The 138721-nt window shown below is 39.7% G+C and overlaps 2 protein-coding genes and 1 non-coding gene across 10 annotated transcripts; 2 read left to right on the top strand and 1 right to left on the bottom strand.

The window, feature by feature from the left end:
• Positions 1-39739: 39739 nt before the first annotated feature.
• On the bottom strand, positions 39740-51807 carry LOC136867436 (alpha-crystallin B chain). The gene is made up of 4 exons (XM_067144639.2): positions 51615-51807; positions 43292-43540; positions 41431-41652; positions 39740-39965 (listed from the first exon to the last, which is right to left on the bottom strand). Exons 2-4 carry the CDS (start codon positions 43538-43540, stop codon positions 39849-39851), a joined length of 588 nt encoding a protein of 195 aa, XP_067000740.2. The 5' UTR covers positions 51615-51807; the 3' UTR covers positions 39740-39848.
• Positions 51808-53779: 1972 nt separating this feature from the next.
• Positions 53780-88202, top strand: LOC136866515 (nudC domain-containing protein 2). 8 transcript variants are annotated; one of them, XM_067143561.2, is made up of 5 exons: positions 53823-53915; positions 56851-57015; positions 74158-74369; positions 82352-82558; positions 86405-88202. In XM_067143561.2, the coding sequence occupies exons 3-5, from the start codon at positions 74166-74168 to the stop codon at positions 86519-86521; spliced, it is 528 nt and encodes a 175-aa protein (XP_066999662.1). In that variant the 5' UTR covers positions 53823-53915; positions 56851-57015; positions 74158-74165; the 3' UTR covers positions 86522-88202. The 8 variants fall into 8 exon arrangements, with proteins under 8 accessions (XP_066999658.1, XP_066999662.1, XP_066999661.1 ...); XM_067143560.2 differs by lacking the exon at positions 53823-53915 and adding an exon at positions 54287-54305; XM_067143557.2 differs by lacking the exon at positions 56851-57015 and having other exon boundaries at positions 53780-54305.
• Positions 88203-109615: 21413 nt separating this feature from the next.
• LOC136867549 (5S ribosomal RNA) lies at positions 109616-109734 on the top strand. Its single transcript, XR_010859737.1, has one exon. It is a non-coding gene; the product is annotated as a 5S ribosomal RNA (ribosomal RNA).
• Positions 109735-138721: the final 28987 nt, after the last annotated feature.

Raw genomic sequence — 138721 nt, 5'->3', positions numbered from 1 at the left:
GGAAAGGTATGATCGTGGACGGAGACCCACCCCTTTAAAGGTAGGTGACCAAGTAATGGTCAAAAATTTTGTTCCCGCGGGCAAGCTTGCCCCCAGATTTCAGGGGCCTTGTATCATTCTCGATTTTCTTACGCCGGTTACCTTATTGTTAAGTAATCCAGCCACCGAGAGGATATTTAGAGTTCACCTGTCCCAGGTGAAGCCGGTGTAATTTCTGTGTTAACTTGCCTTATATTATTTTGAAAGGATATGAAGGTTATATTTTTTTTGAGTTTCACTTTTAAGGCATTCTGCACTACCTATAATATTTTGTTTCAGATGTAAGCATTTTTGTAAAACCTGTCCCGACCCGTTAAACTGCCATTCTGTCCTTTCCACGGCCATTACCACGCTCCCGTCTCCTGCTCCACCTTACACTGTGGCTTCATAATATTTAATGCCATGGATATCTACACGCCGCTGGCCCCTCAACCTCTCCATAATGCCTGTACCCTCAATGAAGACGATGGTCCAACACAATTCTGCCGCCTAGCTTTAATGTTTCAGTGCCCCCGCAGCCGCGCAGCGCCGTGCAGCAACTGGGGAGGGGGATGGGCCCCCTCCTCTCCAGCGAGGCCGACATGTGCACGGCGAGCCGGAGCTCTCCTCCCGGCCAAGGCGGATGTGCGGCGCACGACCTGCTACTGGCCCGCAGCCTGTATATGTTCACCGCGGGCGCGGCGTGTTTCAACACCTCTGCTCCCCTCATAGTGCGGGCGAGCGGTATCTCAGGGTACTTAAGGGGTCCGAGCGGCCTCCTTTTGGACGCAAGCGGCAACGGCCGGTCCGGCCATCCAACTTCATCAACATCAACTACATGGACAGTTACTATAAGAGATAACTACACTTGGGAATTCAACAGCAATATTTGGTGGACATTGCAAATTTTTCCTTCACTTTTAAGTATTAAAAGCTTATCTTCAGAAATTCAACTTCTATAAACATAAAGACTTTACTTCACCTGCAACAATAACATTTTGAAACCGAATTAAGAAATCTTGTAAATGCTTCTGCTATCTATCAACATCATTACTTGGACTTTGTTTCAAACTGATTTTATGTGTCACCCCTGGAGGAACTTTTGGGGGGGGAGGTCTGTACCGGGCGGTACACCTCTACACCGTTTATTTAAAAGTTGCGCCAGTTGAAACTCCTCTTCTGGAGGAAGGTTGAACTTTATCTACTCTATTAATTCTCTACTTTCTCAGAAGATGTCACCACGTGGAAAATTTTGAGTTTTTGAACTGTGTCACTTTTGATGTGTTTTTGTTTCGCTTGAAGTAAGAAGTGTGAACTTTCTCTTCTAGAGGACACTACTGAAGATCAACAATAGTGCACCCTAGTGCGGAGTCAAAGAACTATTTTGTTGGAGAAATTTTTATTTCAAAAGTTTGTTTCTTGTTAAATTTCTTTCTGTTATGGTTTAAGTTGGCTGTATACCCCTCTTTTTCCCCTTGTTTTAGATTTATCCAATCCCGAATTTCTTTTAGTAATTTCTGACCAATCTAGTGTATCTTCCCCCAACTTGTATCTGTTGCGGGGTCCTATCCAATAAAAACATTGTGGGCGGGTGTTTTCTTTCCCCTAACGCCTAGAAACTTCCGCGAGAGTATTTAAACTGCTGATTTTTGGGTCTCTGGGCCACTTCTGTTCCATCTTTCAGTGTGTTAAGTACCTAGCAGGAGGCGGGAGGCGCCTCTTTCTTCGGCAGCGGTCAACAATAAGGTAATGGCCGATTAATAAATTCTTTCTTTTCTTGCTCAGCAGTTTAACTCTCGGGGCGGGTGCGAAGCGTTCCACCATGTAACCTTTTCCTAAAATGTAACTAGTCTTTTCTTCTATTCTCTTGAAAAGCTACATACTGGGATAGAGAGTGCTAACCCTCTCGAGCTCCCACTCATAATGTTTTGAGGTGAACTTATTGTTTCTCAACCTATTCTTCGATAACGTAAAACAAATTGTTCTTTTCTAAGTCACCTCTGTAGTATGGGATTAGCCCTTGCATCAGTGGCCTAAGAGCCAAAGTAGGTCTTAAAATCAAAGTGTATTAGGAGTGCAAGTTCGCCTCCTCTCAAATTGTTTTAGAGGTCATTTAATTAACCTGCTTTTCATTTAATAGACCTCAGTAGATTGGGTATTTTACCCTGGGTTTGTGTCCGTTGTGGACAACTTGAAGGTGGAGTTTGGTGTGGCCTGGGAGAGGCTTAAATTAAAGAGCGTGTGGCTCTTTTGGAAACGGAGTGTTGTGTGCCTCGAGGAGGCTTAACTGTGTAATTTGGAGCAAGTGCTCCAGGGTTTGGTTGGGGTCTTCTGCCCCTTTGTTAAAATTTGTATATCGGAAAGTTGGGCTAGTTGCTCAAGAATTGTGAACTCAGGGCTCGAAGCCCAAACTCTGTAACCCCTGTAATTGTACATTTCAAATTGTGTTTCGGCTACTAAGTACCTGTTCTTTGTTATTACTTAATATTGAAAAGAAAATATAACCTCGTTAAATTTTACATTAACTTTGATTCCGTAGTTTGAAACCCATTCACGCCCGCACCTTCTTACACCTCTACCTACCGCTAAAACACGGTAACAAATTTAACATCATAAAACTAGAATATGAACTGAACTGTGTTTTACGACAGTGAGTGATATTAATATCTGTGATTACTAAATTTAATCCTGCCAGTTGAACTTTCCGTGTGCTAATGTCACCTCCGAGAGCAGCGGAAATCTTGGTGAAATACCACAAGATCCAATTACATCAAACATCATTTCATCTATGGTACCCATCGAGGGACGTCAACGTGATCTCTTCATGGAACATCGCCGAGTTCGAGTCTCCGTCCGCACTCCGCGGAATGTTCCAGGCTCCCATTCTCCACTTCAACATTCGTAAGCTGATTTCTTTTCTGAGTGAGTAGTCACAAACTGACTGACTTTTTACAAAACTATTAATCCAGAACAGTGATATTCCAGTGCTACGTGTGAATAATATTTCATAATTTTTCATCATTTCTAAGAAGTTCACATTTGGTTATAAATTTATTTTCCAATTTAATAACTAATTCATATTCACATCACGTAGAAGAACTTTAGGGTTTTCAAAATGTATTGATCGGTGGAACATTTTTCTTGTCTATTACATTCTATCCCTCTGTATCGGCTCCAAAATCACCGTACACTACCTGAGATCTTTCTCATACCCAAAACCCACGAACATTTCCTGGTACAATACAGATGTCCATTACAGTGGCATTGTTAACAATCTAGCTCTTATTTTCAACAGAACCTTATCCTGGTCTGATCACATGTCAGATGTGATCCAAATAGTTGTGTCATCCATACAATTTTGAAACTAACGTCTCATGCACACCACCTATCATGCAGAAACTACTTGCAAAGTAATGATAATAAAAATGTGTACAAAGAGGTGCAAAGTTGAAAACCAGAAAAGCAGCTGAAATTGATAAGTTTTTCTGGGGATATACTAAAGATATGAGTTGGGATATAGTGATGTACCTGAAATATTTGACAACTGTTCGTATGAACAAGCTATACCAAATGAATGTAGAGTTGCTATAGAAGTACCAGTGTATAAGGGAAAAAGTGATAAACGTAAAGTGTATAATTACAGGCCAGTCAGCTTGACGTGTGTTGCTTCTAAAGTCTGGGAAAGAATTCTTTCTGATTATATTAGACATGTTTGCAAAATCACCAACTGGTTTGATAGAGGGCTGTTAAGGTTTCAAAAGGGTTATTCCAGTGAGGCTCAACTTGTTCTATTTCAGCAAGATACTTTAGATTCTGGAGGTCAAATGACTGTATTGCTATTGACCTATCCAATGCTTTTGGTAGGGTAAATCAATCAATGATCTGCATTTAGGGCAGTCACCCAGGTGGCACATTCCCTATCAATTGTTTACCTTATATTTACATTTATTTATAATTGTTTACCTAACTTTCTTAAAAATATTTCCAATGAAGTTGGAAATTTATCAAACATTTCCATTGATAAATTATTCCAATCCCCCGCATAGTAGGGGTAGTGCACCTGCCTCTTACCTGGAGGCCCCAGGTTTGATTGCTGGCCAGGTCAGGGATTTTTACCTGGATCTGAGGGCCGGTTCGAGGTCCACTCAGCCTACGTGATTACAATTGAGGAACTATCTGACGGTGAGATGGCGGCTCCGGTCTAGAAAGCCAAGAATAACGGCTGAGAGGATTCGTTGTGCTGACCACACAACACCTCATAATCTGCAGGCTTTGGGCTGAGCAGCGGTCGCTTGGTAAGCCATAACACTTCGGGGCTGTTGCGCCATGGTGGGGGTTACTTCTCATTCTATGAATGAATATTTGCCCCAATCTGTCCTCTTGAAGTACAACTTTATCTTCATATTATGATCTTCATTACTTTTAAAAGCTCCACTCAAGCTCATTCTTCTACTTATGTCATTCCAAGCCAACTCACCACTGACAGCTCGAAACACACTGCATAATACCAATATAGTTGGTCCGTTACTGAACATTATAAATTTTCCAGCTAACTCATTCGTGGTTGCCAGTGTTTCACCCCAGTGTCTAATATAATCAGAAAGAATGCTTTCCCAAAGCTTACGAACTACACGTGTCAAGCTGACTGGCCTGTAATTTCCTGGCTCGGCTGAGCGGCTCAGGCGGTTGAAGCGCTGGCCTTCTGACCCCAACTTAGCAGGTTCGATCCTGACTCAGTCTGGTGGTATTTGAAGGTGCTCAAATACGTCAGCCTCGTGTCGGTAGATTTACTAGCACGAAAAAGAAATCCTACGGGACTAAATTCCGGCACATCGGCGACTCCGAAAACCGTAAAAGTAGTTAGTGGGACATAAAGCCAATAACATTATTATTATTATTATTATTATTATTATTATTATTATTATTATTATTATTATTATTATTATTATTAATTTTCTGCTTTATGTTTGTCACCCTTTCCCTTGTTCACTGGGGTTACTATTGAAACTATCCATTCATTTGGTATAGCTCCTTCATGCAAACAGTAATCAAATAAGTATTTCAGATATGGCACTATATCCCAACCCATAGCTTTTAATATATACCCAGAAATCTTATAATTTACGTGATATCTGATCAAAAGCAAAATGATGGACTAACTATACAAATTGGATGCCAAGAAATTAAACTTGGTAAAGAATGAAAACATAAGATTTCAGACACCTCGTGAGGGCTATTAGACTAGACAAAAGTGTGACTGAATGAGTGGCTAAATTTCTAGAAAACAGAACTCTTGAGAATTAGAGTAGGCAAAGCATAATCTGATCTTGTAACGATTGGGAGGGTCCCTGCAAAGCAGTATTAGATTTAAGTCTTTTCTGTGTACATAAATGGTATGAGTAGACCTGGATTCATAGACTAGGCTTTTTTTTGTGGATGATGTTATACCTACCGTATAGAATAATGAATAAGGTATAAGACTGTCAGCAACTGCAAAAAGCCTCGACAATGTTGCGAGATGCACAGCAGAAAATGGTATGGATGGTACACAGGGTAAAAAGTCAGGTTGTAAGTTTTACCAAGAGGAAAAGTCCTCTCGCGTTTAATTAGAGTGTTGATGGAGTGGAAGAACCTCACAAGGATCAGTGTAAGAAGCTGTCGTCTCATTCAGTTGACAGAGATGTCACAATGTGTTATTGCTTCCAGTGTTTCACTTTTGCTCTCCTCTTTTTAAATCTCATAAGACATGTTAGGAAATTGAATTTGTCTCATATTTGAGCCTTGCATTAACATGGATGAGTTTTACAATAAGCATTTTATTTGCGGACTTGAGACCTGAAGTAAGAAATGATCAATAGAGGGTTTTCAAAACAGGGAAGAGATTATTGCCATTTTGCCATGCCCTGTAAAGTCTTTCAATCATACTATGTTGAATGCGGGTTTCTTGAGGAAGGTATAAATCAATAAAAAGTACATATGGGAATTCTAGACTCTCAAGACCAGCAGCTAAAATCTATGGAATCTCACAACTCGAGTCAAAGTGAAGAATGCTCTTTAAGATGAAAAATAATACGTCACAAGAAAACCCGAGTTCTCAGTGTTTTGGTGAAGAGATATGTTTGTAGTTTCTACATTCTGTTCTTTACTCCTCAGTGCATAGCTATTTTCTTTACATCGCATCGACACAGATAAGTCTTATGGCGACGATGAGATAGGAAAGGCCTAGGAATGGGAAGGAAGCGGCCGTGGCCTTAATTAAGGTACAGCCCCAGCATTTGCCTGGTGTGAAAATGGGAAACTACAGAAAACCATCTTCAGGGCTGCCGACAGTGGGGTTCGAACCCACTATCTCCCAATTACTGAATACTGGCCGCACTTAAGCAACTGCAGCTATTGAGCTTGGTCACTCCTCAATGAAGATATGCCAAGAACCAAGGCACGTGGCAACAGTATATAGAGAGCAACACTTGACTGAGTTGCTTGTTTTCTTCAAGATTTTTTGGTAATAGTCTATGTGCACTAAAGATATTACACTCAATAAATAATTAAGCCTTCTCATCCACCATAAATCGAAGGCTATAGTATTTGCTGCAAAATGGAAGACCAAACTGTCTTCAGACTTGTCCAATCATTCAGACTAACTCAAAAAAGATTTAAATGAGGGTATGTTCCACCCGATCCAAGTACAATTTAAAATATAATTGAACTTTATAATTGATCAGGTGGAACATCCCTTCCTTTAAATTACAGATTTAATTAAGGAATCATTAATATGGACAATGAAGTTTATATGATGCGAGCAGTCTGACTAAGGCATCGCAGTGCTTTATTGTAGTGATGGGCAACGCTCTCTCTTGAGGTTCTCAAGATAGGCGTCACAGATCTCGAGACAGATACTCCTGTGCTCTGATCTGTGCGACGTTCCAGTAGCTACGAGTGTAAACTTGATAGTATATCAGCAATTATTGCATGAAATGATGTTCTCATATGGAAACGTGTGTGCTGATAAATTTTGTCAAAAGCCTGGAAGAGTACCGTCACGTTCAACAATGAACCCCTTAATATCATTAACGAATGTGAAGAAACAATTTCAGTATCTTAAACTGTTCACGAGTTATTTGAAATGGACATCTTATCTGAAGAACCCTGCATAATTTGTGAATAACTGTAGATAGGATGTACACCCACCTGGATACATCTTAATTGTTGTCTTTTTTTTTTTTTTTTTTGCTAGGGGCTTTACGTCGCGCCGACACAGATAGGTCTTATGGCGACGATGGGATAGGAAAGGCCTAGGAGTTGGAAGGAAGCGGCCGTGGCCTTAATTAAGGTACAGCCCCAGCATTTGCCTGGTGTGAAAATGGGAAACCACGGAAAACCATTTTCAGGGCTGCCGATAGTGGGATTCGAACCTACTATCTCCCGGATGCAAACTCACAGCCGCGCGCCTCTACGCGCACGGCCAACTCGCCCGGTTTAATTGTTGTCAACAGGATAGCTTCTTGTGATGTAAGCTGGGCCGGAGGTGTTCTCTGTGATGATTCCCCATCAATGATGTGATGTGTTTTTAAGTGCCGGATCATCCCAGAAGTATTTTTGCTGATGTATTTTACTTCTTTTGAATAAACAACAGCGGGCTGTGCTATGTGGCATCTCTTCAAAATAACCTACTTCCAAGACATGCGTTGCATTTCGGACATCATCTTGAAGTTGCCTTGTACAATTGGACACAATTACACATTGCACCGTTATATACCAAAGTACCTAATTATGACGTGAATACTCTATACATTGTAAGGAATTATTTCTTCATCACCAAAATATCTGTAAACACAAGCAGTGGTCATATGTCATCAAATGTGGGGTTTGGTAATGATGTACACCTACCTCTCGAAAGAACTGAAGCAAACTCAGGCATTTTAGATACACGTTCCACTCATTATAATAATTATAAAATATCAAAGCCATCTTTGATGGTGTAATGGTGGTTGCATATGCAGCAAGGCACATTTGGTCCCATCTCTAGTTTGAATAATGCTGCCTCTAGTATCCAGGTAGATATGTATCCTTTATAATTATATTATACTGCATCAAAACAGACCTCTGTAGAAATGAACGCCCTGGTCATTTGACACACATTTACGGAATGGTGAAGGCCTGTGGTTGGCTATTCGCATACATGGCATATACAACATTCAGCTCCACCTACCTGTAGGCTTAAAACACACTACTGACCACACAATGCGTGGACTACTCTCGAAATTTCTCGTGAGAAACAGTGCTTGCGCTAAGGTTTCTCAAGACCCCATCTCAGACTGCCCATCACTACTTTATTGCTTTCTGAAGTCAATTGGAGCCCTGCAAGTGAAGCAAACGTGTGTGCGGGAGAGCTGAGTGTTTGTTGCATAAGCGAAATGTTGATAGGCTTAGAACTCTACCAAGCGGTCATCGGCCAATGGAACAACCGCATAAATTACCAGGTAAGAGGTCTAAAATGTGATGTAAAGAACTTTGAAATGGTGCTGGCAGCGATAGTGATTGCAGTGCTATTAGTAATTGGAGGGGTGGAAAACAATCCTGGGACAGTGAATTGGGAGGATACTGAAAAGATTAAGGTGGTGATAAAAGAGGTCAGCCAAACAGACACAATGAGGGAGCTCATCATGGCACAGAATAAGGACATTCAGGATATGAAAGTATAAAAGAATACCTGGATAAACCAGGAGGAAATGGAAATTGCAAAGGAACATCGCTTGGTGTTGGAGCAGCGCACACAGGAGCTGGAGATGCAGGTCCAGAGGTCAATGCTTGCCCAACATAGCAGATGCCTGTTCATACATGGGATTAAAGAGAATAGGAGCGAGGATAAATTGGCATTACTATCTTCTGTGTTGGAAGTGCTCACGGCAGGAGTGAAAGTAAATTGCATGGAATCCGATGTGGATGACGTGCAGAGAATAGGAAGGGCCCAAAGTAATAGGCCGCTTAAGGTACAATTGGTATCCGGATGGAAGCCTATCAAATCCTCTGGAAAGCCAAGAATTTAAAACGGACGTAAGTTTGGATCCAGAGAGACATGGGAGTTGAAGAAAGAAAGGAGATAAGAGTTCCTTGATTCCACCTGGGGAAAGCAAGAAGACAGGGCCTTACAACATTCATAAGGGGCAAGAGACTTTTCATCATAGGCGATGGTTGGAGAAAGAACTACTCGTCATCCCAGCTGGAAGCCTTGGTATGAAAAGGAAGTACAGTACCAGCATGACACAGAAGAAGGAATGATGACACGCAAGAAACAGGAGCAGAGCAAGTGCCAACGAGTTTGCTGACAGCTTCCAAGAATGAGGGCGTTGTCACCAGTGCCAAGGGGCGACCTGTGAGTAAATGCATAACACTTGATGCTGAATCGGGGGCTAGCACCTGTAGTAAACTGGTAGCTGTAAAAAGCAAAATAGAAGATCATAAGAAAAAGAAAGACATATGGACTAAGAAAGGAGATCTCATAGATAGAAAAGGAAATAAACGGGAAGGAAAGATGCTAGGGGGCATTTATAGCCTTCCTCATGGAAGTATAATCGAAACTGACAAAACAATAAACACAAGAAGTAAAACAGGAAGTGTTACTGATAACAGAATAGCAAAATAACTAGTATTGAGAATTGGCTTTGTTAACCCACCAGTGGTCTGTAAGATGAAAGTAACACCATTGGTCGCGCGTTGAGCAAAACGCTCATGGTATGATACGACGTGTTTACATAATAAATACCAAATGATTCCAAGCGTAAATGTATTAACACATTAAATGATCATAAGAATAAAACTCAAATGGTTATAAAGAACACTAGAAATTACAAATAAATTTACAAATAGTAATAAATCTCAAATGGTTATAACTGTATCTGGAAGAAAACAATTCCCAACTTTCTAAAATAATGTGTGCGTCCTTTGCAATGCTCTTTACACGAGGAGGATGAGTCACTATATTTTCAGCACAAGTATGCGAGCATGGATTTCTTCTTTGTTGATGTCTGCCCTACTTTGTCACCTTATCTTTCACTATATATACATTGTCACTAAATATGAAATTCTCATTTACCTCCAACATATGTTGCTCGCCAGCTACAGATTTTTCTCCAGGTATGGTACAATCAGCATGTTCTTCTGGCTCTGACTGTTCAGTATCCATAATATGTTCACTGTGTTCACTTTCACAGTCCGAGTGCCTGTTTTCGCCCTCGAGTTGATCACTAGGAATTTCATCAAACCAAGCTAAAATGTCATGACTTGAAGCCATTGTCACACACTAATTACAAAAAAATTAATACAATAAGTTGCAAAGAACTGTTTCAACTATGAAACAACATACAAAAATAGCGAAACTACTACACACCCAGAAATTAGTGCAAACGTGACTGGTGGCGCATGAAGCAAAATGCTCACACTTGACGGTCGCTGATAATTTCTCCCTCCCTGTCCCTTCTCAAGGTACAGATGTGCGTTTCAATGCATCCGTCCACCTCTCAAACTGCAGTGCGAAGGTACACCAGGGTTCAAGTTCGAAACTACACGCTGCTTAAAAGAGCAGATGATTTTCAATGACCATGAGCATTTTGCTCATATAACAACCACTGGTGGGTTAATAAGATGGCTTATTAAGCAAACCGGTGAATGATGGAGTTTTTGAGCTTGTGGAAAATTTTGAGATATTTGCCTTTTTAGAAACATGGATGCCCAAAGGGAAGAAAGATCTCATCATGGAAGGTGTATGTTACAGTAAGTGTAATAAAAGAAACTGAAGAGCATGAGGGAGAACTCCTGGAGGGATATCACTTTTGATGAAGGAGAAGATTATTAATCAGATAGAAGAAATAGTGTAAAACAAAAGCTGAAAGTTTCCACCTATTCAGTACTGTTAGTTTTAACCCTAAAAAAGTTACATATTGTCCCCTTGAAAAGTGGTAAAAATCATTTAAGGGAGAATATTTTATTTCTACTGTGAATTGGAACATTATTTCGTGAACCAGGAAGGGAGTTTTAGCACGTCGAGTCGACTAGAACCAGTCACCAGGTGTACGGAAATCCCAGCCAAGGGGGAGCAAGAGGGAGCGAGCAGATACCGCTAGCCAAGTAACCTTCAAATCAGCCGTGAATACCACGTGATCAGGCGAAATGTGTGTCAAGTGCTCGATCGATATTAGTAAAGGTATATGACGTCTGACTATGGCAGCCAATCAAGTGATCAATTTGGTGTGAAGTTAATGAAGTGACCAATCGTGTATAATGAAAAGACGCACCCCTGTCTTAAGACGGTGAATTATGGATTTTCCTAAGGAAACTTTACTCTGAAATTTCTACCTCTGAACGCGACGAGTGGAGAATTATTCTGACTTCAACTACGGACGTGAAAAGACGCACTTTGCTCACTGGGGAACTTCGTCTTATTTAGAGCTTCCAACTTGTTGCAGATAGCAGTTCAGATATTCACGGATTCTACTTACAATAAACTGAAGATATTAAAAGATAAGTTGCTTTTCCATCTCGTCAAACAGCGGTATGTGTTTTGGACTAGTCTCAGACTTAATTTTCAGTTTCAGCTTTCACAAGAACTTCTACAGAGGAGGTCATTGGTTCGAGTGCAAGTCAGGATGCCTGTCTTCCTACGAGATGAATGGTATGGTTTCCAGCGCGCCAGCATGTCCTCAATGAACGAGTAGAATGTAAAGCAGCTCAGACGGGCGAGACCAGGATCGATGGTGCGTAACGTGGTAATGCACTAGGTCATCAGCCCGAGTTCTACGATCGACAGTCACCACCAAGTAATATTTAAACATTGTTATTCTTTCTTCCTATTTGTAAAATGTAAATTGTAATGATACAGCCTCTACTTATTTGCTTAGAAGAATTTCTATTAGTTAGAATTTTTTTCCACCTCTTCTTTCTTGGTGAAGGTAGTTTGGGAATGAGTGTGTGTATTTTGAACCTATTAGCTTGTTTTGAGTGAATGTCATCGAGAAATGTTTCAACTGTCCCGAGTTCATTGTGGCAGGAGAAATAAAAGTAATACGACCCCAACGTTAAACTAGGACTATTTGAATAATTTTTATACTTGAGTTGAGATCAGATGGGACAGTAATTTCGTGGATTCCATTATATCAGAGTTCATTCCTCGATTATACGACGTATGGTTGGATTTCGAGTGCGATAGAGTCATCTGAGATATTGTTGTGCAGTAGCTCCCGCATGTATGATCTTGCGCGGCCAGGGATAATAATAATAAAAATAAAAATAAATTAACCTAATTATCGCGTAAAGGAACACCTAAGGTCATGAGCATAATAATAATTATTATTGAATAAGGTTGATGTGCGCTCATTTATATTAATTTAGGCCTGGGAAATGGCAGTATCTGACCGATACATTTATATAATTTTTGCTGTGCTATTATAATTATTTGACTGGTAGATGGATATTATTGAATTTAGCAGATAAGTTGTGCATCCATTATTGAGTCAATTTAAGAAGAAAATATGTTACCTGACGTAATTTCTTCGTTGTGAGCGCAGATTAATTGAGAGCCACAATTATGGTGGAGAAGTAAAAATAAATATCGCAGCTCATGAACCGCGTGCGCGGAATGTTCATTCTGACCTGTGTTTAAGCAATTTTGTCGATGATTTTCGGATGATTTTTGCTCGTAAATTTTCCCTGAACATCGTCGTATGACTGAGTTCTTCAATAAAGTGATAATCATTGCTCTATCACATCTCAAGTGGATGAGAGGAAGTCCCCACGATATTGTCATCATGAGAATATTTTCCCTGACTTTGACTAAACATGAAAATAATAATCAAGGGCTAGCATTCGTGTAAATATGTATATAATATTTCCGTGTATCTTTGTGTGAATGTAGTGTGTGTGATTTGTCTGTATTTTGCTTATTGTAATTTTTCAGTCCATATTTGTGATGATGCTCTTCGCTGTTTCGTGGATTTTTGGCCAATTTTATGCCAACTTTAGTGGTTCACTATTTGATAGAATTTAAACCTTTAGTGAATTTTATTCGTTTTTAAGGAAGAATAGGGTCTTAACTAGCGAATACATATAAATAAGTATAGGCCATGTCAGTGGATTGAACTCACAAAATCGAAGTTGTAAGAGTAATATAACTAATTATTTTCAATCAATGGGTAAATGTAGGTTGACATGATGTCAAGTTCCAAATTATTGTGTGAAGATCAACTACTGAATAATTATGAAAGAGAATTTATTAACTAATTTAAAGGTCAAGGAAGACGATTCAACCATAATTTCATGGGAGAAATTTTTTTATTTAATTTTCAGAAAGGAGTGAAAATGATCATTTTCAAACTCGATTTAGGTTAAGTCCATTGAGGAAGGAAATTTTATTTTCAAATCATTTAATTATTAATGGAAGAGATAATCTCAAATTAATCATTATTAATCATTTAATTAATTTTCAACTAAAAATCTAAATATTATATTTACAGATTCAGGCATTTGCTGTTCCATTTATCGATGGGGTGTCCATGTTGATAACGACATAAAAGAAGACGAGTTACATGAAAATTCCTAGATTTTGTAAATTATTGTAGAATTTGAGAAGAGCAGTAGTTGTAATAAATGTGTGAAACCTATTTAGCTTTCTCTCATTTGCCACTAGTTCATCATCTATCCCTGCACTTAAAATTTTCGCACAGCCGATAAGCGAACGGTCTACCCCCTGGAGATCCTCGCTCACCGGCCGAGCTGAGCCCGGCATGACGGGTGCAGGTATAGATTTGGCGGCCAACGTGTTAAGGCCCGATTTATTGGCTGTACCAATAAAAGAACTCGATGTTGTAGTCCAGAATTTGGATGAAAACAAGATGCAGTGGCAAATTAAAATTTCTCAGGTTTACTTTGTGACATTTATTAGCCCAAATTTTTGTGGCGAACTACGCTCATGTTAAAGGTTAGGAAGGGCCTTGGTGATTTATTATAAACAAAATCTGGATGATATTTTCAAAATTTATCTTTTTGCGGCAGATTCCCGCATAGTTTGGACTTAAATTATAAAATAATTTTTTATGCGATAATAATCTTCTTTTATGACTGTGACTTCAATCCACACGTGACTGTCGATCTGAATTCGGGTATTAGACCATCGAACCTTGTCCGTCCAATGTCTGAACTGCCATTTGTCTCAAATAAGAATGAGTACTGTTACCATGGAGGACCTTCGCAGGCTCCTAGATGTAGTGACTGCGGACTTGAAAGATAGTTTAAAACAGGAATTAAATGAAAGCAGTAATTTGTTGAAACAGGAATTAAATGAAAACAGTAATTTGTTGAAACAGGAATTAAGTGAAAACAGTAATTTATTGAAACAGGAGTTAAAACTTGAGTTAAGTGAGAACAGTGAATTGTTAAAGCGTGAGATTAGTGAAAATGTGAATGCTCAATTAGAACTCAAATTGACTGAAAATAATGCTCAGTTATAACTTACATTAACGGAAAACTGAATGCAGGACAGGACAAACTAAAACAGGATCTTAAGGGTGCCCTGGAGGAAATTCAAACTAGGACAGACGAAAACTTAGGGAAATTGCACATGGACGTTAAATTATTTAACGGAAAATTAGCGTCGGTCCAAAGTGAGTTGGTGTCCGTCAAGCAAAAGTTTTCCAACCTAAAAGGGGAAATCCAGGCCGGAATCGATAACTCCATGTCAGCTATGTCAAATGAGTTTAGCGAGAGGCTAGCCAAAGTACAGACAGGAATACTGCACGGACTAGACCAATACAAGGACGAAGTGAAGGGAAATTTTCGGACCATTGAGGAGAAAATTAGTGACAATGCCGAGGACTTGTCTGCAACTAAAACCGCATGGGGCAGGAAGTTCACCGAAATCTATGAAACGGTAAAACAGGTGGAGAAGGGCGTAATAGCCGAAATTAAGGTAGCCCAGGTCACTAATTCGGAACGACTCGAATACTTTTATGAGACGATCGAGGAGACCCAGCAGAGTCTTAAAACAATGAAAACAACCGTGGACAAGGAAATAAGTGAAGTTAGAGCCAGCTCGGAAGCCTACAAACAGGAATTACAGGGAGGAATGCAGGAGCTTGCCAAGGAACTAAAGCTACTCAAGTTACAAGGCGAGAGTAATAACATTGTGGCTAATACTCTGTTAGAACGGCAGGGGCAACTGGAGAAACGTGTATCCGGGGAAGTCCAATTCTCAACTCCCAAGAGCGATGAAAGAGTAATTTTAAACATTCCTGTAAATACCACTAACCCATTTTTAGAACCTGTTAGAGGGGAAACGCGTCAACTTAACACTTCTGGTCAAACCCAAATCGTGAATATAATACGATTACATGAGGATCACCCAAAGAAATTTAATAATGTAAAAGGAATAACCCCCAAGAGTTTCATTAACGAATTGCAGGAGTTTTTCCGGGACAATAAGATTCCTGTAGAGCGCCAACTACGAGTGACCGAAAGATACCTAGAAAACTCAGTGTTGACGTGGTTCACAGCCTTCCGATATTCGTTTGACGATTTTGAAGGTTTTAAAAGAGCATTTTTAGAGAAGTACTGGAATTCAGATATTCAGGACCAGCTTAAGACAGAACTGTACGCCAAGAAATATGCTCTATCCACGCCCACGCGCTTTTCAGATTTTTTTTCAAGCCAATTACGCAAATTGCGTGAGCTAGATGCTCCACCAACAGAAACTGAGCTAATAAAAGTCATTGTAAGACAGCTACCTGCGGATATACAAAGGATTATGATAGCCTCGAACGTTCAGACGGCGATTCAAGCTGAGGCCATTCTCAGGCAGCTAGATATGACATCCAGGGAAACATCTAGGCGAAGTACGAATCCAGAACAACAGGTATTCCATGCAACTGTCAACCGACCAGACGACAGGAACCTTACCGGCCAAGGGAGAAACTGGAATCGTGAAAATGAGGAAAGACCGTCCAGGGATCGTTCTCCAAGACCAGGCTATAGGAACGAAGGAGAATGGAATTACTACCGGCGGAACAATCGAAGAAGGCCGTATGAAAATAACAGAGATCGCTGGAGAAGAGAACCAAACGACCGCAGACTTGAAAACCGGAAGAGGAACTGGAGGCAAGAAGAGCGTAAAAAATATCTCCGCGAACTCCAGCAGTCCAGCCAAGAACGACGGAAATGGCACAGTGCTATCCACGACCAAGACGTCAATCCTGATATGGTCGGCGCCGAGAGCTTAGAATACCAGAGAGCCAAACAAAAGGAAGAAAGGGAGCGTCCTGAAAGGGAAGAGCAAAGTCGAGGCGCTATAAAAAGGAAACAACCCCTGAACTAACGGGAGATAGCCTGAATTCTAGCCCTTGTACTGACAAGACAACGGAGAGTAAGGGATAAAAAGTTTCATCGACCCCTAAGACTGAATGAATATGTTCTCTTAAAGAAACCAGCCATTTCGGAACCTACCAGCAAATTCTACGCGAAATTCGCACCTCTTTTCGTCGGTCTTTACAAAATTACCCGAGTACCGGTATATGGGAACAATGCCTATAAAATTCAAAGTCTTGATAAGAGCTATGAGGGAATTCATAATGCCTCAAATTTACGAAGCTACAACTGCCCTAAACCAGTAAATGATGCCCAAGTCAACACTATGGCGGAAGAGGAAACGTCATGGGATGCAAGTGAGGATGCAATGTACCACCATGCATCGACCCAGGTCAACCTGCAAGAAGAAATCTGTGAGGAATGTCAAGTAATGCAGAACAAGATAATGGATCAACTTCGACTACTGGGCGCAGCACTAGAAGCGGACAACAGGAGGCTACGTGCCGGAACAAGAGCTGAAAATGTGGCTTAGAAGTGTGACACATGTTTACCACTTAAAATTTTTCAGGGAACATGTTAAGGGTCTATTTCCAGCATTAATGATTTCATCTTCCGACTAAATCATTAACCAGCCAAGGGAGAAAATGTCCCCTTCAAAAGTGGTAAAAATCATTTAAGGGAGAATATTTTATTTCTACTGTGAATTGGAACATTATTTCGTGAACCAGGAAGGGAGTTTTAGCACGTCGAGTCGACTAGAACCAGTCACCAGGTGTACGGAAATCCCAGCCAAGGGAGAGTAAGAGGGAGCGAGCAGATACCGCTAGCCAAGTAACCTTCAAATCAGCCGTGAATACCACGTGATCAGGCGAAATGTGTGTCAAGTGCTCGATCGATATTAGTAAAGGTATATGACGTCTGACTATGGCAGCCAATCAAGTGATCAATTTGGTGTGAAGTTAATGAAGTGACCAATCGTGTATAATGAAAAGACGCACCCCTGTCTTAAGACGGTGAATTATGGATTTTCCTAAGGAAACTTTACTCTGAAATTTCTACCTCTGAACGCGACGAGTGGAGAATTATTCTGACTTTAACTACGGACGTGAAAAGACGCACTTTGCTCACTGGGGAACTTCGTCTTATTTAGAGCTTCCAACTTGTTGCAGATAGCAGTTCAGATATTCACGGATTCTACTTACAATCAACTGAAGATATTAAAAGATAAGTTGCTTTTCCATCTCGTCAAACAGTGGTGTGTGTTTTGGACTTGTCTCAGACTTAATTTTCAGTTTCAGCTTTCACAAGAACTTCTACAGAGGAGATCATTGGTTCGAGTGCAAGTCAGGATGCCTGTCTTCCTACGAGATGAATGGTATGGTTTCCAGCGCGCCAGCATGTCCTCAATGAACGAGTAGAATGTAAAGCAGCTCAGACGGGCGAGACCAGGATCGATGGTGCGTAACGTGGTAATGCACTAGGTCATCAGCCCGAGTTCTACGATCGACAGTCACCACCAAGTAATATTTAAACATTGTTATTCTTTCTTCCTATTTGTAAAATGTAAATTGTAATGATATAGCCTCTACTTATTTGCTTAGAAGAATTTCTATTAGTTAGAATTTTTTTCCACCTCTTCTTTCTTGGTGAAGGTAGTTTGGGAATGAGTGTGTGTATTTTGAACCTATTAGCTTGTTTTGAGTGAATGTCATCGAGAAATGTTTCAACTGTCCCGAGTTCATTGTGGCAGGAGAAATAAAAGTAATACGACCCCAACGTTAAACTAGGACTATTTGAATAATTTTTATACTTGAGTTGAGATCAGATGGGACAGTAATTTCGTGGATTCCATTATATCAGAGTTCATTCCTCGATTATACGACGTATGGTTGGATTTCGAGTGCGATAGAGTCATCTGAGATATTGTTGTGCAGTAGCTCCCGCATGTATGATCTTGCGCGGCCAGGGATAATAATAATAAAAATAAAAATAAATTAACCTAATTATCGCGTAAAGGAACACCTAAGGTCATGAGCATAATAATAATTATTATTGAATAAGGTTGATGTGCGCTCATTTATATTAATTTAGGCCTGGGAAATGGCAGTATCTGACCGATACATTTATATAATTTTTGCTGTGCTATTATAATTATTTGACTGGTAGATGGATATTATTGAATTTAGCAGATAAGTTGTGCATCCATTATTGAGTCAATTTAAGAAGAAAATATGTTACCTGACGTAATTTCTTCGTTGTGAGCGCAGATTAATTGAGAGCCACAATTATGGTGGAGAAGTAAAAATAAATATCGCAGCTCATGAACCGCGTGCGCGGAATGTTCATTCTGACCTGTGTTTAAGCAATTTTGTCGATGATTTTCGGATGATTTTTGCTCGTAAATTTTCCCTGAACATCGTCGTATGACTGAGTTCTTCAATAAAGTGATAATCATTGCTCTATCACATCTCAAGTGGATGAGAGGAAGTCCCCACGATATTGTCATCATGAGAATATTTTCCCTGACTTTGACTAAACATGAAAATAATAATCAAGGGCTAGCATTCGTGTAAATATGTATATAATATTTCCGTGTATCTTTGTGTGAATGTAGTGTGTGTGATTTGTCTGTATTTTGCTTATTGTAATTTTTCAGTCCATATTTGTGATGATGCTCTTCGCTGTTTCGTGGATTTTTGGCCAATTTTATGCCAACTTTAGTGGTTCACTATTTGATAGAATTTAAACCTTTAGTGAATTTTATTCGTTTTTAAGGAAGAATAGGGTCTTAACTAGCGAATACATATAAATAAGTATAGGCCATGTCAGTGGATTGAACTCACAAAATCGAAGTTGTAAGAGTAATATAACTAATTATTTTCAATCAATGGGTAAATGTAGGTTGACATGATGTCAAGTTCCAAATTATTGTGTGAAGATCAACTACTGAATAATTATGAAAGAGAATTTATTAACTAATTTAAAGGTCAAGGAAGACGATTCAACCATAATTTCATGGGAGAAATTTTTTTATTTAATTTTCAGAAAGGAGTGAAAATGATCATTTTCAAACTCGATTTAGGTTAAGTCCATTGAGGAAGGAAATTTTATTTTCAAATCATTTAATTATTAATGGAAGAGATAATCTCAAATTAATCATTATTAATCATTTAATTAATTTTCAACTAAAAATCTAAATATTATATTTACAGATTCAGGCATTTGCTGTTCCATTTATCGATGGAGTGTCCATGTTGATAACGACATAAAAGAAGACGAGTTACATGAAAATTCCTAGATTTTGTAAATTATTGTAGAATTTGAGAAGAGCAGTAGTTGTAATAAATGTGTGAAACCTATTTAGCTTTCTCTCATTTGCCACTAGTTCATCATCTATCCCTGCACTTAAAATTTTCGCACAGCCGATAAGCGAACGGTCTACCCCCTGGAGATCCTCACTCACCGGCCGAGCTGAGCCCGGCATGACGGGTGCAATATATTTGTTGAAACTAGTTTTGGTCTTATCAGAAACCATCATCAGTCAAAATCAAAGTAAAGGCAAGACATTAATAAAAATAAAAAACAAATATATATATATATATATATATATATATATATAAAGCAAGCATGAAATTCAAGACAAATAAAGATTTTAAAAACACTCATCACAATCACATGTCCTGTGCAAGCTGTCAGCTTGCCTTTACTTTGACTGATGGTCTCTGGTAAGACCAAAACTAGTTTCAACAAATATGTAACTTTGTTAAGGTTAGAACAAACAGTACCGGTATTGAATAAGTGGAAACCTTTAGCTTTTGTTTTACAATTAATTTATAAATTTATTTATTTATTTATTACAGGTCATTTTACACTGATAATATTAATTTTAAATAAGTATAAAAGATAACAATGGTATAACCAACAATATTAAGTAACAACAATAAATTAACCATTTTAACGGTAACAATGTAACAACAATGAGAACGATATCTGGCAAGTGTCGGTTACAGAAATTAGGAAGAAGAAAGGTTGAGGGTTGGAGGGATGGAAGAAAATGGAAACATGGAGAAGACTTCAAAGGAATCTTTTAATTTTTTGTTTGAAGGATGCGAAAGGTGTGAATATGTTGCATCCTACGGGTGTGAATATGTCGATATTAATTGGGTAGTGACTTACCAAGAGTAGGGAGACTGTGGAAGATAGAGCACTGTTGTAAGGTTAGGCGCGGACGGGACATATGATGAGTGCGCCAGTTGTGTGTAGAGCAGGGAGGAACGTGTATAGGGAAGTAGCCTGGAAGAGTATTACATCTGGTGTAGCCATTGATTACTTTTGTGAAGGTAGCGTAGATCGGAGAACTGTAAACGGCTTTCTCAGGTCAAGTATACCCAAGTAGTTCTTAACGTCATTTTTAATTTTATTCTTAAAAACAGGATTGCGAGTCTTAACAATGAAAGTGGAAAAGTTAAAAATACCATTTAGTTGAGATATGTTAGTGATAGCAGAAGAAGACCAAATAGGGGAACAAAAGTCACTATTGGGGGGAACATATGAGACAAAGTATAATTTTAAGGCGTTAATATCATTAATTTCAGTGAACCTGTAAAGAATGCCTAGGGTACGCATAGCCAGGGGTTTTTATAGACTGAATATGAGCAGAGAAGGTTATCACCTAGGTCTCTTACCTGAGAAGCCGATTGCAATGTATTTCCCTGAATGGTATATGCAGTGTTCATTCCTTGCTTTAACAATGAAAAGGAGATTGTATTTCACTTCTAAACATTGGGAGAAAGATTCCATTTCTTAAACAAGTCATCACACGAATTGAGAACAGTCTGTAATTCATCACAGGGTTGTTTTTAAGGTTTCCAGTCATAGAACTGATGTGCCAGTTGTAGTCATTCTTAAAATGCGATTTTGAAATTTTCCTGAGGTGTTTAAAAGTATTATATGTGTGTGAATTGGGGTAGACTTCCAGAGTGACCACGCACAGGTTTTGTTCATTAGTAGCAATTTAGTTTTGGCACTCAGCCAGGGGGGGATATTTGTGTGTTCTGGGTTTGGAGAAAAGTACATGCTGTTCAATAGTTGTAAATATTAAATCCTCAAACAGGGAAACCGCACTGTTGACGTCATGCTCAGCTGATAACCAGCACCAAGGGAGGGATGACAAGTCCTGATTGACAACTAGCCAGTCCACTTTACTCCACAGAAGAAATGCTTGCCTCGCTGCAGGGGGGTCTTTATGTCGATAAGCAGGTAGACTTAGGGTAGCTTCGATTGAGTCATGGTTAGCGCTAAGAATGTTTCTGCCAACAGATACACTAAACACTAGTTACTGTAAAGAAGAGGAGGTCCAATGTTGCCAGATTTCTGGTGGGTTTTAAGCAGAACTGATGAAGATGAAGACTGTTTATGAAATTAGACAAAATAAATGAGTCCACAGGGTCAGTTGCTGTTCCAGTGGTTGTAGATTGCCAGGATGTGTGAAGTGAAATCACCGATTAGCACAATAACGCTGGATTTATTCAGAGCCAAAACCACTGAATTAAAGCAATCTTCTAACGCTGTGATATCACTGGAGGGTGGGTGGTAGAAGCAGCCAACTAAAAAGTTTTTAATTCTGGAGATCGTAATTTCAACCCAGGTTATCTCACATTCGGTTTCTAGGTTGGGTCTGTGATGGGCTTTAAGTTCATTACTAGCTGCCTCTGTGGATCAGCGGTAGAGTGTCGGCCTCCGGATCCCAAGATAGCGGGTTCAAACCCGGCAGAGGTAGTCGGATTTTTGAAGGGCGGAAAAAAGTCCATTCGACACTCCATGTCGTACGATGTCGGCATGTAAAAGATCTCTGGTGACACATTTGGTGTTTACCCGACAAAATTAATTAAATCTCAGCCATAGACGCCCAAGAGAGTTTCGGTTTACTCGGTCTGCCATCTAGTGGGGGCCTAGAGTAAAACGGAACGTCTAAATTGACGAGCAGACAGCCAGATGGCGTCAAATTGAAATGTCTGCACACGGTAGCTGAGGCCATACGATTATTATTATTATTATTAGTTCATTACTTACTGCAATCATTACACCACCCCGATGCTTACCGGTACCTCTATTTTTTAGGAGCACTGAAAAGTTAGACGAGAATGGAAGTTCACTGTCTGAGACAAAATCGGGTAACTAAGTTTCAGTGAAACATAAGATATCGAACTTGCTAAATTCAGGTTCACTGAGTACACAGTCAGTTAATTTGTTTTTCAAACTCTGCGTATTCTGATAATAAACATTAAGTGGTCCTGGATTTAAATGAACTTCGCCAGAAAGAAGTAGTAAGGTAATGAACACAGCATGTGAGGAAGCATGGCAACCTTTCGTCCTTTCACTGGAAGAGAAAGGGACATGGCGAAGCACAGGGAGATCAGAGACGGACAAAGCGGAGAAAATATACTGCTGTTCAGCGAAGCACCATTGTAGAATTGAATCACACGACACTTCACTTGCTTCAGGGATGGTTGTAGATATGAAAGCACAATACGACACTTCTATACACAAGAAAGGCTAAGAAAAGAAAGTAATATGTCGGAGGTACAAAAACACGACTGTTCCCAATTGCCACCATCTTGCGCCTTCGTATTGCTCTTCAATACGGATTACTATGAAATTGATTACCTATGATAGAGGAATTACCAATGTGGAAGATGTAGTTTGATGCTTGTTGCTTAAAGGGGCCTAACATCTAAGGTCATTGGCCCAAAGATGTAGTTTGGATAAAGCTCCAACAGGAAGGTAGTAACAGAGGGATATATGCATAGGCTTTCTATATATCCATCCTCTAGGATTTAGGGGATTAAGTTAATGAGAGGTAACTTTGAAGAAGCAGGAATTATTATGTTGGAAGATTGGAATGCACGAATTTGGGAGTAAATTCCAGCATATAGTAAAGAAGGAATAGCGCCAATGAGAGGTAGCAGAAATAGTCAGGATAAATAACGTAATGTACATGGGGATAAACTTTTAGAACTATGTGCCACAGAAAACCTATCTATTCTAAATGGATGGTGGCAGAGGAATGAAACGGGAAAGCTAACATATATCACAACGCACAGAGGCAGTGTAATTGATTTGGTTGTGTGAACAGGAGATATTTTAGAAATGGTAAAGAAAATAGAGATAAGAGAATGGGCCAAATTACATCATTCCCCAGTATCTGTTACCTTACAGGTGTATGAGAAGGAGCGCGAAGAACATAATATTGTAAAAAAAGAGAGGATGATAGAATAATGAATAAATATAAATGGTACGAGAATACCCCAAAAAAGAAGAGTCATATTTAAGAGAAGAATTTTGGATTATTAAGAGTGGAATAGAGGCAGCGTTATTGAGTAGTAATGTGGACCTAACGATAGATTGTGAGCAACTGCAGCGTGACCTCGAAAATGTTGTGAGATGGACAGCAGGCAATGGTATGTTGATAAACGGGGTTAAAAGTCAGATTGTGAGTTTCACAAGTAGGAAAAGTCCTCTCAGTTTTAATTACTGCGTTGATGGGGTGAAAGTTCCTTTTGGGGATCATTGTAAGTATCCAGGTGTTAATATAAGGAAAGATCTTCATTGGGGTAATCACATAAATGGGATTGTAAATAAAGGGTACAGATCTCTGCACATGGTTATGAGGGTGTTTAGGGGTTGTAGTAAGAATGTAAAGGAGAGGGCATATAAGTCTCTGGTAAGACCCCAACTAGAGTATGGTTCCAGTATATGGGGCCAGCACCAGGATTACTTCACTCAAGAACTGAGAAAGAAAATAGCTTGATTTGTTCTATGTGTTTTCCGACAAAATAGAAGTATTACGAAAATATTGCAAAGTTTAGGCTTGGAAGACTTGGGAGAAAGGAGACGAACTGCTCAACTAAGTGATATGTTCCGAGCTATCAGCGGAGAGATGGCGTGGAATAACATTAGTAGACGAATAAGTTTGAGTGGCGTTTATAAAAGTAGGAAAGATCACAATATGAAGATAAAGTTGGAATTCAAGAGGACAAACTGGGGCAAATATTCATTTATAGGAAGGGGAGTTAGGGATTGGAATAACTTACCAAGGGAGACATTCAATAAATATCCAATTTCTTTTAAATCATTTAAGAAAAGGCTAGGAAAACAACAGATAGGGAATCTGCCACCTGGGCAACTGCCCTAAATGCAGATCAGGATTGATTGATTGATTGATTGATTGATTGATTGATTGATTGATTGATTGATTGATTGATTGATTGATTGATTGATTGATTGATTGATTGATTGATTGATTGAACTAGTAACGAAACCCTTTAAGACCATAGCTCACGTGAAAAGAAAGCACAATACTAATCAAGATAAGGGGAAAGGATGGTATAGTGAAATGTGTAAAACTAAGAAATTTGAAGTGATTAGAGCCCTAAAGACATTCAGGAAAAAGGGCGAGCCTGAGGTTCGTGCACAGTATTTTAAACTAAGAAAGGAATACAATGTGTTATTAGTAGAACAAAAGAGGATATGGCAATAGGAGAAGATGAGCTTATTAAACATAGATTGTAAAAATATAATCATAGTGATAAGGTATGGAGAGAATTAACAAAATAAGTAGAGGTGATAGAGGTTATGCTAATGTTAAAATTGCTAATGGAGTTTGGGTTATTTTCACAAATTGTTGGGTCATGATACTTGGATAAACAATAGAATGTGTATAGTACGTGAACCTTTTCTTGATACCAAGTTCCGATTCAGTACTAGAGAGCTCAGGTATCAAGAAAAGGTCTGTGTACTATATGGATATCCCGAGGGATCTGGAGATATGTATCCCCTGCTTAGATTAAGAAATATTAGAATATAAGGTTTTAGAAATGATAAGAAAGGCCAAATGTAGGAAAGCAGAGGGTTTAAGTGGTATAACAAATGAGTTTTGGAAAGAAGCAGTCAAAAGCCAACAAATGCTGGAAATATTATAAAACTGTTCAATAAGATATTTAATTCTTTGGAATTTCCTAAGTCATGGCAGATAGGTATATGTCCAATTCACAAAAAAGTGTGGGAAGAGAAGTAATCCAAATAACTACAGAGGCATAACACTATTGGACTCCCTAAGTAAATTATATACAGTAATTTTGGCAAATAGACTGATGAAATGGGCGAAAGAATTTTCCATCCTCTCGAGATATCACAGTTGTTTCAGGAAAAGTGATTGTAAAAGCAATAAGAGATAAATATACAAAACGGAAAGCAGGAAAACTATAATGGCTATAGATTTTGAAAAGGCTTTCGACACAGTCAGCAGGGACACATTGGTCGTGAAATTACGCCTATTAGGGGTGTCCAGAAAGATGATACAAGCAAATGAGGCGATCTATGGAGGGTTGCTGTGTAGTATTAGAGTAGGTGATATGGTAGTATCCGTGGTGTAGGGGTAGCGTGCCTGCCTCTTACCCGGAGGCCCCGGGTTCGATTCCTGGTCAGGTCAGGGATTTTTACCTGGACCTGAGGGCTGGTTCGAGGTCCGCTCAGCCTACGTGATTAGAATTGAGGAGCTATCTGACGGTGAGATGGCGGCCCTGGTCTAGAAAGCCAAGAATAACGGCCGAGATGATTCGTCGTACTGACCACACGACACCTCGCAATCTGCAGGCCTTCGGGTTGAGCAGCGGTCACTTGGTAGGCCAAGGCCCTTCAAGGGCTGTAGTGCCATGGGGTTTGGTTTGGTTTTGGATAGGGTAGTATGTGGTCATATAGAATCTAAATATGGTTTGAAACAAGGGTGTAAGCTATCTATTGTATTTTTGTTATTTATCAAGGATATATTAATTGAACATGGAGGAGATAAGTGCACAACTCCTGTTTTAGTAAATCATGAAATACCAGGCCTAATTTTTGCGATGTCCTGCTGATGACATTAACGGCCGGAGGCATGCAAAAGAGTATCAGTGCTGTGGCAGAGTTTTCATAAAAATTAATATCTACAAGATGAAAGTTCTGATTTGTAAAAAGGGCTCTAAGCGAGCAAAGAAAGAACAATGGACAATAGTTGGATGTCAAGTGGAGGTCACAAATAGATTAGAGTCTTCTTTTTCTGCCACTTTTTCCCACACCTGTGGGGTCGCGGGTGCAAACTGCATTGCACATAGGGATTTGGTCCTGTTTTTACGGTCGGATGCCCTTCCCGATGCCAACCCTGTATGGAGCGGTGTAATCACTATTGCGTGTTTTTTGTGGTGGTTGGTAGTGTGGTATATTGTCTGAAATATGATGAGTGTGGTGGGACGGACACATACACCCAGTCCCCGAGCCAGAAGAATTAATCAGAAGCGATTAAAATCCCCGACCCGGCCAGGAATCGAACCCCGGACCCTCTGAACCGAAGGCCAGTACACTGACCATTCAGCCAACGAGTCAGACTCACAAATAGATTAGTGTACTTGGGAATATATAGCAAATAATGGAAAATGGGTCCACCAGATAAAACAAGCAAAATGGAAAGGTCTTGCAGCATTATCAGCAATTTGAATTCTTGAAAATAAATTCCCAGATATAGATTATAAGATTCAGAAAAATGTCCTGCAAGCTGTAGTGAACTATGGGGAGTACAGAAAGTGTGTGAGATGCAGTAATAAGTTTCATATAATTATAATGAGGTTACCAAATTGTACAGCAAACTGTGGAGTAAGATTAATGTGTGAAGAAAGTATTAATTAATATATATATAAGAAAATTGCAAGATCCTGTAGTGCGGGTAAAACAAACTACAGATGGATGTTCGAGTTATGAATCCGTTAGTTAAGAATCTGTCAATAGTAGTTATTAGTATAGTGAATATTAGTATCATTGTATTGTTGCTGCGAGTGCTTCATAATTGTTAAATTGCATGTAATGGGTCAGGGTCCAATAGATTGAATGTTTCTTCCTCAGTTGCTGGTGTTCCGTAGCTGTAAGATTAGAATCTGTCAATAGTGGTTATTAGTATAGTGAGTATTAGTATCATTGTATTGTTGCTGCGAGTGCTTCATAATTGTTAAATTGCATGTAATGGGTCAGGGTCCAATAGATTGAATGTTTCTTCCTCAGCTGCTGGTGTTCCATAGCTGTAAGATTAGAACCATCATTCATTCATTCAATAACAAGGGCTCTTTCTGCAGTTACTGGTTATCCGTTAATGGGAGTGAAGAGTTTCCTTTGCTTTTCATGCTTTTAATTCATCCACTGACTCATTCAATCAGGAACGCTGCTCTCAGTGGTCATCCATGACTGGGAGAGTTGTGTTTCTTCATGAATGCATGAATACAATTCAGTCGTGCAATCATTTATTCATTCATTATTTCATATAGCATTCTGTTATTTAGTTCATGCATAGTGTGTTGAATGTGGTGGAGAACTCTGTACAGACTGATGACAAATATTGATCTGTGCAGTTTTATGCCTGAAGCACACTTACTCTTCCAGAGCAAGACATTGCCAAGTTCTCAGTCTTCCAGTTATATGCTTTCATCATTGATACACTTAAGAAAAAGGAAAATGCAACACCATGAAGGCATTGGTCATTTGTGTTGATTTTCAAGATGTGGAACGATGCCATGTAGGTATGTAAACGATCAAAGTTTTAGACCCATTGGATTGTTGCTACAGGTCTCCAAACGTGATTGGTCACGGATGAATCAACTCCAGTATACGGACTCTAGTGTAGCGTAGTTGAATTGCAGTCTGTGCAATGAAGTGTTCCCCGTGAAACATGCCTCAACGACAGAGAAGAGCACGCTATCAACAACTGTCGCCGTTTGAGAGGGCTCGGGTAATTGGGCTGTGTGAGGCTGGATTATCGCTAAGGACTGTTGCTGCACGTGTTGGCCGACAGGCATCTATGGTACGTGTATGGCAGCAGTGGTCAAATGAAGGTACCCACACTCGTAGACCTGGCACAGGCCCAGCGTGACAGAGAATTGTGAGAGAGGATCGCCGCATCATTCAGATGGCCCAAATGGAACCCCAGGCAACAGCAGCGCAAATTCGAGCACCTGTGGCACCCCACGTTACACAACAAATGGTTGGTAATCGCCTGCGTGCAGCTGGCTTACGAGCCTGTGCTCCTGCAGAAGGTGTTCCATTGACCCCACAACAGTGACGTGTAAGGCTGACCTGGTGTCAAGAAAGATCGACGTGGGTTGACGAATGGCATAGGGTCGTCTTTAGTGATGAATCGCGCTTCTGTCTTACCCGCAGTGATCGCCGGAATCGTGTGCGCCGACGTACCGGGGACAGGGGCCGCCAAGATCTTATTGTCGAGAGGCACACAGGGCCGACACCAAGCATTATGGTCTGGGGAGCTATTGGCTCTAATGTGAAATCACAATTAGTGCTTGTTGAGGGCACTATGACTACTCGACAGTACGTTGATAGGGTACTCAATCCAGTGGTTATCTCTATGATGGCGAACATTGCTAATAGGATGTTTCAGCAGGACAATGCCCGGGTTCTCACTGCACGCATCACCAGAAAAGCTCTCCCCGACATCACAACCTTAGAATGGCCCGCCAGATCCCCGGACCTCAGTCCTATTGAGCATGTGTGGGACATGATGGGTCGACAACTGGCCAACCGTACTCAGCCACCCACAACTCTGGAACAGCTGACCCATGCAGAGCAGCAAGCATGGGCCACAATTCCTCAGGAAGCAATCCAGGGCCTCACTGACTCCATGCCTCGACGAATTCATCAATGTATTGCAGCTCGTGGTGGGCACATCCTGTACTGATTACTGTCCAAACTTGCGGTCAGAGGGACCTGAAAGTGTAATCATCAAATCACAACCGAACACTCATCCTACATGTTCAATTGCAGTAATGTAGCACCACTGTTTCTGGGTGTTGCAATTTCCATTTTCTTCAGTGTATTTAGAAATTTCATCATGGTCCATATTGAAATGGGATTACAATAAATTGAGATAAGTTGAATAAATAAATTCAGGCACCAGCTTAAGACCACACTCACAAAAGAAAAACCTAAAGCTACCATTTCATCTACTTTTACTTTCAATAGCTATGTCTATAAAATTACCAATCTCTTTCAAAAACATTAACGTACAAATTTTCTTACGAACTAACAACAGGACTTCAGAAATTGTACACAATTCATCATCTATCAATACCTCCAGCAGATTTTCTAAATCCAGAATCTCTAGATTCAAGTGTAATGACTGCAGCTCTTCATACATGGTCAAACAGGGCGCAGCTTCACGACCAGATATTCGGAGCACGTCAACGCAGTATAACAAGTTTTCTGTTATAGGGCAACATATTCACGACTAATAAGTTCACCGACACTGAACATGATTTAGAGAGCCTTCAAATAACAAAGGGCCAATCATGAACATTATTGAAAATTGTTTTATTCATTGTGATTAAATTTCAATCCTAATTATAATGTGAATGAAATTTCAAGAGACCAAATATTCTTTTTCATCTCTTAATTGGCTAAAAAGTATTAGACTCCCAAAAAGCAACTATCTTTCAAACCATACTCAATATACATCCCCATCAGCTACCCCCACTACCTCATTGTTTCACTCCACCCTAGCTCCCCAACAGTTGCTCCTCTTCCACCCCTCCCCTTCTCCACGTTCCTCACTTTGTGATCGCATCCATCAGTCTGGCTCCGTCTGCCGGTCAAACAGGCTGCTCAAGGCGAGTTTGTTTCTAGTCATTTCTTTTCATTCTTTTCTGCCTATCTTCTGCCTAATTTGGCTTTTAATTTCTTCAGGTTCCAAACCACATATTAAAGTGGGAATCTATTTTTCTGTCAAACTAAGACCTTCACATGACTTCTTATTCTTTCAAAACCACCTACACCACAGATTAAACAAGCGTCAACCTCATGACAATATAAAATTCTGCAGCTTATATTCTGTACCGGGCGGTACACCTCCACGCCGCTAATTTAAAAATTGCGCCAGGTGAAACTCCTCTGCTGGAGGAAGTCTGAACTTTATCTACGCTGTTAATTCTTTACCTTCTCAGAAGATGTCACCACGTGGAAAATTTTGAGTTTTTGAACTGTGTCATTTTTGATGTGTTTTTGTTTCGCTTGAAGTAAGAAGTGTAAACTTTCTCTCCTAGAGGACACTACTGAAGATCAACAATAGTGCACCCTAGTGCGGAGTCAAAGAACTATTTTGTTGGAGAAATTTTTATTTCAAATGTTTGTTTCTTGTTAAATTTCCTTCTGTTATTGTTTAAGTTGGCTGTATACCCCTCTTTTTCCCCTTGTTTTAGGTTTATCCAATCCCGAATTTCTTTTAGTAATTTCCGACCAATCCGATGTATTTTCCCCCAACTTGGATATGTTTCTGTACCCTAGCCAATAAAATTATTGTGGGCGGGTGTTTTCATTCCCCTAACGCCTAGAACCTTCCGCGAGAGGATATAAACTGCTGATTTTTGGGTCTCTGCGCCACTTCTGATCCATCTTTCAGTGTGTAAAGTACATAGCAGGGGGCGGGAAGCGCCTCTTTCTTCGGCAGCGGTCAACAACAAGGTAATGGCCGATTTATAACTTCTTTCTTTGCTAGCTCAGCAGTTTAACTTTCGGGGTGGGTTCTAAGCGTTCAACCATGTAACCTTTTCCTAAAATGTAACTACTCTTTTCATATATTCTCTTTTAAAGCTTCATACTGGGATAGAGAGTGCTAACCCTCTCGAGCTCCCACTCATATTGTTGTGAGGTGAACTTAGTTTTCTCAACCTATTCTTCGTTAACGTAAAACAAATTGTTCTCTTCTTAAGTCACCTCTTTAGTATGGGATTAGCCCTTGTATTAACGGCCTAGGGCCAAGTAGGTCTTAAGCAAAGTGTATTGGGAGTGCAAGTTCGCCTCCTCTCAAATTGTATTTTAGAGGTCATGCATTAACCTTCTTGTCATTTAACAGACCTCAGTAGGTTGGGTATTTTACCCCTGTGTATATGTCCTTGGAGGACAGCTTAAAAGGTGGAGTTCGGAGTGGCCTATGATAGGCTTGTATTTTAGGGGGAAGTTGCCCTTTCTTGAAAATTGTGTTTCTGCCTCAAGGAGGCTTTTTGGGTGTAATTGGAAGCAAATGTTTCTGGCATGTTTGGGGGTTTTCGGCCCCTTTGTTGTATGGTGTTCATTGTAAGGTTGGGCTCATTGCTCAAGAATTATGTTTCTGACTTTTGAAGCCCCAAATGGGGTACCTATGTAAATGTATTTTTCAATCGTGTTTCGGCTACTAAGTACCTGTTCTATTTGTTGTTACCTAATTTTGAAAAGAAAATATAACCTTGTTAAATTTTAGAATTAATTTCACTTTAGTAGCTTGAGACCTATTCACCACCCAGCACCTTCTTTCATGCATAACTACCACAAAAACACGGTAACAAGTGGTAGCAGAGCGTGGTTGAATGGGTCTCAATTTAGCCCCTTTTGACGGCTACACATTGTTTTGATCCGAACTCTAACCATTTTCTCAGTTGCTGGAATTTTTTGACTTTTTCAAAATTGTTCTGTCAGCATGCCAGGCCCTCGCAATGTTCTCCATCTTAATTATTTGCGCAAAGAGGAGTTGATCTATGAATTAACTATCAGAAATGTGCAATCTGGAGGCACGGTTGCAGTAGACACTAACAAGCTTAGAGAGTCCCTAGATTTGCCCATTTCCATCCCCAATTTGGGAGAGAAAGAAATTGACGACTCTCTTTCCACGATCACGGAGAATATTACTGGGCTAGCTTCTGTAGTTAGTTTTTTTGATGAAAATGATCCTTCTCCCAATCAAATTAAGCGTGTGCAAGCTAGGCTATATCACTTTTCAAATAGAGTTAACGATCTGTTGTCTCTAAAGTTGAATGACGTTCAGAAGAAGGAAGCTAGTACGCTGCTTGAAAATATGTCTGAATTATCTAGCAAGGTCACTCAATTGTTAACTGGGGAAGTTCCTCCCAAATCTGATCAACCCACCATAGTGAATGTAGGTAGCGAGGAAGCACCTCCTAAGGGAGAAGTAAATAGGAAAACCATTGCTGCTCAAACTATCTCTGCCCCATTGGACAACGAGCCTGAACGCCGTGCATCGTTGAGTAACATCCGTTCTGAATTAACTTCCTTGCCATTGAAACCTTTACCTACTATGTCACCCGGGTTTAGCAGCTTGCCTCACCCATTGGCAATGTTGCTCAGAGGTATCTCTAAGTTTTCGGTTAATACCACCAGTGAAGTAATTTCATTTTTAAGATTTCTGGTTGAATTTCAGGATTATGCCCTTGTGTTTTCTCTTTCTCCATGTCAAATTTTGCAAATTATCTATCCGTATGCTATTGGTATTCTCTCTGATAAAATCGTAAGAGCCATTGCCGAGCAATCATCTATTGAGGATTTCCATGCCCATTTGCTAGCTAACTTCATCCCGGCTAGGGCCAGGTCCTCCCTTATTCAGAAGTACTATTACCGTGTACAGCGCTTGGATGAAAACTTGGCAGACTTCATCCAAGATATTAAGTTTTATACTAGGGTGTTTGCCCTTCATTTTCCTGAAGATCAGATTGTACAGGCTATTGTGGAAGGCATTTCACCATCTTATAGGTCATACTTGTGTTTCGCGGCGTGCCCGCAAACTTTCTCTGAACTTGAAGCGTTGGCCGTCTCAGCGGAAGGAGTTAGATACGCCGATTCTTTGCGTGTAGCGAAAGAACCCCCGCCTTCCTTTAGTAACACTCGGCCTCCACCTCGCCGACCAGTCACACCCCGTAAATGTTATGCTTGCGGGTCGCCTGACCATCTTCGCAATAAATGTCCATTGGTCAAAACTAGTAGGGCAAATAATGGAGCTGGTTCAGCACAAGGCTGTTTTAAATGTGGGGCTTTCTCACATATCGCCAAGAATTGCCCAAACTCGAATAGCACCCCCTCCTGCTCAACTTCTGGTGCAAATTCTACCTATGCCAATAATAAAAAGTGACTAGTGGCTTCGGCTGAGTCAACTAATCCATCTTCCCGAGACTCAGCCCCTGGTAAACAGGTTGTAAATTTAGAAAACGAGCAATTTTCAAATTTATCTTTTGAAGGTCCCAAAGAGTGTCTTAGGATTGCGGCGGATTCCCCCGCACCGGTTCCTTTTCTTAAGATTGAGTTAAATAACGAGCTTATTACAGCTCTCTTAGACTCAGGCAGTGTTTGTTCGATTATTTCGGCTGAATGGTATTCTAAATTGAAATCTGTTTGTAAACTACCTGACTATGTCTCATCTCCTGTGCAATATGTTTCGGCTAATTCATCCCCATTAGAAATTCTAGGTTCCTTATTGGTCAAAATTCGTATTTTTAAATTCACTTGGAGAGTTAAATTGTTTGGGGCCAAGCTCTTGTCTTGCCCCATTATATTGGGAGCGGACTTTATTTCTCACACTGGTCTTGTGCTCGATCTTCAGAGTAGGTCTTGCACTTTCAAATTTGCCTCTAATTGTAGCATTCCTCTATTAAAGTGTAAATCTGCATCATGTTCTTCTATTTCGCCTACCCAGGATGAGATGTTGTTAGACCTTAGACATCTACCTGAGGAGCAGGCTGATAGTATTCGCAAATTGTGTCAGTCGTTTCCCGAGGTGTTCTCTGATACTCTTGGTGTTACTGACCTGATCGAATACAAAATTGAGGTCACGGATTCGATTCCTGTTCGTTTTCCACCGTATAGGCTATCTCCACCTAAAATGAAGGCTTTGAAAGAAATTATCGATCAGATGTTGAAGGATGGTATTATTAGGCCCTCTAAGTCGGCGTATTCTTCGCCTATTTTTCTAGTTCCGAAACCCCAAGGAGGCTTCAGGCCTGTCATTGATTATAGGGCTCTCAATCGGAAGGTGGTGTTGCAATCTGTGCCCCTTCCTGACCTTCATTCTTGTTTTTCATGGTTTCGTAAGGCCAAGTTCTTTACTATCTTGGACATAAATCAGGCCTACAATCAAATTCCCCTTGCCGAAGAGTCTAAACACCTTACAGCGTTTGCCACGGACTGGAATTTATATGAATACAACCGCGTGCCTTTCGGGCTCCCCACCGGAGCAGCTGTACTCACTAGGCTACTAGATAGGGTCTTCTCCGACATCAAATTTGAGTACTTATATCACTACTTGGATGATGTCGTCGTATTTTCAGAGACTTTTGAAGAACATCTAGATCATCTGCGAGAAGTTCTCGATCGCCTTCGTAAGGCTGGGTTAACTGTTAAGTTGTCCAAGGTTGCCTTCGCTAAGCCCTCTATGTCCTTCCTAGGGCATATTGTGTCACCTGAGGGTGTAGCAGTCGATCATTCTAGAACCCAGGCCATCCGTGATTTCAAACCTCCCAAGGACATTAAAGGTATCGCCAGGTTCATTGGTATGGTGAATTTCTTCAGGAAGTTTATTCCTAACTTCGCTAATAGAGCGGCGCCCTTAAACCTTCTTCGTAGGAAAGGCATCAAATTCGAGTGGGGACCTTCTCAACAAGCCGCTTTTGAAGACCTTAAATTAGCACTTTGTAATGCCCCTGTACTTGCTATGCCTGATTTCTCGAAGAAATTCATCGTCCAAACCGACGCGTCGTCGTCAGCGGTAGCTGCAGTCCTTCTTCAAGAGACTGAACTAGGGAGGCGACCCATCGCCTATGCGTCTAGGACATTGTCGGCTCAAGAAGCCAAGTATTCCATCTATGAGCTCGAAGGTTTGGCAGTCTTATTCGCCTTAGAGAAGTTCCGTCTCTATCTGGAACACATCAAATTCGACCTGGAGACAGATAATCAAGCCCTAAGCTGGGTCTTAGGTAGGCCGCGTCGTACTGGTCGTATAGCCCGTTGGGCCATCCGTATTTCTGCCTTCCAATTTGATGTCAGGCATATCAGAGGTACCGAAAATGTTGTTGCTGATGGACTCAGCCGTATGTTTTCTAACGACGTCGAGACCCAGGAACCGGTCGACAGTTCATCACCTCCCGAGTCCATACTATCTGGTGTTAATGCCATCTTAACAGATGCTCCCATGCTTTTTAGGGATATTGAGAAATACCAACGTGAAGATCCGACGCTGGCTCCGATAATGGAAACCCTTTCTTCTGGGGAACATGTCGTCCCTTATGTTCTGAGGAATGGTGTTCTATGTTGCCCTTCGAGGCATGATAAGATGATGAAGGTTGTTGTTCCAGCGGTTCTTGTACCTATGATCTTCAAGTATTATCATGAGACCCCATTAGGAGGGCATCTTGGTATCTTTAAAACTCGTGAAAAGATTCGTGAAATGTTCATCTGGAAAGGTATGGACGGTGAAATCCGTGAACTAGTAAAGGCTTGTAAATCCTGTTTGATTAGTAAACCAACCATGTCCACCAAGGTAGGCCTCTTGTCTGCGCATCAAGCATCGCGCCCCATGGAACGCCTGTATATTGATTATGTAGGACCCTTCCCCCAGTCGAAAGGAAATGCCAACAAATTCATCTTTGTATGTGTAGATGGTTTTACCAGATTTTCCTGGTTATTTCCGACTAAGCTGGCTACCGCTCAGTCCACCATTTCTTGCCTAAATTCTATTTTTGCTTCTTTTGGTCCGTGCCAATATATTGTATCTGATAATGCTAAGGCTTTTACATCTAATTTATTTCGTAAATTCTGTTTTGACTTATCCATCTCTCATGTAACTACTTCTGCTTATTACCCTCAACCATCTCTGGCTGAACGGGTTAATCGTAATCTCAGGTCCGCACTGATTGCCTATCATCATGATGATCATTCCAGGTGGGACACGTCCCTGCATTGGTTAGCTTTTGCTTTGAATTCAGCGGTTCATGAATCACATAAATTCACTCCAGCTTCTTTGATGTTCAAGTTTGTTCCCAACTCGCCGCTCTCTAACCTCTGGTCTCTGAGTGACATTCTACCCGAGACAATAGATCCGGATAATATTAAAGATCTTCGGAAGAAGGCTAAAGCCAATCTTAAAGTGTCTCACGAAAAGGTCAGGGAAAGGTATGATCGTGGACGGAGACCCACCACTTTGAATGTAGGTGACCAGGTAATGGTCAAGAATTTTGTTCCCGCGGGCAAGCTTGCCCCCAGATTTCATGGGCCATGCATCATTCTCGATTTTCTTACGCCAGTTACGTTGTTAGTAAGCAATCCAGCCACCGAGAGGATATTTAGGGTTCACCTCTCACAGGTGAAACCAGTGTAAATTTTGTGTCAACTTGCTTCATATAATTTGAAAGGAATATGAAGGTTAATTTTTTTTTGAGTTCAACTTTTAAGGCTTTCTGCCCCTTCTATAATATTTTGTCTTATATGTAAGCCTCTTGTAAAACCTTCCCCGATCCGTTAAACTGCCATTCTGTCCTTGCCTCGGCCATTACCACGCTCCCGTCTCCTGCTTCAATACACACTGTGGCTTGATTTGAGTAAATGCCATGGATATCTGCACGCCGCTGACCCCTCAACCTCCTCACCAAGCCTGTGCCCTTAAAAAAAAAGATGATGGTCCAACACAATTCTGCCGCCAAACTTTAATGTTTCAGTGCCCCCGCAGCCGCGCGGCGCCGTGCAGCAACTGGAGCAGAGGACGGGCCCCCTCGGCCCCAGCGAGGACGACGTGTGCATGGCGAGCCGGAGCTCTCCTCCCGGCCAAGGCTGATGTGCGGCGCACGACCTGCTACTTGCCCGCAGCCTGTATATGTTCACCGCGGGCGCGGCGTGCTTCAACACCTCTGCTCCCCTCATAGTGCGGGCGAGCGGTATCTCAGGGTACTTGAGGGGTCCGAGCGGCCTCCTTTGGACGCAAGCCGCAACGGCCGGTCTGGCCATCCCACTTCATCACCATCTACTACATGAACAGTTACTATAAGTAATGACTACACTTGGGAATTCAACTGCAATATTTGGTGGACTTTGAAAATTTTTTTTTCCCTTCACTTTCAAGTATAAAAAGTTATCTTCAGAAATTCAACTTCTACAAATATAAAGACTTTACTTCATCTGCAGCAACAAAATTTTGAAACTGAATCAAACCAAATTAAGAAATCTTATAAATGCTTCTGCAATCAATCTTCATATCCACAGCATAACTTGGACCTTGTTTCAAACAGATTTCATGTGTCACCCCTGGAGGAACTTTTGGGGGGGGAGGTCTGTACCGGGCGGTACACCTCCACGCCGCTAATTTAAAAATTGCGCCAGGTGAAACTCCTCTGCTGGAGGAAGTCTGAACTTTATCTACGCTGTTAATTCTTTACCTTCTCAGAAGATGTCACCACGTGGAAAATTTTGAGTTTTTGAACTGTGTCATTTTTGATGTGTTTTTGTTTCGCTTGAAGTAAGAAGTGTAAACTTTCTCTCCTAGAGGACACTACTGAAGATCAACAATAGTGCACCCTAGTGCGGAGTCAAAGAACTATTTTGTTGGAGAAATTTTTATTTCAAATGTTTGTTTCTTGTTAAATTTCCTTCTGTTATTGTTTAAGTTGGCTGTATACCCCTCTTTTTCCCCTTGTTTTAGGTTTATCCAATCCCGAATTTCTTTTAGTAATTTCCGACCAATCCGATGTATTTTCCCCCAACTTGGATATGTTTCTGTACCCTAGCCAATAAAATTATTGTGGGCGGGTGTTTTCATTCCCCTAACGCCTAGAACCTTCCGCAAGAGGATATAAACTGCTGATTTTTGGGTCTCTGCGCCACTTCTGATCCATCTTTCAGTGTGTAAAGTACATAGCAGGGGGCGGGAAGCGCCTCTTTCTTCGGCAGCGGTCAACAACAAGGTAATGGCCGATTTATAACTTCTTTCTTTGCTAGCTCAGCAGTTTAACTTTCGGGGTGGGTTCTAAGCGTTCAACCATGTAACCTTTTCCTAAAATGTAACTACTCTTTTCATATATTCTCTTTTAAAGCTTCATACTGGGATAGAGAGTGCTAACCCTCTCGAGCTCCCACTCATATTGTTGTGAGGTGAACTTAAGTTTTCTCAACCTATTCTTCGTTAACGTAAAACAAATTGTTCTCTTCTTAAGTCACCTCTTTAGTATGGGATTAGCCCTTGTATTAACGGCCTAGGGCCAAGTAGGTCTTAAGCAAAGTGTATTGGGAGTGCAAGTTCGCCTCCTCTCAAATTGTATTTTAGAGGTCATGCATTAACCTTCTTGTCATTTAACAGACCTCAGTAGGTTGGGTATTTTACCCCTGTGTATATGTCCTTGGAGGACAGCTTAAAAGGTGGAGTTCGGAGTGGCCTATGATAGGCTTGTATTTTAGGGGGAAGTTGCCCTTTCTTGAAAATTGTGTTTCTGCCTCAAGGAGGCTTTTTGGGTGTAATTGGAAGCAAATGTTTCTGGCATGTTTGGGGGTTTTCGGCCCCTTTGTTGTATGGTGTTCATTGTAAGGTTGGGCTCATTGCTCAAGAATTACGTTTCTGACTTTTGAAGCCCCAAATGGGGTACCTATGTAAATGTATTTTTCAATCGTGTTTCGGCTACTAAGTACCTGTTCTATTTGTTGTTACCTAATTTTGAAAAGAAAATATAACCTTGTTAAATTTTAGAATTAATTTCACTTTAGTAGCTTGAGACCTATTCACCACCCAGCACCTTCTTTCATGCATAACTACCACAAAAACACGGTAACATATTCAACAAGACTAAAGACATACAAACTGGAGTATACCCAATGTGTATAAAATAAGTCATTTTTAAAAGGATTTTATATTAGAGTGCAAAATAATCTTTTACCATTATTTTATTTAATATTCATCTATGTAGGTGTTTGTTTTAAATTGTTTTAAGATTGCGATTGCATAATTTGACTCTATGGCCGATGATGGCACAATATAAGTGCCGAAAGTAGTACCCTATGTAAACATGCGACCGATTTACACTAATAAAAGTCATTGTATTGACTAAGTCGACCCTTGATAATCTCAATTTGTTGTAATGCTTTCATCCCTTATCTTTCACAAGTACAGCATGCCTAAGTGAACCGTCGCTGTGCATCACTGGTCCTGAGAATTTGAAGTTTCTACTAAGCTTCTATTAAAAAAAAAAAAATCTCAAATCTGCAGAATGTCTTTCAAACATTCACTTTTGCCACTTTGCAGTAATGTACTCTGAAGCTGTAACTGCACAGGAAACCATTGAACTTTAATAGTAATGATAGTCTAACCCTATGAATTCTTAGAAAGGCAAAAAAAACTGCTTAAGAGTTAGACGTCCCTTGTATAGATGTATTTTATTATTTTTCCTGATCTCATCTAAAATCCATGTAACTCTGGCAAGGAAAGAGGAAGTAAAGAAGGATATGGACACTTGTTATACTGGGCCATGCTATCCAGTCTGAAGAAAAAACAGAATTATAAATAAAATAATGCTACTTTTATTACAATTCCATGTATTACAATGTCCAATAATTCTTATCTTAGCCAGTCTTGAACTCTTCAAACATTATGGAACAAAAAACATTCAACTCTTTTCTTCACTTTGAACAGTCACTTCTTCAGGCTCTCCCTGTGTCAAAGCTGGAGTGTCTGTGTGAGTGATGGCTATTACCCTCTCCTTACCAGCTACTGGAGGAAGTTCCTGGAAGTGAAGGAAATGCTGTACATTAGATTACTGCACACAGTTCTCTAATCAAAAATGTGGAACATACCAGGATCTACATAAAAACTAGAGATCACCAGTCTATCAAAGGTTAAACAACATTTATGTTTCAAAATTAACATTTTACGTTGTTTAAGTAGAATGAACATTTTCTTTTCAGGATTGCTTAAAAATATTATGTAGTAGGATATAGTCCCTGACCATATAAGATTCAAGAGTTGCAACAGGCTGAATGTTTAGGGCTACGAAATTGAACTTTTGTGATGCATCACTTTTAGAAGCTTATTTTTGATGAATAAGTATGTTACAAGACTAGCAATAACTACAGTATGTGTACGTGTGCGCAAAACAACTAATTAAAATCTGGTGTTGCTGGTTTATTCCTCATGTTAAAAAAATTTCAAGTGGTAGGATATATTTTCTAATTAGCACAAGATTTTAAGTGATCCAACACCTTGAAAGATTAGAGGAAAAAGAAAACAATAGCACCAAAATTATTCAAAATTGAGAGCTTTCTAAAAGACTGCATATCTGAATCACTGGAGAGGTGAATTAAAATAGATTCTCATAAGTATCCCCTTATTTTACACCAAGGTGTGAACATTTCTTAATGAAGCTATTAGAGGAAAGAAATTCCTCTAAGTAAAAGTTCTGCTGCCATTATGATTGTGCTACAATCTGTAAACAAGTATGGCAATCAATTCTTAGAGCTATACTTATTCAACATGAAACTGCAGAAAAGAGCAAGAACATTTCTCATAAGCAAGAACTCAGAATTACATTTTGGGCAATCTACGATGATTTGGACTATTGTGAGTAATGAGAGTATCTTGATTTTGCGTATTTATTGGAATGTCATGGTTAATTAATTGTTGGTTGAACATATTTGACTATTTTGATTGAAGACAGTGGGAAGAATTCTTGAATGCTCTAAGAGTTTGAATACGTGGGTGTAATTTTAGACACAGGGAAGTGTAGATTATACTTCTGCATGCAATTTCATTCAGAGGCTTCCTACCATTACAGTCTCCAACACCTCTCCAAATGCTTGCCAAGGTTTAGTTTAGTTCATGCGCTCTGAACTAGTATTAAAATTCAAGGCATGTAATAATATGGCCAGGAATTTTATTCCTATAGGAAAAAGACTGCAGAACATTTGTCAAAATTGCACAACAAATATTGTGTCAAATCCACTACGAAAAGGCCTGACAGTATTAGTTTGGGAAGCATTCTGGAGGGCAGAAGTTATCACACTTTGAATAAAAGTATAGGCAGGTAACTAATTTATAAAATCCAATTGCAAATATGATACCACCTGTCATTTACAAATAAAGGGGGGTCAACAAATTATAATTTAAAATTCTGTCATTCACTACTGTACCAATAAAATTAAAACCATACTATTGGAATAACGAGGGATGAAAGTACTCATCTATAGATATACCTTTCTTGGAGCTTCAATTGTAAGAATACCATCTGACGACAGTTTAGAAGTCACAGTTTCAGGGTCCACATCCTCTGGAAGAATGTAACGCCTCTTAAACTGCCGAGAAATGAAGCCATGTGGATCTTTTCGTTCTTCGTGTTTTCCCTCAATAACTAGGGAGTTTCCAACTGTTTTCACCACTACCTCCTCTGGTTTAAACTGTTGGACATCTAAATTAACCTAAATGAAGAGAAGAAAAGATTCTGGAAGTTGAAGTTTCCACAGCTTTAACAAAAATTATATTAGCCATCTGAGGAGGAATATTCTATGTTATGTACAGATTAACATTTCAAATACATCACAGTATCATTCATCACCAAGGTAAAATACTTGGTACTTGTCCCATGGTAGTCCCTTCCGACAGGAAAAATCTATAGCCGATTTTGCCTTTCCTTATAACGAACACTACTGATCCGTATTTAGGGAAGTCACCCAGGTGGCAGATTCCCTATCTTTTCCTAGCCTTTTCTTAAATAATTGCAGAGAAATTTAAAATTTCCTGAACATTTCCCTTGGGAAGTTATTCCAATCCCTAACTCCCTTCCTATAAACTAACATTTAGCCCAACTTTTCCTCTTTAATTCCAACTTTAAGTTCATATTGTGATCTTTCCTACTTTTAAGACACTACTCAAACTTATTCGTCTACTAATGTCATTTCACACCATCTCTCCACCGACAGCGCAGAACATACTCCTTATAATACCAATATAAAATCGTCCGTTATTGGAAATTATAAATTTTCCAGCCGACTCGTTCCTTGTTCCCAGAGTTTAGCCCCAGTGTGCTAAGTTGGGCTTATCAGATGGTAAATAGCACATATGTATTCAGGACATATTTTAGGTTCCCTATGGGAATCATCTATATGATGTGATGGCCAGGCAGGCATCAATTTTTGGCAATGGCACAAAGTCTCTCATAGTGCATTGGCACTGCCGGTGGCTCCAGTAGCCTACACAGTGGTTTCCACGGTATGCACTAGCCACAAGTCTTGGTAGGTGTGCTATTTACCATCTGATGAACCGAACTTAGCACACTGGGGTGAAACGCTGAATCAGGAATGGGTCAACTGGAAAATTTATAGTATCGAATAACCAACCATTTATATTGGTATTATAAATTTCCTCATTTGGGATAAATATTTTTTAGACTCCCTATGGGAATGAAGTATAACATACCCCTTAATCGAGCAGCTCGTCTTTCTCCCAAGTCCTCCCAGCCCAAACTTTGCAACATTTTTGTAACTCTAATCTAGCTGCTTTTCTTTGGATTTTTCTAGTTATCCAAGAGTTTTCCTGCCCTTAGTCCCACTATTCCCAAGTGATTTCAAAGAAATCCTGTACATTCAGATTGATTTTTCTGAAATTTTGTACAACTGGAGGAGTCCGATTTTGTCGAGTCAAACTGGTAATTTTAAATCACAGGCATCAAGAACTGCTAATTTAACCTACATTGATGTAAAGTATTTTTTTCTGTAGTTTTTAGAAAATTTATTTCCACGCTGCATGGCACAGTTGCTGAATTGAGATTTTTACTCAGGTGAGCTGTAGCCAAGCATTCAAATCTTCTAGAGGAAAACATGGCAAGGCAGAAATTCTATATAATTAGTTACCTCACGCAGTCAAAATAATCACCCTCGATCAAATAGGAGTAACAATCACCCCGATAAAGAATTCTTTCAATGGATTTGAAACATCTGTAACCAGTATGTCTTGTACATACAAGGGCATGGTCCAAATGGGATCACTGAAAATTCTAGAAAAAAATGTATACAGCTATGATATGCAACAATAGGAACTTAAAAATTCTAAATGGCTTACTTTAAATCCTTTATCGTCGTACTGGATGTTTGAGAATCCACTGTGACGAGCTGACTGATGACGCCAAGGTCTATAAAACATCAGGCTACGATGTGGATGCAATAGTTCGTCAGTTAAAAGACCGAGACCAAAGTTCTGATCAAACAGGGAACTTGGTCGAGACCAAAAGTGATCCCAGTCATCAAATACATCGCTCATAACTGAAGGATAGAGAGCTAAGAGACAAAGTAGATGGGGTAATAGAATCATCTGAAAAATAAAAAGGTTAAAAAAATATTTTAAATTTTCAAAACAACTTGATAAAATTAAGTAGTTCAAAATTTGCCATTTTTTTATGCAGAGATGGGAAGTGCAAAAGTTGTGGTGCCTTATCACTCAAGTGAATAATCAACTGCTACTGTCAGAAGTATTTTATACAAAAAAAAGCATGCACATAAGATGTCAGTCATCCTAATTCACAATACCATTATCCTTTAGTAGGACAAAAAAAAAAAAGCTTGAAAATACAGTCAAATTTATTATAGACTTGTGAATTTGTGGTATAGAATCAATATATACCAGACAACAAGCATCAGGAAATTACTTAACTGCCACTAAGTTAAATAGGTGAAATTAGATTGGTCATACGTTGCAAAAATGAACTAGAACAGAAGCGAGAGCAATGGACTAGAATACTTGGAGCTGGACAATTATTGTCCAACTGTGACAAAAAGGTAGGGGGAACACTTTCGAGTTTGAAGCATTGCACGTCCTTTGCTTCAATGCAAACAAGGAGAACTAAGTCTAGAAATAAACTTCAACCATTTCATCTATTCTGTATGTGGTTTATCTTTACAAGTAGCAACATGAAATCATTGAATCTTATACATAAATACTTCAAAAAAAAAAATTATAAATTCTGTTTCACTGCAAGCCAAGTGCAAACACGTACAGTTAGACAATAAGAACCCCAACTGACCTGTATTCCATTTTCCTAAACTTGATTGCAATATAGAGTTTTCAGTCGTAAAACTGAAAATTGCTCGCATCCACAGCTGAGCCAAGGGCAGCCAGCTGGCTGTCTTGCGCCGTAACTGCAGCCCACCTAGCCACCTCTTCCCGTCATCCATTACGGAAAAAGCCGAGTTAGGTGCACGATTAGCACAACACGCATAATCTGTCAGACTTGACTAGGGTAGGCCTACGGACAATTTAGAGAAGTACTAATATTTCATTCTCAGCCAATTTTTATTTTTCAATCAGAAAAATCATTCTTGGGTTAAACAAGATTATGCAAATACTCGTTCAGTAAAGGAGTCCATGGATATAATTATGGGCTTTTATTTGTGGGGTACCCTGAAAAATAATGTATGCCACAGTAGCAGACGCCATTTAAACAGCAGAACAAAGGACCCACCTGTTCTTCAATATTTTCTTGGTTTCTCTAAGTGGAGTGCTAGATTCGAGACAAATATGGGTGTATTATGCCCCATGCAATCTTACTTCCTGGGGAGCAACCCCCGCCCGGGTCAAAAAAGTTTCTTACAATAGCGGCTGGGTCAGATTAGACCCGTTGTGTTAACATCTGTTCTTCCATTTAGCCTCGTTCTTTCAGTGTTTTGCACCAAGATTCTTAAAGTATATATACTGTGCCCAAATGGATAACACTGCACTGGCTGCAGGTGAAGGGAGAGGTACGAAACTGCTTAGTTCAATCGGAACAATCACTCAGGTAGGATGCTATGCAAGCTTTATTGTGGAATAGGTTGTCGGTTTTGCAGAATTGATATAGATGACCATAGGGAACATGAAATATTTGTCCTGAATGAATAAATTTACAATACCAATATAATGGTCCATTATGAATTTTCCAGCTAACCCATTCTTGGTTGCCCGAGTTTCGCCCAGTGTGCTAAGTTGGGCAAAACGCTGGCAACCACCAAGAATGAGTTAGCTGGAAAATTTATAATAACCAATTATGGACCATTATATTGACATTTGCAGTATCAGTACGTAAATATTGTGCGAATGGTTCACAGAGGAAAATAATATTGAAATAAGAGACATTTCTGATGAAGGACCACAAATCATACTTTCAGATTTGTCATGCTCCTTACAGTGGTACTAAATTCTGATAGAGCAGGTATGCATTTCTTAACTTTCATTTTGTAATTTCTGGTATATTTTTGGTGCCATTTGTTTTTTTAAATTTCAGGCCTAAAAGTTAGGTGTTTATCACTGATCGTTAGACTATTGTGTTTATATAGCCCAGTGCATTTTAAATTTGTGTAAAGATTATTTTCAGGTGAAAAAAATCTATCTTTGTATCTAATCAGGTCTTGCAATGCCCCAGGGACTTCTCGCAGTAAAAAGGTGGTAATCAGGAGCACTGTCCAGTTTGCTTATCATAAGAGGCCATCGCTATATATATAAAAAAAAGGGGGGCACAATTTGACAACAGAGGATGCACAGCCAATGAAACTTGGCAGGTTCTACGTTGGGAGCATAATCCACCTTCCAGCAGGTAAAAATAAAAAAAAAAATTGGGACTGCACAACCTGGAAAGTTGGTGTAATTGATGTTACAGCTAATAGATGTGGGGGCTCAAAATGCATTCAAAGACCATGACGAACCTAGTGCACATGCTAAACGTAATGCAGTTTTAGACTTGCACAAGTGCTTCGGGAGTTGCAGCGCGTACTGATGTCACATGACTGGTCTAAAAATTGAGAATGCAGCCTTCCTACATACAATGCACATTCATAGTGCCATAGGAGCTAAGGGCTTAGAACTCATTGTGGGATCAGCAAAGTGAGGCAATCCTCTTGTCCACATGTTCTTTACTTTTATTCATAATATTCTAAATCAAAATACACAATGAGAATTAAATTGCAAATAAAATATCTAGCACACATGTTGCTATATTTAGTTACACATCCCTAATCATTCATTAATAACAAAAAGGATGTGGATCATAAGTGACCCAGCCACAGTTTGAGGGGGTATGCAGATTGCCGTGGTTGTGTTAAAATGATCTTCACATCATGCCACAGAGTAACATCGAAACTAAAAGAGTGCCTAAGTTCATACACGATGCCACTGAGGTGATTGTACAGTGGCTTGGCAGTTTGTTGTTCACCCAGATTGCTAAGATTCAAAATATCAGCAAGGAATCTGAAATAAACTCAAACCCCAAAATTAGCTAGAGTGTCTAAAATTATTTTTTAACAAATTGGCTTTATGTTGCACCGACACTGATAGGTCTTATTGCAACACTGGGATAGTTAAGTGCTAGGAGTGGAAAGAAGCAGCTGTGGCTTTAAGGTATAGCCCCAGCATTTGCCTGGTGTGAAAATGGGAAAATAGGGAAAACCATGTTCAGGGCTGCCAACAGTGGGGTTCAAATCCACTATCTCCCAAAATCAAGCCCAACTGCGTGCCTCTAAACGCATGGTCAACTCACTCAGTGGCTCTTAAAATACCCACCTCCTGTATAAAACCTTCGGTTTAGTCTTACAGTTTAAAGAGGAATAGGTGCATTTTAAATGATCAGGACAAAATCACCTTCACATCTTAAAATCCCAACTAGGGTGTATATTGTGTGTGAACTGCAACCAAGTTTTGGAGAGTTCCAGAGATTGATGGACTGGAATATATACCGATTGACAGTTCACAGCACGCAAAACAGATCAGATGGGAAATATTGATTGGAAACTAATGCTGATAACAATGCACTGTAGTCCTGTTTTCCCTAGTAGATCAAACTATTCACCAGGGAAGAGTTTTTCAGGTGGTAGTGGCAATTGTAGAATTGTATGGCAACAATGAGTTTTAATTGTGTTAAAACACCATTAATTTGTTACCCACAGTTATGTTTTGTTCACATTTTTAAAATTATCTTGGCATGTTTTTAAATTTATTATTTTTTTTGGCTATTTGCTTTACGTCGCACCGACACACGTCTTATGGCGACGATGGAACAGGAAAAGCCTAGGAAGTGGAAGGAAGCGGCCGTGGCCTTAAGGTACAGCCCCGGCATTTGCCTGGTGTGAAAATGGGAAACCACGGAAAACCATCTTCAGGGCTGCCGACAGTGGGGCTCGAACCCACTATCTCCCGATTACTGGATACTGGCCGCACTTAAGCGACTGCAGCTATCGAGCAAAATGCTCAGTCATTGAAAATCACCTCTTAAACAGCATGTACCCCTGGTGTACCTTCGTACTGCAGTTTTGAGAGGACGAATGCAATGAAACATCCGAGACCTTGAGAAGGGACAGGGAGGGAGGAATTTATCAGCGACAAGGGTGAGCATTACCAGTCACGTTTGCGCTAATTTCTGTGTGTGTAATAGTTTGCTACTGTACGTTTCATAGTTTCTTTACAACTTATTGTATTCATGTGTTGTGTAATTAGTGCGTGACGATGGCTTCAAGTCATGACATTTTAGCTTGGTTTGAAATTCCTAGTGATCAACTCGAGGGCGAAAACAGTCGCTCGGACTGTTAAAATGAACACGGTGAACATACTACGGATACTGAACAGTCCCAGCCAGAAGAATGTGCTGATGGTACCGTACCTGGAGGAAAAAATCTATAGCTGGGGAACAACATACAGTATGTTGGAGGTAAATGAATTTTATGTTTATATAGTGAAAGATAAGGTGACAAAGTGGGGCAGATATCCACCAATACGAAATCCACGTCCTTGTGTAAAGGGCACTGTGAAAGATGTAAACACTATTTTAGAAAGTTGGGAATCTATTGTTCCAGATGCAGTTAACCATTTTAGATTTATTACTATTTGTAATTTTTAGTGTTCTTTATAACCATTTGAGATGTGTTATGTTCATTTAATGTGTTAATACATTTACGATTGAATTGGTATTTAAAATGTAAACACGTCGTCATACCGTGAGCATTTTGCTCAATGCACGACCACTCATTCCTTTCATCCTAGCGATCACTGGCGGGTATAAGTTTGTATACTATATATCAAGGCTGGCCCACAACGAGGCTCGCGAGCTGCATGCGGCTCTCGAGTCAGTCTCGTGCGGCTCGACACCAACCTTAGAGTAAAATTAAATGATATAATTAATGGAATCCAACAACCTCTCACAGCCGGCAGCAGTCAATAGCAGTGATGTGCGGCTTAACATTATCAGCGTTGTAGGACAATGATGAGATAGGGAGGTGAATATAGTTTCGGGGACTTCCGTTAGATAGTGCTTTGAGCGGGAGAATGTGTCAGCCAGTCAGTGTCGTGAGGTGAAGCCAGTCCCGTTCACGTATAGGCAAGAGCGAGTGCCGATACTTTTCTGTGTGCCGTTTCAGTACAGTTGTGGCCTGGTGTCCGAACAGTTGTGATGCTGTCGGAGAAGCGTAAATATGAAGAGGTGAATCAAGCTTTTAATACCGACTGGGAAAAATTCTTTCTTTCAGAAAGAAATGGTAAGCCAATGTCTCTTGTGACAAATAACATTGTCAAAGTTAAAGGCCAGTAATCTAAAACACCATGACACTAACCACAGTGGTTTCAAAAAAGATTTTCCTGTTGGCTCTCAGTTAAGGGAAACCAAACTGAAATCACTAAACTCCATGGTCAGAGTAGAGTTATGTCAATTTTTTACCAAGGAAACATGACAACAGAAGCTGGCTTCATCTTGGCTTTTAATACTGCACAAGCAAAAAAATGCCTTGAACAGAAGGAGAGTTTATTAAGAACATGGCACAAGTTATTTCTGTTTTAGAACCCGAAAATAAGAAACTGCAGAAAGTGATCGATGAAATGCCCGCTGCTAGACACACAAGAGAGGAGAGTTTCTGTTAATGTGGATAAGTTTAATAATTTAAAAAAAAATTTAAGCAAGTACCCAGCAGTGTATCTCTGGACGAGTCTACTGATAAAGATAAACCACAACTAGCCATATTTGTGAGGTATGGGTCAAGGGACTTGCAGGTGGAAGAACGTTTAGACGTGGTTACTTTGAAGGATACTACTCGTGGTTGTGACCTTAAAGAAGCCCTGGATGGTGTTTTACAGAAAAACTCAGTGCCTATCGGTAATAGTCATCATTGCTACCGATGGTGCACTATCTATGAGTGGCACGAAATAAGGGCTTATTGGGCTTTTAAATGCCCACATCAGTTCCCAATTTCCTACCTGTACATTGTATTATTCACAGAACCTTTAGCAGCACCTGCATGTTATGCAGGTAGTTCTAAAAATTGCGAGCTGTATTTGCTCATGTGCCAAAACACGCCGACAGTTCAAATTTTTATAGAAGATATGAACAATTACAAGCTTCCTGATGTATATTGTTACTGTTGAGTAAGATGTGTATCTTTAAGCAATGTTCTTGGCATATTTTGTGAATTACTTGATCCAATTAAACAGTTTATGGAAGAAAAAGGAAAATCATTTCTTGAACTTTATGATCCCCAGTGGTTGTTAGATTTGGCTTTTTTCACAGATGTGGTCCAGCATTTAAAAATGCTAAACATAACATTACAAGGAAGAGAAACTTGCAATTTGGCTCAGACTGTACTTAGCTTTCATAGCAAGTTAAAGCTTTTTGAGAAAGACCTTCAGACTAAAACATTTTCTCACTTCAAATGTTTGAAGAAAATTACCGAAAGCCTTCCTGACGTTGAAGTGGAAACTGAAGACTACACGAGTAAAATGTCTGGCCTTGCTGAAGAAATAAATGGCAGATTTAATGATTTGAGATCGCTTAAACCTTCATTTTAATTCCTGGAAAATCCTTTTGTTGTTGATGTGGGCGATGGCTGTCCTGTTTCATCATCAATAACAAAGGATACAGCAGCTGTAGAATTGGAGCTACTAGAACTGCAAGACGACGAAGGACTAAAAGGATTCAAACGAAGAAGCGTTTCTACCATAGAATTTTGGAAGAATGTTCCAGAAAAATATCCACTAAAAAAGAGTGTGCCAAGAGACTTATCTCAGTCTTTGGGACTACTTGTGTGTGTGTGTGTGTGTGTGTGTGTGTGTGTGTGTGTGTGTGTCACTGTACTCAGCACTTAAATTTATTAAATCTAAATATCAATCTGAACTAACTGATGAACATTTAAGTGAACTTGTGCAAACTCCGCTTACCAATTCTCAGCCAGATTTAAAAAAAACTAACAGCAAAAGTGAACATTCGAAAAAGCACTTCTCAGAAGTAAAATCTCATTCCTTGGTGTGTACCTGAATAATGTTCTGTGTAGTGTAGAAAATAAATGGGTAAATGTTCCGTACCCGGTTCGTGAGTGATAACCCCGCCTACTCGAGCTGTAACCAAAGAACGCCTGCAGTCAAGATTTATTTAAATAGACCCACATTAACAAAATTCGTAGATTGAACCAAATACAGATGGAACTGAAAGTGCAGATTCTATGTAGGGTTGCCCGAAATATTGCGGTTTTCTCCTTTTGTTCCGCGTGCAGTGTGCCCTTTAAAACTTGACACCGTAATTTTTAAATATCGAGGTTTAAACAAAGAGCGAAAGAGAGCGAGCGCGGTTACGATGAGGGTACAAAATATTCTCTACCGTACTCTGACCAAATATCAGTCATCACAGCCGAGAACAGCTTGTCTGGATGTGTGCTACCCGCTTATTCTTTCTTGGTGCTAGTGGGGCATGTACTGTAGAATTTTTTGTCAAGTGACTCAACTCACCCCACTTCAGCAAGTTTTTGAAGTTCGAGGAAACAAGGTTTAGAGGAAAAGTTGAATTCTGACATGTGTTTAGTGTTGAAAAGCTATAAGTAACTCTCCAAAATAAGAACCGGTACCTTTCCATCGAATGCATATATATAGGCAATAATTGCAGCGAAGCACAGAAACAGGAACTTCGTAAATTTAACTCCAAACATAACTATCTGAATAGTTCAACTATGATGAGAATTCTTAGGAGCTTCACAAGGAAATTGTCGAAGAAGAAAAAAAAGTTGTAAACTTGTGAAACATAGGTTCATTTCAACCTGAAGACTTTCGCATTATTACTCTGTAATGGTTGGCTGTGATCAGCGTACTGGCCTTCGTTTCCCGGGGTCTGGGTGTGCAGTCCCCAATATCCCTACAACTCTCACCACATTTACCACTATCCTCCACTCCGCTAGAAATAGCCCCACAAGTTTATTATTATTATTATTATGTCGTAAAACAAGTAATTCACACTGGTTTATTATTACCGGCAACTGGTCTCTTCTCATTCACTGACCATGGTGTTTGCGCTGTACAGCAAAGAAATGCAAGTGCTCCCTTGTTTGCCATTTGGAAATCCTAAATCTGAGAACATCTACCTCGATACGCTGAATAGAAAGAATAGCCTACTTACCTTAACAGACTTTCTATATACGCACTAGTTCAAAGGAACGATGGTGCTCGACAGCAGTGAGCAGCAAACTAGATACAACGGGCAACACTCCCTGCTATCAACAACAGTACGGTATTGGAGCAAAGCGCTGTTTTATATCACCTTATGACACGTCGAACCCTCCTTCATTCTGGAAAATTCGTTATCTCAACTGCTTTTGGCAACTAGAAAGTTCGGCGTGGACACGAAAGGGAAAGGAGGGAGAGAAACAGGCGTGTCAGTATGTGTGCGTCAGTGAGCCCCTCTCCTACTCATCCCCTTGACTTGGGGAGAGGGCTAAATTCAGCCGCAGCAAGCGAGAGAGAGAAAGCAAATAAGATACGGAGTTCTTCTGCTGGAAACTTCTAGTCGTAACTCATTGCTTCTCGGTTCTCGACAATCGAAATTGCCTGTTCAGGCCAAAAGATCATTCTTCGAGAACGAGGCATCAGTTGCAAAGCGTAAAATAATGTACGATTCGCACATTCAACTTTGTGACATTACTAGCAAAATATCCGTGCTTCGCTACGGTTTTAAACTGAAAGTTATTAGTCAAAGTTGTTTTTTCTGCTACCGGTAGTGGCTTTACGTCGCACCGACACAAATAGGTCTTATGGAGACGATGGGATAGAAAAGACTAGGAGTTGGAAGCGGCCGTGGCCTTAAGGTACAGCCCCAGCATTTGTCTGGTGTGAAAATGGGAAACCATAGAAAACTATCTTCAGGGCTTCAGTGGGATTCGAACCTACTATCTCCCGGATGCAAGCTCACAGCCGCGCGCGCTCAAACCGCACGGTCAAATTGCCCGGTATTAGTCAAAGTTTTACATTTTGGAGAATTCACGATTGGCTGAGCCTGTACAATTCGCCCTCAATTCGTACGTCAAACGGTTTTGTGGGAATGATTTTCTGATCTAACACTATTTTTGAAACTCGTACAGAAGAACTGGAATGTTTTAAACCCTACCTTATTTAACATCTAGAACGTAAAAGCGACCAATCTGTGAAATTTTTATTTTGAACGTCGAACAGTAATAGAGGAATGAATGCCGTTTTAGGGGGTGAATGTTTTAAAATATTAAGATCTAGGATATAGAAGACCACCCTAAACGTAAAATTTTAAGTTCGGCGTGAAACTGTTTCGGAAGAATGGATACTGTTTTTGAGAGACAACCACTACTCATACCCCTTCGGGGAGAAATATTTTGAAGCATAAGATATTTTGTACCTAGGACATAAAAGAACAACCGTATCGTAAATTAAAACTTTGTATGTCAAACGGGGATGAATAATTGGAGGGTCGAATAATTTCGTTTTCGGAACAGATTAGGGCTGGAACGTTTAAAAATACTTCCTACTTCACATCTAGGATTTAAAATATATAGAGCTATTTGGAATGTTATCTTAGTACGGTACGTTAATCTATTTCGGAGGAAGGAAGGAATATATTTGTTTCTGGATCTTAATCTCCATTTAATTCTCTGAGGGGTTAAATTTGCTTGAAACCTCCTGTGATTTAACACCTAGGATATCATATGAAATGTGAACGTCGCAATTCAAATGGTTTCATATAAATACATATGTCATTTCCCGCCCCCTAGTAAAAACCCCTTAGGGGGTGTACTATATTATCATTTAAAGTCAAAGACAGAATTTTATATTTATAGAGGGCAGCACCGATCTGATAAAAATGGATGAAATTAATAGTATACAGTCTCAAAAATGGTTCCAGTTTTGTACTAAGTTTAAGATTATTTCGAACCCCTATATATATATGGCAATAAAGAAGAGAAATCGAAAATTCGAAATGTCTGATTCCAACAATACAGATATTAGGCCATTATGGAAATGTTTTTTGTGGGCATTTTGAGATGTTAGAGGATAATACACATTTCTGGGTATGCAGTAAGAACAATATCCAGACGGATAAGCTGTGACACATGTTTAGGTCTCTTGCAGAGTAATAAGAGATGACCCCTATTTTGAAAAACTTCAGAGGTGGGTTAATGGTGGCAGCATACTGCGTTGTCCGTCTGCGTATCAGTGACAGGAATATTTACCTTGTTGCTATCTGAAGACTACAAGGAAGACTACCTGAATTCTGAAAATCAAAAAGAATGTGTCTTCTCTATCCAGAGCTGCTTTAAAAAGAGATTAAAATTAATAGTTCTGGTTTGAACGCCCTCATTGTAGGCGTGACAATGATCTGATAGTTTGTCTACACTTTCCTATGTTGCGTTAAATAATTATAGAAAGCAGATGAAGAACACAAGTTATATCAGCAGTAAGGATAAAAAAAATAGTAAGTGGAGGAAGCTGTCAACGCTCCACAATAATTGAGCTTGTGAATACTGTTCTTAGTGTTTTCTTTTTATCCACATAGAATGTTTTTGTAACTTCAGAGAATGCATTCATTGATGTGTGGGTTTCTTAGTATCATTTTACGAAGAGAGTGCATTTATTATAATCATAGTGTTGATCTAAATGTAGTGAATGTGTGTGAAGTCATTCTGATTCGGACACGCCCCCCTTTTCTCTCGGCCTCAGTTTGACAGATAGGCTTTAACAGTAGATGGCCCTGACAACACCACATATTTGGTTGGCATTGGCAAATTCGGGCACGTTGGCAGCCTGTATTTTAATGGAGGGAACATAGATAGATTGCTTGTTTTAGGTAAATTCGCTGTCAGATAATTTATAAATCATTTATAATAAAACCTGTAAAATCATCCGTCTGGAAATGTTCTTGTCTCATTGTAGATTGTACTAAAATCTGTCCCTAAAGCCAGTATATGTTTTAACTTCACATCCGTGAACTTGAGAAAATCATGGTAGCATCTAGCATGTATGACAGCTTGTTGGTCAGATTGCGCTGCTTACGATACGTTACGAAAGAGTTTCCGAAGCCCGTGGAATGCAATTGATTCGCTGTTGATAGCGATAGCTTTCGTTGAAGCTCAAGCTATATGGTACTATAAATTCCTGGAATTTTAAGTTTAGAATAATGAGTGGAAATCATGGAACTGCATGTGTAGTGCTTGACCGAGTATAGCACATCGCCTTGGTACACCTACTGTGCATTTTTCGTAGGTATAATAGGGTTATATTATATTGCTTTTAATCACGTAATCTAGTATTGTTCTGGTTCAGCTATATTCTGTACCTAAAAAATACAATTCCCTGAGCTTTACATAGACCTAAAACTGTAATTTGCGGTTAAGAAAGTTCCTTATTAGCATTTGTTGAGGTTATCTGAGACTGCGTACACTCGTTCACTTTTGAATGTGATAATTCGGTGCATAGATGTAATATCTGCACGCGTCATAATTGGAAGTTCGACCTCGAATTGCTTTTATTGAATAATATTACGCTCGTGATTGGGGCTATTACTCTCTTATTCACATACAATATTGTTACGCTTGTTTACCGTTATCAATAGTATTACTTGATGATTTTACGTATTTTATGAGATTGTGCATCGGTTTCGTATATTATCTCTTGTTTACAGTATGATGTTCGTTTCGCTATTTCTATATTTCTAGGGTGTGCCGATGGAACTATAGGTACATGTGGGTACCGGTACGATGTAGTTTTAGGCTTAATATTTATTCGTGTCAGAGGTACCAATATATACCGTACAAGAGATACTGAATATATGTACTGAATATGAAAAATGTAGGCCTACATGAACAAATTAATCGTTTATAGTTATAAATTTGCATATGAAGTTTGACAAATGGAAAAACACACATAAAATCCAAAAAGAGAAAGCAAGTATTATATGAAAATATGTACAATATGTACACAAGTTGTGACCAGTATTTGGATTGTTTCCAGCCAGTGCCAATTCCAACCCTGTACATGAATCTGGGCATAGACGACAGTGCAAGAGGTGCCTAGAAGTCTGTTCCTCTCCACATTCGCACAATGAGTCCCCATCATGCACGATGCCCCATTTCATAAGATTGTCCTTAGATCTTGCAACGCCGGTTCGCAGTCTAACTTCCATATACCCCATCCCTCTTCGTGACCAGGTGGCAACTTTTCTTCAAGTTCAACATGTTCCGGATGATCTGGGTACCTTTGTTTCCATAGCTTAACCCTGGCCTTTTTTTGGGTCAGAATCAAGTGGAATAGAAGACTGTAGAAAACTCTTCCTGGACTTCAGTCGAGCTGGTGGTGGCTGATGTTCATGAAGGGGATGGGCTGAGATGCTGCAAACCTTTTCTCTCAATATTAGCGGACACCTCACGTCTGATATCAGGAATGCGTTCGGTAGCCGAGAGACCGCATGAAAACTGTGGTAGTGCTATATTCACAAGGCCAAAGCTGAACGTAATATCTACCTCATCTACCAAGATCTATGTAGCTGTTATGCCTTTAATCTCAAGCTACATTGAACATACCTATCAGATTCCAATCTAGCGGTGAGGTGAAGCAAAATTATCATTATCTCTTAAAATTTTTGGCCGTGAGTGTGAAATGTAGAAAGTTTGTCAAAGAGTTCTCCAGATATGAATTCAATTGCAGATAGATTTTATATACACTGACGAGTAGGAAAAAGTCTGCATCATTTCAGATTTCCCAAAGAAAGTGATTTACTTTATTAAAATCAATGACTAACTTGTGTTGCAGAGCCATCTACAGTTAAAAGCTGGTAGGTATGATTGACAACGCTGTACCTATCTCTCAAGCGGAGGCAGAGAGAAAAGGGGGTGTGTCCGACTTGGACTTCACCCATATTCACTACATGTAGACCAACACGGTGATTATGGTAAATGCACACTCTTCGTAAAATGATACTAAGAAACACACAAATCAGTAAATGCATTCATACAGAGCTCGATAGCTGCAGTCGCTTAAGTGCGGCCAGTATTCAGGAGATAGTGGGTTCGAACCCGACTCGGCAGCCCTGAAGATGGGTTTCCCATTTTCACACCCTTCATACCATGGTCACTTCCTACTCTTAGCCCTTTCCTATCCCATCGTTGCCACAAGACCTATCTGTGTCAGTGCGACGTAACAACTTGTAAAAAATAAATGCAATCACTGAAGTTAGAAATACACATTTTATGTAAATAAAAACAAAACTCCCGAGAACTACTCACAAGCTCAATTAATGTGGAGCATTGACAGCTTTCTCCACTTAATATTTTTATCCTCGCTGCTGATATAACTCTTATACTTATCTGTTTTCTATAATTATTTAACACAAATAGGAAAATGTACGCAATAAACAATCTCTGACCATTATTCTCACACCACAATGACCACGTTCAAACTAGAACTGTTGATTTTCATCTCTTGCTAAAGCAGCTCTGGGTAGAGAGAAGAGAAATTATTTATGATGTTCACGATCCAGGTAGTCTTCAGAAAGCAACAAGGTAAATATTCCTGTCACCGTTATGCAGGTAGGACAATCTCTGCTAATCTCGTGAAACTCTTGAGTTTGTCAAGCATTTTTAATACATTTCTTTGTGCACATTCAACACTAACACAACTAGCAGTGGCTTCTGAATAATTTAATAAATATTCATTTTGTTGAGACCACTTGGATATTTTACTATCCACTAAACATGTCATTTCTTTTACAGACACCTGATAATTATTGACAAATTCAAAGACATTCATATCTTGGTGAATTTTGAGTAAATGGCTTACTTTTGGCAAATCATCCATCTTAATTTTCCAACTCTTCCATTCTCCTACCTTCAGGATCTTTTCTTTTAACAAATATTTTGGCAAATTTGGGAAAATAGACATGTATCAGGAAGAAGCTCATTAGGTTTAGGTGGTAGTATGGTTATGTTGCCTTTACTATCACAAACTGCATCCCACGTGGACAAACTTTCATCTGTGAAATGTTTCATGCACAGACTGAATCCTTCCCAGGTTCCCCAATTACCCCGTTTAAAGTGACAAATCCATTTTTGTTTTAATTCCTCATCTGAAGGAAACCTAAAAGAGGTAAGAAAACCTTGTTTTTGTGTTATAGTTGCTACGTTACATATTCAGCTGCACCTTCATAAATAATAATGTTATTGATTTAAAGTCCTAGTAACTACTTTTACGGTTTTTGGGACACTCCAAGATGCCAAAATTTTGCTCTGTATGAAGTCTTTAACATGCCAGTAAATCTACCGACATGAGGCTGACATACTTGAGCACTTTCAAATACCACCGGACTGAGCCAGGATTGAATCTGCTAAGGTACTCAACCCTGCTGTGCCTTCACATATTTCTATAATAGGTTCTACGTATGCTTATTCGATCACTTATATATATAGGGCCTACGAACATATTCATGAAAAATAAAGCGAAACAGAAGACGAAGTTCACTACACATCAAAATACACGGATAACTCCCGCGCTTTCACCTTGGCCTCTGCTGCACGTTGCCAAACTTACATGACTCTGGCTTGTAACTGTAGTCGGCTATGTTGTGTTGTTATTTTTACGATTGTCATTTAACTCGCTACTAATGTGATAACATATGAATAGTAACACAGTAAAGGTTTCCACCTATTCAGTACTAATATGTATTTACAATATTATAAATTACATGGAACTAGTTTCGACCCACCTAGGGGTCATCATCAGCCATATTAAAGCATACATAAGTTTTTTGTCGAATCCTAAAACATGTTATTTTTAACTGTAATAATTTATAAGGTGAAGTGTGGTAATGAGATGAGAAATGTTAGTATGGTACAGGTGAGTAGTAATTAATAATAATACGAGAAATATATATACAAAGTTCTCAGTTCAATACGGACCAACAACATGAAATTCATAACCCTTGACTAATGTGATAACCAGAGCAATTTTCACTGGGAGAAATGAGAATTTACAGCAAATTATTCTCAGGGTTAAAAAAAACTTGCTCAATTCGCCCTTGTTTGTATCAGAATTTAACGTTGTTTAAGAAAAAGTTAGTTCATTATCATTTCCTTTCACTCACATGTTATGGTTATTATTGCACTGCATTTCTGCACCATCACAAACATTTTCAGAAATGTATGCTGCCACCTCCGACACGAATCATAGCTTTGAGTCTTTGAGAGCGTACTCGTGATAAGTGCGCCAATGTCCTCTTGAGGAATGAGCTCCCATTCTTTTTGAAGGACTTCCTGCAGCTCCTACATAATCTCTAGGGTAGTCCCTAGACTATGACTACACACTTCTCATCCAAAACTGTCCCATAAATGCTTAAGTGGGTTGAGATCCGGGTTGAGATCCAGACTGCATGCAGGCCGTTACATCTCTAATTTGTTGAGATACTGAAGAGAGATCATGCTACATTAGGGTGCGTACTGTCGTGCATTAAGTTAGCAGAAAATCTTTACTAATGAATGGTGCAAAAGGAAGAAAATGTTCTTCCAGGATTTCTTAAATATAGCCACTGGTTGTAAGTAACCCACCTTCCACGAAAATTAGCTCTGTTTGAGTAGCCAAAGAGATGCCTGCCAAAACCATTACAGAACTGCTACTGAAAGCTGTCTGTGAAGAGAAGTTACTTCTCATGTTGCCTCCTCACCCTTTCTCATCGATCTGGGGATCTGATTCTAAAGTGCGATTATTCTGTAAAGAGAACTGTTCCCCACTGTTCATCAACCCAGTCCTGATAATCTCTCTTGAAACATAAATGACTCTGTCAATGTTGACTTGATTAATACTTGATAGAGCACAGTGTAACAACTCGGCCATATAATGCAAGCTGTATCCATCTACCAACACTACTGCCCTAGCAGCATCTTCACTCTCGTAAATGCTGCTTAACGAGTAGGAAGTAAGAGAATCCCCTGCCTCACACTTGGAGGCATAGAATTAGGGGATAGAAACAAAGATTTGTGCTCTTGTGATAGGCAGTAATTTTCAGTTGAATAACCTATAACTTACTTTTTGGGACAGTCTATTGTTGCCTTTTGTTGAGTTCATTCCATTTGGCACTCTCTGAGAAAATTTTCTAATGTTCAGTACATAGTAAAAAGTATCTGACCGTGCGGTTATGGGCGCGCGGCTGTGAGCTTGCATCCGGGAGATAGTGGATTCGAATCCCACTGTCTGCAGCCCTGACGATGGTTTTCCGTGGTGTCCCATTTTCACACCAGGCAAAAGCTGGGGCTGTACCTTAAGACCACGGCTGCTTCCTTCCAATTCCTAGACCTTTCCTATCCCATCATCGCCATAAGACCTGTCTGTGTCGGTGTGACGTAAAGCCAGTAGCAAAAAAAGTCTCTGAGGAGAGCATGAGAAATGTTAAAATTTCATTATATCTATTTCTCAGATATTTTAAAGTGTTGCGTTTTCCTTTTTTTTCTTTTCTTTTTGCTTCGAGAAGCTATCCCTTAAGAGTCATTTTTAGATTACAAAAATTAGGTATGTTCTTTAATAGTAAATACAAGGCACTCTTGGTGTTACCAGATACAATAAAACTCATGGATGGTGGATGACAGTACATTGTTGTAATGAATGCTGAGTATGCAACTTCTTTGAAATCTCTCAAGGAAAGACTAGGTGAACAACTGATAGGGAATTGCCACCTGGGTGAAAGCCCTAAATGTAGATCTGAGGTGATTGATTGGTTGATTGTTTGAAACTATGTTGGTGAATTAACTTGGAATGTCAAATGATTGGCCTCGTTTCAGGTTATCAGAAGTGGTAAGACTTCTTTCAGGGTTGTACGTAAGCCTGCATGTAAATATCGCCACGGCTGCTTCCTTCTCACTTTCCTATGCCATTGTCACCATAGACCTATCTCTGTTGGTGCGACTGAAAGCAAAGCAAAGCTTTTGGTGAATGCCTGTGGGACTTGCCATTCCAAGTTTTTACAGTCTAATGGTTTCATGGTAATATAGTCCTTACCTGCTGAGAGAGTGGCTCTGCAGTTTGGGTCACATGGGAGGTAGTGGGTTCTAACCCCACTGTCAACAGCCCTGAAGATTGTTTTCCATGAGGTTTCTCATTTCCACAGCAGGCAAGTGTTGGGGCTGTACCTTAATTAAAGCCATGGCCGCTTCCTTCCCACTCCTAGCCCTTTCCTATCCCATTGTTGCCATAAGACTTATCTCTGTTGGTGCAATGTAAAGCAAATTGTAAAAGAATAGTCCTTACCTGTGAGGAAGTTGGCTACACAGTACAGAAACTTGTATTTGGGAGATTGCTGCATTCAAAGCTTACCGTCAAGAGACATGAATTCAGTTGTTTCCAGTTCTAAAACTATGGCTGATATCTTTTCAGTCCTGGCATTTTCCGATCCCTGCTTCTCTTTAAATATATCGAAGTTAGTGCGACGTTAAACATGTAGTAACAAAAATAAAGTCTTTGCCCAATGGGTGCCTCTAAAGACAGCTTACTTCTTGAAGAAGTGAGAAACTTGCCCATGTCATTCTAAATCAGTAACGTCCTTGAAATGTATTGAATTTGGTTATTGGAATGCATTCATTGGAAAAGCAGAAAATAGTCATATTTCGCCTGTATTATCTTAATAGTGACAACTGCCTGAAGTAAAGCTATTTGTAAGCTTATATATCAGTGGGTGCAAATAAACAGATGCTCACATGCCCAGGGTGCCTAAATTAGTTTCATGGACCCTCTAAGATTCCTGTAACACAGGTGACAGAATTTGAAAGGAACTTGCCAAAAAGTTCATGTTCTACAGTGAATCTTCCAAATGTTTAAAACTTTGTATTATTTAGTGATGTCTGTTACATAGTTATAACTCTACAATTTAGACTTGAACTTCCTGATGTGCATGTTTGACCAGGAGCATACATCCTTTTCCTGCCAGGAATCTTGGTTCACCAGTGAGTGCATACTGGAGCAAGCGAGTAGGCTATATTGCGTCGTTTGTATGTAGTTGTCTGCAGTGTCTTGTTTGAGAGTTTTTTTAAGGATTACGTATAAGGAGTTTGTGTCTGTAACCAGCAGTTTGTCACATCCAAGAAATATTTTGCCCTTTGGCAAAAAACTAAAGACTTCAGTTCTCTTAATCGAATAAAATCTATCCGAAAAAGCACAGTACTATTTGAAATAATAATTGAATGACTATTAGTATAAATGGACCATCAGCCACGGCCTTTAGCCCAACAAAACCCATTCAAAACTGGTTTCTCAAAAACTCATGCCAGCCTCGCTATAAATCAGTTATGAAAAGTCGGCCTGTAGATTTTCTGGTGAACCTCTAAATTCTCTGTGCTTATCTGCACTCCTACTATACAGGCTTTCCAGCTTACATCTAGAACAGTGTTTTCCTGTTTCGCTATGAACCAGGGTGCAGGATCATAGCTGGCTCACCGGGCGAGTTGGCCGTGCGCGTAGAGGCGCGCGGCTGTGAGCTTGCATCCGGGAGATAGTAGGTTCAAATCCCACTATCGGCAGCCCTGAAGATGGTTTTCCATGGTTTCCCATTTTCACACCAGGCAAATGCTGGGGATGTACCTTAATTAAGGCCACGGCCGCTTCCTTCCAACTCCTAGGCCTTTCCTATCCGATCGTCGCCATAAGACCTATCTGTGTCGGTGCAACGTAAAGCCCCTAGCATAGCTGGCTCACTCCAGTATTGTGACATGCACAGTTATCATGGCCAGTTTTATGACTTATAATATTTGAAACATGTATGAGATGCAACAGCTGCATCATCAGATATGGTAAGTAAGTTGTATCATGCCACAAGATACAGTCATACTTCAGAAAGTTTCAGGTTGTCCTATATGCAAGAAATGATGTAAATAGTTTGTTGTGGCAACATTCATATTGAGAATCTGGAATACAGTAGGAATATCACTGTGGAGAATTACTACAACATACAACACCAAGAATTTCTCAATGTCTTGTATAGGAGACACTTCTCATGGACATCACAAAAAGCCTAAACACACGTCTGTCATCATGACACACACTGCGAGTGATAACATACTGCGACATCTTGATCAGCAGAACAAGTCAGAGGCAGTTTGGTTTTCATTTTCCTGTGAATGGTATAGATGTGCAAGCAGGAAGAAAGATGATAGGTGGTTTAATTTAGCCCTCTCCAGCCCACGCTGCAGATAGCAGAATTCGTCATTTCATTTGAGCCGAACCTTTGTTTTATAGAGGATGGAAAAAAATCTATGCCCTTCTAGTAATTTATTGAATGTAATATTTTTAGTGACACTGATGTCTATCAATAGAAAATTATGGACCTTCGAGTATTTCACAGTAGTCTCAGAAAGTAAAGTGTTTTACGCTCCTCTTCACAGACAGGGAAACACACGAAGACCTAATTACGTCGAGATTCTACATCACAAAAGTCCTTGAAATGTACAAAAATGTGTCAAAATAACAAAGGGGCTACTTTAGTTTTAAGCAGCTGCTCAGAGTAGTTCAACAAACCCACACCTCAGGTAAGTACACAGCTATAAACACTCTTACCAAGCCAGTGGCTGCATGATAGCTGTCGGCTTGCATTCAGGTGATAGTGGGTTTGACCCCCACTGTCGGCAGCCCCAAAGATAGTTTTCCATGTTCTCACCAGGTAAAATCTGGGATTGTACCTTCATTAAGGCCATGGCCACGTCCTTCCCTGCCCTATCCCATTGGCGCCATAAGACCTTTTTTGTAAACACAAATTGTAAGAATATATATATATACTTTTGCTAGTTCAGCTTTCATATGTTAGCAACAGATGTTCCTAATTATTTCTGTGCTTGGATTATCACTGTACCGGGAGGTACACCCCTATGCCGCACTTTTAAATCTTGCGCCAATGAAACCTCCTCTACAGGAGAAACACCGAATTTGGAACTTGACTTACTTAAACTTTTCCTCAGAAGATGTCACTACCGTAAGTTTTTTTATGGTGAAGTTTCCTGAACTGTGTGCATTTCAACTTTTTTTTTTGCCGTTCTTCAAGAAGTGTGGACATTCTCTCATAGATGTCTCTGCTAAAAAACTATGATCATGCACCCTGGTGTGAAGTTAAGGAACTTTCTTGAAGAAATTTTGTATGCCTAAGTTTGTTCTTTGCTAAATTTCGTTCATTCATTGGTGGGTTGGCAATATTTAACTTTTCTTTCCTCCAGTTTTGAATTTAGCCAATGCAGAATTTCTGTAGTTAATTTCCTACCAATCACAGGCTTCTTCTTCGATTTGGTGTGTAACTTTTAAATTCTCTAATAAAGTGTGAGGGTGTGGCTGTTTTATTCATGAAAGGTCTCAAACTTTCCCTGAGGGTTTATAAACTGCTGATTTTCATGTCTCTTGGCCATTTTGATCAACATCTATCTAAGTGTGTGGATGTGAAGCAGGAGGCGGGTGGTGCCTATTTCATCAGGCAGCAGGTCTTCAGCAAGGTAATGGCCATTTAACATCTTTATTTCTTGCTAGCTCAGCAGTTTAACCAGCGAGAAAGGTCTGAAAACTTTACCATGTAACCTGTCTTTCTAAACATGTAATTTTCTGCCAGTTTATGTAAAAACTTAATTAAATCTGTAACTGTAATTCGGGGATAGAGAGTGATTTACCCTCTCAAGCTCCCCTTCATTTTGGTTTGAGGTGACTACGTTTTGGTAACTGATTTTCTTCTCTTCCTTAATGTCTTAAATAATTTTTATACGAGTCACCTCCATAGTTTGGGAATAGCCCCTGTTTCATCGGCCTAGTGCCTTTTAGGTTTTAAGAAGCTACATAGAGGAGTGCAAGTGTTCGCCTCCTTTCATTTTGTTTTCGGGCCATTTATTTATCTGTTATTTCTTCTACACGAAGGCCCTGTAGGCTGGGTACGAGATACCCCTGTTTCATTTTTGTAAGTTGTGCCTTGTTGGCCAGTAATTGTAAGTTTCTGATATTGCCTTGAATAGGCTTGAAAAACTGAGAGCGTGTCAGCTCTTTTCTAGTGTTGTTTGAATGCCTCTGGGAGGCTTGACATTGTAAAGTGGGAGCAAGTGCTCCATGTTATTAGGGGATTTCTGCCCTTGAACTAATTTGGGTGTTGAGGTAGGAGCTCGAAATTGTAAAACTAGGGGCTTGTAGACCAAGAGAGTTAAAATTCTTGGATCCTGTTAAATTTTGTTGTTATTGATTGTTAAAACTCAGAAAATATAACCTTGTTAATGTTTTAAATTAACTTTGATTTGGTAGTTAGACCCATTCATCCCGGCACCTTCTTTCACCTCTGCTGATCCACCAACCACGGTAACAATCACAATACTGGAAGGAAAGTACATCGCAGAGGTCTGAAAAGGCAATCGTAATGGAGAGATTGATCATTGACAGGAGTATCGTTAAATTGTGAGGAATCTTTCTTTGAATTAATGGAATTAATGCTGGGACCTGAATATTTTATCATTACAGGGGGATTATCAGTGGAGATTTCATTGTATTTGTTCAAGAGATATTAGTTTCTTGAGCAATTGCAGATGATTTGTCATTTGAAGAGAGCTGCATTTTAAGCTTAAATATGTTGTGTTCTTCTTCGTTCCTTTTGTGCTAATATAGTTTCACTTTTTAGAGTTGAATACAGAGTTTTAATAAAAACAAGAGAAAGCATAATTCAAAAGAAAAAGATCACAAAATTCGCTATGGTCGTGTGACAAGAAGTCATGTGGATACAGGGTAAGGGGTGCGAGGGCAAGCATGGCTGCTGCGCAAATGCCAGTCTCAAGTCTCAAGGCCTGACAGACATCTGTTCTGTACATGGTGAGACTTTCTTATTATGGTGTTGTGATGTTTTAAAGTGGTAGGGCAATTGTCCTTTCGTTTCACATTTACTGTAATTATTGCATAATGAACAGTTTATGAACATGCATCTGTTTGAGAGAGCTAGCAGTGTCTATTATGACTAGCGCACGCACACACATACACAGAAGGAGGGCAATTCTATTCACTTTCACTTGAGAGGATCATGAGATTCTCGAGATTTTGGCTGATGGCCTCGAGATTCCTGAGCGAGAACAATTCTTATATCTGGTTGGCAGTAACCTCAAGCCCCATATGGTACTTCACAGTACCATGGCTGAATGGTCAGTGTAGTTAGTGACCATCGATTGAGAGTGCCCCAGATTTGATTCCCAGCCATGTTGGGCATTTTAACTTCAGTTCATTCCTCTGCTCAGGGGCTGGGTGGTTTTCTTAATACATAACACTCGATCCCAATTAATTGTGGAAAGGGCAAGAAAAAGATATGATACATTGCAGTGTCAAAATCAAAGTAATGATACAAATAATCACAATCAAGTATCTAATATTCAGGGTGTCTCAAACCTCTCAGGTCAAATTGAAACAGGTGATAGTGGACCACAACTATTATATTGAGATAGGGAACCAATGGTCGGAAATGCATATTTATTGTGTTATGGACATACACAGTGTACACTGTTTAACAACAATGTAGCTCATAGTAATTGTTCAAAGTGATAACCGCCAGTCTCAATGCATGTATTGCAACGGTGCAAGCGGTTCTGCTGCACACTCGCAAAGGTCTCTGGTGTCTGTCTGCAACAGGCAGCAGGTAATAAACAGACTACTGTACACATTTTAGCTCATAGCACGTGTGTCATATGACTGCATGCATCGCACCGGCACATTAACCTGTGCAATATGCATACCACTATCCCTTCTGTCAATTGTCCATTGCATGAGACAGCTTGTGATGTGTCCATGGTGAGGTGTGTTACTGTGTACAGTGCATGACGCGTAATCTAAGATGGAACAATACTCATCACGAGTGTTGGCAGATGCATTTAATGTACGGTGCGGCAGACTGTAGTGCCCGTAAAGCAGCACGAATGTACACAAAATGCTTTCCCAACAGGCATCGTCCTAATTGGAAGAAGTTTGTCTCCATGGATACCGTGGTGTCATTCATGCCACAGAGAGCCAGTCAGGGTTCCCGCCAAAGACATGTCCGAACACCAGACTTGAGAAGATGGTGTTGGATTATGTGGCCGACCCAGCAATAAGCACCCATCAATTGCCCATGAAATGCACACTTCGAAGGATACAGTGTGGAGGGTACTGGCAGAAAAGGTATTACACCCATATCATAAAGAAAGTGTGCAATCGCTGGGACCAGTGAATTTTTAGCCCCTCATTCACTTCTGTCAATGAATTATCCACCGCAGTGCTGTAGTGCCAAACTTTGTACAGTTTGTATTGTTCGCGGATGAGTCTTATTTCACCCGTGATGGTATTTTCTGTAGCCAAAACACCATGTCTGGAGCGAGGACAATCTCCACGCCACCCACATCGGTGGCCACCAGCAATGATTCTCTGTCAGCATATGGGTGGGCATTGTTCAAGGACCTTATTTACTGCCTCCCCGTTTGACTGGTCCACATTACCTGGTGTTCCTGTGAGATAAGTTCCCATAGTTTCATGGAGGCTGTACCTCTTATTGTCCGTGAAAGGATGTGGTTTCATCACGACGGTGCATTAACCCACTTCGATGTTAATGTCCGCAAGCACCTGAACAACGCGTACCCTCATTGTTGGATTGGAAGGGGAGGTTCTGTCCCACGGCCAGTGCGATCACTGGATCTTACACCACTGGACTTTTTTCCTCTGGGGTTATGTAAAGTCATTGGTGTATGAAACCTCCTTGGAAACAGATGAAGACCTGCTTGCTAGGGTCCAAGCTGCCTGTCTCCTGGTACAACAGACACCAGCGATCTTTGAGAGAGTGTGGCAGAACTTCATGCACTGTTGCCATGGATGCATTGAGACTGGCAGTTGTTACATTGAACAATTACTATGCGCTACATTGTTTGTATGCTGTGTATATCCATAACACAATAAATATGTACTTCCAACCATTGACTCCCTATCTCAATATAATCGATTTCAATTTGACCCGAAAGGTTTGACACATCCCGTATTGTAATTGCGCCTGCAAAAAAAACGCTATGTAACAGTGATGTTGGAGAAATACTGACCCACAGCACATATCTCATTACAAACTAGAATTCTTTGAGGATTATTGCGCAGTATTGAATCTTAGATGACAGATCCTTACCAGCCAAAGTTCTAAGCTGAAATATTTTGCATAGCGGTTTTCACAGGCGCAAAAACAATATAGCCTTGCATCATCCATTGTGTTAAGGAGTTCAGTGAATTATCCTTAACGAGATCTCTGGAGGCACACTTGGACTATGTGACGGATGATTTGTCATTTCTACAGTTGCACTTTGACAAGAACTTCTACCCAAATTGAAGGGTATGTCAGCACATCTACTGTGGTTTGTGCCAATCCTCTTGGTAGTAATCCAAAACTTGCAAGACACATGTTAACCAGATGGTCTCTCCACGATGCATTAGTGTTTCTGCAGTCATCAGGTGTGTTGGTCACCACCTCTTCCTTTCATTTCTTGTCTAGATCAAAGCCTGACTCATACAGTTGAACCTCGATACACCAAACCTCAATTACTTGAATTTTCAGTATCTCGAAGTAATTTAAATTTCCTGTTCGTTTGTCGTATTCTTCATGTGTATTTATTTCTCTGTTACTTGAAATTGGGTTATGCTAAGTTCTTGATTTCTTGAAGCAAACATTTCCTCCCTTGAAGCAAAAAATACTCTAACTTGAATTTTGTGCAACATTAACTGTGCAATACAGCATTTGTGGTTTGTGAGGAACAGTTAACAAGTAAAGAAAGGGTTACACGGTGATGCTGGGAGCTAATATGATGAGAACTGAAAAACTAAAACTTCTAGTGATCGGAATATCGGCGAAACCTCACTGTTTCTCGGGTGTGAATTAATTAGCGGTCACGTACAAAAGCAACCCCCGAAGTTGCGGATGACAAGCTCCACTTATGAATCTCAGCTGCGTGGCATTATCGAGAAGTTCCAATGTGAAGGGAGGAAATGTTAATAGTAACAAACGGAAGAGGCTAATGGATTTTTTTTCCAAAGGTGTTAACGGAAGTATTTTTCTTGTTTCACTACTGTATGTACGGTATTCTAAAAAGTGATTATAATAAGTGTTATAATTAAAGTGGTGTCAAAAAATGGTTTGTATTTTTTTAAGTACCGGTACTGTTAAAAATAATGTATTCAGTAAAAGCCCGTAGATACATATGATTCAATTATTTGCTATACATGCTCAAAAACAGTATTCTCTATAACTCGAAATAAAATTTAGCTCCCGAAGTGATTCAAGATGTCGAGGTTCCGCTGTATAAAGATCTGGCTGATACAAATGGAGGTTGCTGTGTGTGTGCATTATGATCTGGCATGCTCAAGTGTCATGGAAGTTGCAGGAACTACACGATATTGGTGTATTCTCAAATTAAAGCCTTGCCCCCACAGGTTAATTCTGAAAGTAGCAACCCTCTGGTGGGATGGGAGGAGAGATTGAGTTGAATTAGATTAGATTAAATCTGAGAGTAAGAAAGAATAATATGAAACCCTATCAACAGAGTTAGTAGTTAACCTAATTCAGCAGTTTTGAGTTGCGTGGACTCCAGCATCCAAAAATCAAATACTTAAGAGCTTGCAAAGTAAGTAAAATTAAAAGCAAACTTAGCTGTAGAAAGGTAGGAAAATCAAAATACAATGGGTCAGCATTGGAAGAGGAAGAAATGGAAACAAAAGGAGGGTGACAATCTCCACATCTTCATGCACTCTGTCTTCAAATGGATTGGCTCTCTTTTAATCAATCTCAGTTCTACAACCATTTCTTCTCAGCTCCAACAAGCTAGTTTCTGCTTCCCATCCCTTTCAGGTGGGAGGTTAATAGAACACATCCATAGTATTCTCTGCCTGTTGTAAGGACTACTACTAAAAGGGGACTTCAAGTACTCTAACTTCAGAGTGTGGGTGGGCAACTGTGGCGCCCTGGATGAGCCTGCCTTCGCATGCACTTGTGTCAGGCTCCTCACTCTCATTTGCCATAACTGACCTTTGTTGAGTCTTGTTCTCTTCTGACCCCGACGGTATTAGGTTTTATGAGGCGTAGGAAGTCTTCCATATCGACACGCTTTATGGTCCTTCCCTTTCTACTGTAGACACCTTAGTTCTTCGAAGTGTTGGACCTCTTCCCTTTTTCCTCTAGTTGGTTTTAAACGAGGCGACTCAACATGCTTCTATTGGAAGATATTGGATAGGGTGAAATCTTTGTACAGTTTTAGGCTAGATATTTCATTGTGAGCAGAGAGAGAGAGAGAGTTATTGTTTCAGTTTTAATATCGATATTAGATTTGCAACTAGCCTGCCTGGCATGAAGTCTAATTTCACCACAAGAATGTTGCCGGCAGGGTAGGAGAGGTGGTGGTATACAATTTCTAATTACTAAAGTGCGTGCCACCTGGATTAAATTTCAAACTTCATTGCAGTGTTCATGTTGAGTGAGGGCATATGACGCTGTTGATGGTGATTTAGTCTCTTGGATGGGGACGTAAAGTTGAACAGACCCTGGGATGTTATTTGACAACAGTAGGCTACGTGCCAATACTGGGTTTCACCCTCTCCCTACATCATCATACATTCAGATGCGCAGGTCACCCATGTGCATCAGATAGAAAGACCTGCACTAGGCGAGCTGAATATGTCCCTGGATAATCCTGATACTAAAAGCCATACGATGAGTAAGTAAGTAATTCGTTTGCAACTTTATTTTCTAACATCAGTGATATTAATGTATGTGCTTGAATATAATTGTCTATTATAGATGCTCTGAAAGGTAAGGCTCATGTGCGTAGTAAATATAAGAATATACACAGTGATCTGTCTTTCATATGGGTAAAAATCTGAAGAGAGAAATTGTAAAGTTTTACTTATTTCAACAGTTAAGTGAAAGTTACAACATAATTTATACAGAGTAGCTCGTGAGGAATTGACAGGAAATACAAACATTACTAATTACTTTAAGTGACATTTTAAAAATTATTGTTGGAAGAATGAGAAATTGTTGTTGGCTATCATACATTAGGGGACATTTCAAGTCTTCCACTGTGTTATATCATCCGATAATCCTGCAGCAAGGAAAATCCACAATGTGCATTGGAAGACCAAGGCAATGTGTTCCTCAATGCTAACATCAAATGAGGTTGAGGTACAGGAGCTAACAACTGGGGACAGTTGAAAGATATGCACATAGAAAATGGGTGGTTGTATTTTATTATGTACAAACTGAAACAAATGTACATTATAAACAGATAATATCTTTCAGAATAGTTCCCCAGGGCATCAATATATCGTTGCCCAGTTATACCTCCTCTTAAAATAGTAACCACCTTCACCACCTCACTCTTTAGTAACAAAGGGGAAGTCCTTGAATATCATCAACATTGTTGGTAGCATCAATGTGTACCACTTCTTGTTGATAAGTTGTTACAATGGCTACCCTGTCTGCTAAGTGCATCTTATGCAACAATTTCTTTAGTGTTTTTAAAGAAAGTCATATTAAACCGTATGGACTATTTATCTTAATTAAAATTAACATTCAATCAGCCAGTTGGTACTATTTATTTCACATTCATTGTGCATACATGTTTTGCCGTATTTTAAGGGCTTTATCAGTGCATTGCATTGTTCAGATCAACATTATATATATTATGGTAACAAAACATTTATATTGAAATAGCTCAGTCCTCCGAATAAAATTCTTTATAATGAGATGTTATTCAAATTAAAAGTCTTAATCATCATTTTACAATTCCATTTGCCTGGGTACTATTGGCAAGCCTCTTCCACTCTCTCTTTGAGATACTTTCTGTTGTTCATGATGTCCTCCATTGACCTTCTCCTAGCTGCAAGGTCCATCTTTATAATGTCCATCCAGTGGGTTCTTGGTCCTTTTACCGTCTGGTTTCCTGCCTCATGCCTCTCATGTTAACATAGGCTGTCTTTCTCAGCTCCATCCTCATCACATCAGGTAAGAATATGTTTATGAAACACCCATAAATGTGGCACAGATCTTTGATTAAAACAACTCCTTGAGGAGGGGGCATAGTACATACACAATACACCCCAGTTGTCGTAAGAGGTTACTTTCAGGGGCTTTCAGCTTACTTGTGCTAAATCATTTCTGGGCTTGTAGGCTATGTTCAAGGAGCATATGAGGGTCCCAACATTTCAGTGAAGACTGCATTCGGCATTTTCAAGGATTCTGACTTACTTCAATGGCTGTGAAGCTCACAGTGGAATGGAGTGGTGTTCCAATCCTACCTCATTATATAGTTCAGGCTGTGGTCCACCATAGAGGGGGGTGTTGAATGGCTGTTCTTTGGCCAATGATTGAAGCACTGTGGAACCCAAGGTAGGTCGACCTGCCTTGGCAGAGACAGGCAACTGATCACCCATTGCTTTTTTCTGGCCTACTGCAGCCATCGTGTTATCCAGGATTTAACGCTTTCAGGACTGGAAATCAGTCTTTGTTGACTTGTTCATATTCCTTTTTATGTTTGAAGCTGTGGGTGTGCTTCAGGATTTCAGTGGATTCCCATTGTAGCCAGGTGTGATAAAACGCAGTAGTTGACAGTACTTTGGTATTGCTGTACTGTATGTCGTGGTCTGCTAGCAGAGAGTGTTCAGCGACTAATGACCTTTCTGCTTGTCTCAGCCGGCTGTGCCTGTTGTGTTCCTTTAGCTGAGTGGCGATGCTGCATTTCGTAGTTGCTATGTAAACCTGGCCTTAATTTCACAGAATCTTGTAGATGCCTGTGGAGAGAGGATGGCGCTTTTCTTGAGCTGTCCTTAGCAGTTCCTGGATTTTCCTCATTGGCCTATATATGGTTTTTAACACGATTGGACTCCAGTAGCCTCCCTATTCTGTCAGTTGTCTTCCCAATATACGGTAGAAAGGCTTTAACTGCTGGCCACTCCTCTTCTCTCTCCCTGGTTGTTGGACATCTGGGATGGAGTGCTCGCTGGATATCTTTATGGCTGTACCCGTTACCCCATAGGGTTGTATTGAGGTGGCTGAGATCCTCATTTAAGTGCTGTGGTTGACAAAATCTTCTTGCTTGTTCAGCTAGTGTCTTTATCTCTCCATAATAATAATGCTGGTTAATATCTTGTAATGCACTATCATTGGGCAAAGAACAGCTAATCAATAACTGCCCCCCCACGATGGCAGACCACAGGATTGGACTGGTTGGTCGACCTGCCTTGGCAGAGACAGGCAACTGACCACTCGTTGCTTTTATTTCTTTCTTTTTTTTTCTGGCCTACTGCAGCCATCATGTTCGCCAGGATTTAAAGCTTTCAGGACTGGAAATCAGTCTTTGTTGACCTGTTCATATTCCTCCTTATGGTTGAAGCTGTGGTGGAATTGTGACACCACTCCATTCCACTGTGAGCTTCACAACCATCGAAATCAGTCAGTACCCTTGAGAATGCCAAACGCAGTCTTCTGTGGAATGTTGGGACCAACATATGCTCCTCGACCATGGCCTACAATGCCAGGAAATGCAGACATGATTAAAAATGCCAGCCATGAAAGCCTCAACTGTTACTTGTGCTAGTCTCCTCGCCAACTCTTGTTCTCTTCCAAACCTGATGGTATAAAAAAAAAAAAAGCTAGAGGAGATAAATTATTGTGTCAGTAACATGTGAAACATAGCAAATTAAAATACTTAATTTTATGGATTTTGTTTGTAAATATTGCAAATTTTATTTAATGTATGACAATTTTGAGAAAGATAATTAAATCATTATTAAAATGAGTCCTCAGAGACTTTTTGAATAAGTGTTAATTGATACTTCTGACATCCAACATGAAAGTTTTAAAGTTGTATCTCTTAGTTAGGGTAAACGCTTCAAAGGTAATTATATAATCGAAATCGACTTTCACCCTATTAGGTTGTGTTATGTACATGTAGTATGTGTTGAAGGGATGTTAAGTACAGAACAAAGTTCGCCAACCTCTCTTCAACACATACTACATGTACATAACATGACCTAATAGCGTTGAAAGTCAATTTCGATTACAATGCAGTTGTGAAAATTCCATATTCATTGACTTGACCCACAGCAGGCGACTTGCATGCACTCTACAGTTGATGGCAGTAGAGCCAGACCTGTAGCTTAGATCCTTTCCAACAGAGCAAAGATAACCTAGGCCACCATAGCCCAATTGGTAGAGCAACTGACGCAAAATCAGGAGGTTGTGGGTTCGGATCCCACTGGTGTCTGGTTGGCCAGTTTTGTTCTGTACTTAACATCTCTTCAACACGTATTACATGTACGTAACACGACCTAATAGGTTGAAAGTCGATTACAATGTGGTTGTGAAAATTCAGTATTCAGTAATTATATAATGTCGTCGCGGCTGTGAAAACCGCTATGTGAAATATTTCAGCTTAAAACTTAGGCCGGTGAGGTTCTGTCATTTAAGGTTCAAGATCAATATTATGTGAGTAATTTCAAAGAATTTTCACTCTGATTACATGCTGCAGGTCAGTATTTCTCCCAAAACATTATAAGATAGTGGTTTTCATAGGCGCAACAATGATGTCTATGTCTAAAAATCTCTTAGATAGGGATTTATCATTTCCAGAATTTTCTTGGCCATTTTAAATATGAGCTGTTATTTTCCTTATGTACAGGTTGAAGTATGTCTCAGCAAGAACAGTTGAGTCACTTTGTTGAAAGGAGTGGAATTGTAGAATGTAAAACACCCTGGGGCAGATGGTGGCAAACTGTTCATGAAGTACACCTAGAGGTGAACCTGCCTGAAGGCACCAAGGCCAAAGAGGTTTCTGTCAATGTGAAACCAAACTACATCAGTTGTAAAATTCGCGGTAAAGATATTTTCACGGTAAGTAGGTCTGAAGAGGATCTTATACAAGTATCCTTTTGTGCTTGATTTAGGGTTGCTAACTGCTCAGAGCAGGTCATACAGCGGAAATTGTTCCAGTTTGCCAAGACAGTAATTATTTTACCTATTATAATTATTGAGGTAATTGGAAGTTTAATGAAACTTTTATTTCAGATCACAAAGAGGCAATCAGAATCAGATATTCAGTGTTTATCACTTGATTGGCAGATGCTACTTTTTTTGACTGTTTTACTAGATATATAAAGTCACTGAATGTGCATAGTAAAAATATGTTGTTATTTGAAAGTATAAGTGTCCTAGTAAGCTATAAATATGCAGTGCTGAAGAAATTCGTAATTGACCCATTTTCTATTGTACTGATTAGTTCCAGTAAATTGACTCGTGATGTGTAATGATGCACCTAAACCTGTTTTTAGTTTATTAGATTCCTTGCTGTAGGACAAAAACTCTGGAGGAACACTGCCACGTTTGTACAATCTTGTGTTCAGATTTTTAAATCACTGCACCTTAAATTATAAATTATTATATTCAGGTCTGAGTAATTTTAACTGTAGAGATAGCCTGTAAAATGATGATAACACATGTAAAGAAGCAGTAATATAGAATGGTATTGTTCAGAAAAGGCATGGCATGTGCTATATTTTCTGTTAGTAATGAAAATGAGTTGAAAGCCATGTAATATGGCTGAGGATATCTCTACACTGACCACGTGGCACTCCAGAATCTGCTGGTTGTCTGGCTTCACAGCAGCTACCTTGGCAAGCCAAGGCCTAATAGAAATAAGCTTATGTGCCATGGGTTTTTATATACATTTTTTAGTGATGTAGATAAATATGGAGAGCCAACAGCAAGGATAGTCTAGTGCTAATAAAAATAGAGAAGATAGAAAGGTTGGAGGTCACTAAATAGTAACTGGTAAGTGTAGGTAAGCTAACAATAAACTGAAACTTACAAGTCGAAAATAAAGAACACAAAGAATTTCCAAGAAAAAGTTAGTTTGCAGACCCAAACACCATGGATGGAGGAGAGAAGAAGGTTGCAGAGTGAAAGAATGAAGGATTACTGGGCGCAGATCAAAGCCCAGAAGCAGCTGAAATCGAATTAACGTGGTCCACAGCTGGCCAAAACCAAAGAAGGAAAGAAACTGGATTTCTATACTTGCTTCGGATTAGCCCTTGCAAATTTATTCTTCAAGCACAAATCTGGTGTTTTCTGTAATTGAAAATTAACCAAGTGCCTTTTCCAAACATGAACATTGGAGGTGTAGTCACTTCCTCCAGTAGGGCAGAGACTACTGTTTAGGCATTCTGAGTCAGAGTTTACCTGCAGTAGGGTGGGCAATTCTTTACAATTCCTTTTCTACAAGTTGCAATATAAAGTTCATATTCTTCCTTAGTTAAAACACTGATGTACGCCCACCTTCAGTCACCCTTCAGGCAGTTATATCATCTTTCCAGTATTGGTAAAGCTTCTGGAAAGACTGCTGTAAGTTGTCTTTTGCAATCTCCTGTGACCGGGCGAGTTGGCCGTGCGGTTAGCAGCGCGCAGCTGTGAGCTTGCATCCGGGAGATAGTGGGTTTGAATCCCACTGTCGGCAGCCCTGAAGATGGTTTTCCGTGGTTTCCCATTTTCACACCAGGCAAATGCTGGGGCTGTACCTTAATTAAGGCCACGACCGCTTCCCTCCCATTCCTAGGCCTTTCCTATCCCATCGTCGCCATAAGACCTATCTGTGTCGGTGCGATGTAAAGCAACTAACATATAATAGAGGGAAATTTCATTGATCCACCTTCTTCTCAATACATAATATGTTGTTAATATTATCACAACATTTTTTATTTAGTACCGGTTTTGGTGTCTATGGACACCATCATCAGCTGAAACAGGTTGTATGAACAAAGATATACAAGTGTGTAGTACATATAATAGACCCTTAGTAATAAGTGACATGAATAGGATGAAGTAAAAAATGCAATGCTTAAAAGAGTATAAATAAGTTATGTGCTTGTTGGTCAAAGTATAAAATGAAAGTGAAGATATTAACAAATGTTTAAAGACTTGATCACTTTGGAATGGTTAAAAAGTCTCAAGTGTAGCATTGCTAAACACTAGGTGAAAATAAAACATGGACATCCAAAAACTGACATAGGATGCAGTCTTTCCACAGAGTATTGATAATAAAGTAATATAAGAAAGTCTGGTGGGGGCTTGTAACATCAACTCATAAAAAGAAGCCATCATTTATGAGGTACTCGAAAAAGTGGATCATATTGCAGGCAAAGAGAAAGTGGATATATGGCCAGAGAGTTCTCGATCCAATTCGGAACCTGAAGTATGAAAAGAAAGTTAAGAGTTAAAATGAGAAATTGGAAATAGGGCAAAACACTATAAAGTTAAGTAGGAGACTCACCTCAAACGGCCTGATGTATGCTTGGAGAGTGGCAAGGAGCAAGTGCTAGAGCTTACTAGAAGCATAGAACATCGTTAAGGGAGGGAAAGGGGTGGGTCAGGAAGGGGAAGAGGAGGGATGATGGAGGGGGCGGAGTCGGGTGGGCGTGGTAGGGAAGGATAACATGATAATGTGTGACGTATAATCTGAAAAAAAAGCTATTTTTATGGAGTTTAACACTGTTGAGAACTGAAATAAGAGAATCAAATAAAATTCTGGGCTTTTCAGAAATATCGTTCAAGTTGAGATTAGGATTGAAGTATTGGTCTAGATGTATGTAACAGGCTTCTGTGATATCTAATAGGGGGCCTTTGCTCAACGTGTCTAATATTGTAAAATCTTGATCTAATCCACACATGTGCTGACCAACTACGGAAAACATATAAGATTATAAACACAAATTTAATGGATTAGATGGATTGGATTGAGAACTTTCCACTTTCTCTTTGCCTGCAATATGATCCACTTCTCTGAGTACCTCATAAATTAGAAATAGGAAAGGATTTCCACCTATCAATACTTTTTTTTTAATTGACCGGTTTCGGCCCCTTAGATAGGGTCATCTTCAGCTGAACCATACATTCATACCTATAGTCCTCTCCGTGTAAGGACGTACCCTAAGGGTGCAACCTTACCCTTTCTCCCCTGTAATATTAAGATATTGATTTATGGTTACTTTTCTTGCTGTTGGGTCTTTTTCAGTGTCGGTAACCATACAGTTTAGGGACCCTACTTGCCGATACGACGTCTTACATTTACCGTTAATCTGGCACGTTGGCAACGTTCAATCACTGCTCTAGCGTGAAGTGCGTGTTGCCACCGCATCGCCGTTGAAGTCACTAGTGATACATTTGCGAGAATATTTAAAGCATATTTTCTTTTTCTGTGGGATTGTAAATCTATTTGGCTAATACCAGGTAAGTAGGATTGTGGCATGTTCGGATAATGCATTTAATAACATAGTTTGTGTGAAATGATGAAAGCGCTCAAATACGTCAGTCTCATGTCTAGATCTACCGGTACATGAAATAACTCTTGCGGGACGAAATTTTGGCAGTAGAACTTATAACATTATTATTTTCAAATCCGCAGTGAACTTGAAAGCTGACCTAAATTCCGTTCACGGAGCTTGGCACATTAGTATTCCTATATGTTTCCTGATAAGCTTGAAGATATAACCAGCCTGCAGGCTGAAAATATGCCCAATAATCTCTCTCCTTACTGGTTACCGGTATTGAAGAGAGAAGGAAATATTCGCGCAAAAGAAAGGGAAGTCATTGGATGTCTGGAACTTTCGAAAATCACACTGCAAAGACTTATTAAATAAATTGCATCGTTTAACACGCCCCTCTTTTCAAGAATATGGTTATAGCACGCCTACTGTATATCAAAATAAAGACAGATAATTTAAGTGAGAAAGTGTGTTTATTTCCTTAATTCCTCATTGAGGAGATATTCATAATTATCTTGATTTATTTCATCTTATCTTTTATCATTTACTAGGGTAGGGAAACATTCATTATCGGTGTTTACATTGAGGTTAGTTTGTTATGGTTATGTCTGATGATTTTAATATGTAACCAGGCAGGTTGGCAGCAGTGATCAGCCATTACAAAAAAGAGAAAAGAAGAGCATCGGGCGGCGATATTTACTTTCTGGGGTATTTCCTTACGTGGCAATTACTATATGTCATGAAGCTATGTTTGTCCAACCCTTGTCCCGTTTCCCTACGGGGTCGGGTATGAGGTGAGATGAATTTGTCGTGGCGGTTTTTAACGACCGGATGCCCTTCCTGACGTCAACCTCATCAGAGGAGTTAATGAGAGATGAAATGAATGACGTGATATATGATAGTAGGGAGAGGGTGAAACCCGGTGCCGGCACATAGCCTACTCCTGTCGAATAGCACCAAGGGGTCTGCTCAAGGCTTAACGTCCCCATCCGACGGACGAATCACCATCAACAGCGTCATATGCCCTCACTCCATATGAGCACTGCGGAGAGGTTTGGAATTTAATCCAGGCTTTTGGCACGCAATCTAGTGATTAGAAATTGTATACCACCACCTCCCCTACCCTGCCGGCCAACATTCTGATGGTGAAAATTTTTTCGACCAACGGGACTCGAACCGGCTAACCTCGGTGTTAGACCGTTTTTAGACTTCAGCGCCTTAACGATCATGGCCACCAGGCGGGCTATGTCATGAAGCTATGATTAAGATTATGTTAAATAAGTATTGATAGGTGGAAATCCTTTCCTATTTCTAATTGTGTAATTCGTCAATATGGAATTGAAGATTATAGATTACGATACCTCATAAATGGCGGCTTCTTTTTATGAGTTGATGTTACAAGCCACCATCAGACTTACTTATGTTACTTTCATCAGTACTCTGTGGAAAGACTGCATCCTATGTCAGTTTTTAGATATCCATGTTTTATTTTCACCTAGTGTTTAGCAGTGCTACACTTGAGACTTATTAACCATTCCATAGTGATCATGTTAATATCTTCACTTTCATTTTATACTTTGACCAACAAGCACATAACTTGCTTATATTCTTTTAAGCATTGTATTTTTACTTCATCCTATTAATGTCTTCTATTACTAAGGGTCTGTTATATGTACTACACACTTGTTTCAGCTGATGATGGTGTCCATAGAACCAAAACCGGTACTGAATAAAAAATGTTTTGATTATATTAACAACATAGTATGTATTGAAAAGAGGTGGATCAATCAAATTTCCCTCTATTGTATGTTATCTCCTTTCAATACGGACCAGATATGAAGTTTTTAATGTTGAGTAAAGCAACTAGCTAGCAGCCTCCTGTGTTGCTGCTTTTCTCACATTTGCATATGCATAATGCTGTTCTTTCAGATATTTTTTCATTATCCTGATAAAGATGTAAAAGTCACGGGGGCTACAAGCCAGATGAAGAGAGATGTTGAAGCATGGAATTCCCATGTTTGACAAGAAACTCCAAGACTAATAGGGACTGATTCACAAGCAATTGTCCATTCAGAACCTGTTCATGAGACCAAAACAGTAATCAAGGACCTGTGTCTGGATGTTTTATGTCGTTTGCAGATATTTATCAGTTTTAAGCAGCTTCGGATGTGGTGAAGGTGGACAGTGGTACCTTCTTCATGGCCTCTTGGTTGTACATCAATCCTTACTGGTCTCAGAGTTGCTTGCTCTTTATGAAACCTCTGTGCTTCAACTTCCTGCAGCTTAACACTCCACTGAGCTCGATAGCTGCAGTCACTTAAGTGCAGCCAGTATCCAGTAATCTGGAGATAGTGGGTTCGAACCCCACTGTCAGCAGCCCTGAAGATGATTTTCCGTGGTTTCCCATTTTCACACCAGGCAAATGCTGGGGCTGTACCTTAATTAAGGCCTCGACCACTTCTTTCCCATTCCTAGGCCTTTCCTATCCCATCGTCGCCATAAGACCTATCTGTGTCGGTGCGTAAAAAAAAAAAAAAAAAAGGAAGAAAATACCTTAAAACCCTATGACTTTACCTTTCTCTAAGGATGAGATTTTGTACCATTGAAAGAGATAAAAGCAGCATTTTAGGAACCAGATGCACCATCCAGCATGTAGATTAATAATAACCAGTTAGTGAGAAGATAATTTGGTAAAAATATACCAGAGGAAAACATATTGCGGCAGGTTGTCAGGATTCTTAAAACTAAACTGACAATGCAGAGAGGTAGCATGTTCTACTATTGACTAATGGAAGTTCTTCACGAGGGCTTCAATCTCTGTTAATGTCTCCTGAGATAGATGCTGTAGACATTAGGCCACTTGGTGAAATGGCCTTCTAGATGCAGGTTGCGATTTTCAGTGTCATTTTCGGCAAATGGTCCAGCAAGATTGATAGCTATTTTCTTGAAGAGCACTCCAGCTTTGTTCTGCTGCATCTGGCCCCTACTTTTGGTACAGGGGACTTGGCTTATGAACAGTTGTCGCCCTTCTGGGACCATCTTTCGACATCTGTCCTCATGTCCACCCAGTAGTTGCATTGTCGAACCTGATAAATGTCTTATGGTCTGTCCATTGTCACGTTACTCAAGAGTGTATCAGCAAGGAATAAGATCGTCTCGATTACGTGACGTGTGACGAGCTGTGAAGTGAACTGTTCTAGGGATAACACTATGCTGTGTGAGGCCATGTTGGAGAGCTGAAGATTGACTTGCCAGAGGGCTGTGTTTTAATTGCACGGGAAAATGACTAAGTCTCCCTGGTAAAATTGAATGTAAATTATCGAGATTTTTAATTCGTGCAATTAATGTTTGAAGCTGGCTGTGCATCCTAGCTTGCCTACCTCTTCACCCGGAGGCCATCAGGCTTGATTCCCGGCCAGGTGTGGTATTTTTACCTGAATATGCGGTCTGGTCCTAGTTCCACTCGGCCTACGTGATAACAGTATTAATTGAGGGGCAATCTACTGGTAGATGGTGATCCCGGTTAAAGAGCCAGGAATAACGGCCAAGAGGATTCGTCACACTGTCCATGCATCACCTCATAATCTGCAGGCCTTGGGGCGGAGCAGCGGTTGCTTGGTACGCCAAGACCCAGGGCTGTAGTTTGGATTTGTTTAGGAGTGTTTGTAAGATTATAATTATACATATTTCATTATTGTGATGTTTAGACAAATTGTTGATGGTTTTAATTTGTTCCCAGATTTTCTGTTTTTCCTTATTGTACATTTTTTTTCCTCATGGCCCTTCCAAAAACGCAGAATCAAGGTTCCACTGTATTGCATTAGTAGTTAACAATAAAACTGTAGAAGCTGAAATTGTATGTTGCTGAAATCAGGAAGAGGTTTCCTGGAAAATCTTTTCAATTATAAAGACGCTTTTTGTTCAAGGGGAAGGTCAACAGTCCTTTCTCCTCCAAGGCCTTTCCTTCTCCATCATCGCCATAAGACTTATCTGTGTCGGTACAATGTAAAGCAAAAAATAAAAGAATAAATTCTTTTGTGCTAGTGTGCTTAGAAGAGTGTGTGAGCCTTTTTCTCTTTACTGAAGCAATAGTAATTAGTTTTACCTTCCAAGATAAGCTGCAAAACTGCTTGTTCCTCCAGTTGCCTATGAGATGCTTCCTAAATCATGTTTTTCCACAGTACTTCTTTATATGCGCTGGAGAACCAAACAACAAGTTTGGATGGTTCTTAGACAGTTAGTTTCCTAATCTAAACTATTTAGGCATCATGAGAGTATCACCCATCTGCAGAGGCCATCGCATCAACCATGGTGTATCAGATATGACAGGAATAAGATTATTGGCTGGGTATGTACTGGGGGAACAAATTATCTTCAAATTACACACATCACACTATGAGTTGATCTTGCAATTAAGATATATTGAGAAGCAATAAATACAGCAAATGCATATATGCAAAACACTGTCTGATGATGATACGTATACTAATATGGCCACTATCACATTGTTTTGACCCTTAAATTGACATCCATGTCTAATGCATGTTTTTGTCCTTGTAGGGTAATTTATTTGGTACAGTTCATGCAGATGAAACCGTATGGACCATTGAGGATGGCAAAGTGCTGACGATTGTACTAGCTAAAGCAAACCACTCATTGAAGGAAGAAATCTGGGAGTCGCTGTTGGAAAATCATGGTTTCCAACCTGATATGTTAACTTTGCATGAAATGAGGAAAAAGTTCGACCTAGAAAAATTTCAAATCGAGGTAAGTTTTATTATTAATGAGATCATTACTATGCTAGTCGTATTCTGCTGACATTTATAGTAGGTTTGTTCCTGACTTGAAAATTGATAGAATCTGTGAACGGTTTATTTACTTTCTCTCGTAATTATAGGTAAGGTAAGGGTTATTCTGCCCGAAGGGCAGGTCCGAACCTCCGCAGAGGTGTTCCTGAGCCGGAGTTTACATGCGGTAGGGTGGCCAGTTCCTTTCCGCTCCTCCATTCTCTTACCCCCCACCAACAGCGTGTGGCAACCCATCCAACTCCTGACCAAGCCCAATGTTGCTTAACTTCGGAGATCTCATGGGATCCGGTGTTTCAACTCGGCTACGGCCATTTTTAAAAATAATCATTACCCTTACGACCATCTCTCCAAATCAAGTGGAATATGAAAGTTAATATTTGAGTAGGAGTGTTAGAGAGAGAGAAGTAGGCTTTAAATTATTACAATTTTATGATGTCTAGATAGAGAGGGGGCAGGATAATCTCTCCAAAATGTTTATGCTCGTATTTCTACCATAGTAAATTTTTGAAGTGCATATAACAAAAGATGTAGGAAAGAATATTTGTAGTGTATTCTTTTCAGTTAATTTTTGGGGATATGCCATTGCTGATATATCTGCTTAAGGGATTTCATACACTATTAAACATACATTTAAGAAAATACTCAGTATCTCTGCACTTATTTTTATGATTTTCTTGAAACTTGACCCATACGTGCATTAATAATGGTCTGAACATTATTATGTGATGTGATCTGTTATCAGAGGCTTTTCTGAATTTTTTTCCCATCTATTTCATAAAACACAGTATCCCCATAAGCAAATAAGTCACTCTTCATGAAAGCAGAGGTTTACTTCTTTGAGCAAAATTGTTCAGTTGAGCGCCTATTGAGGCTAGTCCAGTGTGGCCGAGCTCACTTGACATAAATGCGGTCAGTTTATGTACTAAGCGTACGTCACAGCCAAGCGATAGAGCGAACACATTCTGCATGGAACAAGTGCATTGGCATTCAATTGCAGCTACGAAGCTCTGCTCTCAACAGTTAACGAAACGTTGATTGTGGTATGGTATTAAACAAATGTACACTACAATCGCAAAAAAGAATGACCTTTTGATTAATACTGTGCTCGATTTTAATAGACCTGTTTTTATTTTCCTATATTTACACATTCAAAGAAAACTGAGGCATTATAAGTGTTCTGTTTCATTGTTGAGATATACGGGGTTGAAGCGTGCAAACAACAATTTACAATTTCTTGGATGTGAATGACAGAATTTCCACTAAGAAAAGTAAAATTCCTGTTATTCATTCAGTTTAACCTATTATTTATTTATTTATTTAGCAGATGGCAACACATTGGAATATACAGCAATATATAAATCATAATTATACTAAAATAACTAGGGCCTTATTACTATTAGACATTAAATAGAATATACAATGACAATGTATGCACTTGTATAGTGAGAGTCAATTTGTCTATCCAGTTAACAGCATCTGGAGTCAACGATAGAAAGTCCTTCAGATCTCCCGAGTATGACGTAATACTACACTGCTGCACAATGTGTTGGATGGTCTGAGGAGTCGCTCCACAAACACAAGATGGATCAGAAATTTTGTTCCATTTGTAGAGGAAGTCATTACATACTCCATGGTTTATACGAATCCTGTTGGCAGTTTTCCACGTACGTCGAAGCAGATCAAAACCAGCTGGTTTAGTTCGGGTGTTTAAAACAGTTATAATGTCTCGTGGTGCATGTTGGATCCATTTTTCTTCCCAATGATCATTTATATTGAAGCCCGTATTGAAAAGTTCAACAGCAGATTTAATTGCTGGATGTCGGGATTTTAACCTGCCAGATATAGCACCTGGAATGTAGTCATGAATTGGAAGATCCGGGTGATCCAATATTTTCTTATATTCACGTAGCAAAGCATCCTGTCTTCTCAGTGCAGGTGGATGAATGCACATAATGCCATAAGGCACATGGATAATTCTTCAGAAATATTGGTCCTTTTGAGGATCACTAGACATTGAAACTAAGTTAAACCTAATATACTGTATTTACATACTTCAAGTTTAATGCTTCATTTTGCACAGTGTTGTAATGTTATGTGACTTTACCTGTTCATTGAGTTTCTGAAAATAGTATTTAAAACTTGTCATCGGATTTCCATTGATAATAACTGGCCTCTAAATAGCAAGCAAGTTTCATCACTAGTGAAGATATATTTACTATCCAAGTAGAACAACACTATAAATGAAATGCTGTAACAAATAAATGATCCAAATAATATTAATCCCAGTAAACATCTGCTTCACCAAGCAAGTTGGCCATGCGGTTAGGATCATGCAGCTGTGAGCTTGCATTTGGAAGACAGTGGGTTCCAACCTCACTGCCAGCAGCCCTGAAGATGGTTTTCCATAGTTTCCCATTTTCACACCAGGCAAATGCTGGAGCTGTACCTTAATTGAGGCCATGGCCACTTCCTTCCCACTCCTAGCCCTATCTTATCCCATTGTCGTCACAAGACCTATCTGTGTCAATGCAACGTGAAACAAATTGTGAAAAAAAATCCTCTTTTCTCATTATATTAGGCATATTTCTAAAGCATACCCCTCTTAAAATATAATAGTGAAAATTTTAATTTAATGCGCAGAGTACAATAGTATTTTGAGATACCGGTAAACTCTTTATTGTGTATGGTCAACATATGTAAAAAAGAACAGAAATAACTACCGTAATTTCTTACAATGTAAGTTATATTGAAAATCACTTGGAATCTATCCACCTGGGAATAAAAGAATAAAACTACTCCCTTAATACTGAAATGAATGTTGACCATTCATTAATCTTCAAGGCTTGTGACATAACCACAGTGTTTCTGTTGCTGAAAAAAGAAAAAAAACTCTCTCTCTCTCTCTCTCTCTCTCTCTCTCTCTCTCTCTCTCTCTCTCTCACTTTTATGCTGTGTGCCTCTTTTCTAGAGGATGAGATTAACAGGTTCATTTATATAGATTTTAGAAAAATGTACTTTTAAATTTTTTAATTAGGATTTTGTGGTGATTATTTTCCTGTAACTGATTCAATTTTTAATTATTTACTGCTATTTAGTTTAAGTCGCATCAACACAGACAGGTCTTATGGTAACAGTGGGATATTTGCTGATAGTGGGGTTTGAACTCAGTATCTCCCAAATGCAAGCTGGCAGCTACATGACCCAAACCATGTAGCCACTCACTTGGTATTTGTTAATTAAATGTGACATAGCTACATATGAAGAACTCTGTTAAATTTTAAGTGAATCATCCAATAAAGTTATGAAATATAAGGTCGAAGAATTGCTTTATTCCTTGTTTATTCATTGAATGAGAAAGTCAATATTACAACAATTTAAACAACAAATTTCATGTGGGGTACAGAGTAGTGTTGTGTTCATATGCTATGCTCACTATTCTGAGTAGAATATACACATCTTCACTAAAATGTGAATATCTAAAAAAGAAAAGTTCAGGGAATTTTTTGTATGAAAATTGTTGTGTGGATGGACTTTAAAAGAAAAGCAATGTAAAGATGTATTTTTGTATAAACTTCCTTTATACTGAAACATCTAAAGTGACATTAAACTTATTGCCATGAAAGACATTATTGTTTCAAAAGCAGATACACACTCTCCACCCCTGTGTGTGTACGCGTCCGTGTGCACATGTGTGCGCTACCCCAATTTTACTATATTATTTATACGTGATTATGATTATTGGATTTTATTTTAATAGAATTTGTTGCAGAATTTTAAATTGCTTTCTCTTTTTTTTTTCTTTCAGAACCCTGGCTTTGATTTCAGCAGAGCCAAACTTCAGAAATGTTACGATCAGTTGCCAGGCTGGTCATCAGAGGCCTTGAAAAAGAATGATGAAAAGACAGAATCTCAGGATTCTTAACTCTGTAAAATATGGTTGATTGTGATTGTTGTATTTTAAGAAATATCATCTTGCATACCATACCATACCATATGATCGAAGTTTTCTCAGAAGTTCATGCGATATCTCTCCTCCATTTTAAATTTTTGGCTTTATTTATTGTGCATGACTAAATTGGATTTCTATCCTGATTATCTCTTCCATAATTATGAGGTAAAAGTATCACTGAATATGAAATGAATTTTTGTATGTCCTTTTTTCAACAGGACTACATTTTGATGAACATTGCTTTTATTTTTATACTTTTCAATGTCATTGTGTGAAGTAGACTGTTAATCGTGTACCGTATTCGCCTGCGTAATTTTCACTTTCTCCAATTTTTATCAGTAATTTTATTATTAGGATTTTTATTTTCCCCGCATCAGTTTTGCTGTCTCAAACCGTACTCCGCATGTTAGCCCCAGCACTGCAGGCAGTGAAGTCAGCCTCTGATAGCAGCAGCAGCTGTAGTCTGACCTTGAGCAAACTACATTCTGATCCTGGTGCCAACGCTTTGGGTAAATAGTTCCATTTTTAGAGTAAGCTTGTGAAAGGTTTGCTGGTAATTACTGCAGATGCATGCTGTAATTCATTTTGTGTAATTGTGTGTTATGATATGCCTCCATAGCATAACAGTTAGTGTTATTAGGTGCCGTCCTCGGCGGCCCGGGTTCGATTCCCGGTACTGCCAGAAATTAAAAAATGGCAGGAAGGCTGGTATGTGGTTGAAATGGTACATGCAGCCTACCTCCATTGGGGGTGTGGCTGAAAAGAGCTGCACCACCTCGGGATGAGGACACAAATTTGCATTTTTGCAGTGTGTTATGAAACTTTATTGTAAGTTGGAATTTAATTTTGTGTGAAATGGTTATGGAGAGCTTCAGAAAAATGGGAATATCCAATTCACTGTGTAGTGCAAACTATCCACTTCATGGTCTGTATCAGTAAATTAATCAATAAATCAAACAGGGAAATTGTTCAGCCTCATCGATACTTTTTATTTTACCTTTGGTATATTTAATTTACAGGCAGTACAAGTTTTGTTTAGCTTGACTAAATATCATCAGCTACACTTTTTGGTTTAGGTAGATATTCATAATACAGAATCTTAAAAGATGGAGTAATATGTCTCTGTACCACTCTAGGCCTATTTGTTTTTTGCCTGGTCATCTACTTGAGTCATGCTAAAAAGCTGTAGACCTACCAGAAACTAATAGCATATCATTTTGTTAACTTAGCTGCTGTTATTTTCTGTGTATATAATCCATAAATACGTACAGCACACATTGTTTTATATATATAAATGTTGTTTTTACTAATGTTTCTTTGGTCTGTAAATAAATTTTCAATATTCTCACAAAATGGTATTTTCACAGCCATTGTGGCAATTTTATTGATTTTATCTGCAGTTTCAGTGTAACTTCATCCTTAGAGTAAAAATCCTCATAATTTACGCAGCTTGATAGGGAAAAAGTGCGGAAATTACTCGGGCAAATACAATAAATTAAATGTGCTATTTTTTTGTGCTATTGATGTGGAACCTGTCATGGAAATTTGTGTGGAAGATATCTTGAAATATTATTGTAAATATATTGTAAAGAGTACCAAAAATTAGCTTTAATTAAAGGTATTATTTTGATGGTAATGATTGTTGTTTCAAGAGGAAGAACAATTAGATTATCAACCCGTTGTAATATTAAGAGGAAGAGCCTAACTCCCTTTTATGAATGAGGTTATCAGCTTAAGAAAAGGGAAGGCCATGAAGTGAGAATGTGAATGCCTCCCTAGGGCTTGTAACCTCCAGTAAATGATATCGGGTCTAAAAGGAACAAGTGTTAATGAAGAAGGATTGGGTAAGAGAAGAGAGGACAGTGGCATAAATTTACGAAGGCTGTATTTAAGTATGGTCCACTTGTCAATAGGAACAAAAGTAATAATAACGCATTAAGCTATTTTTTCTACATAGTTACCGCGTTTGTTTAAACATTTGTCATAGCGTTCCACCAATTTTTGTATCTTCTCATCGTAGAACTCTGGCGCCTATGACTTACGCCAGTGTACCTTTTTCGCATTAGATATTCGATTTCTAATGGTTGCTACCACAAGTTAGTGGTCAGATGCAATATAGGCCCTGCTATAACTTCTAACAACCATCATGTTAGAGAAGTGTCTTGCATCTATTAGAAGGTGGTCAATTTGGTTAAAAGTACTTCCATTTGGAGATTTTCATGCCATTTTATGTATGTCCTTGTGATTAAAAGTTATACTTCCCACTACCATATTTCTTGAGGATGCAAAATATACAAGCCTGATTCCATTACATAACTCAACGAATTTCAAAAATTTTTAAGGGACTGACTTGAAAGTGCCTCATTTATAGTAATTTGGCCATGCTGATTTCGAATCTGTCCTCTTTTTTTTTTTTTTTCATCACCCTCAGTTCTTTAGTTGGTTTAGTGTAAGAGAAGGCCCAATGGCCTTAACTACGCCAATAAAGACGTTTATCTATCTATTCTTTTGTTATTAACTTACTATAAATGTCAAGATATTTTTAAAATTTTAGAGGTTCATTACAAATTATATAGGTTTTTATTTTACTCAATTTGTATCATCGAAACAAAGAGGCACGCTCAGAAATAATGATTACACATCCTGTAAAAATCTCAGATCTCTATAACTTGCATATTCTAAAATAATGGCTCATTAATGAGGTAGGTCTTGTGAATTTCCTAATTTTATTACATCACGGATTTGGTTGGATGTACCTCACAGGATTTGAACAAAATTCCGAAATTTGAAGTTCTTATTCATCTATCATTACATGCAAAATTTACATTTTCATTGTATAAATAATATAACTATATTTATAAATACTTAAAAGTTCCCCAACATCTTCAGTGTCGTGCTCTACATAAGCTATTTAAGAATAAAATCAACATAATCATCCATAAGACAAAACTAATTAAATAAATCTTAATTCTATAGAAGGTTTAAGATGAAAAAACTGTTTTATTCTAATAACCTGACAAAAAATTGCCTTTAGGCTCTGGTTCCTGAAGCAGTTGGGAAGCTTTGGGATTTTCTTTTATGCAAAGATGGATCTTCCTGCTAAAAAAAACGACAATAGTAGCTCATCATGGAGGGATCCAATCTACCTTGATATCTGCGTTCCATTTGTAGTATATCTTGGTGAAATCGTTCCCCTTGCTCATCGCTACCTGCACACAAATTCTCAGGGAAGAAGTGTAAGTGTGAATGTAGAAAATGCATTTTCAGTGACATCCTACATACTTTCTGTAGTTATTTAAAAGATCCTTGATAAGTTTATCACTATTTTGTACTTTTTTGTTGCCTAGAAACCCATTCACCACATTTTTTTTTATGTCAACCACACAGCAAGTTCAGCACGATTCAGCTTAGCATCAAATTGTGAAGTCTTCAGCAATTGTCTTATCTGAGGACGAAAAAGATACACATTTAAAGGGTTCACCTATGACTTCTGTTTTATATTCTGCTTCCCTGGTTCGAATTCTTCTCTCTTGGGCCACTGTTTGACTACGTATTGTTGTTCAGTAGTTTGACTATCCCACAGTCACAGGAAACAACAGAATCTGCTCTGTAATCCTAGGAGAAGTCTGATAACTTTTAAATCACCACAAATACGCCAGTTATGTTCCTAGAATCAGTGACATACTTTTGTGTGTTTCTTTCATACTAACTGCATGGGACACAGAAACAGATGGTAATTCATTACCGTTGTGAAGTAGTACAGCCTTCAAACTAATTTTGGAAGAATCTATAAATAAACGCCAATCTTCAGTATTGTACACAGTGTTAAGCTTTGACATCAAGCCAGTCAGATCACAACAAACACAGAGTGAACCATCTTGCCTAAAATATGGTAATAGGTTTTGATTCCTATTTCGGTAAAAGGTAACTCTCGTGTCTTTTCCCAGTAAATTTCACTCCTGAAGTCTTGAAACCAGGACTTCTCAGCATCTTGCTTTGACAGATATAAGTTGCGCACTAAGTCATTAAGTTCGTTTTGTGAAGGAAAATGTGGATATCTTTCTTCCATAGCACTGTAAGATGACTCGCTAGATGTTGATGCTATTACACCGTTGTCTGATTCGTTGTCCTCTGTTTCTGAGCGTTCTTGTCAATTTGAAGGAGCTGCTGGTATTGGTAAGACATTCCCATGAGGTATTGGTCTGATGGCTGAACGCAAATCGGGACATGAGATTTTCTGTTTATTTTTTGACGAAAACCCTGTTTATTTAGAAATAAGTCATTGGTATGATTTTCTTGTTCACACCATATCATTGGAACTCCAAATGGCATGTGCTGTTTCTCCCCTTTTAGCCACTGAGTTAGTTTTACATAACTTACGTAACTTATGTAACTTACTTATGTGGTGCGAAACGTTTATCTTGGTCACCGAGCGAACAGCTGAAATACAGGTGATATGCAGTTTTCAACAGTCTGGTAATTGGTTTCCTTTGTTTACTAGTTCTGAATTCTCCACAGATGTAATAAAAACAATCTGGAGAGTTGTTACATACACATCTCTGCTTCTTCATTGTTTAAGCACATCAACAACACAGCAAAGTTTAAAATTTCACACTGTGTTAAAGATGCAGAACCTACCACCACGGTTTCAACCTGGATAGTAGCTAATAGAAGTCTAACATCACACTCTAATAAGTTCTATAAACACAGCTGCAATTTCCGCTTCACATAAAGTCAGCACTTCTAGTCAAATAAGCTTATGCAAGTACGTATGCATGTAGATGCAGATGGGGCGAGATTGCCATGCAGCGAAAAACATAAACCGTTATAACTTTTTTCCCTGATGTGATAGAAACGTTCTGTTTTCGGCAACGTAATCAGTACATTATTCGTAATAAAATCCACTACTTTCCTTTCCAGTTCCCAAAACCTTTTTGGGATTATCATTAGAAATATCATGCAAGCTGTATTTTTCAGTACAAGGTCTGTATTCATCTTCTTTTCCTATCTTCGCATTCAAATCCCCAAAGATTATTTTACAGTCTACTCTTGGGCACTCGTTATAAATTTAATCTGATTCATTGTAAAATTATCTTTGTCGCTCTTCCCTTCAGTTGGAGCATGTACACAGATAAGACTGTAATTGAAGAACTTCCCTGTAATTCTAAGCCTGCACGGTATATGCGAATCTGCCCAAAAATCCATGATAAGATGTTTTATCTGCTTATTGACGATAAAACCAGTACCAAATATGTGTTCCTTCGTGTGGCAGCTATAAAATACCATCTGATTCTTTCTCTGTATAACTCCTTCACCAGTCCATCTCACTTCTTGAATAGAAGTAACATCTAATCGATACTCATCGAGCAACTTTCTTAGGTTTCAGCTTGGTAAAGAGTTAAAACATTCCACAAACCAATTCTCAAGTCCTTTAAATATTTGCAAGGTCATCGTAAAGAGGTCAGGCTGGCTATTTCTTCTTCAGATTTTGTCACATGAGTTTTTTACAGATTGGGTTGTCAGCCCATTGCCAATCCCCAGCAATCCTGGAGTGCCAGTGTTTTCTTTTAGGGTTGTCTCCCTTAGCTAGTGCGTCCCTGTTTTGAAGCATTGGGAACTTGCTTTTTCACCTTTACATGACTTAACACAAATATTAGACATTACAAATTCTCCAGCTAACTCATTCCTGGTTGCCAGCGTTTTACCCCAGTCTGCTAAGTTGGGCTCATCAGTTGGTAAATAGTACACCTACCAAGATGCACGACTAGTGCATACCGTGGAGGCCAAGTAGCCTACTCACTTATTAAGACAGTACTATAGAGCTTGGCTCTTTTGATATGAATTGTATTGCTTTACATGCTACTGGAAGTGAAAGGAAGGTCTTCTTCTTCTTCATGTGCCACGTCTGGTACTCCAGACATAGGTGATCACTACAGGATACGCATTTCTGTCTTGTGCCACATGAAGAAGCTGCTGGGTATTATGGATGTTCGTCCATTCCTCGATGCCTTTTGGCCACCATTTCCTTCTACGTTTAACTCCATGATGATCTTCTATCTTCCTTTGTAATATAAGTTTGTTTCCTCGCATAATGTGAGCAAAGTATTCCAATTTCTGACATTTGATTGCTTATAAGTTCTTGATCTTTGTAATAATTGAGTATTTTAATATTTTAGGGTCCATGAGATAAGGAGCATTCGTCCATGGACCCACATTTCAAAATCCTCTAGCCGTTTTAGACAGGAAGCCTCTAAAGTCCATGCCGTAGGCTAGGATTGGATGAACGTCATTTTGCAGTCGAAATAAACTGCAAGAAGCTATCAGTTTGCATTTTGACTGCTTCCCAACTTCATTTTGCAGTTTTCACGATTGCAGCTTGCATTTCTCATGACCGCAACTTTATAATAAGTAAATGTTTGTATTGCGAATACTAGTGCTTTTTTACTGCACAAATGATTTCGAAGAGGCATTGTTAGCAGAAGGAAGCATAGGAGAATTCGGTAGTTCTGGGTACATCCAGTATTACAAAATAGAACATAGGTGGACATTTTTACAGTTTATTTGGGGAACTGAGAAAGTATGGTGACAAATTCAGCAATGATTTTAGAATGTCTGTTTTCTCTTTTGATGAACTAGATAACATTTTAAAACAGGAAATTCATTGTCATGATCAGTGTTGAGGAGAAGTATTCCTGCTGAAGTAAGTAGGTACACTGAGGTAAGTACTTACATAAATGTACCATATCCGAGAGAGTGACTGCGTGGTTTGTATCACGGAGCTGTTCTTGCATTCGGGAGCATTCGGGAGGTCGTGGGTTTAAACTCCACTGTTGACAGCCCTGAAGATTTTTTCCGAGGTTTCCTGTTTCTCACCAGGCAAATGCTTATCTTAATTAAGGTCTCAGTCGATTCTTGGCCACTCCTAGCCCTTTCGTAACCCATCGTCGCCGAAAGACCAGTCTGTGTCGGAGCAACGTAAAGCAAATTGTAAAATGAAAAGTATCGTACTTATACGTGTATGCTTACAAACACCTTACCACATTTCAAGTAAATGTCACTAAACAGATGTTTATATTCCAGGTTGTGAACTTTTCACTCCAATGTATTCTAAAAAATATCACTATGTAGTATCCTGAGATACGTTGCTTTGTACAGATGCCCGAGAATTCACACCAGTGATGGGTCAGGAGGATGTAAGATAATGATTATTAGGAGACAATGTAAACATAACCAGAGCAATTTGGTTGAGGGTACAGTGTTGCAGTGTTGGCGATTATAAAATGATAAAACCTTGTTTATTACGCCAGATTTAGCATCCGATTTACAGTATATTCATCTGATTTTTAAAATTCGGCATTCATTGCCATAAGAAATAATTTATCGTCATCCTGCTCGGTATTATCATCAATAGAAGTTACTATTACATATCAGTCTGCCGATCCCACTGAAATGCTCGCAACCCTACGAGCGACATTTTCTCACTGGTGGCAGTAGGAATGGCATTACTGGCATCGTTCACACTTCAGCCACCTTCATATTGTCAAAGCCAAGGATGAGACAGATACGTCAATGAAAGTAGCAGATTTGTTCTGGACCTTAGCAGAAGACAAAGTGACTGTGAACACTAAGTCTCGTCAGCAAACTATTCATGTACGTATTATTATTTTCTTTCTTAATCCGTTTACCATCGAGGGTTGGTTTTTCCCTCGGACTCAGCGAGGGATCCCACATCTACCGCATCAAGGGCAGTGTCCTGGAGCGTGGGATTTTGGGTCGGGGGATACAACTGGGAAAGAGCACAAGTACATCGCCCAGGTGGCCTCGCCTACTATGCTGAACAGGGCCCTTGTGGGAGGGGGGTGATAGGAAGATTGGAAGGGATGGACAAGGAAGCGTCCGTGGCCTTAAGTACCTACCAGCCTGGCATTTGCCTGGAGGAGAAGTGGGAAACCACTGAAGACCACTTTGAGGATGGCTGAGGTGGGAATCGAACCCCCGTCTACTCACTTGACCTCCGGGGATGGGTGTGGTCCCTGTTCCAGCCCTTGTTCCACTTTTCAAATTTCGTGGCAGAGCCGGGAATCGAACCTGGGCCTCCGGGGGTGGCAGCTGATCACACTAACCACTTCACCACAGAGGGGGGCATTTTAAAACTCTTTAAAACTTCGTGTGGATGAAGGCATAGAATACACTCACGGTATTCCCATCCTGTCGTAAGAGGCTACTAAAAGGGGTGACCCCGAGGTACTGTCAACCTGAGAGAGTGAGGCGGGGCCTTTAGCTGGATCTAGCATTGCTTCAACTTACTTATGTCAGGTTCATCACTGCCCTCTTTACTATCTGTCCTTGCATGGTGCGACTGCAAGTTGACAACATGTGCAGTCCATTTCGGCTGCAAAAAGCCGTCTGTGTATTTTCACTCTAGAGAGTACATGCCAACAACTGTATAAGACGACCACAAACACTCTGTCCCCGAGCCAGAGTAATTAACTATACTTAGTTAAAATTCACATCCGGCTGGGACTTGAACCCGGGGCAATCTGAACTGAAGACCAGAAACTTACCCTCACCATTCAGCCAAGGAGCCAGACAATGTGGGCCTACTTCCTCTTCTCGAAATGCAAAATTCAGTACGCATTTAATTTATATTGTACAGTATAAGGCTCTTTCAACGTATAGGAACGCATGGAAAGAACAATGGCAGCAGCAATCCTCATTACCCCATCATTACACGAGTCAAAGAGAATGAGTAAGAGATGACTCTCAACGTTATTTTTCACTTCTGTACGCAACGGCTGCGCAAAGATCGCCAGGGATTGCACAATAGCGCCTCTAGTGAGCACAGGGCTGAACTAAAATTACCGGGTGGGCGATTTAAATCGTTTAGCGCGCGGAGGGTCCCCAGGTTCTCTTCCCCCCCCCCCACCTTCTCTTAAATATTATATTAAATATATTTTTGTTCTTTTTTTTCCTCATATTTTTTCTTTAATTTCCTTTTTTTCTTTCCTTCTTTGTTACCTTTTTCTGAAATACTGCATTCTGAACAACAATACACCTGGAGGTTGGCCTGTGCTTTATTATTATTATTATTATTAATAATAATTTTTTGCTGGAGAAAAGAAGCTTACCAGCTTGTGCTGCTTATTATAATTATTTCATTTATGGAGTTATATTTTACTTTTACTAATTCACAAAGCCATGAAGGATGGGAGTGACTGGCCTTGCCTGTGCTGCTTTTGTTTGTTTCTGCTGAGGAAAATGGAAGCTAACTCACAAAGGGAGGAAGGAAGTGACCAGAAGGTGAGTGGGATTGGCAATCCCTATCTCAGATTAAGACCTATGACAGAAATAGACACTAACATCCCCTCATACATCAGTCCTCTTTAACACTACTTAAGCCAACCGTAACAGTCAATAGTATCAAGATGCAGGAAATAAAATATAAATACAATTTAAGAAAAAAAAAACATACACAGGAACCACAATGATGAAAGGAAACTCATATGATAAGGAGGGAGTTTGTAGGATTCAAAGATAAATTGAAATGAAACATGATCTTTTGGTTTATGGAGCTATATTCTACCTACTATCCACAGTGTTACAGGTATAAAATTGTGTAGAAATTTGCTCAAAAGTTTTAGTGATCATAGTATATCATAATCTCATGACATTACATTCAGCAGTGTTAATTATCAATTAATATTCATCAGCCAGAAAACTATGCAATACAACACAAATACAAAATCATTCATTTAGGAAAGAAAGACTGGAACTGACAAGTTACAACATAATACTTTTCTCTCTTATTGCAGTCTAACGTTGCACTGACATTGCAAAAGTTTTCAGCAACACCATTTGTATTTTCCCAAGGAACTTACTATATGATACATCTTTCAGTCTGTCAAAAGAGGCACCTAGGGCCACACACTGAGAAATATTGAGATTTGTACTTCTTTTGCATCTACTAGAGGATGGCAAATCTCTGGCAGAGTAGTGTTTGAAGAAACCAAGACATGATAGCACATACTCTGTTCCTACATACTGCACCAAAACACAACATATCATTCAATCAGTCATCTGCATTTAGATGATAAACAATGTCAAGCTACAAAATTGTATGCATCCCGTGTATTCATTGATCTGCACTATTTACAATACTTAAAAATGTTCTATTTTATGTGAGAGTAGGATATATCTAAATTTTTCTGCTACATGGAAAAAGATGGAATCATGAATATGTTTGCGGGTTTAAAACACAAGAGAGCGCTTACAGATTCTGTGATTGTTCCCTCTTACAACATGCAGGAGGTACAAATAATGCTTCCTTTCAGTCCATCCGCAGGAGAGGAGTTCCAATAAATGGACAGAAATATGTAGCATCAGGATCTACGTACAATAATATGGCAGCTGATCCAGCACAAAACATTACCATGCCAAGGCACAACATAGCTCCGCCTATTAAGAGCTATGTCCAAGGAATTGTATGCTAATTTAGTACAGTATTATGAACAATATGCTGCTACTTCCACAACATTATGGTGTGCAAGGGCCTTTGCTGTGATCTAGACGAAATGCCTGTTGAAGACAGTGGAAACTCACTTCAGACAGTGCCATTTGTACCTACTGTATATCGAAGGCGGAAATCTATGTTGGTGGTTGCAGAGTAGGCTGATCTGTGGTCTGACAGCATGCACTCCACCCGGCCAACCAAGTGGGGAGCCTGGCACAAGTAAGCAGAAACAATGCCAAAATTCAATTAAGGGCTGCGTGGTTGCCCACCCCCTACCCACAGGGGGACAATTATGATAAGGCTAGTTTCTTTACGTTGCACTGACACAGATAGGTCTTATGGCGACGATGGGACAGGAAAGGCCTAGGAATGGGAAGGAAGCAGCTGTGGCCTTAATTAAGGTACAGCCCCAGCATTTGCCTGGTGTGAACATTGGAAACCACAGAAAACCATTTTCAGGGCTGCCGACAGTGGGGTGCGAACCCACTATCTCCTGGATGCGAGCTCACAGCTGTGCGCTCCTAACCGCACGGCCAACTTGCCTAGTACTATGATAAGGAAAGTTTGTAGAACTGTTACCATCACATCAAGTGAATGGGTTACCAACATCACAAAATTCACAAATATTAATTTAGTTACTTGGACATTGCATACATACCAGTACATACTTTTGTATAGGAGGATGTGCATACAAACTGCAAATAAGAGAGGAGAGAGCATAATATATTTCCTGTGTTCTGATGAGAAATGTTCTCCAAAATACAAGATTTTCAGTGAAACCTCCTTTGGTAGAAATGGATGCTTAACCAAAACTATGACTTCTTTACACAAATCATTCACACAATGTCGCACGACACTTCCACTTCAGTATTTGAATATTATCATACAAATGATGATCTAATATAAAGGAACAGACTATGAGTTCAGTAAACCACATGTTTGAAAGGTTCATTGCTCTTGAAAATAACTCCACATTACAGTTTTTCACTTCCCATTTAGCAGATATGTTTCATGCTGTACTTTATCTCCCTATAATAATATTAATAGTAATACTAATATTAATGATAAGAATACATGTCCCATGAAGTTTAAATAAAGTGTTTGATTATATAACAACTGTAGGGCAGGAATTTATAAAAGTCATTATGAATGCAATTAAGACAAATGGGGGTCTGAAACATGCAGATGTATGGCATATTTTGAATTACAACACTGAACATGAACTTAACATTTTTCCACCTTTATGAACAATTATAATGATGTTCTGGGCTTCATAATGATCTCATTTTTTTGCCTATGAGGCTCATACACCGATTCATGGCAACGATGGAATGGGCCTCAGAAGGATGCAACTGTGGCCTTAATTACGGTATGGCCTTAGTATCTGCCTGCCTATTGCAAAGAAGGGAAACCATCTTCAAGATAGCTGACAGTGGGGTTCGAACCCACCACTACCCAAGCGCAGTTTCATAGATACATGACCACACTGCACAGCCTACTTGTTGGGTGTTTTGTAATACAAAATTAAATATATTGCTAAACAATCATTAGCATTCATAAACTGAAATTGCTTAATTTGAATGTAAAATTAACATTAATAACATTAGCACCAGTGTTCTCCCCAGAAATGTTTGTCAGGCGGGTGGCAAGAATGAGTAGCCGGGCGGGGAATACTACGTAAAACTTCAATATGAATATAAATTTCAATTCGTTCCCCTCAGGGCGTTAACAATAATATCAGACAGGTAAATATTAACTGCACAATTGAACTATTTGAATGTTATTATCATGAACAAGTTATAACAGAGTACGTTGAACGTCTAGTGTTCTATTGCTCCTTCCAAATCATGTAACACTGGACTTAGGCCTCCCACTCGGTTGCTGTGGACATGTGGACTGCCATACAGGTTTGTGATGTCATACGGAATAGAGGGCTCGCATGCGATTCCACGCTAATCCAGACCCCTGCTCGCGACTACATAGTGGTCAAGCTAAACATTTTATCTCCGATGTAACTGATGCAATTATGGTAATGATTTATCATTTAAATTGGCAGATTTACAGTATTTATAGGTGAATTTGGAGCACCCAATGACTCAAATGTGTACCTATTAATAATATTATGTAATTAGCATATATCTAGGTTTAGTCAAGCGGTCTCTAAAACCGGCAGGGTGGTGCACCCATTAGAAAGGTCCTAGGGAGAACACTGAGCACATAAATACCAATTAGTGAAACAACAATTACAGTCCACACAGGCTGAAGAGAATAAGAAATTACCTCAATAGTTCTTCATAATAACAACTCTTTACAATGAACGACATCCACTCAGGAAGGGAAGATTTCTTTCTAAGGGTTATATATCACTGTCAGCACAGACGAGCGATGACTCATTAAAAGTTTATTCGTAGTAGCAGCAGGCGTGGAGATGGTGGTGGCAGCAACAGCACCGGTGATAGTAATAGTAGTAGTAGTAGTAGTAGTAGTAGTAGTAGCAGCAGCAGTAGCAGAGGCAGTAGGAGTGCAGGTGGTGGGGGCAGCAGTCATAGCAGCTGAATGCCTTGGCCGAGGACCAGACTCGTGTTCAGGCACACCTACATGCACAAGAAAAAACAATAAGAATGGTACCATTTTTTCCTCTACTACAGTGAATGCAGGGTATTGATTTTCAAATCTCATAATGTCATTCATTCATAAACATGTATTGGTTCTTACAGTAGGCAAAACAGCAATAAAATTACATTGAGCATGATATTGTCCACCTAAATATTAAGCACTTGAATACATTAACAGTAACTGTAATGAGAGATGTCATACAACTGTTTTTGCTCCATTCATGTTCAGTTGAACTTAAGGAAGAAAACCTAACTGTACTTGCACATTTTATATTCACTGAGTCCAGAAAAGATCCCCTACATGCTGAGAGGATGTTGGAAATAAATTCAAAATGGTACATTCAAATGTTAGAAATTCCCCATCCCCTCCCCCCATGGGCCTGGTTCACCTCTGCTTAGCCAACCCGGTCACTCCAAGCACCCCCAGGGTCACCTGTGCAGACACCAAGTCAACGTAGATCACTGACCAGAACTCCTGACCTCAAACCATCCTCTAAATGAAGAGTGGACACTGCAGTTCAGCACATAATGAAAGCCATAAAAATAGTGAAAAATAAAGAGCCTGTAGTTCTGGGAGGTGACCTAAGTTGTAGAGTTAATACACCATATCAAAAGACAATGATTATACTATAATTACTAAATGATGAAGGATACAAAGTAATCAACAACTCAATGGAAAAGATATATATAACCCTAAACAGTACAGTACCACTGACTTAGTTTTTGTGAAAGGCACCATTGTATGAATTCTAGTGCAACAGATTATGTACACAGAACCGGGAGACATGATGGTAACAAGCAGGTAAATACTAAACAATGTCTTGTCACAAAATAAAGTAGGAATTCATGATGGCAAAACAACTTCAGATACTATTAAACAGTGGAGTGGAGTATTACAGGGTGATCTACCAGTCCGCTTCTATTCAGTATCACCACAGCAGACGTTACAGAAATAATTCATAACGCAACCAAATTGTACTTATACGCTGATGACCTAAATATAGGTTCTAACAACAAAGATTATCTTCAAGCAACTATGGCCAGCCTTGAAAAATATTCTGAAGACAACAAACTTAAAATTAACCTGGACAAAACGGTACAAATGGTTTTCGGATAAAGAGGCAGTTAGGATAGTGAGCTCATTTAAATACCTCGCCTTCACAATACAGGCGACGTAAAGCCATTGATGGATTATAACAAGGAATAACATTTGCACATGTGTGCACTATTTTGTTAATAATAAATGTTAGGTATTTCAGCTACACTCTGCCTCAAAGAAATGTACACATTTCAACTTACAGGTAAGGCAAGCTCAGGTATGACAGGCATTATAGTAAATTTCATTATGAGAAGCGAGGTTCCCCCTCATCTGGCACTGATGAATTTATGATCATTACCTCTGGAGTGCAATTGAAATGAATCACAGGAAAATGTGATAGGTCACAGTACCGGTACTGTGAACAACAATAATAACAACTACTTACTTCTTTCCGGGACAGCATCTTTGATAGGGGTCCTGGATAGCTGGAGTGACGAAAGTGCCTCGAACACACAGTGCGGTTCCTCAGCTGCTTCGGGGGAAGCTGCCGCAACCGTTCGACCCCCACAACGTCCAACCACTCTCTGCAAATGTTAGGTCTAGCAACAGGGAAATGATGAAATAAGATTCCCTGTTGCTGGCCTTCTTCGCTATCTGTGTACATTCCACAGATCTCACACTTTTCGTGCATGGTCTGAGGCATGAAAAGAAATAGAAGAAAATAATTAAGGACACTGTAATCAGCTTATATTTTTACTGCTAATATCAATACTATCAAAACGATAGTGGCTTATCAGACATAATATAATATTACATCAACTGAATTTTAAGGTGTCTGTTTCAAGTAGGCTTATGTAACTATCATATCAACCACCATGCAAAAAGGTAATAAAAAGGTGACAGTCAAAAATAATAAAAATACATTTTTGGGAACAGAAGCAACTATCAATCATCAACTTATTAACTTACTTAAGGATGCTTACCTTAAATATCTTGTACTTTTTCTTCAAACACGCAAACGAAGATAACAGATATACGCATCCAAATCAAAGTGAAGCAAAATGTCACAAACGTCAAAAACGTGGTCGTCCCACGTGGTCCAAGGTGTCAAACTCAAATCGACCAATAGCAATCGGAAGATGTTTCTACCAATAGGAGCTGCCGTATTCGTCACGTGGGCTATGGGTGAGTGACGTGATGTACAACAGCGCGCTCACAAGAGTGGAGGGCAAAAGTATTCAGTCTGAACCGAGCCCTCGGAAGGGTAGGACCTATGCCGCTGTCAAACCCTTGACACGAGTAATAATCGCTGCGAGTACTCAGATGGATTTCTCCTTCCCAGACGGCAGTGTAGGACGCTAGACAGAGCTAGGTAGATGTGGAGCCACCTTGTTCAGATGGAGATGGAAGACTCTCCTCCGGAATGGTATTCCGGAGACGAGGAGCAGGTAATGGACCACATTGCATTTGAGTGTCCTTTACTTGCTTACAGAGGCTCTAGGACGTACACTCGAAATCTTTAGTACCTCGTGGCCAAAAATACTAATTTTAGGCAAGAAATCAGTACAACCCTTACACACACACACACACACACACACACACACACACTCTCTCTCTCTCATGGGTCACATCCAACAGACGCGTTAACACATGCACACATCTCAAGAGTGAGGGGAAGTGGAGAAAACGGAAGTACGAGGATATCTAGCATGAACGAAACACACGCGGAGGGGAAGGTACTTGCTTCCCCGCCTGCCCACATGTCCCACTGGCTCGGCAATGAAGGGAGGAACCACACGCCTCCTTCAAGGCAACAGACGTCATATGTATATCAACTCATTGAGGGTCAAATTCTCCAGTTTCTTTGTAATTCTTGTGTGCGAGGTCTGGCTGAAATGATAGCGGTCTCGACTATGACTTCATTATCAAATGGCATCGCGCTCAACCCCTGTAAGAAAGAATTACCCTTATTTTCGTCAATATAGGCCCTGTTAAATACTACTACTACTACTAATAATAATAATAATAATAATTGTAACCCTCAAAAACTAAAGTAAAAATAACCTGGCATTAAATAATTATGATTATCAGAGATGCAAGGGCGTTTGGAAAACCGTACCTATTAAGTTATCGTCAGCTCTGATCAAACAATTAAGTGTATATTGGGGTGGGATTACATCGTGCACACTTCATCGCAATTCAATTACAGTTAATTGTTTTCTTGGTTAGGAAAAGCTAGTATAGCCTGAATGTTTAACCATAGAAACATCTCAATCGGTTCCCGAAAAAAATGGAGTTGGGAGTGGTCTCCGTATGCGCAACGTCGCAAGCCACACCACCTGGAAGACGAACACGTGTTACGTCTTGGTTACTTCTCCGTCATCCTCAGGGTTGGCCAAAATCTTCGCCCAAACGTTACCTGTTTCCTTTTCCGTCCGGAATTCTTGTGATCACGATTGTAGCCTACACTGTGTTTCATGCGAAACTCTTCTCTGGCTTTCAAATTTTGACATGGAACTTTAGTTGTGAATTTGAGATGGTTGTTGTACATATTGTACATAATATTTTATTCATCACACGCTAAATCTATATATATAAAATAGCTTGTCCTGACTGACTGACTGACTGACTGATTCATCATCGCCGAGCCAAAACTACTGGACATAAAGAAATAAAATTCTGGGCATAGATTCGTATTAAGATGTAGGTGCTCGCTAAGAAAGGATTTTTGGATATTCCTTCGCTAAGGGGGTGAAAAGGGGGTTGGAATTTTAAAATGAGTGTATCTATATCTCAAAACTTTGAAAGTTTACAGATGTAAAAATTGGTATTTAGAATCTTCTTTAAAAATAAGGAAATACGTATTTTTTTGTTTTCAGAAAATCCCAATAGGAGGGGTGAAAACGGTAAAAAAGGGGGTTGGATGCCTTTAATCAGAATACCGGTACTTATATCTCAGAAACTGAAGATATTACAGACCTGAAAATTGGTACTTTTGATCTCTTTTAAAAATAAAGAAACACGTATTTTTTTGTTTTTGAAAAATCCAATTAATGGGAGAGTGAAAAGGGGGGTTAATTTTTAAAAACAGTGCATCTATATCTCAAAACTTTTAAAGTTTACAGATGTAAAAATAGGTATTTAGAATCTTCATTAAAAATAAAGAAACACGTATTTTTTTGTTTTCGGAAAATCCCAATAGGAGGGGTGAAAAGGGGTGAAAATGGATTGAATGCCTTTAATGAGGATACTTATATCTCAGAAACTGAAGATATTACAGACCTGAAAATTGGTACCTTTGATCTCTTTTAAAAATAAAGAAACACGTATTTTTTGTTTTTGGAAAATCCAAATAATGGGGGTGAAAAGGGGGGTGAATTTTTAAAATGATTGTATCTATATCTCAAAACTTTTAAAGTTTATAGATGTAAAATATGGTATTTAGAATCTCCTTTAAAAATAAAGAAACACGTTTTTTTTTGTTTTCGGAAAATCCCGATAGGAAGGGTGGAAAAGGGTAAAAAAGAGGTTGAATGCCTTTAACGAGGCTACTTATATTTCAGAACCTGAAGATATTACAGACCTGAAAATTGGTATTGGGGATCCACTTTAAAAATAAGGAAACACGTATATTTTCGTTTTTGAAAAATCCGGATAATGGGGGGTGAAAAGGGGGGTGAATTTTTAAAATGATTGTGTCTATATCTTAAAACTTTAAAAGTTTACATATGTAAAAATTGGTATTTAGAATCTCCTTTAAAAGTAAAGGAATAAGTATTTTTTCGTTTTCTGTAAATCCCAATAGGAGGGGTGTAAAAGGGTGAATAGTGGGTTGAATGCCTTTAATGAGGATACATATATCTCAGAAACTGAATATATTACAGAACTAAAAATTTGTATATGGGATCTCCTTTAAAAATAAAGAAACGCGTATTCTCGGAAAATCCAATGAAAGGGGAGCGGGAAGAATTCTAAAATTAATTGACTTAATTGTATGAGAATACATACATCTAATAAAAACTTAAGTTGTTACGGACGTGGAAATTGGTATTTTGATCTCCTTTAAAAACAAAGAAATACGCGTTTTGTGGGGGAAACCATCTTGGGGGGCGGGAGTGGAAAGGAGTTGAATTCCTTTCATGAGGACACATAAATCAAAAACTGAAGAAGTTAGAGTCGTGATAATTGCTATTTAGAAGATCCTTTACTATTAAAGAAACAAGTATTTTTTGCCGGAAAATTCACTTAAGGGGGGGGGGGGGTGAGAAGTGTGAAAGGAAGTAAGAAAAGCGAATTATTTTTATGGGGATACTTATATCTCAAAACTCAAGGTAATAGACGTGAACATTGGGGTTTGGAATCTCCTTGAAACATAAAGAAACACTCCTTCTTTTAATTTTTTTTTGGGGGGGGTAAATAAACTTAACGGCGGTGGGGTTTAAAAGGAGGTGAGGCCAATTGATTTTGCTGTTCATAATGTACTTATAAGGAGCCTCCGTTGCTCAGGCGGCAGCGCGCCGGCCTCTCACAGCTGGGTTCCGTGGTTCAAATCCCGGTCACTCCATGTGACATTCATGCTGGACAAAACGGAGGCGGGACAGGTTTTTCTCCGGATACTTCGCTTTTCCCTGTCATCATTCATTCCAGCAACACTGTCCAATATTTCATTTCATTTGTCATTCATCGATCAATGCCCCAGAGGAGTGCTTCGGCAGCCGGCACAATTCCTACTGTCGCCGCTAGATGGGGCTTTATTCATTCCATTCCTGACCCTGTCGAATGACTGGAAACAGGCTGTATATTTTCGATGTACTTATTCTGATCATAAACCGATCTTTTTAATTTTTCCTGGGTTCGTTTTCAACAGCCAACTTTTTCTTCGGAGAACGTTCTTATATTACAGTAGATTCTCCTGGCATATGAATAAAAATTTAAACACATTTGAAATAAACGATAGGAATGAGATTGACCGTCCAATTGTTCACCTCTATAATAAGGTCAATAATGCACGGAAGTATGTCATTCGTATCGCCAGAAATCCCGCACACTTGCCTACGCGCGACATTGGTGCTGGTCACATTCTCAACAATAACAATGGCAGCAGATGTAATTTACCGCCAAGTAGCGGTCTTGCATCTTGCTGTGGGGTCCAGAACATCTATAATAATAATAATAATAATAATAATAATAATAATAATAATAATAATAATAATAATAATAATAATAATAATAATAATAATAATAATAATAATAATGATGATGTTCTGGACCGTCGTCAAATGTGCGGACCGCGGTGGAAACGGGTCCTGGACGGGTGATGACGAAGAATGCAGTCTGGCCGCGGGTTCAGTACCGCCAAGGCACCCAAGACGACACCACGCCGGATCTCCTGAAGGATTTGTTCCATATTAAAAATGCTTATAAGAAAAGATGGCAAAGATTTAGGGACCCAACTGACAGGGTGAAATACCTGGACCTAGCCTGGGAAGTACGAAATCGATTGCTGGAAATAAAGATTGAAAAATGGGAGGAAACTTGCCATAATCTATTAGAAAACGAGTCAGATCGCGAATTTTGGTGGATACTCGCAGAAAACGATTCAGATCGCGAATTTCGGCTGATTATATATCTAAAACAACATTCAATTATAAATTTCAGTATAATACCGTAGCGAAGCACGGGTATCTTGCTAGTCTATATATATATAAATGAACATGTCCTGATTGATTGATTGATTGATTGATTGATTGATTGATTGATTGATTGATTGATTGATTGATTGATTGATTGATTGATTGATTGATTCATCATCGCCGAGCCAAAACTACTGGACATAACGAAATGAAATTTTGAGGACACATTTACATTACAATGTAGGTGCTCACTAAGGGGGTGAATTTTTAAAATGAATGTACCTATATCTCAAAACTTTAAAAGTTTACGGCATTTTCACACCAGGCAAATGCTGGGGCTGTACCTTATATATGTTCGTGTAGTTTCAGTTTTACCTTTTGACCGATAGAGGAGTTCATTAAGGCGCTGATTTTGAATGCGCGGCGTTGAGGTGTACCTCCCGGTACAACAACAATAATAATAATAATAATAATAATCGATTTTTCCCATCAAAATAATGAAATACTTCACTATGTGACCATCCAGCAATGGGCTATGCAAGTTGCTCGTGAAGAACAATGCGCAGGGTTTAAAGCATGCTACACGTAGGACCGCAACTATGGCATTGTGTCGCAAAAAATTGCATCTGTAACGACGAAAAAAAGAAGACTAACACAGATGTAGAAACCATGGTAGCAGAAATATTCGTAGAAGTTAAATCTACGGCCCCGAAATCGCGTGTAACAGTGATCAGAGGTAGTTCAGCCTGGAGGTGGTGGTGGTGGTGGTGATATTAAGAAGAAGTACAACTAGGCAACCATCCTCTATATAACACTAATCAGAGAGAAAAATTGAATGGATCCGACACTTCGAAAAATGAAGGTATCGGCCAAAGAAAGGCAAGGGCCACTAAGGGCATGAAAATGAAAGACTCCCTAGCCCTCGCAAACCTAATAGCGTCGGGGTCGGAAAAGAACCAAGAGTTGACCAATGAAGGTCGGATAGGATAGATAAAGTGAGGAGCCTGACACAAGTAAGTGGAAGCAATGCCAGGACTCAGCTGAGGGTCGCGTGGTCGCCTGCCCACGCTCCAAAGTTCAGAGCCCCTGGTTCCCTTTTAGTCACCTCTTACGACAGACAGGGGATACCGTGGGTGTTATTCTACCACCCCCACCCACAGGGGCGGTTCAGCCTAGAGATGTGTACGGGAAGGAAAGTGACTTCGAAAAAAAAAAGCGGTAGGGTGGGGGGTGAACATGAGTTACCGCCACAGTGCAATCTGTGGTGTCCACCACACATATTTAGACCATAATGCCGACATTTGCCGCAAATGGCAAGCGTGTGGAGCCTTTATGCATCACTTTAAGACAGTCGAAAAATGCGTTTGGTAAGACGGTGGAAAAGGACATGTTTTCGCATGAAAATATTAATGTTGGTTGCAGTAAATACGGAAAAATGGGATCTGTACAAGTGAACGAATTGTTTAATGACGTATTCAAGCAAAATAAACCATCCAGTAAAGTTGCGTTCATTCTGGGTTCCTTTTCTGGACATCTATACAAAATGTTAGTTGCTTTACGTCGCACCGACACAGATAGGTCTTATGGCGACGATGGGACAGGGAAGGGCTAGGAGTGGGAAGGAAGCGGCCGTGGCCTTAATTAAGGTACAGCCCCAGCATTTGCCTGGTGTGAAAATGGGAATCCACGGAAAACCATTTTCAGGGCTGCCGACAGTGGGGTTCGAACCTACTATCTCCCGAATACTGAATACTGGCCGCACTTAAGCGACTGCAGCTATCGAGTTCGGTATACAAAATGAAGGTACAGTACAGTTAATGATGATCCCTTCTGGTGCCGCAGCTTACTGTTAACATTACATTATACTGTTAATGTATACGGGTTTAGAGTATCGAAAGGCTTTGCACGTAGATTATCTGACACTGTTCGATTACTGAATTTGGATATCGTTTTGGCGCAGATAAACGCCAACTTGAAAATTCAATCTTTGACATACGGTACCACCAGTTGTCGTCTCCTCGTTTTCATCCAATGTGGCAATACGCCTGCTACAGAAGGAAGCCAGTATTTGTCCAAAAACCCGAGAGCCTTTGAACATCCTGTGCAATATTGTTTTGACAGCGGTGACTTAAACCGTTCCACTTCTCCTTACCCTCGCTTCGTTTGGTGTGGTTGGTGCTTTCAACATTTCTACCACGAGCATCATTGTTTCAAAACTATAAGGAGTAACCTGCTTTCATGTGTAACTGTTATGCTGATTAATCTCTCTTTTTACCATAATTTTATTCCCTTGCCTTTATTGACCCACAATCAATTAAAGCCGCTACTTCAGTTTCGCGACCTGCTACCCGATTATTATGATTATATGAATAAACAAAATCAGTGGCGCGGTCCCTCGACAAGTGAACCCAGCACCCGATGCAGTACTGTGTAACCAACAGTGCCACTTGGAACATGCGAACGTTAACGTTTTTGGTAGGTCGCAAGAAATGTTTTGGCCGTTGTGTTATTCTTGGCTCATTAACGCGTGTGCAAAATTTACGTAAAATCCGTGATTCCCCGGTACGCGCCCTTCCCTTGCTAGTCTCATTTATGGCTATGACAGTATGAAAGCTGCTTATTAATGTGATGACATTCATCTGAATGTTATGAAAGGAGTTACTCATAGGGCTGGTCGTGCTTCAACAAAACTTTGTGGCCCAGTGAGGAAAGCAATGGCAAACTACCTCACACATCATCCTATACACGCCTCATTTTTTAACAGTTTTGCCGTAACCACACAAACTTTGCCACTGATGCTTTCATAGCCCGTACTTATAGGCTTCTGGGCTTATGCCGTGTCAAGAAAATAAGGTGAAATTCTTTACGTTTCGCAGAGAACTTTGCTCTGCGTCTTCAGAAGTAAATCTCGACTGTTCACGAGAAAGGCTTCTCAAAGAATGAGGTTTGAATTTAGACGTTATAATAGAAGTGGAAATGGTACGTTCATTCGTCACCAGATGGTTCACCGGACGCGGTACAGCGCTAGCGTTCGAAGCAGAAGCTGACGGAACCATCAGAATCAGTCTGAGAGGGTCACATAACATAACAGGTGTACACACATACGAAAGTATGACATTGACACAAGCCTGGAATACACAAGCCTGGAATGAAACTGGAATTAACTACATAAACTCTGGTTGTGCTGTTTGAGGACTAATCAGACTCCTGGCTGCAAACTTACTTTCTCTGCAGACGCATAAGTCTTTCGTGATCAACAAGTAGCCCTAAGCCAACGGTCATACCATGTTGAATACACCGGTTCTCGTCCGATCAACGCAGTTAAGCAACATTGGGCGTGGTCAGTACTTGGATGGGTGATCACATAGGAACACCACGTGCCGTTGTTTGGCTCCATGACTAAACAGTTAGCGTGCTGGCCTACGGTCACGGGAGTCCCGGATTCGATACGGGGGGGGGGTCGGGAATTTTTACCATTATCATAATTTCATCCTCATCATGACGCGCAGGTCCCCTACGGGTGTCAAATCAAAAGACCTACATCTGGCGAGCCGAACTTGTCTTCGGACACTCGCGGCACTAAACGCCATACGCCATTTCAGTAGCCCTGACAGTTGTTTAAATGTTGTTCCCATTCTGCTTTCTGTGGGTCGATGTAGGCTATAAGGAGTATTCATCTCTTTGTCTCATCATGGTCCATCTACCACTATCTTCACTTTCCCTCCATGTTTTAACTTTGGCTTGTCCATTTAAAAGAACTGAGTCCTTCTCTTTATGAAACAGTCTGAAAATATATTCGCTTTGTTGAATAGTGTCTAATAATAATAATAATAATAATAATAATAATAATTGTACCGGGCGGTACACCTCCACGCCGCTAATTCAAAAGGTGCGCCAGTTGAAACTCCTCTGCTGGAGGAAGTCTGAACTTTATTGACGGTATTAATTTTCTACTTTCTCAGAAGATGTCACTACCTGTAAATTTTGGAGTTTTAGAACTGTGTCATTTTTGATGTGTTTTTGTTTTGCTTGAAGTAAGAAGTGTGAACTTTCTCTTCTAGAGGACACTACTGAAGAACTACAATAGTGCACCCTAGTGTGAAGAAAAAGAACTGTTCTTTGGAGAAAATTTTATTTCAAAAGTTTGTTCTTTGTTAAATTTCTTTCAGTCATTGGTTAAGTTGGCAATATTACCCCTTTCTTTCCCCTTGTTTTAAATCTAGCCAATCCCGAATTTCTGAAATTAATTTTCCACCAATAATGTGTTTCTTCTTCATCTTGTGTAGGGGTTTCTCTTTATTCTCCAATAGAGTGATTGTGGGCGGGTGTTCTCATTCCCCTAACGCCTAGAACCTTCCGCGAGAGTATATAAACTGCTGATTTTAGGGTCTCTGCGCCACTTCTGTTCCATCTTTCAGTGTGTAAAGTACATAGCAGGGGGCGGGAAGCGCCTCTTTCTTCAGCAGCGGTCAACAACAAGGTAATGGCCAATTAATAACTTCTTTCTTTGCTAGCTCAGCAGTTTAACTCTCGGGGCGGGTCCGAAGCTTTTTCCATTATGTAACCTTCCTTAAAATGTAAAGAAACTTGTATCTATTTCATCTTTTAAACTGCATATCGGGATAGAGAGTGCTTAACCCTCTCGAGCTCCCAATCATATTGTTTTGAGGTGAACTTATTTTTCTCAACCTATTCTTCGTTAATATAATGTAAATTGTTCTTTTCTGAAGTCACCTCTGTAGTATGGGATTAGCCCTTGCATTAACGGCCTAGTGCCAAGTAGGTTTTAAATAAAGTGTATTAGGAGTGCGGAGAGCCTCCTTTCAAGTTGGTATTTTAGAGGCCATATAATTAACCTTTTCTCACTTAATAGGCCTCAGTAGATTGGGTATTTTACCCCTGTGTTTATGTCCGTTGAGGACAGCTTGAAGGTGGAGTTTGGTGTGGCCTGGGAGAGGCTTAAATTTGAGAGCGAGTGGCTCTTTTCCGGAAACTGAGTCTTGTATGCCTCGAGGAGGCTTTACGGTGTAATTTGGAGCAAGTGCTCCAGGGTTTGATTGGGGTCTTCTGCCCCGTTGTTGAAATTTGTATATCGCAAAGTTGGGCTAGTTGCTCAAGAATTGTGTTTTCAGGGCTCGAAGCCCAAATCCTGTAAATACTGTAATTGTACTTTGTTGTCTTGCTACTCCGTACCTGCCATTCTTGTTATTTCTGAATTTTGGAAAGAAAATATAACCTTGTTAAATTTTACATTTAACTTTAATTCCGTAGTTGGAGACCTATTCACACCCGCACCTTCTTTCACCTCTACCTACCACGGAAATCCCCGTAACAATAATAATAATAATAATAACAATAATAATAATAATAATAATAATAATAATAATAATAATAATAATAATAATAATAATAATAATAATAATGTCCGCCTCTGTGGTGTAAAGGTTAGTGTGATTAGCTGCCACCCCTGGCGGTCCGGGTTCGATTCCCGGCTCTGCCACGAAATTTGAAAAGTAGTACGAGGGCTGGAACGGGGTCCACTCAGCCTCGGGAGGTCAACTGAGAGGGGGGTTCGATTCCCACCTCAGCCATCCTGGAAGTGGTTTTCCGTGGTTTCCCACTTCTCCTCCAGGCAAATGCCGGGATGGTACCTAACTTAAGGCCACGGCCGCTTCCTTCCAACTTCATTGTCTATCCCTTCCAATCTTCCCATTCCCCCACAAGGCCCCTGTTCAGCATAGCACGTGAGGCCGCCTGGGTGAGGTACTGGTCATCCTCCCCAGTTGTATCCCCCGACCCAGAGTCTGAAGCTCCAGGCTTGAGGCGGTAGAGGTTGGATCCCTCGCTGAGTCCGGGGGGGGGGACCGACCCTGGAGTGTAAACAGAATACGATAATAATAATAATAATAATAATAATAATAATAATAATAATAATAATAATTGTACCAGGAGGTGCACCTCAACGCCGCGCATTTAAAATAAGTGCCTTAATGAACTCCTCTATCGGTCAAAAGGTAAAACTGAAACTACACGAATTTGGAACTTTAATCAGAAGATGTCACCACTGAAATATCAAGTAATTGTTTTGTTGTGAAGTTTCCTAAACTGACTGAATTTCTCCTGGTTTTGTTTGTTGTACACAAATACAGTAGAGACAATACGCGACCCTGAACGAGATATCGAGGGACAGCTATTGGAGCTCTATCTAGCGAGTAGACCTGGGAACTACTGATTCTGTCATAAGAGCACGTGTATTTTTGTGTGAAGTTTTTGGTGTTATTTATGCGTTTTCAGTGAGTTGACATAATTAAATAGTAGCGTATGTAATTCCTTGATATCTCCTCTCAACATGAGGGGAAAGGTATGTGCTGTGTTTGGCTGCAGTAACTATGAAGTAGAGAAGAATGCGCGGTCGTTCTTCAGGTTCCCTCGTGACAAGAAAATGTAAGTAATATTGTGTTTGCATATATATTCTCCCAGTGACAGAGATCTTTATAGTACTTCATAATCATCTGACCTGCTCAACCCATATTTTAACTGGATTAAAATGTAATACGCATATTTTATTGTATAGTGCAGCAGTTAACCTTCAATGCCGATGTGTTGTTGTAGGTGTGATCTGTGGGTTTTGAAATGTCACAGAAATGATTTGGATAAGGTGTACGAGAAAGAAGGGACGTTACGCTTATATAAGAATTATACGACCTGTTCAGATCATTTCCAGGCCAGCGACTTTAAAAATCCTCGACTATACAGCCAAGGGTATGTTACATTTTTACTCTAATTGTACGTAAATATTCCTCAAAGCATCACTATCGACAACATTTCCATACTTTTCTTTCTTTTATCCCTCTTCTCAGATTAAAGCCGGGATTTTATAGTTTTTCTTTCTGTTAGTAGGCTTCATGTTAAGAGGAGAACTGTCCAGCTATTAAATGTTAATTCATTGCATCATATGTGTAAGGAATGTGCCGATATTTTTATTAACAAGTGTTTTAATGTGATTATACAATGTTTTTAAATGAGAAAAAAAAGACAAATCCAACCGTAAGAGTTCAGGCTGGAATGCTGAAGCTAAAAAAAGTAATGCATAAATGAAAGATCATTTCACATCTTGTTTATATGTCTAATTTCAGTCTTTGAATAATAACCTTTTAAATAATTCTTCATTCATTTATCCAGAATTGCTTTAGCAACTTCGAAGTAAATATCTCAATAATATTTTCTTTCTAGACGTAATTTATTTATACATTTCCATATATACATTTCCATTGATATTTGAATTTAGCGCGATTTTTCAGGTCAAGTCACTAGGAGCGCCACCGTCGAATTGTCTCCCACAAGGTCTGTCTAGGGAGGTCTGGTCACGCTACCACAATCCTTTGCGGTGGCGGCCATATTGGGTCTTAAATATCGTATAACGAGATTATTAATGATGTAATGATGTGAGTTATTACTTGTATTTTGAAGGAAAATGGGATACTGTGCCGCACCAAACTGTCAAAATAAGACAACTGACGGAAATAGAGTGTTTTGTTTCCCGAGAGGAAAGCAAAGGAGAGCTCAGTGGGTTCAAAACTGTAGGCGTGACAAATAATTCCGTCTTGTGCGAGGTTAGTGAAGTTATACATTCGTATCATTCCTGAATAATAATATGTTTATATGAACGATGTTTTATATTTATAGGTCTTATTATGTACTTTCTTCTAGCATAATTTTGAAGAATCGCAATTTGAACTAAAGGGGGCAGATGAACGTAAACTACTCAGGTGGAATTCCATTCCAAAAATTTTCAACGTCCCTAATCCACCCAAGTCTTTGACATATAATAGGAAACCTCCCAAAGAAAGAGAATTGTTTTTCAAAACAAGCAAGAAAAGTAACAGGAAAATAGTAGTACTGATGTTTATGAAAATTTCCTTTTCATGTGTCCGGCTCCAGGGCTAAATGGTTAGCGTGCTGGCCTTTGGTCACAGGGGTCCCGGGTTCGATTCCCGGCGAGGTCAAGAATTTTAACCGTAATTGGTTAATTTCGCTGGCCTATCACTTCAAACCAACCATTTGTGTCCAGCTTGCCATCATTACAACAACAATTGTTAATAGCAGTCTTATACGGTACTGTAGTTATTATTTACAGCTATATTTCATTCATCTTAAATGCTCTATGGAGTACATTATATGGCTGGACAAATACTTAAAAGATGACAACACTCGCACTAACCAACTACTGTAATTTAACGTACCGTAGCCTAACATAATATCCTTATGTAATCCCTAAAATAGCCTAACCTAGGTTAACTCAACTTAATAGTGACTGAATTTCTATTTCTTATGGAATCTTGTCTACCAATGGCTTTAATTTTCTTAACCATTATTATTATTATTATTATTATTATTATTATTATTATTATTATTATTATTATTATTATTATTATTATTATTATTATTATTATTATTATTATTATTATTGTTTGCATGCATGTTAGGACTCAGTTAAGAGCCCCATGGTCGCCAACCCACGCTCCCTAGTTAGGAGCTCCTGACGCCCCTTTCACTCATATCTTATGACAGGCAGGGGATACCGTGGGTGTTATTCTCTTGCCCCCGCCCACAGGGGGAAATCAATTTGAGTTGTGACTACGAGGCCCTTAGCTGAGTCTTTACATTGCTTTCACTTACTTGTGTTAGGCTCTCACCTATTCTAGTCCACCGACCTCCCCTGGTCAACACTTGTTCTTTTCCGACCGCGACGGCATTAGCGCATTCAAGGCCTAGGAAGTTTTTCATTTCCACGCACTTTGTGGCCTTCATCTTTATTTTGCCGATACCTCCATTTTCCGAAGTTGGACCCCTTCCATTTGTTTTCTTCTGATTAGTGTTTATAGAGGATGGTTGCCCAGTTGTACTTCCTCTTAAAACAATAATCACCACCACCACTTTGTACTATATAGCTGCATGGGTTATCAATAAACTAGTTAAGAGTAGCTAAGAACATCACTCTTGTTGCATATGTGCAGAGTATTTTTGCCTTAGAACCCAAAGAAATACTACAAGAATGGATAACAACAGTTACCATACATAATTTAATGCACTCAACTCAAGAGGCATTCAGTGCTTGTCAACATACTGGAGTAACCTTTTAGAAACGCAGTATCGGTAATTACTTTCTTAATAAAGAAAACGCTGAAGGTAATTTATTACAACTGTCTTTTAGTACTTTAAGTACAGTAGGCCTACTTCAAGTTCAGTATTTCATGTACCGGGAATCAGATTTCTATGTTTATGTCAATAAGATTACGCATTTGACAGATGATATTAATAAGAAACACAGTAAGACAAAGTTGTAAGGAAGTAAAAGAGTAGGACATGAGCTTTTCTGTTGATACTTGTTTCTCAAAAAAAAAAAAAAAAAAAAAAAAAAAAAAATCAGGCTCTGTTAATTATCTGCCTATTCAAATAGCTGTGAATGTATTCATATCATTTGAGTGTTGTACAGTTATAGTTATATATACATGAACAATAGATGTCCAATTAAATTATTTATGAAAAATAGTTGGTATTTTGTTTTTATTTCAATGTACGGCACAGAAATCCTCTAAATTCGAATACACTTGCCTTTGGTTACTCTCGCTTAAAGACCCAATATGGCGGCTCCATAAGAAGCATTCGTGACTTGACCTCCCTAGACAGACCTTGGTCTCCCATTTTAGCAAGGTTAAATCCGTAAGTGTCGCGTATTGTCTCTACTGTATTTGCTATACATCAAGAAGTTTGAACATATTATTATATAGAGATTGAGACGGCGGTGGTATTAACGTTAGAAATCGCCTTTTTCGCCCAAAAATGCCATTTTAATTTTTTCACTGGAAATGAAAACTTGAAGTCTCTACTTTAAAATGAGATATAATTCATACAAATATTCCAACTGTAAGTATCCGAAAATAAGATTTAAATAGCCTCGTGCTCGCATGATACGGGGAGTGGCTGCAGTGTCCTGCTTACATGTAAACATCTCGTAAAATTTTCTTATTCAAATTTATCTCTTTGGTGCGACATGCCTCCTGAGTATATAGTTCATAGTTCTGAACAACAGATGTCAATACTTGTATATTCCAAAGACTTTTATTCCATTGCTAGGGAACAGATATAAACAAATATGTCAGCTTCCTTGTGGCCAAGTGGTCTTTCAAATTGTGACCAAAGAGTTTCTCTGTGAGTGTGTACAAAATGGGTTCTAAAAGCCGATGTGGAGCAAAGAAAACGAGAAAATTTCATGGAAATAGACATAGCAAGGTGAATGTCAGTGTTACTTTTGCTGTCAGTATAAATAATGAGACAGAAGGTAGGCCTAATATAAGGGAATCATTTGCTAGTGCTTCTCAGTCCAAACTTACGTCTGTGGGTACCTACAGTGGCTCAAGAAAGTATTGGTCTGCCCATAGCCGTGGTACGAACGGAACAGTATAGTACAAATAATGGTCCATATAAAGGAATTACACGTATGTGGATATGTAGGACAGTCAAGTACATCATTAGGTTGACTATGGAGCCAAGGAGATTCACACTGTTTGCAAACGGACCAGTAATACACCGGCTTGCGTCATTACATGCCAAAAAAGTATTGGTCTAGTAAACAATATCATCGTGACATAGTGCTGTGTGCCGCAACTCGAGCTCATTGTGTCTCTGCTGACATGCTGGAAGGTAATGTTCAGCACTGTTTCTGTGTTCAGCTAGCAATGGGAAGGAAAATGAAAGAAACAACCTTGGAAGAAAGGAGGATTGTAGTGCGACTGTTTCCAAAAGTAAATCTTTCAAAAACATAATTGAAATTATTGGAAGAGCTGTTACAACTGTTAGAAATATTGTGTACAAATACAAAAGAACAAAGACAATAGAAAATAGACCAAGAAGTGGCCGCCTCTCCAAGTTATCGGTACAAGACAAAATGGCAAATTGTGTGTACAGTGGCCCAAAATCCTCAGCTAAGAGCGCCGAAGATAGCAGCTGCGTTACAACAGGATGTAGGAGTGCAAGTGTCATCTAAAACCATCCGAAATGTGCTACGCAAAAGAGGATATGAGGGCAGAACAGCCCAAAGAAAGCCGTACATCAGTAAGGCTAACAGGAAGAAGCGACACGTACGCTAAAGAGCACAGAAATGACAGCTATGAGGATTGGAAAACAGTCGCTTTTACCGATGAGGGTAAATTTACACTCTTCAGATCAGACAGACGGGTGACTGTGTAGAGGAAGACGCATTCTGAACTTGAAGGGAAGAACCTGACCGCCACTGTGAAACATGGAGGGGGTTCCCTGATGGCGTGGGGTTGAATGAGTGCGAATGGTGTAGGTGTATTAACCTTTATTCCAGGGACTATGGATCACAAAACATACACTAACATCCTGAAGACACATCTTCCATCAAGTGAACAAAAATTGGGACTCTTAACAAAGTGTACGTTTAAGCAAGATAACCACTCCAAACACACAGCCCTAAACACGAAGCTATGGCTGTTATATAATACACCGCGTTGGATGGAGACTCCACCACAATCTCCCGACATCAACCCGTCTAGAATTTGTGGCACTCTTTGCAGCAAAACTCCAGAAAACATGCAATATCAAACAAAGCTGACCTGAAATAAGCCTTACTCACCGAATGGAATAACATACCAAAGGAAACTACGGAAACCTTGGTACGATCGATGCCAAATAGGTTAGCTGAGATTATAAAGAGGAAAGGAGGGCCTATAAAGTACTGAAACGTTCACGAAGGTTCAAGAAACTGTGTTATGTTAATTCAGACCAATACTTTTTTGGTGGCAAATGAGAGTGGTTGTTTTAAGTTATGGCGTTTTAGTTATATGGATATGGAAGAATTATGTTCTTCTTAGTATGTACATGTTACACAAGATGATAAATAATAAGGATTCTAGTTATGCCCATTTTGATCATCATTCCCTTCGATTCCCCGTCCTCACATGTAGCATATCTCGACAGACCAATACTTTTTTGAGCCACTGTACCTCCCTCGCTCAGTGGAGGGGACCCGTCGCGGCTTCGGCCCGGCGGGGTCCAAACTTACGTCTGTTAGTATTGAATCTGATAGTGTTAATGGCATTTACAATATCATTATTGAGATAGAATGCTTTACACATATATTATCTGCATTAGCTTGCCCTAGTTGCTTCAGGTGTAATACAGTTTTTGTAAAAAGCCTAGAAATTCTGAGATTTGGTTGGGAAATGTCCCTTGCATTGTTCTGCAGCAACTGTGATTATGAATTCCCCAACTGACAGGAGCACTCATCGATAAGATGCAAAATTATTTGGTATTGCTTTACGTTCCAGCACAGGCAGTATTCACGCCATGTAAAATGGCATATGGGCCACATTGTACCATTTGACAGCAACAAAGGACCGTCCCACCCACCATAGGTGTCCTGTAGGAGCTGACAGCTGGTGCTCTTATCAGCGAGCTAAAGTAAATAATGAGATAGAAAAATTTAAATTCAAACTAGGCCTGTCTTTTGACATTCTTCACGCAGTGAAGCCTATATATGAGTGACTCACCGACCCAGAAATGCATGGGTTGACTCAAAATAATAGGTCATTCAATGCCATGGTATTGAGAAGGTGTCGTAAGGAGACATAAATGTGGGGCTTGATACCTTAAAATTAGGAGTGATGGATGCTGTTTGCCATTTCAACTGGGGAAACACAAAGGCAAAAGAAATACTGAAGAGGACGGAAATTGCTCCTGGCAAGTACACACCATTTGGTGTACTTGAAGCTGATGAAGTACGGTTGCACAAAGGTGCAAATCAAAGTACTTGAGTGTCAGAAGAAAATTAAAATAAGACAAAAGACTTCTAAAAAAGGGTCCAACCGATGGAGCAGGCAAGTTTTAAGGTGCCTAAGTAAGTGGGTTCTGTTCACAACTTAGTTCTAAAACTTCAGCGCTGTTTTTCTTGACTGCTATTTTTTGCACACCTTCCCACATTTGAAATAAATGTAAAATCCTTAAAATTGAGATAGAAAACTCAATGATAGATTAAATTAAAGCTAATGAATGTGAGAATGTTGTAAAGTAGTACTTTGTTAATGTTGTGGATATTATTATTGTTATGATTATTATAATAAGCATTTTAACAAGGATGATATTTTATTTTTAAACTTTTGTCAAAAATGATGTCTAGCTCCCTTTCTGTTTTTGATAATTAGAAGATCCTAGTTCACAACATTCTATGAATGAAATACTTCAACTTGGTGAAAAAATTTCAATATTATGACATTTTTGGAAATTTTATGACTTTTTGAAAATTGGTGTTTTTTTATTAAACATTATTTTGGGGTGAAGATAAGGCGGAAAAGATTGATTGCATTATACGAAATTGTTAGTCTAATATTTTGTGTTTCAATGTACGAAACTAAAAAAATCGGTTAAGAATTTTTGATTTTCCTTTGAAACGTTAAAACATGATGATGATGATGCTTGTTGTTTTAAGGGGCCTAACATCGTTAAAACATACCTTAAGGAAGTTTTGTATTCCTAGGTTTTCCATAACTGATCTATGTTCTTTTTTGGGGTTGGCAATACTTCCTTTTCTTTCCGCCAGTTTTGAATCTAGCCAATCACGAATTTTTGTAATTAATTTTCAACCAATCCCGCAATTCCTGTTCACTTTGAATCTGCCAATAAAAGTTAAGAGGGTGTGTCCTGATTTGTCTTGAATGCTCTCGAACCTTCCGTGAGGGTTTATAAACTGCGGCTTTTCACGTTTCCTGGTCAATTGATCACCATCTTGATAAGTGTGTGTGTTAAGGCAGGAGGCGGGGCCGCCTCTTTCATCGGTCAGCAGAACATCTATAAGGTAATGGCCACATAAAATCATTCTTTCTTGCTACCTCCGCAGTTTAATCCAAGGGGAAGATCCGACTCTTCAATTATGTCACCATACTTTTCCAAAATGTAACTTTTCTTTCGGCTAATGCAAAAATTTCATAAAATCTTTAACTGTAAATCGGGGATAGAGAGTGAGTTACCCTCTCGAGCTCCCCTTCATCTTGGTTTGAGGTGACTACGTTTTTGTAACTGTGTTCTCCTGTAATGTGTTGAAGTAATTTCCATGCGAGCCACCTCAGTAGTTTGGGAATAGCCCCTGCTTCATCGGCCGAGAGCCCTATAGGTTTTAATATTTCATTATCTGGAGCCCAGTGTACGCCTCCATTCAGTTTGTGTTCGGGCCGTTTATTTAACCTGTTCTTTTTTCGCAAAGGTCCTGTAGGTTGGGTACAAGATACCCCTGTATAAAATTATTTTCAATTTGTAAGTTGTGCCTTGAGAGGCCAGTGATTGTAAGTTTTGATGTTGCCTTGAGTAGGCTGGAAGAAACTGAGAGCCTGTAAGCTCTTTTCAAAGTTTTGTAAGAGTGAAGCGTGCCTCTGGAAGGCTAGATATTGTATTTTGGGAGTACGTGTTCTTGAATTAGGGGATTTCTGCCCTTGACTAAGGGATTCCTCATTTTTAATTAAAGTTTTGTAAACTGGACCCGGTATCTCTGGAATTGTAAAACTAGGGGCTTGAAGCCCAGAATATGTAAAAATCACTAATCTTGGATTTTCCTAATCTTGTTTCAAGATTGTCGTTGTACCTGATGTTTCATTGTTATGAAAAATTGTTAAGTTTGAAGTTCTAAAAGAAATATAACCTTCAGTTTAAGTTTTAAATTAATTTTTATATTGTAGATAGACCCATTCACCCCGGCACCTTCTTTAACCTCTTTCTGATCCACGGGTATCCCCGGAATAATAATAATAATACTAATAATAATAATAATAATAATAATAATAATAATAATAATAATAAATATAGTGTGGTGGTTAGTGTGATTAGCTGCCACCCCCGGAGGTGGTGGTGGTGGTGGTGGTGGTGGTGATTATTGTTTTAAGAGGAAGTACAATTAGGCAACCAACCTCTATATAACATTAATCAGAGAGAGAAAATGGAAGGGATCCGACACTTCGAAAAATGAAGATATCGGCCAAAGGAAGACAAGGGTCACGAAGGGCATGAAAATGAAAGACTCCCTAGCCCTTGGAAACCTAACAGCGTCGAGGTCGGAAAGAACAAAAGTTGACCAAAGAAGGTCGGATAGGATAGATGAAAGTGAGGAGCCTGGCACAAGTAAGTGGAAGCAATCACAGGTCTCAGCTAACGGCCCCGTGGTCGTCAGCCCACGCTCCAAAGTTCAGAGCCCATGGGACTCCTTTTAGTCGCCTCTTACGACAAGCAGGTGATACCGTGAGTGTTATTCTACCTCCCCCATCCACAGGGGGATCCTCCGGAGGCCCGCGTTCGATTCCCAGCTCTGCCACGAAATTTCAAACGTTGTACGAGGGCTGGAACGGGTCAACTCAGCCTCGGGAGTCAACTGAGTAGAGGGGATTTCGATTCCCACCTCAGCCATCCTGGAAGTGGGTTTCCGTGGTTTCCCACTTCTCCTCCAGGCAAATGCCAAGATGGTACCTAACTTAAGGCCACGGCCGCTTTCTTCCCTCTTCCTTGTCTATCCTTTCAATCTTCCCTTCCCCCCCCCCCAACAATGCCCCTGTTCAGCATTGCAGATGAAGCTGCCTGGGCGAGGTACTGATCCTCCTCCAGAGTTGTATCCCCGACCCAAAAGTCCCACATTCCAACACTGCCCTTGAGGCGGTAGAGGTGGGTTTCCTCGCTGAGTCCGAGGGAGAACCCAACACTGGAAGGTAACCGGAATAAGAAAGAAAGAAGGCAGAAAGAAAGAATTGTTATTGGCTTTACGTCCCACAAATTATCCTTACGGTTTTCGGAGACGCCAAGGTGACGGGATTTTGTCCCGCAGGAGTTCTTTTACGTGCTAATAAATCTATCGATATGGGGCTGCTTATCGAGCAACATTTTCGTAACACTACTCTTTGGTCGGAAATCACCCGTTAACAAGCCGTGCTGCTTTTCTTTGGAAATTTTCCGGTCCTTAAATCCTCAAGTAATCCTGGTGAGTATCCCATACACCGGATTCATACTGTCATTGTGACACAATGACATAGAGTGCGCTCTCTGCTTGAAATCCTTATTGCGATCCCTAAATATCCTCACAAACATATGAAAATATATGTATCCTTTATTTACAATCTCGTTTATGTGATTATCCCAATGAAGATATTTCCTTATATTAACACCTAAGTACTTACAGTGATCCGCGTGAGGTACTATCACACCGTCAATACAGTAATTAAAACTGAGAAACGTGGTGAAATTCCCAACCTGACTTTCGGCTATTTATTTATGTATTTATTTATTTATTCATCATCATCATCATCATAATCTGTTTACCCTCCAGGTTCGGTTTTTCCCTCGGACTTAGCGAGGGATCCCACCTCTACCGCCTCAAGGGCAGTGTCCTGGAGCTTCAGACTCTTGGTCGGGGGATACAACTGCGGAGTATGACCAGTACCTCGCCCAGGCGGCCTCACCTGCTATGCTGAACAGGGGCCTTGTGGAGGGATGGGAAGATTGGAAGGGATAGGCAAGGAAGAGGGAAGGAAGCGGCCGTGGCCTTAAGTTAGGTACCATCCCGGCATTCGCCTGGAGGAGAAGTGGGAAACCACGGAAAACCACTTCCAGGATGGCTGAGGTGGGAATCGAACCCACCTCTACTCAGTTGACCTCCCGAGGCTGAGTGGACCCCGTTCCAGCCCTCGTGCCACTTTTCAAATTTCGTGGCAGAGCCGGGAATCGAACCCGGGCCTCCGGGGGTGGCAGCTAATCACGCTAACCACTACACCACAGAGGCGGACTATTTATTTATTTATTTATTTATTTATTTATTTATTTATTTATTTATTTATTTATTTATTTATTTATTTATTCACGAAGCACAAGGTACAGCTACACTGAGCAAATTTCACTTACACTGTCAACAGATTAATTAGCAATTGTAAACTTTCATGATAAAATATAACAAACATATCAAAAAATAACATGATCAGGTACACAGCCAACCAATAATGACTGTCCGAATGGAAAACCGTGAGAATGTCCATGTTCATAGCCAAGTCGTCGTGGGTCAAAATGGCGGTATAACCTCTTCACAATCAACTTATCCTTAGGAGACTGTTTACACCCCTCTCGAATGTACCGAGTGCTGAGTGTGGGGCATGTGGAGAAGATCTTTGATTCTGGTGGAGCGGGAGGAACATGGAGAGAGAAGAGTGAGACAAGACATTCCGAGCGGTAATGCCCATTTAAGATCCCGTGGAGGAAACTCAGGTCAGCTACCTGTCGCCTGATGTGCAGCGGTGACACATTTATTGCCCTTAATATCTGCTGCGTAGACAGACTTCTGAGTTTGGGGTTTCTGTTCCTAACAATTGGTTAACATTGGAGGGGGAGGCTGTTGTCCAAATCGGAGAGCAGACTGACTGACTGACTGACTGATTCATCATCGCCGAGCCAAAACTACTGGACATGAAGAAATGAAATGTTGGGGATATATTCATATTAAGATGTAGGTGCTTGCTAAGAGAGGATTTTTGGATATTCCGCCGCTAAGGGGGTGAAAAGGGGGATGAAATTTTAAAATGAGTGTATCTATATCTCAAAACTTCACAAGTTTACATACGTAAAAATTGGTATTAAGAATCTTCTTTAAAAATAAGGAAACACGTATTTTTTGTTTTCAGAAAATCTCAATAGGAGGGGTGAAAAAGGAGCTGAATGCCTTTAATCAGGATACCGGTACTTATATCTCAGAAACTGAAGATATTACAGACATGAAAATTGGTACTTTTGATCTCTTTTAAAAATAAAGAAACACGTATATTTTGTTTTTGGAAAATCCAATTAATGGGAGGGTGAAAAGGGGGTGAATTTTTAGCATGAGTGCATCTGTATCACAAAACTTTTAAAGTTTACAGATGTAAAAATTGGTATTTAGAATCTTCATTAAAAATAAAGAAACACGTATTTTTTGTTTTCGGAAAATCCCAACAGGAGGGTGAAAAAGCGGTTGAATGCCTTTTTTTTTTGCTAGGGGCTTTACGTCGCGCCAACACAGATAGGTCTTATGGCGACGATGGGATAGGAAAGGCCTAGGAGTTGGAAGGAAGCGGCGGTGGCCTTAATTAAGGTACAGCCCCAGCATTTGCCTGGTGTGAAAATGGGAAACCACGGAAAACCATTTTCAGGGCTGCCGATAGTGGGATTCGAACCTACTATCTCCCGGATGCAATTGAATGCCTTTAATGAGGATACTTACATCTCAGAAAATGAAGATATTACAGACCTGAAAATTGGTGTTTGGGATCTCTTTTAAAAATAAAGGAACACGTACTTTTTTGTTTTTAAAAAATCCAATTAATGGGGGGTAAAAAGGGGGTGAATTATTAAATTGAGTGTATCTATACCTCAAAACTTATAAAGTTTACAGATGTAAAAATTGGGATTTAGAATCTCCTTTAAAAATAAAGAAACACGTATTTTTTGTTTTCGGGAAATCCCAATAGAAAGGGTGGAAAAGGGTGGAAAAGGGTGGAAAAGGGTGAAAAAGGGGTTGAATGCCTTTAATGAGGCTACTTATATTTCAGAACCTTAAGATATTACAGACCTAAAAATTGGTGTTTGGGATCTCATCTAAAAATAAAGAAACACGTATTTTTTTGTTTTTGGAAAATCCAAATAATGGGGAGTGAAAAGGGAGGTGAATTTTTAAAATGAGTGTATCTACATCTTAAAACTTTTAAAGTTTATAGATGTAAAAATTGGTATATAGAAACTCCTTTAAAAGTAAAGAAACACGTATTTTTTGTTTTCGGAAAATCCCAATAGGAAGGGTGAATAATGGGTTGAATGCCTTTAATGAGGATACATATATCTCAGAAACTGAAGATATTACAGAACTGAAAATTTGTATATGGGATCTCTTTTAAAAATAAAGAAACATGTATTTTTTGTTTTTGGAAAATCCAATTAATGGCGGTTAAGCAGAAGTGACAAATTGGGGTGGATTGTTTGAAAGACTATATCTACAGACTATCTGAGAAACGTAAAATGTTACAGACGTAAAAAGTAGGTATTTGGAATTTCCTTAAATGTAAAGAAACATAGGTGATTTGTTTTTGGAAACTCCACTTAAGGGGAACTAAAAAGGGGTGACATTTTAAAATGAGAATTTCTACAGTATATCTCAAAAAACTTAACATGCTACAGAAGTGAAAAATGGTATTTTTATCTCTATTAAAAATAAAGAAACGTGTATTTCTAGTTTTCGGAAATACGACTTGGGTGGAGGGGGGGGGGGTTAAAGTGACTGAAAATGGTGTTGAATTATTTTAATTAGGCTACTGATATCTCAAAAATGAAGATGTTACAGATGTGAAATTTGATATTTGGAATCTGCTTTAAAAGTAAAGAAACACGTATTCTCGGAAAATCCAATGAAGGGGAGAGTGAAAGAATTGAAAAATTAATTGACTTAATTTTATGAGAATACATACATCTAATAAAAACTAAAGTTGTTACAGACGTGAAGATTGGTATTTGTATCTCCATTAAAAATAAAGAAAAACGCGTTTTGGGGGAAAACCATCTTGGGGGGGGGGGGGCTTGAAAAGGAGTTGAATTCCTTTCATGAGGACACATAAATAAAAAGCTGAAGAAATTAGAGTCGTGGTAATTGGTATTTATAAGATCCTTTACTATTACAGACACAAGTATTTTTTGCCGGAAAATTCACTTGGGGTTGGGGGTGGGGGGTGGGAGGAGGGTGAAGGAAGTGAAAGAAAGTGAATTATTTTTATGGGGATACTTATATCTCAAAACTGAAGGTATTATACGTGAACATTGGTGTTTGGAAACTCCTTTAAACATAAAGAAGCACGCCTTCTTTTAATTTTTTTTTTGGGGGGGGGGCGGTTTAAATAAACTTTACGGCGGTGGGGTGTAAAAGGAGGTGATACCATTTGATTTTACTGTTCGTAATGTACTTACAAGGAGCCTCCGTGGCTCAAGCGGCAGTGCGCCGGCCTCCCACAGCTGGGTTCCGTGATTAAAATCCCGGCCACTCCATCTGACATTCGTGCTGGACAAAACAGAGGCGGGACAGGTTTTTCACCGGATACTCCGGTTTTCCCTGTCATCATTCATTCCAGTAACACTGTCCAATATTTCATTTCATTTATCATTCATCGATCATTGCCCCAGAGGAGTGCTTCGACAGCCGGCACAATTCCTATTGTCGCCGATAGATGGGGCTTTATTCATTCCATTCCTGGCCCTGTCGAATGACTGGAAACAGGCTGTAGATTTTCGATGTACTTATTCTGATCATAAACCGATCATTTTTAATCTTACCTGGGTTCGTTTTCAACAGCCATCTTTTCCATCGAGAGCGTCCTTAGATTACAGTAGATTCTCCTGGCATATAAATAAAAATGTAAACACATTTGAAATAAACGATAGGAATGAGATTGACTGTCAAATTGTTCACCTCTATAATAAGGTGAATAATGCACGGAAGTATGTCATTCGTATCGCCAGAAATCCCGCACACTTGCCTACGCGCGACAATGGTGCTAGTCAGGTGGTGGTGATGATTATTGTTTTAAGAGGAAGTACAACTGGGCAACCATCCTCTATATAACACTAATCAGAGAGAAAAATGGAAGGGATCCGACACTTCGAAAAATGAAGGTGTCGGCCAAAGGAAGATAAGGGCCACGAAGGGCATGAAAATGAAAGACTCCCTAGCCCTCGCAAAGCTAATAGTGTCGGGGTCGGAAAAGAACAAGAGTTGGCCAAGAGAGGTCGGATAGGATAGATGAAATTGAGGAGCCTGGCACAAGTAAGTGGAAGCAATGTCAGGACTCAGCTAAGGGCCCCGTGGTCGCCAACCCACGCTCCAAAATTCAGAGCCCCTGGGGCCCCTTTTAGTCGCCTCTTACAATTGTCAACAATGACAATGGCAGCAGATGTCATTTACCGCCATTTAGCGGTCTTGCATTTTGCTGTGGGGTGCAGAACATCTAATAATAATAATAATAATAATAATAATAATAATAATAATAATAATAATAATAATAATAATAATAATAATGTTCTGGACCGTCGTCAAATGTGCGGACCGCGCTGGAAACGGGTCCTGAACGTTGTAATGACTAAAAATGCAGTCCGGACGCGGATTCAGTGCCGCCAAGGCGCCCAAGACGACACCACGCCGGATCTCCTGAAGGATTTGATCCATATTAAAAATGCTTATAGGAAAATATGGCAAAGATTTAGGGACCCAACTGACCGGGTGGATTACCTGGACCTAGCCCGGGAAGTACGAAATCGATTGCTGGAAGGAAAGATTGAAAAATGGGAGGTAACTTGCCGTAATATTTTAGAAAACAAGTCAGATCGCAAATTTTGGCGGATTTTCGCAGTAAACGAGTCAGATCGCGAATTTCGGCGGATTATATATCTAAAACAATAAGCATTCAATTATAAATTTCAGTATAATACCGTAGCGAAGCACGGGTATCTTGCTAGTCATTCATATTTGTATAATTTATTTCACTTTGATAATATTGCGATGTGCCATACGCTAAATAAAACAAAATGTTGTACAGTACGTATAAAACTATTTGGTATTTAATGTAACTTATAAACAGTTTGTAATAACGAGATCTTTTAGACAAACGAGTTATTTTCTTTCGTAGTGTGTAGTCGGAACTTCTTTCTGAAAAAAAGAAAAGAAATGCCGTACTGGTCTGGTTTGTGGTCTTGAAACTAAACAGGAACGAATTAATTAACTGTTAGCTTGCTGTAGATTGTTTGTTTTGTGCCATCATCTGGAATCTACTGTCGATTCTGGGACTGAAACTACCTGATAAATTACGAAATGGTAGAGAATACTCGTTTTTCAAATACATTGTGGAGAAGCTGTGAATTACCGCTACTTCTGTTTCTGGCTAGCTTACAAGTCTGAACTAACATGTGACAGTTTACTTTTTCCCTAGTCGTGTACCTTGTATTATTTACATCGATGTTCTTGTTTTGTTAAAAAATACTTTATTTCCATCTTTAGTTACGCAGTTAAACCCTCTCTCTCCCTTTTCCCTTCATGACTAGCTAACTATTCATTTCCGATGTTTGTTGTGAGAAGATCGTGGAGTCTAGTTCAGATTGCATGTATGCTGTATAAACTTAAAACATACTGCATAATTTGAGAGAGAATTATGGCTCCAAACCCTATGTATCTGAATCAATCAACCAAACAAACCCACCCATCTTGCCTCGACTTGCGGTCTGGCCGAGTTTGGGCTGTCTTTTGTATTAGGGCAGCAGGAAGAGGCAAGAGGTATATACTTTACGCGCACTTTTTCTTGAGCCCGATTTTTACGGGGTGAGGAGCAAGGAGGGAGTGCTGCCAGTTCCGGTTATACTGCCAACTGGATGGAAATGAAATCTGAATTGAATCGATAATATTATCGATCGATATGAATTTTCTAAACATTTATTATCTTACGTCAACAGTTGTGTCACACATACATTATTTAACATTATATAACATTTCTCAATGCGAATCTTGTTACTAGCATGAATTATATATCAAAAAAGGCTTTCACGGCCGCAGATCTTATAATCACAGCAATAGAACCAGATATTTTTTTGGCTTTGCTGTGTAAACAACAACAGTACTAGTTTGCAATGTGTACGCCAGATGTCGCACAGCGATGACTAAGCGATTCATAGTTTGTGTTTCAAAGGTTGCCGATATGGATGACGAAGATAACCGAGGTCTACTGATTCAGCACTAGAGAGCTCCGGGCTCAAGAAAAAGTGCGCGTTTATTACCATAGAACCTTGTCGCTGCGGAGGTAGAGTCATCTCGCGAGCTTAATACGAACTAAGTGCTACTTCTGCTACTTCTCCTCATAGATGGCGGAAGAGGCAAACTTACGAAAAATATTGCAGACTAGGGACCTACCACGTCATTATGAAACGAAAGATAACAGTTGTTAACTGATGATATTTCTGCTTAGATCAGTTAAGGTAAACCGTTATCGTCTGATTCGCGTGTAACTGCAGATTTTGCCCTACATAGTGAATGATTTCTTCAATTAAAAAAAAAAAAAAAAAAAAGAAGAGATCGGATCCAAATTGACTGCAGCAGTATTTAACCTTTTCTTTTTCCAATACGGTACTACTAAAACGACTGACCAACACAATTCATCGTAATAGTGTAATTCTGAGCTGGGAATACGTTCAAGAATATTATTTATTGTCAAGGGAATTAACCTATAAGATTAAAATCACCGACCTGGCAGGCAATCGAATCGGGGTTGGAACAAATACGCGGAGCACTTCACTTTGTCTAACAGTACCGATACTTGATGAGTCAGAAGTAGGATGATGCCATTTGAACGGACCCTCATTATTCATATACTCCGGTATTAATAGACACGTACAATGCTTCTCATAGCCTGGCCTACCTCATCGGTGTAAATTGTTGAAATCATACTCTCTGTTTGTCTCGCACTTTGTTTTTGCAACAGACTTTCTTACTTCATTCGCCGCTTCATCTGGATTTTAAACATGTCTTGCCTCGCCTGAAACTATATTCCTTTTTCTTCTTATTCTTCCTTTACAGCCGGGTTGAGTGGCTGAGATGGTTAAGGCGCTGGCTTTCTGAGCCCAAGTTGGCAGCTTCGATCCTGACTCAGTCTGCTGGTATTTGAAGGTGCTCAAATACGTCAGCCCTGTATAGGTAGATTTACCGTCACTTAAAAGAACTCCTGCGGGACAAAATTTCAGCTCCTCGGCGTTCCCGAAAACTGTAAAAGTAGTTGCTGGGACGTAAACCATTAGTTATTATTATTATTATTATTATTATTATTATTATTATTATTATTATTATTATTATTATTATTATTATTATTATTATTATTATTATTATTGACTAGGAATGCATTGTGTTAGATCTGCTACATCTTGACTCAATTTATTTCAAATCAGATCAAATCAAATCTAAAAGATTAAATCTAATAAGTCGCCAATGACCTGCACTTGGGACTGTCACCCAGGAGGCGAATTTTCACTTAGGCCTATCCACTATAGACTACTATCCTTGGAGAATTCACATTCACATTTGCAGATCTCTTCACATGGTTATGAGGGAATTTAGGGGCTGTAATAAAGATGTATAGTATAGGGCGTATAATTCTCTGGTAAGACCCCAATTAGGGTATGGTTCCAATGCAAGAGATCCACACCAGGATACAGGATACTGGAAAAGATCCAAAGGAAAGCAGCATGATTTCTTCTTGATGATTTCCTACAAAATAGTAGTGTTACTTTGCGCTGGGAAGACCTGGGAGTAAGGAGGCGAGGTGTTCGACTAAGCAGTATATTCCGGGCTGTCAGTGGAGAGACGGCGTAGAATGATATGTGTAGACAAATAAGCTTCAATAGAGTTTAGATAGGAAAGACTATCTATCTATCTGTCTACCTACCTACCTACCTATCTATCTATCTATATAAAGCAGAATGTCTGTCTGTTTGTTCCTTATACGAATCCATACCGTTTCTCCAATCTGAACCACATTTTGTATACTTACCTTTAAGGACCCTGCGGGTAACCCTATCAACAAGAAATTTTAACATCCCTCTCCATTCCTTAGAGTTAGGCCCTTTGGCACATTAACATAGGCTAATATAGGTGAAATCTCCAATTTGTCGTACAAGGACGAGACAAAGTTCACTTTTAAGCCCCAGGACGCGAACAACAACACTCGGTTAGGCCCTACGGGTATTAAAAAAACATGTTTTAAGTGCCTAAAATAAACTACCCTGCTCTAGATATCAGAGGAAGAAATGACCAGCCATAACCATGGGAACGTCAGCTCAAGGATTCTACAGGTGGTGGTGATTATTGTTTTAAGAGGAAATACAACTAGGCAACCATCCTATATAACACTATGAAAATGAAAACCTACAACCTGTTTTCCAGTCATTGACCGGGTCAGGGATGGAATGAATGAAGCCCCCATCTTGCGGGAGGATAGGAATCGTGCCGGCTGCCGAGGCCTGTCGCACTCCTCTGAGACTGACAGATGAAATGAAATTATAATGGAGAGTGTTGCTGGAATGAAAGATGACAGGGAAAACCGGAGTATCTGGAGAAAAACCTGTCCCGCCTCCGCTTTGTCCAGCACAAATCTCACAGGGAGTGACCGGGATTTGAACCACGGAACCCAGCGGTGAGAGACCGAAGCGCTGCCGCCTGAGCCACGGAGACTTCCTATGTAACACTAATCAGGGAGGAAACATGGAAGGGATCCGACACTTTGAAAAATGAAGATATCAGCCAAAGAGAGATAAAGACGATGAAGGCCTCGAGTGCTCTCATACCGTCGGGGTTGCAAAAGAACAAGAGTTGACCAAGGGAGGTTTAATAGGATAGACGAAGGTGAGGAGCTTGGCACAAGTAAGTGAAATAAATGTCAGGACTCAGCTCAGGGCCCCGTGGTCTCCTAAGTTGAGAGCCCCTGGGGCCCCTTTCAGTCTTCTCTTACGACAGCCCACCACCCACAGAGGGACAAGGTGTTCGAAGAAGGCACATGAGTAAATGTAGGCAAGGCCAAGGAGAGATTCTGCTACACTTATGACTGTCTGGAAAAAAGCACTGTGGGGGTAAGCCACCCCTATGGTTGGAGGTGGGGAGTGGGTGGCATATAAAATATCGAAAATAGTGTCGAATCCATAGGTTTAGGGGTCGCTGAGAAGAACAGTTACATTCCGCATGTCGCAAGTCCAAGTTCAGACTCATCAGCATGGGGAGTGAGAAGGAGTGAAAAAGAAAATATCCAAAATGACCGAGATTGCGGATGAATGTGTGTATGTTCCGTATAGCTCTCAACCAACCAAAAATAGTACACTATGTCTTACTATATGAAGAAATGACTGAGGGGGCGTTTAAATCATAAGCAGGCCCATTCGAAATGGAAGTTGAGGAGGGTTGAAAAAGAACGTCCAAAATGGTCGTGATTATGGATGTAGGCTATGTGTTATATTCCAGCATAGTTGTCAGCTAAATTGGTGAATAATGACTTGTTATACTATGTGGGGTAAGACATCCCTAGCGGAGGGAATGACAGTAAAAGTAATCAAAACGGCATATATTAGTGTCGAATCCATAGTTTTCGGACATTCTAGATGCCTTTATGTCCAAGTTCAACATCCATCGGGACGGTGATTCAGAAGGGATGGAGAAGAAAATTTCCATATTGACCAAGTATTGATTACACAGCTTTTGGGGTCCCTCAGCTGATTGGTGACAGTCCCAGTGACAGGTGGAATCGTGTACATTATATCGTCCCTGTTCTGCCAAAACGGCGAATGTGACAATGCTCTTCCTATCCATTATTTTCCTTATGACTGGTCACGCCTTCCAGCCACATATCGATATGCGGTCCATCAGAACAATCTGCGTTGAGTTCATTTTCCTATGCTCATCTGCAAAGGAAAATGAACCATAAATACATCACACTCTAGGAGTGGGTAAATGTCATGCAAACATATATTCCTTCAGTATGGTACAGTAAGGTTCATTTTCCTTTACACATCCTCATAGGAAAATGAACTCAACGGAAATTGTTCTGATGGACTGCATATCAATATGTGGCTGGAAGGCGTGACCAGTCTTAAGGGAAATAATGGATAGGAAGAGCATTGTTACATTCGCCGTTTTGGCAGAACAGGGACGATATCTATAAACCGATGCGTTATAATTTATTTTTATTACTGTATTGGTTTGAAAGAATGAACTACTTCCCAAGACAATCTCGGCTGCCAGAAGGAAATACTTAAATGCAAAAGTACAGTAAATAACCTCAAACTAAAACGTAAAATTATACACATAACAACATTTCTAAATCTACAAAACAGTTCATAGACTATCAAGCAACATCACAACTAAGAAAACTTAAAAACATCACTTCAAACAGGTGATACAAACCCTAAAATGTGTGAAAGAGAAAATGACAAAAATGACCGAGATTGTAGATTTTGTGTGTACAGTATCTTTCAGAATAGATCTAAACTATACTTCGTACAAATACGAATTACTATCTCGAAAATATACTGAAGGGTTAAGACACACATACAGTATAGTTCAGTTATTATGAGTTTCGGCTTGACATTTGAGCGCTGCATTTTGGCGGAGGCTAAGTGAATTAATAAACAGCCAATCATAGACAGACGATAGCTCCGATAGAGCGCGTTTGACTCTAGTTCTGGTTACCAGTGTTGTCGATCTGTTGTTTACTATGACCATATGCTATCAGCTATGTGTTGTATTGTGTTCAGTCCTTTCCGCGGTCTTTGTCAGTTCACTCAGTCATTCTTGACAAAGCACCAACAATGACGGCTAGAAGTAATCAGTTAATTGAGTGGTTGAAGGAGCACTATATTTCGATTCGCGATGACATGAAGAAGGCGGGAATCTCATGCACCTTGTGAAACAAAACAAGCCCTAGTACCCAGTTTACGTGGTGGATAAAATAGTCAGGAGACATGGGCATGACGTTGTTCGCCTCCCCCCATACTATTGCCATTTTAACGCCATAGAACCGATTTGGGCCCAAGTGAAGGAATACGTTGCTGCGAATAACCGACTCTTCACAGTTTTGGAAGTTGAAAGACTTCTTTGGGAAGCTTTAAACCGTGTAAGTGCAGGTTGTGGGACACAGTCAGAGATACTGTAAGTGAAGCTTGGGAGAGGGGAAGTATCACAGACGATTATGTTGAAGTCGTTATTATCTCGTTACTGTCAAGCGAGAGTGAAACCTCAACAGACGATGACAATGCCGATAGTGACTCAGAAATGAGTGGTGTATTCCCTTTGTAGGATTCTTCCTTCCTTAGAAATTGAATCTGTTAGCAACGCGAGCTCTTCTAGATGGTGAGTATAAATTTCATTTCATTGTCTCGCGTTTTATCTGTTTGAGCACTGATCTATTTTAATCTTATACATTAGCCTACCCTAAATATGTTATGTGTTAACTCTTATGTGAGTTTCGCATGTTGCTACTAAGTATTGTTTTGGACTTATATTCGAGTTTATATATTTCCGTTCGTGTTGTATGTCTTGAATCAGCTGTTTGTACTCTTAACAATATGGCACCAATGCCTGACTTCCGGTTAGCTGTCAAGTTGAAACTCATACAAACGGAACTATAGCAATTCTAGGGGAGGGAGTGACATGGAAGAATAATCGAAAACGACCAATATTAGCGTCGAACCCATAGTTTCCGCGGTCACTGAGATGTATTGTGGCACTCTGGATGCCATTCAGCTGCATAGGCATGTGAGAAGTGGTGATGAAGAAAATGTCCATACTGACCGGCAACAGTTTAATTAATGAGAAACAAAATAATCAATAACTAAGTCTTGAAATTAAACACATATCTATAATACTACAAAAGAGTTCTTGAAATATCAGTCAATGTCACAATAAAGAAATCTACAAAAATTCGCTTCACACCATAATTAACAGGCAATAATATACCTAAAAGTACACAATCAATAAAGTGCCCGGGCAACGGCGGGTAATACAGCTAGTATGAAGATAGAGTTGGAATTGAAGAGGACAAATATTCATTTATAGGACGAGAAGTAAGGGATTGGAATAACTTAATATATTGAGCGAAATGTTCGATACATTTCCAAACTTTTTGAAAACATTTAAGAAAAGGCTAAATTTAGGGCCTCTCATGGTGCATGCACCAGTGCATTGCGTGGCGCAAGGTGCAAAAGACGACTTCGCTAGGTTGACCAGAGTGCAGACCCCACTCTTCGATTTGGAGCAATAGTGCTGTCTCTCTCTTTCCCTACGCCTGTCTCGCTCGCTCCGCCTGTCTCCCCTCTTCCTCACTTGCTCCGTAGTGCTCCAAATCCGAGCCGAGCTTAGCCGAGCTTAGCCGAGTCGTTCCGAGACAAAGCGCTGGTCCGAGGTGAGCCGAGTCGGACCGATGCACTATGCACAGAACCTCTTCGCCTTGGTTTGCACGCGTGAGAATTTGGGCCTTTGAGAGGCCCTGGGCTAGATAAACAACTGATAGGGAATCTTTCACCTGAACAACAGCCCTAAATGCATATCATTGATAACTGATTGGCTGATTGAAGTAGGACTGCCTTATGCGATCAATGGCTGGGTTTTAATTCATTAAATCATATACATGTCGCAATCCTACGACATGGAGTGAAAGTCTACATTTTCCCACCTTTTAAAAATCCGACTATGTCCGCCGGGATTGAAACCGTGATTTCGGAATTCGGATACCGATACTCTACCACTGATACACACGGGGAGCTACTCAATATGAAGAATGCACCAAGCTTGTTTTGCCCATCATCATCATCATCATCTGTTTACCCTCCAGGTTCGGCTTTTCCCTCGGACTCAGCGAGGGATCCCACCTCTACCGCCTCAAGGGCAGTGTCCTGGAGCTTCAGACTCTTGGTCGGGGGATACAACTGGGGAGTATGACCAGTACCTCGCCCAGGCGGCCTCACCTGCTATGCTGAACAGGGGCCTTGTAGGGGGATGGGAAGATTGGAAGGGATAGGCAGGGATGAGGGAAGGAAGCGGCCGTGGCCTTAAGTTAGGTACCATCCCGGCATTCGCCTGGAGGTGAAGTGGGAAACCACGGAAAACCACTTCGAGGATGGCTGAGGTGGGAATCGAACCCACCTCTACTCAATTGACCTCCCGAGGCTGAGTGGACCCCGTTCCAGCCCTCGTACCACTTTTCAAAATTCGTGGCAGAGCCGGGAATCGAACCCGGACCTCCGGGGGTGGCAGCTAATCACGCTAACCACTACACCACAGAGGCGGCTTGTTTTGCCCATACCGGTAGAAATAATGTACAATATACTGTGAGGTAATGGATACAATGCTTGTTAAATCAGGATAATAAGCGTTCCAGAGCAGACATAAAGAAATTCGGGACAGAGACTTAAAATAAGGATGGCTGAAGAATAATGTAGTAATGATTTTGTCACGGTTAAGTAATTATAACCCTAAGAGTTAAATTATGAATAGTTCTCTCCCCCACCTCATCGTCCATTGCCAACTACATTCTAGGGGGGAAATTTTAACCCCTTTCTCAATCATAACCGATCAGATTAAAAAGAAGGTGAAAACTGACATGTATAGTATTTGAATTGAAGGTAGTTAAACAAATGTATCAGTTACCAGTAGAGTGGAATGGAAAACTATGTAAGGGGCTTCTAATAATAACTTTCCTAATCAAACCCCTAGTGAAAAGAATAATACATATTATTTACTGATTACTTCAGACCAAGGAGAAATTATCCAATTTCTCGTTAGAAAATTTGCTGTATCTAAACATTTCTTTCTATCTTAATCCATTTACCCTCCAGGGTTGGTTTTTCCCTCGAACTCAGCGAAGGATCCCACCTCTGCCGCCTCAAGGGCAGTGTCTTGGAACGTGAGACTTTGGATCGGGGATAAAACTGTGGAGAAGGACCAGTACCTCTCTCAGATGGCCTCACCTGCTATGCTGAACAGGGGACTCGTGAAAGGATGGGAAGATTTGAAGGGATAGACAAGGAAGAGGAAGCGCCCATGGCCTTAAGTTAGGTACCATCCCGGTATTTGCCAGGAGGAGAAATGGGAAACCACGGAACCCTCCGAGGCTGAGCGGACCCCATTCCAATCCTCGTAAGACTTTTTAAAATTTCGTGGCGGAGCCGGGAATCGTACCCGAGCCTCCGGGGTTGGCAGCTAATCACACTAACCGCTACACCACTGAGGCGAACGCCTTCAAATTTAGATTTGTTTAATAACTGGGTTTCGAATGTAGTATTCATTGTTTAATAATAAAGGGGTAATAATAATAATAATAATAATAATAATAATAATAATAATAATAATAATACAAAGCAATTCAGTATTGATAACTTTACTATAATGTATTTATAAAATTTTTCGAGTTCGTTCGTTATGACTTGTAATAAACATTCGTTATATGCTATGATTCATAAAATTGTAAGAAGTGTAATGAATGGTGAAACGTTATTTTGAACTGTTATTTATAAAAGTTAGTTTTTAGTAACTGAGACACAGGTAACAGTTACATGAAAATAATGTTTTCAGCGATCACTAATCGAAAAAATGGAACTGTCCGAACTCAATTGAGATGTCAGGTCAGGACACCTTCCCCCACTCCACCTTCCCTCGCCAAAGGTTTCACCACAACCCTCTCGCTTTCTTTTGATTTCTGTTACCGGAACGTGACTAAATACCTAGGGCTTGGATTAGTATTTCCTTGAAGTTTTCAATCTTTTAGGATGGTATATATATATCTGCTGACACAAACAGATGTGCTCTTGGATATCTCTCGTTTTGATGTTTACCGCTTCCGTTACGGCAGAGAGAGCAGGGCTGAACTGGCTGCATTATTCATCGCACGGAAATATCGAAATTTCTTCTAAACTGAATGGAGGCTATCTGGTTGAGGTGACTGGGGAATATTCATAATGGTGATAGGCCTACTACTAAATATTCACCCACTCAATTTACTTAATATGACGTGGATTCGATCTCAAGCAGGAAAGAATTGGACCCTTATGTTTTCATGTATAGTATATACATACACGCTAGGAGAGCCTACGTGCCTCAAGCGGTAGCGTGCCGGCCTCTCACGGCTGGGTTCCGTGGTTCAAATCCCGCTGACTCCATGTAAGATTTGTGCTGGACGAAGCAGAGGCGGGACAGGGTTTTCTCTACATACCCCGGTTTTCCCTGTCATATTTCTTTCAAGAAACACTCCCCGAGCCATTAATCATTTCCCCAGAGGAGTGCGACAGTCTTCGGCAGCCGGCACAATTCCTATCCTTGACGCTAGATGGGGGCTTCATTCATTCCCTTCCTGGGAACAGGCTGTGGATTTTATCATACATGATATGCGTAGAAACCTGGAATCACAGATAAGGCATTTTGCGGATGATGTTATACTATGTAGAATAGTAAACAAGTTACAAGATTGTGAGCGACTAGAATAATACCTCGACAATGTTGTGAGATGGACAGCAGACAATGGTTTGGTAGTAAACAGGATGGCAAGTGAGATTGTTAGTTTCACCAGGAGCAAACGTCCTCTCAGTTTTAAGTGCTCTGTTGATTGGGTGAATGTACCTCACGGAAATCATTGTAAGTACTTAGATGTTAATGTACGGTAAGATCTTAATTAGGGTAATCATTTTAACAGTCCGGCCCCGCGGTGTAGGGGGCAAGGCGCCTGCCTGTCACCCGGCGGCCCCGGGTTC

The sequence above is a fragment of the Anabrus simplex genome, chromosome 3 (genome assembly GCF_040414725.1).
Source record: "Anabrus simplex isolate iqAnaSimp1 chromosome 3, ASM4041472v1, whole genome shotgun sequence".
In the NCBI taxonomy this organism is placed as follows: domain Eukaryota; kingdom Metazoa; phylum Arthropoda; class Insecta; order Orthoptera; family Tettigoniidae; genus Anabrus; species Anabrus simplex.
Note: the sequence above shows the minus strand (reverse complement) of the source record. Positions and strands in the feature narration are given on the sequence as shown.

Bases quoted from the DNA above. Each gene is read 5' to 3' on its own strand.
- LOC136867436 (XM_067144639.2), bottom strand. From the start codon at position 43,540: ATGATTCTATTACCCCATCTACTTTGTCTCTTAGCTCTCTATCCTTCA. The intron at 41,653-43,291 runs GTAAGCCATTTA...CTCTTCATTTAG, and splicing joins ACGACGATAAAGGATTTAAA to GTTAATTTAGATGTCCAACA. The intron at 39,966-41,430 runs GTATATCTATAG...CTTCACTTCCAG, and splicing joins CAATTGAAGCTCCAAGAAAG to GAACTTCCTCCAGTAGCTGG.
- LOC136866515 (XM_067143557.2), top strand. From the start codon at position 74,166: ATGTCTCAGCAAGAACAGTTGAGTCACTTTGTTGAAAGGAGTGGAATT. The intron at 74,370-82,351 runs GTAAGTAGGTCT...TTGTCCTTGTAG, and splicing joins GCGGTAAAGATATTTTCACG to GGTAATTTATTTGGTACAGT. The intron at 82,559-86,404 runs GTAAGTTTTATT...TTTTTCTTTCAG, and splicing joins TAGAAAAATTTCAAATCGAG to AACCCTGGCTTTGATTTCAG.